We start from the raw sequence: 124,283 nt of genomic DNA on the forward strand, positions 1-124,283 counted from the left end.
CACCATCAGAGTCGATGCTGTTGAGCGCCGTTGGAGGAATGACGGACACTTTGCACTGGCCCAGAGGACACTTGGACGACAGCTGCTCCTTACAGCCTGAGTGCACCTGCAGACAAAGCACACCTGAGGCTCAGCGCTTCTAACGGCAGCACACCTGATCAGGTGTGTGTAGGTGTGTGTGTCTAACCATGGCTTTACACCAGAGACACCTCCAGTCCTGCAGCCGGAGGACGCTGCCGCATGTCTTATCGCAGACGCTACACTTAGCAGAGACAGGAAGGTTCCCCTCCAACCACTGATGAGGCATCGACACCTGGAGACACAGGTGAGGGAGGACAGGTGAGAGGACACCAGGTGAGAGGACACCCGGTGAGAGGACATGCATCAGAGGAATCAGGTGTGCGTCTCTTGGTGTCTCACCCCGTCCTCGTCCTCAATGATGTCCTTCCCGATTGAAGCCAGAGTTGTCCACTTACAGTTGTTTGTGGCTCGGACTGCACAACGCTTATGAGCCTTAAACTTACACACTGCAGCACGTGCACACACACACACACACACACACACACGCACACACACACACACACACACACACACACAGAGTGCATCAGGGTGAATCTGAACAGCTGCTGCTTAGTGGTGTGAAGTTGTGTATTTATTGTCTACCTATGGGTGGTTTTGCATTTATTGTGTAGTTGTGTTTAGTGTGTATCTGTCACTAGTTGTATCTAGATGTGTGTAGTTGTGTGTTTATAGTGTAGTTGTGTGTTTATAGTGTAGTTGTGTGTTTATTGTGTAGTTGTGTGTTTAGTGTGTAGTTGTGTGTTTAGTGTGTAGTTGTGTGTTTATTGTGTAGTTGTGTGTTTAGTGTGTAGTTGTGTGTTTAGTGTGTAGTTGTGTGTTTAGTTGTGTGTTTAGTGTATAGTTGTGTGCTTAGTGTGTAGTTGTGTGTTTAGTGTGTAGTTGTGTGTTTAGTGTATAGTTGTGTGTTTAGTGTATAGTTGTGTGCTTAGTGTGTAGTTGTGTGCTTAGTGTGTAGTTGTGTGCTTAGTGTATAGTTGTGTGTTTAGTGTATAGTTGTGTGCTTAGTGTGTAGTTGTGTGCTTAGTGTGTAGTTGTGTGTTTAGTGTGTAGTTGTGTGTTTAGTGTATAGTTGTGTGTTTAGTGTGTAGTTGTGTGTTTAGTGTATAGTTGTGTGCTTAGTGTGTAGTTGTGTGCTTAGTGTGTAGTTGTGTGTTTAGTGTGTAGTTGTGTGTTTAGTGTGTAGTTGTGTGTTTAGTGTGTAGTTGTGTGTTTAGTGTGTAGTTGTGTGTTTAGTGTATAGTTGTGTGCTTAGTGTGTAGTTGTGTGTTTAGTGTGTAGTTGTGTGTTTAGTGTGTAGTTGTGTGTTTAGTGTGTAGTTGTGTGTTTAGTGTGTAGTTGTGTGTTTAGTGTGTAGTTGTGTGTTTATTGTGTAGTTGTGTGTTTAGTGTGTAGTTGTGTGTTTATTGTATAGTTGTGTGTTTAGTGTGTAGTTGTGTGTTTAGTGTGTAGTTGTGTGTTTATTGTGTAGTTGTGTGTTTATTGTGTAGTTGTGTGTTTATTGTGTAGTTGTGTGTTTATTGTGTAGTTGTGTGTTTAGTGTGTAGTTGTGTGTTTAGTGTGTAGTTGTGTGTTTAGTGTGTAGTTGTGTGTTTAGTGTGTAGTTGTGTGTTTATTGTGTAGTTGTGTGTTTAGTGTGTAGTTGTGTGTTTAGTGTGTAGTTGTGTGTTTAGTGTGTAGTTGTGTGCTTAGTGTGTAGTTGTGTGCTTAGTGTGTAGTTGTGTGTTTAGTGTGTAGTTGTGTGCTTAGTGTGTAGTTGTGTGCTTAGTGTGTAGTTGTGTGTTTAGTGTGTAGTTGTGTGTTTAGTGTGTAGTTGTGTGTTTATTGTGTAGTTGTGTGTTTAGTGTGTAGTTGTGTGTTTAGTGTGTAGTTGTGTGTCGGTACCTTCACAGGACAGGCCGTGGGACGTGACCCCTGACAGCGCCTCCCTGCACACGTTGCAGTACGTCGGTCTGGCGTGGGAACAGGCGTACCAGTTGTGCATCCCACTGAAGTGGTCCATGCTGTACTGGGTGGACTGGGAGACAGAGAGACGGTGAGCAGCACAAACTGGGACGCAGCTGCAGCCTGCTGTGAGGGAGCCGGTCTGACCTCATAGTTCTGCCTGTTCTGGACGCTGCGCAGCGCCGCCATCCACTCCTCCATCTCCTTCCTGTTGTCAGCACACAGAATGAGGCGTCTGCAGGGGGTGATCACCTGTGGGACAGGTATGGGGTCAAAGGTCAGGTCAGAGTTTGGAATACAAACTGGAGAATGATCATCTGATTGTGTTTGAGATGAAACTCGGGCCTCATCAGATTCTACTAAGGCCTCATCAGGACCTGATTCAGACTCTCACCGAGTCGTCAGTAGAACCTCAACACGACTTCAATGAAACCACCAAGACCAGCTAGGACTCGTCAGAACCTCGTTATGAACACACTGGTCTCTGAAGAACCTCGTTAGGTCTCGGTCAGGAACCTGATCAGACCTCACTGGGAGCTTGTTGGAAGTTTGTTGTGAAACTGTTATGACGTAATCCTGTTTCAGTTTTCCATGCCCATGCGGTTTGTCCTGGAAGCTGGAAACAGTAAATTCTTTGTTTTTCCTGTTTTCAGGAAGCAGCTTTCAGAAAACACCAACCTCATGACTCGGACCTCTGGACCGGCTCCACAGAACCTTCAGAAACACTCCGACCTTCTCAGATTATCCACACAAACTAAATGAATCCAGTCTCTGTGTTCGGACAAACTGGCAGTTTAATTCTGATTATCTGACTGGAGCTGAGTCAGCAGGAGTGTGAGAGTGACGTAGACATCCACTTCCTGTCAGATGTTCAACAATGAAGCCTCTGTTCCCACGGCGACAGAAATAGACCCAGTAAGAGAAGATCCAGCTCCCTGACCACCATCTGCCTGAGGAGAGTCGCTCCGCTCCTGGATCTTCCTCACTGTTTCCAAACCAGTCCCTGGCGTCCCAGTCCAGCCACTCATTCAGCCTTACTGGGGACCAGTTCTGGTCCATTAGGTGGGATCCGTCAAACGGATCTCTGGCGTCAATGTGACCTGACGTCAGGCTCCAGCTTTGAATATGAAAACAGAACAATTTTCCAGCAATTCCAGGAATATTCAGCCCTGAACACGGACAGACTGCTGAGGAATGCCGTCAGAGCCGGAGGCCGGTTCTGGCCCGAGGCCCGGACTGAATGCTGGACCTTCGCCTGCATCTCTGCTTCACATCTCATCATCACTGACTGAGCTCCACTGACCACAGAACTGCGCAAATTGGAATTACAAAAATAAATTAGCTGGAATTTAATGGAAAAATGTAAATTCTGAAAAAGGTTTTCGCGGTAGGAAGAGGCGGTCAGGCGAATTACTTTGATCGCATCAGACGGGTCACATGACCATCAGACGGGTCACATGACCAACAACCGACAGGAAGTGTCTCTAATGACTTGACCTTATTCACGTATAATTTTAATTTAGTTTCTTATGTGATGGAAGCACTGCAATTACAAAATGTTACTTTTTCGACTTGAGCAGAATATCGACAAAGAGATTTTAAACAAAAATGCAGCCGCAGAGGTTCTGGTTCTGATCCGACAGCCCAGACATCCACCCAAACCTCTAAACCATCTGATGTTCTCTGAGGAACCCAGAGACTCAGAATCCATGTTTACAGTTCAGGAACCGTCCAACCCGACCGACCCGTTTGGATAAAGAACCTTCCAACTGGGTAAGATGTTCTCCAAACAGCTGGGATGAGAATTCTGGACATAACGAGTCAGAAAACCCAGTCAGAGTCCCGGTCGGTACCAGTGGACCTGCAGCAGGAGATAACAGTTGGTTCTGACTTGGATCGGGAGGATCGGACCCATCCGAGCTTCAAAAGTTGATGATCACATTCTGACCACCATCGTCATCATCAGTGCAAACCAGAGCAGAGAAATAAGCTGAACAAACGGATCAGATCAGAACCTGACGGACCGATCAGCTGTCTTACCGACCCAAGGTTCTCCTGAGCGTCCGGACCCGGATCCCGGTCTGAGACTCACTGCTCTTTGATCCTCCTGCTGTTTTTCCCTTCACTCTCCCCTCCCACCTCCCTAAAAACAGCTCATGCCCACTTCCTGTCTGACGTCACACACACACACACACACACACACACACACACACACACACACACACACACACACACACACACACACACACACAGACACACAGCTTACGAGCCCATGCATCTTGCAGGCTATAAATACACTCCACCACATGATCAGTCACAAACACACACACCGCCTAACCCTGTGGCTAACCATCTGCAGCCTCACTAACAGGAAGTGACATCACAACAGGAAGTGACATCACTTCAAGCAAAAATACACACGTAGAAAAAGGGAAAATAAAAATAAATACCAATTTCAGATTATAATTTACATGTTTTATGAGATACTTGGATATTACATCGATATTCATATCTGTCTCTACTGTCTGTTTTATTTTGTTTTAAATAAATTTATTGGGGGAAAAAATAAAGAATGTGAGGAGAGGATGTCTACCCCTTTCAAAATAAGAGCATGAATTCTTAACAGTCGAGAACCAAAAACATCAAACTTTATTTAACTGATTTTACTTTATTTAAGTGATTTAAAATTTATCTGAAGAAAAATTTTTTGTGGGGGAACTAAGTCTGCTAAATGTTTTTAAATTTAGAAAAAAAGACTAAAGCGATAAACAAAAAGTTAGCTCTGCTAAGTAGAAGTGTACCCAGCAACTTTTCCACTGCTGGGACTACTTTCAGTGGTGGAAGGATCGCGTTTGGACTCACGGTGAAGCTGTTGTTGACGTTCTTGGTGCTGGACTCGGCCACACTGGCGTCAGTCAGGTCCACCTCGTCAAAGATGATCGACTGCAGAGAGACACGTCACTGCTAATTCATCCCAACCAATCAGGTGATCAAACTCAGGCCCCGCCCACTCTTCATCCCGACCTGACCACTCACCTTGCTGGTCTGAGCGTAGTACAGAGTCCTTCCTCGTAGCTTGAAGTATCGTCTCTTCCAGCGCTGGAAGGAGTTTGTTTGTTTCAGGAGCGTTCCTTCCTTCAGGACGGTCTGTAGAGAGGGTGGAGCTTGATTGATTGATTGATTGATTGATTAGAAGGATGGATGGATGGATGGAGTTCCTCAGGGCTGGGTTAAAGCTGCTCTCCAACCAGCTACACCTGGATAGCTCTAGACTCACCTGGAGGCCGTCTTAAACAGTTTAAAGAGGCAAACAAGGTTCCCTGTAGGGGTTAAAGGTCAGATTGCTTTGATCATTCAGAAGGAGTGCTGTGGATAAAAACACCAAGCCGATCCTTGTTATTCCCACATGACTCATTCTCCATGTGTTTTACTCCAATAAAGAAAAAAAAAGCAGCTTTAAATAGAAACCAAACTCCAGTCAGGCCTGCTGAACCCAGCCACCGCTGCCTTCAGGGACCGTAGGAACTCTCAGCTTCACAGCGAAATCCTCAAATAATCAATTTATCTATTTGGATCAGACAGTTTTCAGGTGCACAAAATTGCATTTATATGACTCACTTGTTTATTTTTACATTAACGTGTAATTTATGTTACATTGTCACAACAAAAAGTATAAGAAAAACTTTAATTTACCGCGAAAACTAAAGATAGTCGATTTTACACAATTTTCTGTAGCTCAAAGTCTCAGAATGTTTTGTTTTTCCCGACTTTTTTAGCGCATCCGTCACATTAATCGGTGATGATCAGAACAGTTCGCCTCTTTCAGCAGAACCGAGCCCGAATAAACATCTGTCCCAACAGCAGGAACATTGCCCAGGCTGTGAAGGCTCCCACCCCGCCTTACAGCTCACCGCTGCCCGGGTGGGCACGGTGGAGGACCCCGAGGCCTCGTTTGGTCAACCAGGCCTCCGCTTCACTGAACGGAACCATATTCTCTCTAGTCAGTGTTTCTCGGGAATAATGTTAAATTCCTAATTTGTTACGCCGCAAAATATTATCTAAATGCTATAGGTTGATAAAAATTAAACTGAACCAAAATAGAGTTATTTATTTAACCTGTGAAATAATTTACCGGTGGCTGAACATCAACAGGTTCTGATCCACAAATATTTCGGTGTTCTGTCGGAAAGGAGAACACTCGGACCACTCCACCTAAAATCTGCCTTTTTTTAAAACTTGAATCTCTACAGAAGTTTTAGGTTCTGCACATTAACGTGATTTTTATCGCAGTTACACTAAAACACGTTTACTGTAATTCGGCACTATTAAAACTCACAAGCATCCCCAGGTTCCGTAGCTTTATACTTGAATAAACCCGCTACCCAAACACAAGTTAAAAGCTTTCAGATCCAATTTTGATTAATCTCAAAAATAAAAAATAAAAGGAGCGACAAATTTAATTTTACGGCGTTCAAATGATAGAAACAAAATCAGGCTTTAATTCGGCATCATTAGTTCCGCAACCCAGTTCCGTTATCTTCCGGAAATGAGAAATAGTAGCAAGCTCCATTTAAAATCTTTAGCAAAACAAATTTAACAAATGTTTAAAACATAAACAGGTTCAAACTCGGATCTTAAACGCGGTTAGAGAACAAAAATATACACACTCTTTAATACGGCTTCATAAAAAAACTCAAATATCAACTGAGATTCTGGATAATCGTTTAGGTAAATAAACAAACCAACATCCACTTGATTCTACATTCAATGAAAATGTTAATTATTCTCTTATATCGAACTCTGGATATAACTGAATTTAAAAGACAAATATAACCATACTCTTTAATTCGGCGTCAATTAAAATGATTCAAAAGCCCAGATTCTGGTTCCAGCAGCCTCAGTGAGCTGACTGCGGCCGCATCCTTCGAGTAGCGGATGAGGGTAGAAGGTGTCAAAAGTTTCGGTAGCAGAGAGATATTTATAAACTCAATGACGGTCTGCTCTACGACGGATCAGAGAACAGTCTGTATGCTACCATAGAATGATCATGTTCATTTTTTTAAAGTTTACAAAACAACTTCTTCAGGGCTGTTAGCGTAAAAGTGCCAGTTTTTCTAAGGGGGTTTGGCGCCCCGGAGTTCCATCGGTCAGAGCGGAGCAGCCCGGGGCTTCGCGGGGCCCACTCCGCTGAATGACCAGTGATACCCCGCTATAAAGCCCTCAGCTGTAACCCTTTCATACCTTGCTGCGGATCTGACCAGACGTCGACACTTTCCGGATGAGTTTCTGCGGAGATCCTGGCTCCTGCTCGGGCTCGCTGTCTGAGGACTCGTCCGGGCACCGGGCCGCAGTGGACTCCGGTCCCCCTGCCTCCGCCATCCTGTCATCATCAGGCCCCCGATGAGTAGCGGAGAAGCAGCTCCCCCTAGCGGCCAACAGTGGGCAGCACAGCAGCGAGGCTGAGAGCGGTGCATACCGCCTCCTGCTGGCAAATCTTTAACATTACAAGAATAATAGCAATTTTACAAACTGTATTAAAAACGACTAATGTTTGACATGAAATCAGACCAAACCTTCCAAGTTTTAAGCTAGTTAGGATGGACAAAATAATTTCCGTCGCTAATTTAATGAATAATTATCTGAGGATACTTCAAATTGAGATGCTTACATACATTACATAAATATTTGGAAGAATTACCTAAGCATAAAAGTCTTAGATATTCTTCCACAAAGCTATTTACAATCATTTGATGGAGTTTAGTCCAATTCCATCTGACAGTTCTGGTGTAGTCCTGCATCAGACCAAACTCTTTAAGTTTAGCTTATTTACGCCAAAGAAATGTCTCCTAAATTGTAATCTTCTTGTCTTTTTTGAGTGCATTTGCAAACTATAATCTGCCTTTTTATGTTATCTTATGAGTATTGGCTTCTTCCTTTCTAAGTAGCCTTGCATTGATATGGTAAAAAAAATTGTACCAAAACATCTCTGAGAGACAGAATCTTTCTCCAGATGGCTGGACATTTACAGGCTGAATGAGACACAAATAATCATCTTGAAATTGGACACAAAGAGGAACCAGACTTGTGGAGGTTCAAAGCTGTTCTTCACCATTCCTATTGATTTCTTTCAGGATGTCATTTAAAGAAGAAATATGTTGCATTAAAACATAGTTGGATGGACAAATGGCTGGTTGGTCAGTTGGTTGGTTGGTTGGTTGGTTGGTTGGTTGGTTGAATCAAACAGACGCTTTTTGGCTTAGGAAGTTCTTTAATCTGAGAACAATTAAAAAGTACATTCTGAACTCTGGTTTGTATCTGATTCTCTAGAAGCTACAGAAACAATACTACAGATATATGAACCCCCCTTAAATTCATACAGCCCTACCTATCAAATATATGTATCCCCACCCCTTAGGTAGCTCTACCTCCACTGACGGACATACAGATTTGAGCTACATCACCTGTACTGAGGAACTGTCAGGGGTAAACAGCTACAGGTGCTATCTAACTCTGAGGACTTCACAACAGACATCTTGCAGGGTAATTATGTGAGGTTAATCTGATGACTCCTCCGTCCAGAATGTCTGTTGATCTTTAGGTGGAGAACTGGGCAGTCGATGCCATCGGCCATCTTTGTAGTTTAGGCCTCAGTTGGAGACTCATCGTCATCTCCGTAGACCACGCCCTTCAGGTAGACCCGTTTAAAGTCTTCAAACACCATGTCGTCAGGTTCACTGCAAAGGACAGAGAGAAAGCTGGAGAGACATGCGACGGCCTCACAGCATGACTAAACATAAAGTTTTATTTGTTTTCTCTGATTTTTAAAGTTTGAAGACTGAATTGTTGGGATCAAGCAGACAATCCTACCTGTCCTTTGCTGCAGGTCAGAAGCAGCAGAAGAAGAACGAAAGGGGATGTGAATAGTCAATCTGAGGCAATCAGTGAAGGAACCTTAACTTTGAAACAATCAGTCCAGTTCGGCTACACCGATCTGGTAGGCGGAGCTACATACACCTGAGGGTGGGGCTATAAAGGGGATGTTAAGCATTTCAAGTCTTTACCTGGTTCTGATTTTGGATTCATCAGTTTGAAGGGAACCTCCACAGAAACCTCACTGTGACACAAACAGAGCTGTGAGCCCACAGATCATAGAAGACACACAAACTAACGGTGTCGAGGCCTTTACGTACCTGGACCCCACCGTCCTGTTGGCGAGCAGCAGTAGACGGAGCAGAGACACAGTCAGTTAACATTCCTCTACGACTGCAGATGATTTGTTGCTGAATGTCTCCAAACATAAAAACTAACTGAAAGCAGAGGTTAACTCACCCGGAGGCTATCATCTTCAGTACCACCTTGTAGGAAATCAGCATCCCCTGGACCTCCTTCAGCACCTCCTGCTTCACACTGAGACACAGAGACAACACTCAGAACTCCTCCTTGGTCCTCCAGTACCGCACCTCCAGAGTGAACCGTGACGCCGTGTCCCTACATGCTGGACGAAGCCAGGTTGGTGTCTTCATGTTTGAGTCGTCCATCCAGAGCGATTCCTCTGCGGTCCTTGTTGTACGCCAGCAGAGGGTACAGAGTGTACTCCTTCTTCAGTGTGGTACCAGAGGGAACTGAATCCCTGGGACATGGATCAGAACCTCATGAACAACACACCTCCAACAGATAACCGGTAAGTCAGAACTTTCACCAGACACCAGGGACACAAACACTCACTCAGTCTCTTCTTTGGCCACAGATTTCACATATTTGTCGTTGGAGTACAGCACCACATTGGTCACCTGCTCAACTGATCACAGTCAAGAAGAAACAATGATGAGAACAGACAGGAAGTGACAACTTCATATACAGATATCCATCCATACATGCTGTACAACAACAGTTGTAGTAACGTTCAGAGATACATCCATGACACAGTCGTGTTATAGCAGGTTCCCTTGCTCACAAGTTTCCTCTGAGAATCTAATAAAGTCGTGATCATACAGAGATACTGAGTAGAAACTTATTGGTTCAATCATAGGACAGGTGAGTTCAGATGGGTGGAAATAAGGACAGGCGTGCATAAATAAGCAAAGTTGTATAAACGTGAAGACAAGTGTGTCGAGGTTAGCCCATGTGTATAAAAGATTGGACAGGAATATAAAGCTGAACACAGGTGTGTAAAGGTGAGGATTGGCTGTGTATAAAGACAAACTGTATAAAGGTGGGAACAGGTGTTCAATTGGGGAGACAGGTGTGTGTGTTGGTAAGCAAAGTTGCATAAAGTTAAGGCAGGTGTGTACAGATTAGCCCAGGTTAGCTGAAGACAGGTTTGTAAAGGTGTGGAAGATGTTTGGATGTGGAGGAAGAGAACCTCACCTGACAAACTGATGTCTTTGATGTTCCTGCTGGAGGAGTTGGTGATTTCAACGTTGGCTTTGACTGGCTCACCGTGGTAAAACGTCTGCAGACAAAGAAACAGATAGACACGTGTGTGGAAGAGACACAATTATTGTGTCTATAAACTTTGAAATGTGAAGGATATCCTCTGGACACCTCATTAGAAAGATGTCCCACTGGTTTGAAAACCTCTGAAGAAGACACTGAGCGCAACTTCCTTCTTCACAAAATGCAAACTAAAATGGAGTGTTGTCAGATTTCAGTGGTTGGAAGATTTTGCTTTAGTCTTTGGCTAAAGACCACGAGTCATTTCTCCTGCTAATGCTAGATTAGCATTTTTTTTGTTGTTTTGTTATTTTGCTCTGTATCAGAGTTTGATTACAGATTCATTCATGACTAGCCCTTCTGTTTTGAATGAACTTTAGCCTGCACCATGGATAGTTTGCCTCACATCGACTGATCCCAGAGCCAGGTCAACTGACCTCTTTGGGAAGGGTGAGCTTGACATGTAGAGGTTTTTCAGACATCAAGAACTCAAAGGTCATGTCTGCGAATGGAGCCACTTCAGTGTTCTCTGGACTGAACTGGATCTTTCGGATGGTGAGACCAACTGAGCTCCTGCAGAAAAAGATAAGAAGCGCATGATGCAACACTGATGGAGTGAGTCCAGGTCTGGTAAACACACTCACTGTTTTTCAATCTTCTCGTCCTGATTCTCCCCACAGAATGCCTTCACCTCGAACTCCACTGCACATTTCTGCCCAACACAAACACACAACGGGAGAGGTCAATCATCAGGAGGAACAGAGCTAGATGGATGAAAACATGGATGATATCAAGGAGGATCTGTTACCTTTCCCACGTCATTCGGACCGGGTTGCAGACTGACAGAACACGGCAGGTTGTCTGGAAACTGAAAAGGTTTTATTGTAGATGTCTTCAACTGTCAACAACAATTCAGCTGATTGATGTTTGAAAATGTTTCATGATTTAAAGAAGAAGCATCACAATCTTAGCTCTGTGTCAGATGTGATTGTTCGTCTGACCTAAACTCTTGCTGAGTCCTCAGACCAGAGATTCAACCTGACTGGTTGGATCCCTGTCTTTACCCCAGTCTTTATCTTCCCTCTGTCTATAGTCAGATTTGAGTCCAAAATTTGACTTTTGACCTAATTTAGACTTCAATACTTGGTCAAACCCAACTTAGGTCTTACAACAGACACTTATCCTCTGCCTGCTTCAGAGCAATGTCTGGTGTAAGGCCAGACTTTGGCCTGGACAGACCTCAGTCTTCATGTAGCGCCTGACTTCAACCCTCACCTCGAAGAAGAAAGGGTAGGCGTTGTCTCCTAGTTTGTGCAGAAGCTTCTGCTGGACCCTGGTGTGGGTCAGCTTCTCTTTGTCCTGCAACTCTGGGTAAACCTGGCGGGTCACCACGAACAGGTCCCTCCTGAAGACCACGCCCATCACATCCATATCCTGGCGACCGTATCGAAACGTGCATGAGAGCATCACGTAAACTGGCAGAGAGACAGAAAACAATGAGGCTTAATGGAGACTGAGATTCCCAAACATGAATTCTGAGAAGTGAGAGATTAAAACTCACCTTTCTTTCCTTTCAGCTGTGCTGGGTCAATCACAATCACGCCGTCTGTGAGATGAGAAACAGGAGGAGCCCATTTCACACAGTGCAATGATCCACACTAAGCTTATGCAGAAAAGACTCGGCACCAACAACAAGCAGTGTTGTTGGTCCCTTTGGTGTGGTTCTGTTTAAACCCTTCAGGATTTCTGGGCAAAGTGTTTTCAGTAAAGAACCAAATATCCTTTCTCTACAGAGAAGAATCTTGGTGAGGTCATATTCTCCATCTCTGATGATGGAAGTTGATTGTTTTTTTTCCTGCACAGGAACCTTCACAAAGACAAAAAACTCCCAACCAATCAGGAACATCTAATGGTCGAGTTTGAACTCACCGACTGGATCCACAAAGTCACAGTGATCCACAAAGTCTCTCTTTGCCATGTAGACGGCCACCTGTCAGACAAAACAGAGGGACACACATCAAGATGGCTGCTAGTTCAAGATGGCTTTACCTGCAGATGGATCGATGGGTTTTCTCAGCAGAACTTACCGACTTGTCTCTGGATACCTTCTTGAAGACAACGTGTTTCGGACTCATCCTGACCAACGGGTCTCAAACTGAAACAGAAATATTCAATCAAACAAACAGCCCTGTGGAGAACTGCCTGTTAGAGTCTTTAGAGAAACAAATCTGTTGAGAAGCAAGATCCACAGAGACTTTACCGTTTACAGAGAATCAGGATCCAAAGATATACTACTCTACAGACAGCTGGGGTCAAGCACTCCATGAGAGCTCAGCATCTACAAAGAGTTTACAATCCACAGAGATCCAAGGATCTGCAGCAGGGCGCCAAAGTCCAGAGATCTTATCCTACAACCTCTAGATGCATCTCTTCACCAACACGGCTGAACCAAGTGAATCGTTTGTTATCAGGCCTCTGCAGGACTTAATAAGATGCTGATGAAGGAGTTGAGCCATTTGATTGAAGTGTGTTGAACCAGGGAAAGAGCTAAAACCGAAATGTCCCAAAGTCTTCAGAGAAACAAGAGCCACAGAGACTTTACGATCCACACAGAATCAGAATTAATAGATATTCTACACTCTACTCATAACTAACATCCAAATATCCCATGATCTACTGAGATCCCAGAATCACATCCAAAGAGATCCAAGGATCCATAGCAGGGGTGTCTAAGAGAGCAACTATCCTGTAACTTTTAACTGTATCCCTTCTCCAACACGGCTGAGCTGAACGGTTTGTTACCAGGCGTCTGCAGAACTCAGTAACATTTGGCTCAAGTGTTCTGGGGAAGGGATGAATGTAAAGGTTTCAGGGTTGTAGCTCTAGAGGATCGGATTTGGGCAGACAGGACATTTAAATACAGACAGGACACATAAATACTCCATCATTCAGACTCTTCGTCCCGCAGCTCCTCCCACCTCAGTGTTGACATCATCAGGAAAGCAGAGTAAAGGTGACAAAACCCAATTTGACCCCACCCTATTACAGTATGAATATTCATAAAGAAGTCGATGCACTCCGGAGCTGTGCAGCCATGTTCCCTCTAGGGGGCGGTGTTCTCATGCTGCACTGCATCCTGCAGGCTCTGTTTCCCTCAGTGGGGACGGTTGTTTTCAGACCAACATCCTGATCCACCAAACAATCACAAAGTGTCTTATTTTCACAATGGAAGTGGCCACACCCCCAACCTGGAGCAGATTCAGGTGAATTCCTCCAAATGGTTAAAAATGTGACAACCTGAAAAAGATGGAAACTCTGGAACCCGACAGGAAAACAAAGCTTTTTGTGTCCAGGTTTCCTTCTTAGCCAAACCTGATGTTGAGTTTCCATGGAAACTCTTAAAACGGCTGAACTAATGCCTGGGAACAGGAACTCACCTGAAGCAGCAGCAGCCGAGAAGAGGATGAAGAAAGGATGGAGTCGACTGTAGATGAAGAAGCTTGTTCAGCAGCTGATCACATGTATTTATAATCTCTGCACACAGCGTGGTCAGCATGCTGATCATTACTCTGTAATCCTGATCTGCAGCGTCCGTCTGCAGCTCTGTTTACTGCATCACACGTGCACGCTCACACGTGCACGCCAGCTCTAAGGAAACTCCACATGCAAACTACAAACACTGACATGTTAAACTGAGCTGTAGTTGGTTTCCAGGGTGTCTGGGGAATTTTGTTCGGCTGTGAATGATGACAGGAACTTCAGAACTGAGCAGATATCCACCTGCTCAAGTTTTTATTATGAAACTGAGGCCCAGAACTTCAGCCTCATTATCGGCTCCGTCCCTGTGACTTCCTGTTTTAAAACTAAACGATGCTCTGCAGTTCTCCTTACGCTGCTATTTTCCTTCTATTGATCTCCATTTATCACTATTTTACTATCTGCTGTTTGGCCTTTGGGCGGGCGGCCATCCATCCATCCATCCATCCATCCATCCATCCATCCATCCACCCACCCACCCACCTATCTATCTATCTATCTATCTATCTATCTATCTATCTATCTATCTATCTATCTATCTATCTATCTATCTATCTATCTATCTATCTATCTATCTATCTATCTATCTATCTATCTATTAATCCATCTTATCCGGGGTCGGGTCTCGGGGTCAGCAGCCTCAGGAGGCCCAGACTTCCCTCCCCAGCCACTTCTTCCAGGTCCTCCAGGAATCCCAAGGCGTTTCCAGGCCATAGAGAGACATCGTCCCTCCAGCGTGTCCTGGGTCTCCCCTCCTCCCGGTGGGACCTGAACTCCTCACCAGGGAGGCATCCAGGAGGCATCCTGACCAGATGCCTGAGCCTCAACTGGCTCCTCTCGACGTGGAGGAGCAGCGGCTCTACTCTGAGTCCCTCCCGGATGACCGAGCTTCTCTCTCTAAGGGAGAGCCCAGCCACCCTGCGGAGGAGGAAACCCATTTCGGCCGCTTGTACCCGTGATCTCGTTCTTTCGGTCATGACCCAAAGCTCATGACCACAGATGAGGGTGGGAACGTAGATCGACCGGTAAATCGAGAGCTTCGCTTTTTGGCTCAGCTCTCTCTTCACCACGACGGACCGGTACAGCGCCCGCTTCACGACAGACGCTGCCCCAATCCGCCTGTCGATCTCCCTTCTTCCCTCATTCGTGAACAAGAATGAGTTACGCTTGCTGTTTTGTCTAAGAGTTGCCATTTTGATTTGTTTTTGCTTTAGCGACATATTTTTATAAATGTTGAATCTTGTCCAGGCATGTAGCCCACTATGATTCTACTAATTTCCATGTCAGAAAACTGAAAAAAAAGCATAAAATGTATGAAAGCAAAGTCAATGCAGCTGAGAAAATTGGGAAAGGCTGACTTTGCTCCATCTGTAACTTATAACAATGCAGGACAACAAAATAAATGACCTTAAACCCCCAGAAGTCATTGTTACATTCAGGTAAACATTTTTCACTAAAACTCACCAGGATGCTTTAAATCAGCAAAACAAACAGCGACGGTGTGAATGGAAGCAGCTGAAAGTCTCATATTTTTATCCAGGTTTACTTTTAAAGCAGCTGCTTCAGAATGGATGAAGCCTCCCGCTGGGTGTGGGTAATCTTAATTTTGGCCCTAATATTGCTCCGTACAGCATCACTAACACCATTTATAAAAATCTGGATCTTTTGTGTTTTGGTGAAATAAAGAGTTCCTGAAGCTGTCAGGATGACAGAAAGTGATCAGAGGTTCAGTCATCAGGATGAAGGTTTGAACTGGGAGTTTGTTGTTTTTAACTGGAACCAGGAGGGAAAATAACACATTTAAAAGGTTGAGTTTTTAGGTAATTATGTAAGATTTCTCTGATTTCCGTGAAATATGACCCCAGGACAGACACGACTGCAAACTGTTAAAGTTTTCTGGGTTATTACAATAAATGCTTATGGTAAATCGGCTAAATCTGCAATGAATGTAAAAGTTAAATCTGATTTTTTTAATTTGCAATTTCAAAATAAATGTTAATTTATTTTTTTTGAGAAACTTGATGAGAAATTTGAAACTTGGAGATAATTCTCAGAGAATCCAGTCTTAATTTGGAGCCTTAGCTGGTCTGAGCTTCATGCTTCTGCTTCATTCAACCTTTAACATGAGTCCATGTCGGATCAGAACCAGAACCGGTTCCGTGAGCTTCCGGTACGATCAGAGAGGATCGTGTTCATAACATGTCGACACGCGTGATCAGGACGAGTTTGTGCTGAGCTGATGAGCTGAGACAGAGTCAGCAGTCTGAGTGCTGACAGCAGCTAAACACACACACACACACACACACACACACACACACACACACACACACACCTTCAGCTCTATCTGGACTGAGCCAAACAGAACCATCCGCCTCTCTAGAACCGGGCTTCAGGCCTCTGACATTCTGTGAAAGATGCTACAGATCTACAGAGTTAGATGTGACCAAAATAGCATCACGATGCATTCAAGGACATCCTGTAAACTATAATTAATGCTGAAATAAAACTAAAATGTGTCTTGAGGAAAGTAACGGGAACATGTCAGAGAAAAGCTGCCTGGTGACTCCTCAGCCTGTCCAGTAATGTCATTAAATAATAATAACAGTTCCAGCATTGATCTGTTGGAAGACGGTCAGGGTTCACTTTCATGACTACATCTGAGAAATGATTGGCGCCCTGCTCTAACTCCACTGTCTGTACTTTACCTTTCAAATGGATATTTTATAACACTATACTAATGAAACTGATGAGACTGAAGCACAGAAATATAATTAAGTAGATCAGGTTAAGCTGAGTCTCCCTCAAAGAATAGATTTTATCTCATAGGACTTCCTGGTGAACTTCATCAGCTGTATCAGCATTGCAGCGCGGCCAAGCATGCATCCCAACAGAAAGGCAGATTAAAGTTCTGGAATAGCCGGGCTGGACTCCAGAACCGGGTTGGACAGAACATCTGGTCACCAGGAGCGGCTGCTGGACGACAGCAGTCCTCACAGTCAGACCTGGAGAACTTCAGAGATCACAGGAACAGTTTAGGAGTGAGCCCTCTTTCTGCAGAGAACAGCTTTGTTTCTGGGTGGCATTGTGAAGATGGATTCTTCATGACCTCAGGAAGTTCAAGCTTCTTCCAAACCCACCAGTTTTAGATTAACTTCATCGCAGCTTCGCTTCTATTGGACTCAAACAGCAAACAGTCGATTTATTTACAGCAAAATGACAAGATTCAGATTTCACTCTATAAGGGATCAAACTGAATCGTGTTCATGTTCTGATCCGGGCCAACGGACCCGACCGCGGTTCTGCAGACAGTCAGGTGGCCATTTATACCACCAATGTTAGAAATGGTTGGTGGAAAGTTTTGAGTAGTTTGTAATAATCCATCCATTTTCTTGCACCCTTGTCCCTCAGTGGGGTCAGGAGCTGCTGCTGCCTCTCCAGCTAGTGTACCGGGTGAGAGGCGGGGTCACCTGGACAGGTCACCAGTCTGTCACAGGTCAACACAGAGACACACAACCATGCACAATTTAGAGAGGCCAATTAACCTGACAGTCATGTTTTTGGACTGTGGGAGGAAACCGGAGTACCTGGAGAAAACCCACCATGCACAGGGAGAACATGGAGACTCCATGCAGAAAGACCGGGAATCGAACCCAGAACCTTCTTGCTGCAAGGCAACAGCTCTACCAACTGCGCCACTGTGCAGCCCGTTTGTAATAATCATTTAAAGCAAAAATAAAAAAAGAGATGAGAAAATGTGTCATTTGAATAATTCTGCACATATATTCTCCTGATAAACCTAAAACTACAATTTTACCTTGTGAAACGTTCATGTTTCTGGCTCCTTAACTGATTAATAAAAACTGGGGAAAGTAACTGAAACCAATCAGAAGCCCAAACAGTAAGGCGGCCAGTGAGGCTCCCAGAGCCGGCGCCGGGTTCCTGGACCATCAACCCGACCCGTCAGGACCCAGCAGAGAACCGTGGAGAACGAAAATCAGAACATCTGGAGCAGCGAGCGCCTGAAAACCTGAAGGTTTGTGTCTCTGCAGAGCTACAGTGAGCTGGAACCATGGTTCATTTTTCCCAGTGGTCAGTAAATGCAGCGTGAGCTGGAACCATGGATCATTTTTCCCAGTGGTCAGTAAACGCAGCGTGAGCTGGAACCATGGTTTATTTTTCCCAGTGGTCAGTAAACGCAGCGTGAGCTGGAACCATGGTTTATTTTTCCCAGTGTGACCACTGGGAAAAATAAACCCAGCGTGAGCTGGAACCATGGTTCATTTTTCCCAGTGGTCAGTAAATGCAGCGTGAGCTGAAACCATGGTTCATTTTTCCCAGTGGTCAGTAAACGCAGCGTGAGCTGGAACCATGGTTCATTTTTCCCAGTGGTCAGTAAACGCAGCGTGAGCTGGAACCATGGTTCATTTTTCCCAGTGGTCAGTAAACGCAGCGTGAGCTGGAACCATGGTTCATTTTTCCCAGTGGTCAGTAAACGCAGCGTGAGCTGGAACCATGGTTTATTTTTCCCAGTGGTCAGTAAACGCAGCGTGAGCTGGAACCATGGTTCATTTTTCCCAGTGGTCAGTAAACGCAGCGTGAGCTGGAACCATGGTTCATTTTTCCCAGTGGTCAGTAAACGCAGCGTGAGCTGGAACCATGGTTCATTTTTCCCAGTGGTCAGTAAACGCAGCGTGAGCCGGAACCATGGTTCATTTTTCCCAGTGGTCAGTAAACGCAGCGTGAGCCGGAACCATGGTTCGTTTTTCCCAGTGGTCAGTAAACGCAGCGTGAGCTGGAACCATGGTTCATTTTTCCCAGTGGTCAGTAAACGCAGCGTGAGCTGGAACCATGGTTCATTTTTCCCAGTGGTCAGTAAACGCAGCGTGAGCTGGAACCATGGTTCATTTTTCCCAGTGGTCAGTAAACGCAGCGTGAGCTGGAACCATGGTTCATTTTTCCCAGTGGTCAGTAAACGCAGCGTGAGCTGGAACCATGGTTCATTTTTCCCAGTGGTCAGTAAACGCAGCGTGAGCTGGAACCATGGTTCATTTTTCCCAGGGGTCAGTAAACGCAGCGTGTGCTGGAACCATGGTTCATTTTTCCCAGTGGTCAGTAAACGCAGCGTGAGCTGGAACCATGGTTCATTTTTCCCAGTGGTCAGTAAACGCAGCGTGAGCTGGAACCATGGTTCATTTTTCCCAGTGGTCAGTAAACGCAGCGTGAGCGGCTCGTTTCAGGCGGTTTGGGTTTAATGTCTCCCAGCAAACTGAAAACAGAAACAAGCAGAAAAACTACAGACTGTTTAGCGTTTATGGATCCGAAACCTGATCAGGCCGTTCCCATGGCAACAGTGGCTGCTTCTGAAGGAACCGGCAGCCCTCCCAGTATCGCTCCGGGAACGCTCAGAGGCACTTCAGCAGCTGCGTGTGTGTGTGTGTGTGTGTGTGTGTGTGTGTGTGTGCATCAAACAGGCCAACATTCACTCTCAGAGTCTTTAATCTTCATCTGTTTAGAAGAACTTCCTGTTTCCAACAACACGTCGTCTCCTCCTCATCCTCAGCCTTCATCAGCTGTCCATTCAACCGTCAACCAGCAGGTGGCGCTCAGAGCCAGCTCTTCTTCTGTCACAGTTAAAACAACTGAACATTAAAAGCTCCTCAGCAGCTTCATCAGGAGTCCAGAGCGCCGGCCGTGTTGGCTCCGCCCCCTTCCTGGGCTCCGGCCAATCACATGTCAGACCACAGGATGGCTCTGCTGCCCTTCTCCACGCTGGCGACGTACGTTCCCGACGGCGACCAGGACACACAGTTGATGGCCGAGCTGCGGGGCGATGACATCGTCAGCGTGAACAACAGGTGGTCTGATCCAGCAGAACCCGGTCCGGTCCAGTTCTTACCTGTGGTTTCGGTCCAGAGTCCGGTCCAGTTTCCCTGTCAGGACGTTCCAGACGTAGAGAGCGCCATCTGCTGACCCACCGGCCACGTAGCTACCGTCAGGACTGAGCAGAGAGAACCGGGCAGGTTAACAGCGGTTCTGTTCGTTCATCAGAACCTTTCTGACGTTCAGCTCACCTGAAGGTGACTCTGGTCCAGTCGGCTCCACATTTGAACCCCTGAGCACTGAACACACACACAGAGTCCACATCATGATGATGACTGTGATAACAGCTGTGATGAAGAGTCACTGAACTGGTCATTAAAGGCGCCATCTTTAAGTTTCTGGCGTTTTCGCTCACGTTTGTTTAATTCTGTAATATTTGGCCCAAAGCAGCGTGAGAAGAACCTGATGCAGCTGAAGCTTCGAATACATCCCCAGGGTTTCGTTTCCACCTGGGCGTTGGTTTCTCACCTGAAGGTCTGGTTGGTTTCTCACCTGAAGGTCTGGTTGGTTTCTCACCTGAAGGTCTGGTTGGTTTCTCACCTGAAGGTCTGGTTGGTTTCTCACCTGAAGGTCTGCCGGACGGCGTTGCTGCGCAGGTCGATGATCTTCAGCACGTCGTCTCTGGAGCAGGTCAGCAGTTCGCTGCGGTCGTGGTTCAGGTCCAGAGACGTCACCCGGCCCAGCAGCTCCATCTCCCGCACGATGCTCTCCGCCCTGAGGGCCAGGTCACAGGTCACCGGGTCAGGCTGGCTCAGCCAATCAGAGGCTCATCACATGATCACCTCTGATCAGAACCCACCTGATGTCCCAGAACCGGACCTTCTTATCGAAGTGTCCGCTCATGACGCACTGCTCCGTGCAGACGATGTCGTTACAGCTGGAGCCGGCGAAAACCGTCTTCATACCTGACAGGTGAGGACAGGTGGAGACAGGTAAGGGGACAGGTGAGGGGACAGGTGGAGACAGGTGTGGAGACAGGTGTAGACAGGTGAGGAGACAGGTAAGGGGAGAGGTAAGGGGACATGTGAGGAGACAGGTGGAGGGACAGGTGAGGAGACAGGTGGAGGGACAGGTGGAGGGACAGGTGAGCGGACAGGTGGAGACAGGTGAGCGGACAGGTGGAGACAGGTGAGGACAGGTGGAGACAGGTAAGGGGACAGGTAAGGGGACAGGTGGAGACAGGTGAGGAGACAGGTGAGGGGAGAGGTGGAGACAGGTAAGGGGAGAGGTAAGGGGACATGTGAGGAGACAGGTGGAGGGACAGGTGAGGAGACAGGTGGAGGGACAGGTGGAGGGACAGGTGAGCGGACAGGTGGAGACAGGTGAGCGGACAGGTGGAGACAGGTGAGGACAGGTGGAGACAGGTAAGGGGACAGGTAAGGGGACAGGTGGAGACAGGTGAGGAGACAGGTGAGGGGACAGGTGGAGACAGGTGTGGAGACAGGTGAGGGGACAGGTGGAGACAGGTGAGGAGACAGGTAAGGGGACATGTGAGGAGACAGGTGAGCAGACAGGTGGAGACAGGTGAGCAGACAGGTGGAGACAGGTGAGCAGACAGGTGGAGACAGGTGGAGACAGGTGAGCAGACAGGTGGAGACAGGTGAGCAGACAGGTGGAGACAGGTGGAGACAGGTGAGCAGACAGGTGGAGACAGGTGAGCAGACAGGTGGAGACAGGTGGAGACAGGTGAGCAGACAGGTGGAGACAGGTGAGCAGACAGGTGGAGACAGGTGGAGACAGGTGAGCAGACAGGTGGAGACAGGTGAGCAGACAGGTGGAGACAGGTGGAGACAGGTGAGCAGACAGGAGGGGACAGGTGTGACCGATGACGTACAGACTTTGCTGCGCAGGTCCCACAGTTTGAGCGTTCGGTCGTAGCTCCCAGACACGATGCGGGCGTTGTCCAACAGGAATCGAGCAGACAGAACCTTCCCGCTGTGACCCGTCAAGGTGTGCTGGAGGACAGGTAGAGAGAGGTCAGACAGGTAGAGGTCAGACAGGTGAGGACAGCTCAACATACACACACCTGATGCACACTGCGGAGCTCGTTAGCAATGATGATTTAGACCAATCAGGACTCACCCTCAGTCTGTAGTCATCCATAGTCCAGATTCGACTGGCGAAGTCGTTGGACGCAGCGAGCAGGTAGGAGCCCTGATAAAAAAGAAAACAGGTAAGCAAGAGCAGGTAACCAGGGTAGCCATGGCGACAGGGACCAACAGAAACAGACTCACGGCGCTGTCGAAGTCGATGCTGGTGATTCCTGCGTTGCTGCCGGTCAGAGCTCCTTTAGCCTCACAGCGACCTGAACACACAGTAACGCTGCGCTGTGATTGGTCTGCAGTAAAACAGGTTCTGGTTGGTCGAGTATCAGTCAACATGACTGACCTGCAAGAAAACCTGGATAACCCAGACTTTGCTCATTTGATGAGCACGTGCTGGGGAGGTCTCTGCTCGGCCCGTGAACATTACTGTAGCTGAAATGTGAAGCTCCTGATTCGCTGCTCCAGCATCAGCTGAGCTGATGAACGTGACAGCGATGGCGCCACCAACGGTTGTGGAGGATTGTTGCGGGTAACAATCCTCCACAACCTGGATTCTCTGGGGAAAACATTTGTTTTTCCTCACAAATGTTTTTCTAATGCACTAACAGCAAAGCTAGTTTTACCTTTAGCATTTTAGCTAACTTTATAAAATGTTTAAACTCTATAGCGCCAATTTACCTCGTTGCTTGCTAGCGGATTAGCATTATTAGCTTATGCTACATTTCATACTGGTTTAACATTAGCTCCCAATAAAACCCATGTTGGTTTAGCGCTTTAGCATTAGCAGAGCCGATGTTCAGGGTCAGAGCCGGAAACGGTTTAGCCTGCGGTGCCCAGCTCTGGTTTTTGATTTTGACATCTAATTGAAAGACACCGTCTACAGTCTCCTCCAGCTGCTTTCGCCGCTGATTACTCTTTGGTAAAGTAATCTGATTACAGTGGCGATGAAGGTCTCAGCTTGAAAACTTGAGATCAGCTCCCTCTTCCTCCTCTTCCTCCTGATGCTCCTTCCTGATTGGTCATGTTGGATCGACATCACAGGGAGGCTGCAGGTTCTCAGCTCAGCCTCTCAGTGATGTCACATCCTGTGTGTCAGCAGCTGCTGGACCCATGGCTGCATGACTAGAGCATGATGGGAGCAGAGAGCGAGCTGCTGGGAGCCGGAGGCAGCAGAGGATTGTGGGAATCAGACCTTTTACAGCTCATCACTGACCTTCAGCAGGTGGGCGGGGCTTAGTGTTGAGGCGTTACCGTGTGAAGCTCACCTGCCACCACCTCCCACAGCTTCACCCTGCGGTCCATCCCCCCGGTTGCTAGGAGACGGGAGCCGGGGCTGAACCGGACAGTGTTCACCTCTCCATCGTGAGCTTCCTGTGGAGCAGAAACAGTTTTTCTTCAAACTGTAGAGAAAAAAAAAAACACACAAAACTTTTAAAACTAGACGACGGCTTCAGAAAGCCGAAAAATAATTTCCCATTTATTCTCCACCAAAACAGGCTGCACATAAAAACGTCCCTGAAGAGCTGAAGTGCTGCCATCAGGTGGAAATGGAGCAAATGCTTCTTAAATCCGGGACGTTTGGACAGAATTATTATTCAACATATCAGTGATGTTTCTCTGACTGGTCAGGATGTTAAAGATATCTAAAATGGAAAAGCTGACTAATTCTTCAGCAAATATCGTAAAACAAACATACACTAGTCATTATTTACTTTCATCTAACTGTAATTTAATTTCCCTAGTTAAATCTTATTCCTCCATTTAAAAGCAGACATATTGAATTTAATTATGACGACTCAAAACAAAATGTGAGAAATCTCAAATTTACTTTATGACTCGTCCTAATTTAACAGTTGTTATATGAAAAAAATATTCCAGATAGTAATTAATTGTAGATATCTAAAGCTTTGGTAAATCTGAGGTCAGGATGTAATTAGAGACATCTTAGCCAACTGAAAAGTGTCTAATGTAAATGTGAAGATGATTTTATGTTAAAACAGCTTGCCATAGAGGACAGGCCCGAGCACACAGCCTTGGGGAGCACCAGCTGGGGCGGTTGGGCCGTTGATGAGGACTTGATGCTTTTTATGTTTGCATTTTTGTTGCCTCAGTGACCGTCAGGTTGATCAGAACCAGAACTTCCAGTGAGGAAGTCCGGCCATCTGATTGGTTCCTGACGGCGGTGGAAGAAACTCACAAAGACGTGCAGCGCCGTGGTCGGCACCCGGACCTCCGCGCAGCCTCCCGACGGCGGCTCGGTGGTTTCTGGAGACGTGCCGAAGGAGTTCGCCGACCGACGCCTGCTGAGGTGGGGAGGCACAGCGTCATCGACTGAGCATGCTCAGACCAGCTGGAGCTGCGCTGACTGGTACCTACCCAAAGATGTTGGAGATGGAGTCGAGGAGCCCGCTCTGAGGCTGCTGGGACGTTTTCCTGCTGAACAAACAGAACCAGAACCGTCAGCCCGGAGCCGCCGCCATGTTTGTTTACCCGTCAGGTTTACGATTCGCCACCAGGGGGCGCCGATTCGTGTTTCCACTGGTGGATGATCACCAACTAATCGACCAACGGCGCAAACGTTCAGACGATCACTTATTAATAATAATCATAGTAAATCTGAAACCATGAAACCGTTCGGGTCATGTGGGAAACGTCTGCGTGTTTTTGAGTGTTGGTCTTCCTGAACATAATCTCTGCTCTGTCGGAGCTGTTGTGAGCCGGTTGCCACGGCAACAAGTCCGAGTGTGGAGTGGGAAAAAAAAGCATTTTAGTGGTTTTGATTTGTTCTTTATCTGTTTATTTATTTTCTCTTTGTTGTGGGTCACTGCATTTCTACAAGTTCAATATAAAAATAAAACCTGGACCAATTGTCTTATTGGTTCGTAGATCATCGCAATGTTCAAAATATTTCAAATATTTAATAAACTTCTAGTTTATAAAAATTTATTTGTCCAGAATAAAAAAAACATTTTAGTCAACCTGAAATAACTGACCAAACTTTATAGATTTATATTTAGGATTAATACATATTTACATATCAAAACATTAGCAGATTCCTGCTGATCATACGTCAGAACAGTCTGGCTTAGTGGATGCAGAGTAATGGCGCCAGCAACAGCTAGCTACAGGGGCTAGCTACAGCAGCTAGCTACAGGGGCTAGCTACAGCAGCTAGCTACGGGGGCTAGCTACGGGGGCTAGCTATAGCAGCTAGATACAGGGGATCGCTACAGCAGCTAGCTACAGGGGATCGCTACAGCAGCTAGCTACAGGGGATAGCTACAGCAGGTAGATACAGGGGATAGCTACAGCAGCTAGCTACAGGGGCTAGCTACAGCAGTTAGCTAAGGGGGCTAGCTACAGCAGCTAGCTACGGGGGCTAGCTACAGCAGCTAGATACAGGGGATAGCTACAGCAGCTAGATACAGGGGATAGCTACAGCAGCTAGCTACAGCAGCTAGCTACAGGGGATAGCTACAGCAGATAGCTACAGCAGCTAGCTACAGGGGATAGCTACAGCAGCTAGCTACGGGGGCTAGCTACAGCAACTAGCTACGGGGGCTAGCTACAGGGGCTAGCTACAGCAGCTAGCTACGGGGGCTAGCTACAGCGGCTAACAGGTGCGGTCCTATCCTCCTATCCCATAATGTTTGTGACGTTGGAGCTGGAGAATCGTTGAATCTCACCTCGCCGTCCTGCTGATTGGTCGGTTTGGTGACGTTTCTCCGGCTCCCTTCCCTCCGTCCTCAGCCAGCACCTCGATGTCGTCGTCCCTGTGGGAGAAACACAGACCCGGGTTCATCACCAGAACCTGACCTGGACCAGTTCAGGGTCTACTCAGACAGGAAGTGGAGGTCACTGACTGTTCGATGGGCAGCGGCTCCTTGGCGGCGTCCGCCAGGTCCTTCTGCAGTTTGGCCTGTCGACGCCTGGAACACAAACAGCCGCCGTCACATCAGCGCTCAGAGGCCCCGCCCCTTCGCCCGCTGACGCCCCGCCCACCTGGTGTCCTTCTCATTCTCGGCGTTGAGCCGGTTGGCCTCCAGGGCCTTCTCTGCCATCCAGCGGGACACCAGCTCCTGGTTGTCCTCCGACGTCTTCCTCAGCTTCTCCTCCAGGGCGGAGAAGGTGATCTGCAGCGCGTCGTACTCGTCCTTCAGCGTCTGATTGGCCATTTCCAGCTCCTGCACAGAAACAGGAAGTTACCGCGGTCACATGGTCGGTTGGTGAAGTCATAAAGCCGTCGCTGTCTCAGTGAAGAAGGTCTCAGCTTGAAAACTTGAGATCAGCTCCCTCTTCCTCCTCTTCCTCCTGATGCTCCTTCCTGATTGGTCATGTTGGATCGACATCACAGGGAGGCTGCAGGTTCTCAGCTCAGCCTCTCAGTGATGTCACATCCTGTGTGTCAGCAGCTGCTATGCCCATGGCTGCATGACTAGAGCATGATGGGAGCAGAGAGCGAGCTGCTGGGAGCCGGAGGCAGCAGAGGATTGTGGGAATCAGACCTTTTACAGCTCATCACTGACCTTCAGCAGGTGGGCGGGGCTTAATTTGAAATTTGGGCTTTTATTTTGTAACCACTTCCTTCACATAATCGCAGTTTCTGGAGATGAAACTTATCTCTACCCACACGAGGAAGATAGAAACCAACACGACTTAAGGTGTCGTTTTTACAACCTGGAGCAGCTCATTAGCATCTCGGAAGCGCAAACACCTGACCTTTGACCCCGAATCATAGAGGAGTTGAAAAAGAGACTTCATGGACGAAGAGCAGAGAGAGGAGGAGGATGAATTCGTTGAAAAGCTAATATGATTGGCTTTAGATACGTTTACAATATTAGTGACAGCAGGAGCTAACGCCAACAGCAGGAGCTAACGCCAATAGCAGGAGCTAACGAAAATAGCAGGAGCTAACGCCAACATTTTATTTAAATTTATAAAACCTGAACAGTCTACAGTATTTTTACATCTGAAATAGACATTTATGAAATTAAATTTGTTGCTACAGCTAATTGTGGATCCCTTTAAAGGGGAGGGGCAAAACAGGTGGATTAGCAGCGCAAGCTAACACGTGATGATGTCATCCAGGAAGTGTCGATGCGGAATATCATCACCGCTGCCTGGATGTTGAGCTCTTAACATGTCGTGGTAGTCTTTAGTCAGAAGCTTCTTGAAATATGTTGCAATACTGACTGCTACTGGAGATTCTTCAACAACAGATTAATTAACTTCATGGAGTCGTACCTGCAGGCTGCTCCTCAGATCCCGGCAGTCTCCATCCAGACCGGCGATCTGCTGCTGGTATTCCAACATCCTGGAAGGGGAGAACCAATCAGCTGCTGCAGGTGATCAGAGTCATCAGATGTGTGTGTGTGTGTGTGTGTGTGTGTGTGTGTGTGTGTGTGTGTGTGAAAGACTCACCTGGCCTCGTTGCTCTGGATCTCTCGATCCTTTTGCTGGATTTGGTTGTTGAGTTCGATCACAGTCTGAGCCAGCTGCAGGACACAGGAAGGTTACTGACTCCGCCCACTTTCAGAAGCACTTCCTGTTTTAAACACTTGACCCCATAGCATCCAGCTACAGGTGTGTCCTGAAGGTACAGACTGACTCCGCCCATCATGGCCGCTGCTACAGGCGCAGCAGAAAGGAGAACAGACGCTGCTGCGTGAGCGGAAGTGAGAACCTGAACTGGTTTCCAGTGACGGTTTCACAGGAAGTAAACTGGAGCTGAGAGCCGCAGCACCTGCAGCAGCCTGAGGGGGGCACTGTCTCCAACAGAGACCTTGATGGACCAGAAACACCTGCAGAGGAGCAGGGACGCCCCACAGCTCCTGAATGCCACACGGACACTTAGGACGAGGACAGGCGACATCACTTCCTGTGACTCACCTCGCCTCGTTTCTTGTGCAGCTCGGTCAGCTCCTCCTGGTGGCGAATCCTCATCTGGGACATTTCCTGGTGCAAGGAGTCGCTGCGGGACGCGTCCAGGGAGCTGGACAGGGACGGGGGACAGAGAGAGAGGAAACATGGGGACAGAGGATGAGGACAAACAAGAAATGATGGGGACAAAAGAAAAACAGGAAACAGAAACAACGCTCAGAGGACAGGATGTCTCAGGCTGGACTAACCACGCTGAGACTCAGCTCCAGGGTGTCTCACCTGGCCTCATGTCCTCTCTGAACGTCATACTTCTCTGTCTGGTATCTCTCAGTGAGGACGGCCTGCAGGTCAGACTTCTCCAAGAGCCGATTGTCTGAAAGACAAACAGCTTTAAACCCTCACTCCGTCCTCAGAGTGGGACACAGCGTGTCCTCAGAGTGTCCTGACTCACACTGCTGGACGATCTCCTCGAAGGTGTGTCTCTGAACTCTGTCCCTGAGCTTCAGCTGGTCTGAGATGTGTCTCTTCCAGCCGCAGTCGGCCTGCCGCTCCGCCATCACCACCTGGAAGAGCGGCAGTAGTCACCGGGACGGAGACACAGAGACACACCGGGACAGACAGAAGGATGAGCAGACAGCTCTGTTTGGATCAGAACCAGAACCGTATTCTGTTTGTAGCAACAGAACCCGGTTCTGATCCATTTAAACCTGCAGTAGAAACCAGTTTCTCTCCTGAGGACAGAGTGAGACCTCTGACCACACATCCACCTCTCTGCTCATGAATCTGCTGTTTCATCCCTGATGCAATCAGGTTACCATGACAACATAATCAGATAGGTTAATGATCCTGAACCCGATCAGGATTTAACTAGATAGGCGCGGTCCGGATAACAAACCTTCTCCAGAGTTGATTATTGATCAATTATCCAAACACAAACTTAGATCAACGTTCCTGAGTGGAAACTACGGAGGCCGAGAGGTTCTGTGCCAATTGAAAGATTCACATAAACATGTTTACAACGGAAGGAACACGTGTTAATCAGGTGGAGCTCAACTGACCAGCGGAAACCAAAACAGAACCAGAACCAGTATTAGGTTAGCTGCAATCAGCGTCTAACGCGCTGTGGGAAGAGTCAGGTGGGCCGAACCGGTTTGTTCCGGTCAGGTAGAAACAACAGCAGAACCGCAGCTCGGTTCGGACTTGATGTCCGATAAATTCCCAGTTAAATCAAAGTCAATTGTGGGTGAATCACAGTGACTCAACACGTTAGCATCTTGCTAGCTAGTGAGCTCCGCGCGCTCCGAAAGGAACAACTGTGACACTCACGGGTGCACGCGCGTCCTGACGCGAGGCTGGGGTCCCTGTGATCTCCCCGGTCACGTCACTGCGGTCCAATCACGGTACTAGTCGTTTAACGTTTATTTCCCGAACCAAAACCAAAACCAACAGCTGCCGCTGCCGCGCCATTTTGGCTCCGACCGAGACTTCCGGGAGAGGCGCAGCGTGATGACGTCAGAAAGCGTCAGGCAGACTGACTTCCTCAGAGACATGATATATATTATGCCGTTTTATCATGGTTGCTCATCTACAAACACAACTTCTCTCCTCACCGGTATTTCATTTGGAATAATAAGAACATCCTATACAAGAAGAAAACGATATTTTTTGATTCCTGGTTTACTCATAACATTATTCTGGTTGACCAATTGTTTAATAGTGATGGCTTGTTATCGAGTTATGAATAATTTCTCTCCAAGTTTAATTTTCCTGTCTCTCCTGGAGAATATGCAAAAGTTTTTTTGGTGCCATTTCTACAAAAATCTGTATGTTTATTCAAGCAGAAGCCGAGAGTCGGTTACCATTCTCCCATTTTAACTCCCGTTCATTCTCCTGTTGGCAAAACATGTCTTAAACTTCTTCCTCGTAACAATAATAAATCGATTAGATCCCTGTTTCAGAGAGAAGTGACCTCTGCTCCTGTAGTTAGTTGTACCATATTGGAATCGCTTTCATATTAATTTATCCTGGAAATCGACCTGGCTGCTGCCAAATCACTAACAAGGTAAAAAAAAAGTGTCTTTTAAACCGATACACTGAATCTACCCCGTTAAAGTCCATCTACAGAAGTTCAACTCTGACATTGATGTAAATTGTTCCTTCTGTGACATTTGCCCAGAATCAGTCACTCATTTGTTCTGGTTGTGTTCTTACTCTAAAGTATTTTGGCAACATTTTTGTAAATATCAGCAGGTTTTCATTTATATTGGAAAAATATCTTATTTGGATTTCAACAAAATGAAAAAATGAATTTGAAAAGTTTCTTTATCAATTTATTACTTCTTAAGGCTAAATTTTACCTACATAAATGTAAATTTTTGAGGAAAAAACCAGACTTTTCAGTTTTTTTGATTGAACTTAAACATTATATATTTACAATTCAACCTTCAACTAATCAAAAGGCAAAAACAACAATATGGACTTGCAACCAACTTGGAATTTTAGATCATTTCTTATGTTAATTCACTGACATCTGGCACATATACCACAATTTGTACTATTTTCTTTATGCAAGATTACTTTGATTGTAATTTTCTTGTCACTATTGTACTTTATGTTCCCTCTGGCAATTATATTTGTTTTTGTTTGTTTTTTCTAATATGTACACAGCACAGTTGTATAGTTGTTTACAAGAAATAAAGTTTAAAAAAACAATATATATTATGTCTATGGACTTCCTCCTCCAAACTTGTTGCAATCCAAATCCATAAATAGGCATTTTTAAAATGTCTTCATATATAAAATGTTATAGTTTATCCGCCTGACTTCTCCTATGAATATAATATTTGCCAAATAGAATAAAAAGGACGAGTTTTTGACAATTTTTAAAATCGTAAAATATAAATTGTGCGACTTAATTTTAATGCCACAACAGTTAGTGTTGAATTTAGTCCAGAAATGTTTAGCACAATACATTCATAGAAAAGATGTGAAAATGTTCTGAATGCATGCGTTTCAAATGAAGGATTTATTTGTATAAACAAAGCCGGCGTGATAAAACCTGTCTGTGAAAGTTAAAGAACTGAAAAGAAACTGTTGACATCAAAATTACATAAGAATAAATTAAATTTCTCCAACTTCTTGAGGTTTTGATATTAAATTCCATAATCTATATTTGATTAAATATTTGATCCAGTGCAGGTTGAATATTATGTTGCATTAGACGTATTGAAAACCTATTTAAATAAGAATTTAGAACAGATTTGTTCAGTTTTATTTAGTTTCTGCACGACCAGTCAGTGACTGCAGATCCTTCTGCCTCAAGTCTTTACTGTCATCTGGTGGCAACTTCCGGGTACTACAATACAAAAAGTGTCAAACAAAAAGATAGAAATCATAATTTGCCACCTTATTATCAGTCATAATCAGATTTAATAAAAAAAACTCGTGCAAGTCTACATCAGAAGGTTATCTGGACTCGATTTTTCTTTTCATCCAGTAGGGAAAGAAGTACTGTAAGTTTATTTTCCTGTGTAGCAATCAGTGTTGTTGACAATATCAGAAGCGCAGAGAGTATGTAAACTTCAATGGTCCTAAAATAAGACCATTGAAGTTTACGGTTGTCCAACTGGACTCACAAGAATGAGATCAGAAAGTCGGTGCGGATAAAATTAATCTGTCAAAGAGGAAAAACCAGTTGTGCCAACTCCTCAACCCATTTAGCAGGGTTGGACAGTCAACAGTGAGATACGCAGAACAGAATGTGAAGCTCCATCAAAACATTCGAGCCTTTAAGACAGGGGTGTCAAACTCCAGTCCTCGAGGGCCGGTGTCCTGCAACTTTTAGAAGTGCCTCTGCTGCACCACACCTGAATAGAATAATTAGGTCATTAGCAAGGCTCTGGAGAACTGAGGAGGTAATTAAGCCATTTGATTCAGGTGTTTTGTACCTGTGGCACATCTAAAAACTGCAGGACAACGGCCCTTCAGGACTGGAGTTTGACACCCCTGCTTTAAGAAAAGCCGTTTCAGTCGAATGGGATTAACAAAACCGTGACTGAAACGGGTCCAGAATAGAGTAAGAGCAGCCAACTGCTTGACCAAACCCCCCTTAAAGTCAACATTACCGGTCATCATCCAAACTTCTGTAATTCACACCATTGTTGTTTTTCTGGACCAAACAGAAGCCAATCTTTTCTTACTGCTTAGATCCGACTCCAGGCTTTCAGGTAGTTTCCCAGCTCTTTGAGGACTGGACTCAGGTTCTGTGTTCTGACCTTTAAGCCACTTCAATAATCATGAGTCTTAATGCTCCATTATGATTGAGTCCACAGATAATCTCCTAGTTCTTCCACTCGTTCGAAGGCGTTCTGGATGATCATCCATTGCCGTTCCGTCTTGGTCGGAACTAGAACCATCTCTGGATTTGGTCTGGATCCAGAAGTTCGCATCACACAGGACTTTCAGCAACTCCCAGATCTTCAAAACGGCCAGGATGGTTGACCAGAAAACCTCCCTGCTGGTGTCCATCCTTCCAGTAGTCGATGGTTTTCCTGGAAAAGTGGCTTTTTTGCCCTGACAGAAACTGGCAGCTGATCCTGAGGAAGCTCTGCTCTGGTGGCATTAATCTGCTGGACGGCCGAAAGGGAAACCAGTAACTCTGTGGAATGGTGTCAATAAGGAGCAGCTTCAGACGGAATTGGGTAAATTTTATTTATTGTTTCTGTGGAGAGTGATCCGCTTTTCAGAATATTGATCACAACAGAATGATTACAAATTAGCCGATCAGTAACCTGATCGGTAGCTAATTGCTTAAAAAGAGGTATTTAAAAGTAGCTCAAACTCAGAACGACCCTGCTGAGATCAATAGATTAGTGATCAGATTATTGATCACAGTGAAACTTTAAAAAGAAATAAAACTTAAAATAATTCCAATAGTAGACTTGACAGATTCCCTGATCAATAAAACTTACAGAAGCCATTCAGATCTCAGCCTGCAGAGGGAACTAGACTGCAGGTGCATCATGGGAAATGGAGTTTAGCAGTAACAGTAATAATTTAGAGGCATGAATTTCCTCCTGCAGGCTGATTCTGTCACTTCCTGATCCATCAATGCACATCTGATTACCATAATCAATAACCCACATACACAACTGCTATTAAAAACTCATTAATGTTTATAACTGAAAACATTCACCAATACTTAATTATTGTAACCCCACTGATAAATTAACAATAATTGATTAAGTGAAAATGATCAAAACGATTCCTTGAATAATTGATTTAATAACATAAAAGAAAAACATAAAAGTTAAATTTTAACATTTAATTAAAACCGCCTGAGCTCCGATCTGTCAGCTGATCAGCTCACTGATCAATAATCACATCAACCTTAAAGGAACAGTATCCTGCTGACGGCCAATCAGAGGCTCTGCTCTGGGCGGAGCCAGGAAACAGAACCAGTACAGTCCAAACAGCACGTGACGAGGTGCTGATCTGATGTATTGATCCATCAGTAATCAGAAACTCTGCAGGTTCTGGTGGTTCTGATCGCCTCCTGTGAAGTTCTGGCTGTTTCTGGACTTTGTGTCGGGACCTGAAGTGATGCTAGAATCTGATTGGTGTCGACATCTGGAGAAACACTCAGAGCTTCACAGGAGACGAAGTTCAGAACCAGAACTTCTGCCTGTATTGATCAGAGAAATGATCAATACGGGCAGAACGACCCAGAACCACAGATCATCAGAGAGGTTTCTGGTTCGACTGCAGACAGGAAGTTTAAATGTTTCTCTTTGAAAGAAAAGCCAATAATCACGTGTCTGAATCATTCCCAATTGATGATCAGTAATAATCAATTACTTTGTTTCTGACAAGAAACCAGGAGCTGATCCGTGTCTGGAAATTTAAAATCAGGATTGAATCGGTTTTACTCAGGAGACCTGGACTGGAGCCCGGTCCCTGAGGACAGGACCAGCTGTAATTTGGGTTGAACTTTGAACCTGGAGGGTCTCTGCGAATCAAATGGCTCCTTTAATGAGGTGATCAGTAAGTGGTGATCAATAGAGGTGATCGATGACAAATCAGCCAGAGCTCTTGTGCTGCAAGGAGAAGAAAACATTTTATCGACGCTGTGAGCTCCGCCTTAGAACTGAAGCTCCGCCCCTTTGGTCGTCAATAACTGATGCTAATTAACAGATTGTAAGATAACTGATCCAACCTTGGATCACATTCTCGTCACCCTGATGAATCCCTGTAAGAAGAGAGAGCGGATCAGTTCTGAGTCGGAGCCCCGGCGGACCCCTCAGGCCTTTGGTTCTGGTTTGGGGCTCTCCGGGATGCTCAGCGAGTCCTGAGACGACATCTCGCCTGTGATTAGCCCCAGCTTGTCGCTGGGAGACGGGAAGAGTTTCAGTCAGACACCCTAAAGAAATGATCCTCAGTGATGCGGACACAGGCCAGCGGGGGGCGCCACTAAGCTCACCTGATGGAGGAGTAGCGGCGGGACTGCTGGCGGCGTCTCACAGTCATGATGACGAGCGTGGTGAGCAGCAGGGCGGAGATTATTGCCAGAGTGACGACGAGGAAGAAGGCTTCAGGAGAGACGAGATGAAGATCACACTTTACTTTTATTTTGAAAACACCTCACAGGAAGTTTAGGGTCAACTTCAGGTCACCCTTAATTACAGACTAATGAACCTTATGTAACCCGAGTCTCATTTTAGGATTATTAAAGAAATTAATTAAAAAAAAAAAAATTTCTTGAGAAACTAGGTTCTAGGTTCGTCTACTGGAGGTGGTGGCAAATTGCAAAACAGACAACTGGATGGTGCAAAATCCGTGAGGCGTATGTAAGAGCCATATGAATGAAATGAATGATTATTGAGGTGACGGGAGCGCACGCCTTTGACACTGGGGTGGTGGGTGTGTCGAGGTGGGCGTGGCTGTCACTGAAGGTATGAATTGGGAGCCATACTGGCGTGCTGGTTTATCATGTTTGAGGAAGTGGGTGCACCGGGTGGTCATAATTTCTGTTGACCGTGTTTAATGCCGTTTTATTGTTGCCACTATTGGATGGTTTGGCCTGGTCAGTCAGTGTAAGATTTGAAATAAGACAAAGTGGAATAAATAGATGATTGTGACAACAAAGAAGCGGCCTGGACTTATTTGAAGCACGCGTCGGACAGTTTACAGTCCCCCGAGTTATCCCAGTGCGGCCCTCATACATATTTAGCTTTGCCGCACAACTATCGTCAACAGAAAATGACAATCGAATGAGCGGTTCATTGGAAAGGCAAGTCTGGATTCGCTTCTGCTTGGAACAGTTTGGCAGCGGCTATGGCGCATCGAGCACAGCGCAGCGTCATCAGTTAATTGAATGAGATTCCTTCACTGCAGCTCAATCAAGTCCGCTGGAACTGAGGTATGGAAACACAAACACGCACACTGACTCGCTTTGTCTGAAGAGGAATTGTTGAGGACAAACAACGGGAAATGGAGTCAGCTGGATCTAAATCAAGCTCGGTTGTAAGCGGTAAAGAAGAGAAAAGACGATCAAAATTAACTGTTAAAGCATTACAAAATAAAATTGAGAAGCTTCAAAAGGATCTCAAAGCAAAAGTTCATAAAATTAAAGGAGAGATAAACATTATTAAAGAGCTTATGAAAAATGAAGGGAATCTCAAGAGTGTTCAGTCTCATTGTGACGATTTAAAATTATCGCTTGAAAATGCAAATCAGCTGTATGAGTCTGTTATTCCTCTGTTTCCTACTGAAGAACAAGAAAGACAAAACACTTGGTTTTCAAGCTTGTGTAAATATAATTCTGAATTTATACAAGAAGTTGAAAAATGGCTTTTAGATGCAGAGCAACTCAACAATGAAGCTCAAATAGGTGAAGAAGCCGATTTAAATCAGGCTCAAATGTCCAGAGCTGAACCCTGTGTGAATAAAGAGCTTAATGCACCTTTTGTTTCTCAGCATTCAGAGTGAAGAAAATGCTGATGTTCAGGATGATGTTAAGCCAAGTGACAGTGTTTCTAATGTTGACAGCAGAAGGTCTAGAGGATGTCGTTCATCAAGAACTAAGTCCTCTCTGTCTTCTACATCTTCAGCTCGTGTTAAAGCAGAAGCAGACATGGCTGCATTAAAGGCACGACACAAGTTGTTGAAACTAAAACATGCTTTAGAGGAACAGGAGGAACAACTAAGAGAAAAGAAAGAAGAACTGAATTTGGAGATTGAAATTGCAGCTTCAATGGCTAAAGTTAAAGTGTTGCAGGGCTCTGTCTGTTCTCAAGTAAGCAGTGCTGCTCAGATTAGGTCTGATGGCATGAATTCATATTTTGAGCGTGAAAATAAAAGATCTCAAATATTGAATGTTGATGCAGAGACATTTGTACCTACAGCAGCTGAAACTGAATGTCACGATAAAGCTCCAACCTTTCAGTCCTATTCTTATTTGGGAGCATGACCTAAAGACACAAAAGTTAAGCAAAATCCAGACACATTGACTGACCAGCAGTGGCGGAGCTAGACTTTTAAAGTTGGGGGGGCAAAGGGGGGGCCAGGACTACCTCTGGGGGGGCAAAATTTTAAATGTGTGTGTGCACATATATATAATTTTAAAAAATAACCAAACTGAATATTTGGTTAGTTTTTAAGCCCCTCTGTCATTTGACATGTTATAATTAACACCTTTGACTGGCGCACATGGAGACATGATAGACTTTACGCAGAGTTCATCGCAGAGGAAACTAAAATCAATCAAATAAAAGATCCTTTCTGAATATCATCTCATGGACACTGAACTAAATGCGTCTTTCTAGCAGATAAATAAATGTTTCGTTTGATGACTACAAATTGGAAATAAAATTATTTTTTTCTTTGACGGACAACGAAAAAAACTCTAGCGCCACCTCTGCTCCAAACTACGAACATTGTCGGCCCCTCTTCGGTTTTTTCTCTTTTTTGGGGAGGATCAATAAATAACTTATTGGTGTTTTACAACCACCAGGTATTAAGCGTTTTAGCCTTTGAATTGCACCACAGCGCAGCATAACTGAAACACCCAGGAGAAGAATATCAGCTTGTTGTTATGAGTATAAAGGAGGCTGGTATCGCGCCTGATAAAAATCTATTTATTTATGTCATCACATGGACTTATATAAAGTTTTATACATTTTCTTTTGATATATTTATTATTGTTTTTCTTCTTTAGATATTAGGTTGGCTTAGAATGATTCCAAATAATGTACAGGAATAACCTGGTGCTGATACATGTCAATCATCTGGGGGGGCCAATCAGATGACAGGGGGGGCACTGGCCCCCCTGGCCCCCCCTCTGGCTCCGCCACTGCTGACCAGGTGAAGACAAAAAACAACACAAGTTGAGGTTCCAACAGACCAAATGTTTCATCGGTCACAGCCACAATCATCACATCAGAAACATTCATTGTCAGTTGATCAAAATAAACAGCTGTTGAATGTGTTGGAAAGACAGAATGAAATTACAAGTTTGCTTGTAAATCAACAATCTTTATTCTTTCTGCCAAAACGGGACATACCAATATTTGATGGTGATCCACTCCAGTTTAAAACATTCATGACAGCGTTTGAATACAGCATTGAAACAAAAGCTCACAGACTGTCTATACTTTCTGGAGCAGTTCACTAGAGGTCAGCCTCGTGACCTAGTGAGAAGCTGTGTTCATATGCCTAATGATTCTGGATATGCTAAAGCTAAATCTTTGCTTCAAGAACATTTTGGTTGTTCATTGAAGATCATTGCTGCATACATGAATAAAGTTTTATCATGGCCTGCTTTGCAAGCAGAAGATGAAAAGGCTTTACAAGCATTCAGCTTTCTGCTCAGGGAATGCTGTAATGAGATGGAAAGCAATGGATGTATGCATGAGTTGGATGTTCCTACCAATATGCAAACAATTATCAAAAAAATGCCTTTTAAACTGCGAGACAGATGGAGAAATGATTTGTGTGATTTACAGGAGAAGTTCAAAAGAAGAGCCACCTTCAGTGACATTGTTTGGTTTGTAGAAAGGCAAGTGAAGATTGCCAGTGATCCACTTTTTGGTGATATCCAAGATTCTACATCTAGACCAAAGAAGGATGTTGGAATCTATAAATCACATCAGCGATTAAAGATAAAAGGAAGTAGTTTTGCTGCTGTTGTTGGAGATATGCAGAAGAAAACTGACTATGAAGTAAAGAAAGAAAGAGAGACGACTGTCATAAAGAGTTGTTTATTTTGTGGAGCTGGACATTCCTTGGACACATGCCCTCTATTGGAAAGGAGGTCTCATGGGGAGAAGTTGACATTTCTGAAAGAAAAAGGGGTGTGTTTTGGCTGTTTATGCACTGGGCACATCAGCAAAGACTGTAAAAGGCGACATCACTGTAAAGTGTGTGGCTTAAGACATCCCACTATGCTTCATGTCTTCTCCAAAGAAAAGGAAATTGCTCCAGTCCATAAGAAGGAAGTGGAGACAACAAGTGGAAGTGCCTCCATCTCTGCTCAGTCCAGTGGTCTAACTGGGGCCGGTGAGCATGGCTGTACTCTCTCTATTTTACCAGTCAGAGTGAAGTCTACAAAGAGCCAGAAGACAATAATAACATATGCTTTTTTAGACCCTGGAAGCTCTGCATCTTTCTGTACTGAAGAATTGATGAACAGATTAAATGTTACTGGGAGACATACAAGCATCCTTCTGCGAACAATGGGTCAAGAGAAGGTGGTTGGAAGCAACATTGTGTCAGATTTGGAGATTGCTGGGCTAAATGAAGACATCTTTTGTGAATTACCTGACGTATTCACACAGAGAAGCATACCTGTTCATTATAGCAACATTCCACACCAAGAAGACCTCGAAAGATGGCCACATCTGAAAAATTTGAAGATTATCGAAATCAATTCAGGAGTTGATTTGCTCATTGGGACAAATGTGCCTAAAGCGCTGGAGCCATGGGATGTTATCCGAAGTCAAAATGGAGGCCCCTACGCAGTCAAGACGATCCTTGGATGGACAGTGAATGGACCTCTTAGAGGAGACTATGATGTCGACACAAGAGAGCTACAACCAACTGTTACTGTTAACAGGATTTCTGTGTCAAAACTTGAGGACTTGTGGCAACAACAAATGAAGGTTGATTTTCCTGAATGTTCTCAAGATGAACAACCTGGATGGTCCAGAGAAGATAATCAGTTCATGGAGCTGGTTACAGAGTCAGTTAAGTTGAAAGATGGACATTACACCATCGCTCTACCTCTGAGACACAGAGATCTGAAAATGCCCAACAATAAGAAAGTGGCTGAACAGCGTGTGTTGAATCTCAGAAGGAAGTTTACCAAAAACCATCAATTCCATTCTGACTACACTAACTTCATGAATTACATCATTTCCAAGGGCTACGCAGAGAGAGTCTCAGTTGAAAATCTTGAACGGTGTGATGGGAGGGTTTGGTATATACCACATCATGGAGTATATCATCCTCATAAGAAGAAGATAAGAGTCGTGTTTGACTGTGGTGCAACATTTGGAGGAAAATCTTTAAACACTCAACTCTTACAAGGTCCAAACCTCACCAGTTCATTGGTTGGTGTCATCACTAGATTCAGAAAAGAACCTGTTGTCATCACAGCGGACATTGAGGCCATGTTTCATCAGGTCCGAGTACCACCATCTGATTCTGATCTGTTGAGATTTCTCTGGTGGCCAAATGGAGAGTATGAGCAGCATCTGGTGGAATACCGAATGGTTGCACACCTTTTTGGAGCTACATCATCTCCAAACTGTGCATGTTTTGCACTGAGAAGGTGTGCACAGGACAATCAACAACTGTTTACACCAAATGTCATAAATGCTGTGCTTCACAACTTTTATGTGGATGACTGTTTGGTTTCTGTAAGTACAGAAGAGGAAGCTGTGTCATTATACCAAGGACTCCGTGCTTTGTGTAAGAAAGGCGGATTTCAACTTCTCAAATGGATAAGTAACCGACACAGTGTTCTTACTGCAATACCACAGCATGAAAAGTCCATTGAGGTGAAGAACCTGAATATGGATAATGATGATCTACCAATGGAACGTGTGTTGGGTGTACAATCAGACCTGCTGAAATTCAAGATAATCCTCAAAGACAGACCTCTGACAAGACGAGGAGTCTTGTCCATTGTAAGTTCCATCTACGATCCTCTTGGATTTCTGGCACCAGTTGTTTTGGTCGCAAAAGGGATTCTGCAAGATCTAAGCAGAAGACACGTTGGCTGGGATGATCCCTTGCCACATGATGCTTCCCAGAAGTGGAAAAACTGGCTGGAAGAACTTCATCAGCTTGAACGGTTTGGAGTTAGCAGATGTCTGAAACCACAGGACTTTGGACAAGCCACAAGTTTGCAGCTTCATCATTTTAGTGATGCAAGCGAGAATGGATATGGAACTGTGAGCTACCTGTTGCAGTGTAATGCTGATGGACAAGTGCATTGTGCATTTGTAATGGGTAAAGCCCATGTAGCTCCACTGAAATCCACCACCATCCCTCGCATGGAGTTGACTGCTGCAGTGGTTGCCAGCCGTATGGATAAGCTGTTGAGGAAGGAGTTAAGGATGGAACTGCAAGACTCATTATTTTTGGACTGATAGTACTTCAGTTTTGAAGTACCTCAAAAATGAAAGATTGAGGTTTAAGACCTTTGTGACAAATAGAGTTGGAGAGATACTCAGTTTGTCAAATCCCTCACAGTGGAGGTACGTTGCTACCAGTATTAATCCAGCAGATTTGGCATCCAGAGGAACAAGTGTGAAGTCTTTTTTGAAGTGTCTGGACCAAAGTTTCTTCATGACCCTGAAAGGAAATGGCCTGCAAATCCTGAAGACGTAAGTCATTTTGCTCTGGAGGATCCAGAAGTTAAGACATTGGTTTCCGTTAATGTGACATGCACCAATGAACAAGTGGATCCAATTATGAACTTTATTCATTCATTTTCTTCTTGGGCCAAACTGAAAACAATGGTAGGATGGCTACTCAGGTTTAAACAATTGCTGTCCAAACTAGCTCAAAAGAGAGCACAACTAAAGTTGGATTTTGCCGACTCTGATCTTGATGACGTTACACTTCAAGAAAGGCTGAAGAAAGAAATGAATGGGTATAAGAAAAAGGTTGCATTGGGAGCCTTATCAGTGGAGGAGTTTGGAAAAGCTGAGAGTGCCATCATCTGCTATTGTCAAAGAAAGCGATATCCAGAGGAAATGATGAGTTTACAGAAACATGAACGTGTGAAGAAAACAAGCCAGCTCTATAAGCTTGATCCGATTCTTGAGGGTGGTGTACTAAGAGTTGGTGGAAGGCTAAGCAAAGCAGCTATGCCTGCTGAAGCTAAATATCCAGCCATATTGGCTAAAGACCTTTACATCTCTGAAATACTGCGCCACATACATCATCAGACAGGCCATGGTGGACGTAATCATATGCTTGCTGAACTGCGTCAAAGGTATTGGATCCCTGGTGCCAGTGTTGCAATTAGGAAGATCCTATCTAAATGCATAACATGTCGACGACTCCATGCTGCACCAGGAAGTCAAAGGATGGCAGACCTTCCACAGGAACGAGTGTATCCAGACAAACCCCCATTTACTTGTGTGGGTGTGGATTGTTTTGGTCCCTTTGAAATAAAACGTGGCAGAAGCCTGTTAAAACGATATGGAGTCATCTTTACCTGCATGGCAATAAGAGCAGTTCACCTTGAGATGCTGTCGTCACTGGATACTGATTCCTTCATCAATGGTCTCCGAAGATTTATTGCCAGACGTGGTCAAGTGCTAGAGCTACGTTCAGACAATGGAACCAACTTTGTGGGAGCTGAACAAGAGTTAAGAGAAGAAATTGAAAGATGGAATCAAACTCTCATCAGTAACACTCTCCTTCAGAAAGGAATAAAATGGTCTTTCAATCCTCCTACTGGTTCACACCATGGAGGTGCATGGGAAAGCCTTATTAAATCTGTCCGGAAAGTGTTAAATTCTGTTCTGAGAACACAGAGTCTTGATGAAGAAAGTCTTCACACGGTTTTCTGCGAAGTTGAGGCCATCATAAACAGTCGACCTATAACCAAAGCCTCTACTGATGCCCACGATCTGGAAGCACTAACTCCAAATCATCTTCTTCTGTTAAAGACCATGCCTTCATTGCCACCAGGAGTGTTTTCCAAGAGTGATATTTACACTCGGCGAAGATGGAGACAAGTGCAATATATGGCGGATCTCTTCTGGAAGCGTTGGTTAAAGGAATACTTACCTCAACTACAAGAACGTCAGAAATGGCAAAAGACAAGATGGAACTTTCTTCCAGGAGACGTCGTTCTCATCGTGGATGACTCTGCTCCACGAAACTCTTGGTTAATGGGTAGAGTTGTGAACATTGTTCCTGACAAAGGAGGACTGGTGCGGTCAGTTCGCATCAAGACAAAAACAAAGTACCTGGAAAGACCCATTACCAAGTTGTGTCTGCTTCAGGAGGTGGAGACGACATGAACATTTTAACAACTTTTTTCTCTGCTTTCTCATTACTAGTGACTTCCTTTTCTCTAGTTGATTGCTTATTCTTAAAGACAGATTTAGATAAATTAATATTGAACAATTTATGATTATTTGTTTTTTAGGATTGTCTCTTACATGTTAACATTTCAGATAATTATTTTGTAATAATTAGGGGCCGGAATGTAAGAGCCATATGAATGAAATGAATGATTATTGAGGTGACGGGAGCGCACGCCTTTGACACTTGGGTGGTGGGTGTGTCGAGGTGGGCGTGGCTGTCACTGAAGGTATGAATTGGGAGCCATGCTGGCGTGCTGGTTTATTATGTTTGAGGAAGTGGGTGCACCGGGTGGTCATAATTTCTGTTCACCGTGTTTAATGCCGTTTTATTGTTGCCACTAGTGGATGGTTTGGCCTGGTCAGTCAGTGTAAGATTTGAAATAAGACAAAGTGGAATAAATAGATGATTGTGACAACAAAGAAGCGGCCTGGACTTATTTGAAGCACGCGTCGGACAGTTTACAGTTCCCCGAGTTATCCCAGTGCGGCCCTCATACATATTTAGCTTTGCCGCACAACTAGTGTATTTATATGTACAATATATACAAGTTATTTAACAATTTCAAAGTTCAGCAAGGTTCCCTAGGCCAAGGAAGTCTCTGTCGATGATGAAAGGAAAAAAAACACAAAAAATAGTAGTAATTCAGTTCCAGCAGTGAAATGGTTGGCTGAATTTCCAACCAGTTTGGAATTGTTTCCTCAAATGATGGGTGTATTTCTGATTCGCTGTGGTTAGCTCGCCAGTCCGGTCAGAACGAAAAACCAGACAATCCTTGATGTGTTCTGGATCCTTCAGTCACTCCTCGAGCGGGGGTGGGATCTGGAACACACCCGGCCTGTGCAAACAGGTCCAAACAATCAATCTACATGTATTTTCTAATAATCGCGTGAGTCTACATAATTACATGCAACCCATGCAAAACAGTACCCTCACACAACAGTAGTTTCCGTAAACATTTCAATCCAAATGTGCTTTTAGATAGGTGTATAATCACAACAGGCTGGGAGGCTAGTGCTAGCATGCTAGCTCCCCAACAACACTCAACCGTGATCGCTACAACTTTCGGATGAAATGATCACACGTCTGTAAGTTAAGAGGCACACGATTGATTGATGTAACATCGACATTCAAAAACCGCTTTGGGAACAGAAGCCTACCTGCACGTCAGAGTCCGACAGCGTCTCCCATCTAAGGTGCGATTCAGCAGCAATATAAGCCATGGCTGTCAATTTAGGACGCTGACGTGCAGTTGTCACATGACGTTAAAACCAAGCGAGAACAATTGAGTTCTCGCTTGGTTGGTGTTAAATAAATTATGGAAAGGAGGATTTTAATTAAATCTTTAAATAAAAATACATAAAATTAGATCTAACAAAATAGAAAAATACAATAAACTGAATCTAACAGAAAAATTATCCTGGTTACACTTATCATTAGGTCAGTCTGGAACAGATTACCGATGATTAATCTACCAACCGGTGAATCTGTAAATTGGACTACTTTTACTCTGAAAGTCCTAAAGGACAGGATATCCACCATTAGTAAAAATAAAAAAAAGACTCAACAGCTGCCCACGTTCAGCTACAGTCAGTCAGGGTCCCCTGCCCTTAACCAGCACCTTCCGAAGATCCAAACGGGGTCCAACACTTTAATATCTTTAACAGTAGAGGGCAAAGGTCAAATCCTGGGGGATTGCTGGGGAAACGATTATGGGTGCTACTTCCGGCGGCTAGCGGAAGTAGCATTATTTCATTGTAATTTGTAGGGTATTTTGCTAATCTATGTTCATGATAGAAGTTACATCTCTTTTCGGTTATAATACAATATTTAGTATAACTTGTTTATAAAGAGACTGTCTGCTATTAGAGCTGCTCAGTACAGAAGATTCTAATTGTGAGTTTAATCACGGGGAGCGACAGAAACACGATCGTTACGTTTTGTAACGTAATGACCATGAGTTAGCAGCGCTGCTAGCAGCTCGTTTCTCTGAAGAACTGACAGAAATAAAGAGTAAAGCAGAGAAGAGCTGAGATCTGAGTTGTGCCGACAGTGTAAAACACCAGAACTGCACAATATTAGCTTGGTGTGATGTGAATTTTATTGTTCGTTTGAATTTAAATAATAATAAAGTTCATGATCCGAGTATTTATCATTATGACTGGGCCTGGAAATTGTATTTATAAGACAAAATAAAATATCTGGATGTATTCAATCCATCAGAACCAGAACCTTGAGGATCTCCATTGCTGAGTGTTGCTGCAAATCAGCAGAGAAATGACAGCAACTGCTGGGCTCCAGACCATAATACGGAGAATCTCTCCACTGGACTAGAACCGAACCGAATCACACATTAACCTGTTATAGACAGCAACTTACCACTGGAAAGTGTCGTAAGATGCACTTCTGGAGCTCGTATAACCGTTGTGCTGTTCGTGGCTGTACTCTAATAATCAGACCACATTTAGTTTGTGGCTGCAGCAAGTTCAAGAAAACCCACATCTGCATCCGAAGCAACTGAGTCAGTTAAGTAGCTACATATGCTAGCAGAAATGCGGCCATTTCTTCAAGTCGTCATCCCTCCCCTCAGTAGCTGTAGGTTGCGGTAAAACAATATTGTCACATTTAAGCTTTGATCGTTGGTGTTCCCATATATTTTGTAGCCTAAAAGCTCTGACGAAACCCAGTTAGCGTTAGGGTAACATGTAAACAAATGGCAGTTCCGGCTTGCAACAGAAGTTGCGCCCATAATTCACTCAAAGCATCATCATATGGTGCTGATGACATTATTCATCCTTCCATTTCCTGCCTGGGAAATTAGTTCTCTTAATTACAGGATGATTTCACCAACATCCAATGTGCTTTCACCTTGTCCCCATTCAGGTCCAATAGAAACCTAATGAGATTTTATCCTTGGATGTTGTTTAAATTGATGGTGTCCAAAACTTGATGTCCTCTGGTGTCTATTGATGGAACATTTGAAGTGTCAAATCCTGACCTGATTTTTCTTTACTGCAACAAATCCTCATCTGATTAAATTGTTCACAATGTTCGATTTCGTATCGACAAGCCTGCTTCCAAAACTAGTTTCAGTTTTATTAAAAAATGTAAATGTTTCAGATCTCTGGACAACTGAAGTGGAACCAGAACAGACGTGGCTACGATCACTCAATCTTTCTTTGGAGAGGAACATGCAAATAACCAGAGCAACACTGAGGAACTCACCTGCAGTCCATCTGCTTCTGGTTCCATCATGACCATCGAACTGACCTGCAAGACGAGGAATGGATCAAATAATCCGGAGAGACAAAGAGGTGAAACAAGCGACAGGTATTCAGCTCTTCCCATGAACAGTCCTTACCTGCACCTGCACCGCCACACACAGACATGCAGTCCTCCTCAGAATCGAACTTGTTGGCGTTCCCACCACAACCGCCGTAGGTGAAGGACTTGCAGGAGTCGGAGGCAAAGTCGTAGTAGAACATGGGGAAGGCGCCGCGGCACATTCCAGTCTGAGGACTCAAACTGCAATGATCTGACAAAGATGCACAATAATTACCAACCAAGTCCATGAACCCGAAGAACGACATCATCATGTCCAGCTCACTCTCTCATACCTGTGTTGTCTTCTGGGACCTTCTTGGAGGAAGGCAGGACAGAGACTCCTACAGCAAACAATGAGCGATTAGTTCCAGGCTTGCCTGCAGTGCTCTAGTCTGGAGTCTCTAGGTAGAACTAGACCTGGTACCTCACCTACACAGGTGGACTTGCAACTGTCCTCGTTCTCGTAATTGTTCTTGTTTCCTACGCAGCCGCCGTAGATGAAGGTCTGACAGATGCCCGTCTCTTTGTTGTAGTACCAGTGCTTATAGTAAGCTCTGCATGGACCCACATCATACTCCGCTTCACACAGCTCTGCGATTGGACAACAGCAACCCATAGAATCAACCAGGAAGCCCCCAAAAAACCCAAATAAACCACCACCCCAAAGTGATCCTCCAAAAACAAAGGACTCTCCAGAGAGACCCAGAGGAACGACAAAGCATCCTTCCAAACATCAAGGAGGAACTTCAGGACCTTCCCCCAGTGCAGAGCTTTACTTGTTCCCCCAGCAGGCCAAGAATTGTTTGCTTTAAATAGGGTCTTTATAAACCAGTAGAAGTGACAGTAAAGACAGATTAAGCTAGGCTTCCAGCTGACCCAGTGAACTGGGCCTGAGGGAGTGCACACCAATTGTACCGTCCCTGCACCTGCCCAAATTATGACACCTTCTTGTGCACCTCCAAATTTTTGTAACTTAACACAAAAACATGGTGGGTTTCACTGGTTCCACTGGGCTCAGCAGGTTTTCTGCACCCCGACTGTTTCTGCAGAACCAAACGCACCAGAGCACTTTGTGAGGAGTGAGACGTACCTGCGAACTGATCAGCTGACATTTCTGCAGGAAACACAGAAAGAGTTTGGTGAGTGAAAGGTTCATCAATCCTAACTTCTTAGCTTCTTACGAACCGGAACCATAAACGGATCTGCTTGTTATTGATCTTGGACCTATGAATAAAGTGCTGCTTTAACCGAGTTTGTGGAGACTAACCGGACTTGAGTAGAGGGGCCATCCGAGGAGCTTTGGGAGCCGACTCTGGAGCAGAAGTTGGGACTTCGTCAAGCAGAACTGAACCTGAACACACAAGTTATTAATGAGACAGGTCAGATAAAGGCTTCCCTTCGGATCGATTGTTCATGGTTCCTCTCAGATTTAATAGTGTTTTGTTTCACAACACTTCTCAGATGGACAGAACAAAGAAGAACTTCTGAACTTTAACACATTTCCTTTTGGCTGCTAAGTGGTGTTTTGTCTGCAGAGCAAATAAAGCAGTTTTTGTCTGCAGCCCCGCCCTCCTGCCTGTTGTTGGTTATCTGAACTGGGAGCGGTGCTGCCTATCTGGACCCTCCCAGTTTGCTTTAAGATAGCATGTGGTCACTGTGATGATCCAAAACAGAGAGACGGCATCTGATTTTCAGCCTGAGGCTGAAGGAAGCAGGAAGAAACCAGATCCAACAAGGATTACAACCCAACTTCAAACCTGAACTTTAAGGTTTTCATGTTTCTCTCAAGCTTCCTGAAGCTCAAATAAATCAAACATTTCAGCATCTCGCTTCCTTATTTTGCTCTAGCACCACTAAAGTTTGACTGGAATCTTGTCCAAATTCTCAGATATGATCCAGAATCCAAGCCTTCCTGCAGCGGCTCTGTTCAGTCACATGAGGTCAAACCCATCAACCGCTCAGTCTCTGGGATTTCATACCTTCATTTTGGGGTGGTTGTCAACCGGTGGAAAGAGTTTTACTGAATCATATCTGACAATTCAGCAAGTGCAAACTTGTAAGTTCAATTCCAGCTTTCTCTAACGCCACATGTCAATGTTCCTTTGGGCCCAAGCCACGTGTTTCCTAACCTTTTACATCTCCAGACGGTTTCCGTTGTCTGACCATGAAGACCAGACCACTGGCAGGCCAGTGAGAGGATCTTACCGGTGACGCCGCTGCAGGTGTTGTCGCACTCTTCCTGGGTCTGGAAGTTGTTGTCGTTGTTCTGGCAGCCGCCGTAGATGAAGCTGGTGCAGGTCTGGCTCGTCACGTTGTAGAAGAACCTGGGGAAGGCGCCGCGACATGGACCCGTCCTCTGAGGCTGACGGCAAATATCTGAGACAGACATGAACTGGAGTTTAGTTTTAACACAGAGGGCAGAATAAGGGGATTTTCCCACTCAGGAAACTTTCATTCCTACTTGTTTAAGGGAGCCAGCAGAAGCAAAAAAGAGATTTTCTTCTCATCGTTTTAACTCTGGAGGACCTGCGTCTCCCTTTGGAAGGATCTTAAATATTTACAAGAATGGTGGATGCCAAATAAACTGAAGTCACCATTTCCACTGAGTGCTACAACACAATTTGGTTGACTGTTTTGTACATTTCTCTTGTAAAAGTGGACGGTACCACCAACCCGTCCCAGACCATTCCTGAGGCCCCAGTTCTTGCTCTGTAGACTATGGTTCGGTACGGTTAGGGTGGAGCGACTGCGGTCACGACGGCGTGCATTGACCAGGGACAGAAAAGCATCAGCTTGCAACAAGAACAAGAAATACTTGTTTTTCATCGCACCGGAATTATGCCACGTTGGGCGTTTGGGTTTTACCCCGGTTGTCCAGTGAGAGTCCAATTGGCGGTAGAGACGCTCTCCAGTAGTTTACTACTGGTCGGTCCAGTAGTAAACTACTGGACCGACCCGCTCAGTGGAAATGAGGCTTTACCTGGGTCGTTTCTCATGTGAAATCTAATATCATCAAAGTTTTCATGTTTCTTTGGACTTCGTCCTCCTTGCAAAAGTAAATCCTATTGGTCAGCATCAGTTTTATTCAAATCAAAATTCCAGAGTTTTACACATTGTTACCATTTACTGTTGATCGAACCGAGTCTCAGCAGAAAGTTGTGGAAACAGTCGGTTTAATAAAGAGGACTGGTCGATCCGGCTCCATCGCTGTTTTACCTCCAAACATTGAACTGCAGAACATCTAATGTCTAAAACCAAACAGTTTTTGTTTCTCATAAAATGCTTTGATCTCCACAGGAATAATTCACAGCAAATTCCTTTGTAACCAGCAGGGGGCGACATCCCAGGCTCCTTAAGCAAGTGAACTATTTCAGTTTTCTGGACAATCACTGATCTTTAAAGCGTCTGACCTGACTATTCTGATCGATTTTGTTTTATAAGTCACTAAATACAGAGTTTATAAGCAACAAGTTACATTTAGATGACTACCTAAATGTACTTTTACTACACTGTACTTTGTATTTTTACGTAAGTAATTTTATTATGAAGTATTGCTACTCTTTTCCGAGTAAAATTTCTGGATACTTGTTTTAACCAAAAATTCACCAGACATGCAGTTAATGTGTAAAGTTTCATACAAATAATATTGAAAGGAATTTGCCTGGTTTTATTTGATTATATTAATTGATTTTTTTTTTTTGGTCTTTAAAATGCCAAAATTTTCCATTTTGATCCATCTGATTATGTAATTTTAAAATATTAAATGATCGATGTTTTGATTACTCGGTGCAATCATAACTAGGCCTGTTGCAATAATCAATTCATTGCATTGTAAATTAAAACGAAATTTTTATTTACATTTTTTATCATTTTTTTCCTCTTTCTACAAAACACTGGATAGTAAAAGTTTTCAGGCTGGTGCTTTGTTCTCGAAACCTTTTTTAAAGGACATTTTGTTAACAGAGACTTTATGATTTATTTTATTTGTCATTTCTGTTTTGTTTATTTTTGGATATTTAACATTTCCAGGGTTAAATGTTCACTAGTTTAAAGTTTAATCATCTTTGAGAATGTGTTCTTTGATTATTACTATTATCAGTTTAAAATGGTCTCCAAACAACATTATCTTTTATTGTAGTTCTTTAGTCTGACTTTTATTAATAATCAAATATAAACAGGTACTAAACCACCTGCTGATTCATCCTGCTGAGGAAAACTCAAACGTTCTTGGAAATGTAAACAGGAAGTGATGTCAGAAACATCAGAAATGGGCTTTGTTTACCGGAGGCTCCGCCCCCATCTGACAACAATCCAATCTGATCTAAACACAAAGGTGAGGTCAGGTGTGTGAAGTGATCACACTGCTCCGTGCCCGAGGCTTTGTGAGAAAGTCAGAACCGGAGGAACCGGTCGGACCGGAACCAGACCGGGTCTCATACCTGAGCTGAGCCTCAGTCAGCAGTGAGTCAACTGCTACCTGCACAGGTGAGCTGAAAACAACAGCTCAGCGTTGGAGCTTTAATTAGTTTTTAGGGAGTGTTTGCTAGTTTTTATTAGTTAAATATTATTCAGTTTTATTTTAGCTTCCATTAGTGATAGTTGTAGGTTTTTCATAAATAAGTTGATTATAACAAGGTTTATATAATTAACTAAAACAAATAAAATAAAAAAAAACTACAAATAAGTGGAACTACATCATGTGGTTAGTAAAAACGGAGTAATTTGTTGACCAATCACGGCACCCTAAGCCCCTCCAGGTGGCTACGCTACGCTACGCTACTTCACAAAATGGTGACATGCATTTTGAAAATGGCGCCTTCTGTTGAGTATTCATTATATAAAACCACCTGTCATTAATTTTTATGTACAGAACTCAAAAGTATTAACCAAAACTAAACTGAAACTAAACAATATGTAACTATTAAAAACTAGCAAACTAAAACTGACGAAGTCACAAACCATAAAACCCCAAACTATAACAACCCCAACACTCAACAGAAGATAAGTTTCACAAAATGGCTTCAATGAATGTTCAACCACCAACTGACTGATGTTTTATCACAACTGTTGCCATTTTACGGAGTAGCATAGCGTAGCGTAGCATAACGTAGCGTAGCATAGCGTAGCGTAGCATAGCGTAGCGTAGCATAGCGGCCCAAAGGAGTATGGAGCGAGTAATTTACCAACAGCTGACATAAACTACTAATAAACGGATTCATAATCAGAAAAACAAAGAATATTATAGCTATAATTTAAGTTTTAGTTGTATAAAAACACATGATATAGTTATAATTAGTTGCCTTTTTTCCACATTACCGTTTTTATTTATTTCAGTTACAGGAAATGTTTCAGTTTTCATTAATTTAATACATTAACCTTGGTTCTGAACTGCAGAACCTTCAGATTGGGTTTATAAGTGGAGGTCCAATGTGATCTGGATCAGAGGCGACCCAGGAAACTGTTCTGGTTGGAAGTGCTGCCTGTAAAACTGGAGCGGTTCTGACCCGGATAGTGTTCACATCCCTGCAAGAACCAAAAAAACTGGACTCGCATCAGAATCTTAGGCCAGAACTTATGCAAACTGACTCTGAACCGGGACAGAACACGATCCGGATCATTCTGTTTGATGGAGGGAATAGTTTAAATCATCCATCAGAACTGGTTCTGATATCAGTTTGAAAATTAAAACATGTTCATAGTTTGAGATCCAGAACCGTTTCATTCCGTTTGGTTCTGTCCAGTTTTAGTCTCAGTTTTCTGGTTCTGAAAATGCCGCAGTGATCAGATAAAACCCAGAAAGCATCAGAGAACCAAACCTGTCCTCATTAATTCATCTGAGGAACCAAACGGTTCTGGATCACGTCCTGTTCTGGACTCCGGGCCTCAGCAGAATCATCTGGTTCCGACGGTTAAAGCAGCCAAACCAGACCAGAACCCAAACGGACTCCATATCAGTAAATCATGCCAGTTTGGAGCAGCGGATCAGGACAAACAGGAAGTAGAGGTCCTACATAAATTCTACTTCCTGTTACCTGAGCAGGTTTCCTGAACCACCTCCATTTTCAACATTTGAGTGAAATAATTTATTTTTAGAGAATTGCTTAAACATCGAACACAAAAGCCAATATTTATGCCGATATGTTAACAGCTCAAATTAATATTGAAATTCCATTTGTAACATTTCCTGTTTTCCTTTCCTCATCATGTTTGTGTGATTCCTTTTTATTACACAAGTAGAGCCAATCAGAGGGAAGTAGAGGGAAGCCTCCACTTCCCTCTGATTGGCTCCTCTGGTTCCTTACACACTCTCTTCTCTTCTCTTCTTCTGTGTTTTGTTCCCTTCTTTATTTTCTCTCTGTGACTTTCTACTGCAGCCTTTCTCTGTAATGTTCATTTGACCTTCAAATGTCTTTAAAACTTAAAGACATTCTTTATCTCTGTTCAGTTTTACGTCATATATACATATTTATTTATATTTTGTTATGGTGCGTTTTTTAATTCTCAAAGGTAAAACAAACAAAAACAGAAAACAAGTAAACACAGGAGACCGGAAGTCGGGCCAAGCTGACGGCTCCTCATCTTCAACTAAATCATGTTGATTAGAAGCTGAGCTGAAGTTTATTTCCGGTGTTACGTCAATCCGCGTTTCCCCATCAGATACGGTTCCCCCTGCGTCTTCTTGCCGCTCCGCCCATGCGGCAAAATACGCGCGTGCTCGTGCTGAGCACTGAGAAAGCACGCGCGTAGGGAACTACGGACACCGTGAAAGCTCAAACAACATGTTTCGGCAAAGTTGTCACTTTCTTCACGTTTTTGCGGGAAACAAATAGTAATAATACTAATAACAATAATAATAAAAAATAATAGTGATGATAAATACGTATATGTCACATATTATATATATATATATATATATATATATATATATATATATATATAAATCTGATGGGTGATTTTAACATAGGGGGAACGGTATCTGATGGGTAATATCCAGCATTAAAATACATTGCCCTGTTTTTATTTCATGAATATATATATGTATATAGAACTAAACATATATATACATTTATAATAATTATAATATCTTTGTGACATTTATGTATTTATCATCACTATTATTTATTATTATTATTACTAGTATTATTATTGTTGTTGTTATTGTTATTATTATTCGTTTCTCATACAACCATCTGACTGATCAGTAAATTAACCCGACATTAATCCCATCTTGAATTAATCATTAATGACTGATTATTGGTTTCTTTCCGGCGCTCACCGCTGTTGTTGCTCCGCGGCTCTTCGGCCTCCAGCAGCGGGACGACGCGCAGGCTGTTGCCGCCTGTGGGGGCTTCCTGGTCGGCCTCTCTCTGCTGCTTCTTCCGGAACACCTGGAACTGGGAGCTCTGCTGCAGCGAGCAGCCGGCCGGGCCGCAGCTCACCAGCATGCACTGCATCCCTCCGTCCGCCGGCCGCCCGACCACAGCCAGGTCGCAGCCCGCCTCTTCGCAGCAGGCGGTCTGGCAGCTCTCCGGGTTCGGCACCTCGTGGATCTGGCCCAGGTAGCGCGCCCCGGCTGCGAGGGAGTCCGGGTCGAGGCCCTGGTTCGGATCGGTGGACTGGTCCCAGTCACAGGTCTGAAGCCGTCCGAGCCGGACCAGCAAGCAGAGCAGGAGGAACTTTGGAGTGAACATTGTGAAAATCTGCCTGAGGATTGATTTTCCTCTAATCCTGGTGTAAGCTGTAAGAAGCCGAACCGAACCTCAAACAGCTGGTGACTTCCGCCTCTTCCAGCGCTTTGTGTCGCAGTTTAGTTTACCTGCGACAGGTGATGTCACTTAAGCCACGCCCCTTGCGACACAACATGACAGCGACGCTCCTCCTGCTCTGCTTCCTGGTCCGGCTCGGACCAGATTGTTTTCTGAAATACGACACATTTAATAATAAAATAAAAAGATAAACAAAATGAGAGCTGATCTACGAAAACATCAGAACACATTCAGAACCAGAATCTGGGCTCGGAACCAGAATCTAAACCTTCCAGCTTTTCTATATCAAAACTTAAATGAAGTCAATTCAGTCCCTCCGTGTCCAGTTGTTTATTTTTTTATCAATAAAACAAACAAAACAATAAAGCGGTGCCTAGCACACAGTGAACAGAGATTTTATTATTATTTTCATTTTGAATATGCAAATGAGGCTGTATAGTTGGTGACCGCATAATCAATCACATAATGTATGCAGATGATTTGGTAATCTTAAGTCCATATAGTGCTGGCCTTCAACAACTATTAAGGGTCTGTTCCCAATATGGTTGTGACTTTGACATCAAATATAATGCTAAGAAAAGCAACGTTATGATTGTTAGAAGTAGGGCAGATAAGCATCTGATAACCCTTGACTTCTCTTTATCTGGCATTGTCCTCAACAGATGCAATGAAATTAAATATTTGGGACATTACATAACTGATGACCTGTCTGATGATTGTGACATTCGTAGGCAGTATTGTATGATGTATGCACAAGCTAATACTTTGGTCAGAAAGTTTAGTATGTGTTCATCCGCTGTGAAGATGGCTCTTTTTAAAGCTTTTTGCACTTCACTTTACACGGCCCATCTGTGGCGAAGATGCAACAAAAGTAGCCTGCAGAAACTTTATGTGGCCTACAATGACGGCATGAGGCTCCTACTCAGAGTGCCTAGATGGAGCAGTGCTGGCCATATGTTTGTACATAATGATGTTCCCACATGTGCAGCTGTGCTCAGGAATCTCATGTATAGATGTATGTGTAGATTTTCTGTGTCATGCAATAATATAATTGCAAATTATTAGTAAATCCTGTTTTTAGTACAGTGAGATTTTTCTCAAGATTGTGGAAACATTGGTGTCATCATTTATTTGTGACTCAGTGAATGTCATGTTTTTTTAAATTATTTTTATTTTATTATTTCTTTTCTTTTATTTTGTTTTTATCTTTTTTATGGACCTTTTTGGTCTGGAATAAATATTGATTGATTGATTGATTGATTGATTGATTGATACCAAGCGTCCCACTTATTATAATATAAATCTCACGATAGCAAATGAAAGCTTAAAAAACTAACTATAGAACAACCAAGAATTAAATAAAACAAAGTATTAGCTTTATGTTTTTTAATTGCCATAAGAAAAAGGAACAAAATCCAGAAACAAAACAATCTTTATGGAACTATTACATACAATCACTAAAGTAACTTTGGGTTTTTTTCTGTAGTCTAACTAGAAATAAAAGTGTAAAATATTTAGGTGTGTGTGTTTTGATATAGATAATCCATATACATGACAGGGTCTGTAATTAATTTATTGCCAGCAACATTTTCAATTCAAAAACCATTTTTGTTGCTAAGTTATTGAGCAGTCATGAGCTCCACAGGAAAGACATTTATAGTTTTTATTCTGATTATTTGACCATCAGGTTGGAGGAAAGTTCATCTTTCCAGAGTTTCAGGAAGCCCTGATCATTCATGGAGCTTATTTAGAAACATGGACTAAGGACGCTAACATTAGCATTACCTGCTACATCTTTAGCATTCAAATGCTATTTGAGGCTTCCAATAGCTTTGCTAGCAGGCTAACTGCTTTTAGCACATCCAATCAGATTGTGCAGAAGCAGAACTTAGCCTCCAGAGAAGCCGCTTTTTTATAGGTATTATTTGTGCATTAGATTTACCATCATGACATTAAAATGCAATTAATTGCGTCACATTTTTAACACTGAATGTCACTCGCTCCACCGGTTCCCCTGAAGCTGGACTTCTCTCTGAAGTCTTTCTTTCTGTTGATATTCAGTTTTAAGTTTTAAGTAGGAAAAGTTAAACCACCTGACCAGGTGAATCATCCTCTCGCTCCAACAGGCTGATAATAACTTTGTCATCAAACTTCAACATCTAACGTCTGTTTACTCAAAATCTGACCCGTTATTATTTCTGTTTTATCGCATCTACGTGTCATCCTTAAAATTACACCATTTGTGACTAATTAGGGGTGAGATGATCTGTGATGTTGAAACATGATTTTTTCTTGTTAAAGTCAAACCGGACCATTAGGCCTCAGACATGTTTCTATGTTTGAGGCTCTTTTTTAAAGTTGGAGATAAACTACTTCCTGTTTCGCTCAACAAGTTGTCTTCAGTCACTCATCAGCTGACTTCCTGCTCTGGATGTCATAATAACCGCACGCTGTCGTTTTGATCTGTGTTTGGTTTTAATCTACATTCCTGTGTTATTCATCATTTATTCTTATCTTATATTACAGTTTATTTGTGTTTACCGTTTCTGTTGTTTTCAGCGTTTTTTCCTTCATCTGTGGTGTCAGATTGGTTTGGTTCTCACTCCCCTAGCTGTCTCTACTTCCCTCTGATTAGCTCGTCTGATTCCTTACAGACTCTCTTCTCTTCCCTCCTTCTGTTTTGTTCCCTTCTTTAGTTTCTCTGTGTGACTTTCTACTGCAGCTTTTCTCTGTAATGTTCTTTTGACCTTCACTAAGTTGCTTTAAATCACTTTTAAAGATCTTATCTGCACTTTGGTGCGACTTCAATGGTGGTTTGTTGTTCTTGGGTTAGATTGAAGTTGAACCGACATTTTGAATGTGCAAATTAATGTAGGTTGTCGTAGTTAAAGCTCCCATGATGCCTTTGGTTTTGATGTTTCCTGTGTTTTTTGCGATAATAAATTGAAATTTGATTTTTTTAGAAGGAGTCTGAGCAGATATGGAGCAGTTCTCTCTGCTGAAATGAAGACAGCTGAATTGTTTACTAACTCGGTGAAATCAGCCGTTCGGTTTCTTTTGTCCGTCTCTAGAACAGACCGACTCTTCAGTGCCATCTGGTGGCCATTAAAACTCATCGCACCCCAGTGTCGCACTGAAGCAGGTTCACCAGTGAATACGTGAACCTGTGGGCTTTGTTCGTGAACCAAACGTGAACCAAGTGTAACCGGATCCTTTTCTGCGTTGTGCTGGTTTTAGAGTGAATGGACCGTGACACAGTTTCTTTCAAGCGGATGATTCTCGGTTTATTTCTGACGAAAACAACCGTGTTATAGGCTGCCCGCTCCAAGTCCTACACCAAACAAAAGTATAAAACAAAAATTAACTTAATAGATCTATAAATAAACTGAATGTATTTAGATGGAAAAATGAAAAGCACACACCTCTCCCGCAGGACAACATGTCAAAAGGGGAGGGGCTAAGGGGCGCAAACGATTTAAAGACAATACCACAGAAGAAGAAATAAAAGGGAGGGGCTTCCGATCTTAAAATAACACGGTTAAAACAATGACAGAGGTGTTTCAGTAAGATAATTAAACCTCAGGTTTAATTTTACGTGCTGGTGGGAAGAGTCTGTCCATTTTTAACTTCTGAACCAGAGCAGCACCAGCCGGTCGTCCATGTTGGATTTCAGAGAGTTCTGGACTGCTATGGTGCTGCGGGTCCAACCTCTGATGAGGCCCATCTGCACACAGAGGACCCTGAAATCCTCAGGATGGGGACCCACTGAGGATGTGTAAGGATATTTATATACATTTATAGGTTGCAAGGTTGTTTATGACTATGTAGAGAGGAAATGTTTGTGTTTTCATTGTATCTTAATTTATAAATTGCACATTTTAATGAATAGATCATATGAATTTTGAGGTTGCAAGGTTGTTTATATGAATATGTAGGCAGAAAAACAAGTATTATTGTATTTTGTTTTATAAATTATTTACTGTAGAAGAACAGCTCCTCACCCACTCAGCTCCTTCAGACTAGCCAGCAGCAATTAGCAGACATCTGGTGGAACTGAGCATCTGCTGATCTCATTAAAGGAGCCACTTCTCAGAGCAGCGCTGGTAAAATGTTGTGAAAGTGTTAATAGAGTCACTTTGCAATAACTTCCTGTAGGCAGAAATAACGGCATTTCTTAAAGAGACAGAGCCCCAATTTCAAAACAATAAATTACAGAGACAAATTTATTTTAAGTCATATTTAAAATACATAGAATTTTTATTACAGCTGAAGGCAACAGTTACTTGATTGTGCTATAAAATGACACTGTGCCTGGAAAACACATAATCCTGCCCCTTTAAGAGCCGCCTCGTTCGGATTGGCTCGTCTCTCTTTGCAGTGGAGAATGGTTGTTTATAGCACAGACAATTTCCAGTAAGCTTCATAGCATCAAACTGGTGCATTACATACGTCACAGGGAAATGTTAGCGAATGGGTAAAATTAAAAACCTTCACATTGCTCCCTGAACCTCAATAAAAGGCAAAAACCCTCGTTTCGTTTTGTTGGCTTCGACTTTAAATCTCTATATTTCTGGCTTGCTTGAGCTGTAAATATATTTTCATTGTGTAATAAATATGTCTATTAATTTAAATCTGTCTTCACTCATGCATCTCACAGAGGTATATTAAAAACAAACATCAATGGGCTTCAGATTTTTCCATCATCGTTTCAAAAAAACAACCAAAGATGGAAAATGTGCCACTAACGCGGCCCTGAGTTACATTTCTCTAACCATTCGAAACTTTACGATGTAGACCACACCACTGACTCTGCTTCTCTGCTCCAGTTAAACCCTCTGCAGTCCTTCGCCACATCACTATCACTGTTACATGACCCAGCAAAAACCACATGACCAACCCCCCCGTAACACAAACATGGAAATAACCATCATCAATAAATGATATCAGCCAATAACGATGCAGCTTTCAGCTTCTATTCACCACAAATCTGGAACAAACTTCCAGAAAACTGCAGAACAGTAGAAACACTGAGTTCCTTTAAACCCAGACTAAAACCAGCTGGTTAGAGTTGCTTTTGAACCATAATAAATGAAACCATTCGTCCATTTTCTTGCACCCTTGTCCCTCAGTGGGGTCAGGAGGTGCTGGTTCCTCTCCAGCTAACGTTCCGGGCGAGAGGCGGGGTCACCTGGACAGGTCGCCAGTCTGTCGCAGGGCAACACAGAGACACACAGGACACACAACCATGCACACACACACTCACACCTAGGGACAATTTAGAGAGACCAATTAACCTGACAGTCATGTTTTTGGACTGTGGGAGGAAACCGGAGTACCTGGAGAAAACCCACCATGCACAGGGAGAACATGGAGACTCCATGCAGAAAGACCGGGAATCGAACCCAGAACCTTCTTGCTGCAAGGCAACAGCTCTACCAACTGCGCCACTGTGCAGCCCGTTTTCAGAACATTTCGGTTAATTATTCAGATACATACGTTACCAGAACCTTAAAGAAATGCTGGGATGCCAACATTTTCCAGGAAGTTTCAGCAGCCTGCCTTCATCAATGTTCACAGATATTTAAACATCCCAGTGAGAGAAACAAATGTTCTGTTTACTGCAGATTCAAATTCAGAGTTTGCTCTAAAGAAAGGCTTTTTGATATGTTTCCGTGTTTGTTGGTTTCGTTTTTGACTTGCAAATGCGACAGAGAGAATGTGCTGTATGGATCCAGAGCCTGAAGGACGGAGCCGCGTTTGAGGCTGGCAGGCAGGTGAGTCCTGCAGGTAAGGTTCGCTTCAGGCTCAGGTGAGGAGGCTGCACCATGTCGGTGCACAAACTTAGGATATTTATTCTAACATGATCAGGAGTGTTGAGGTTGGGTTTCGATTGGTTTATTTCTGTTTGAAAGGTGTCAGTATAACTGTAATTGCTAAATATATGAGTGCTACTATTACCGTTTACTTACCCTTTCCGTTTACAGTCTGGCTTCCTGCTTTGTTCAGAAGAACTTTCTGCGGTTTCTATTTAAAACTGGCCAATGTGGAACAACTTCTACAGATAAGCATCTACAGGCTCACTTGCTGCAGAGTTACTGTTCAAATCTGTCACTGAAGAGGAAATGATCTGTTGTTTCTGTTCTGCACGGCCGGGTGAAACATAGCTGACCCAGAGGAATCAGTGATGACCAACAACTCCACCAACAACATCTGTAATCCGGTCAAGGAATCCTCTCTTCATGGATTCATATTCTTCTACAGCTTGGTGTTTGTGGTGAGTCTCAAACTGAGGGGTTGCCGGTGCCCGTTTCATGCTTTTCCTCTAAAAAAGTTACAGTTTTCGTCAGTATTTCAATATTCGCAAAACAGTAAGTGGATTTCTCAAAACAATTTGTACAAACCCCCTCGGATTACCTGCAAAAGAGTCTCTTTTTCTAAATGCTTAGTTCGCCTTTGAAAAGTAAATATCTGAGTCAGGGAGCATAGCAGTGCCTCAGAACGACGAGTCCTGTTCATTGTGTAAAACTGATTGGTCACGTTGTAAATATAGCAGTGTACTCTGCTGTAAACTATGGCTAAAGTTTTGATGACAAGTATTGCAAATTGCAATTGTGAGAGATCAATAGCAAGAGATTGGACAAGATTCACATTTATGCTTTTAGTGTAATTTGTTGACAGACCATGCCGTTGTGATTCAGAAAGGAAAAGACTGCAGAGAACAAAAAGCAAACAAAAAACAAAAGTAGAACTGGGAACCTAAGACAAATCCATCAGTGGGGTTTGGGGGTAAAGAGTAGGGTGAGAGGAACTCCATCAGCATCTTGTTGACTGTTTCATTGCCTGATGATGTTGGAGCGATGGAAACTGGCATCATGTCCTCAGGCTTTCAGACTCTTCCTCTGTTTTGACTCCTGACTCCTCTTCCTCGCTCTGGTTGTTGATGCCGCCCAATCCTTGCCCTGTAACATTGTGTTGTGCTCGGGCTATATTACATACATGCCAGTTGATGGCTCATTAGATGCAGCTTTGAGCTGCTCTAGCAAACTGGTTGATCACTGGTTGATCTCGTGCTTCACACTTTGTTGGAGAAACTCAGGATTCTCCTGTGAGCTATTTATCAATTCAGGACAGATTTTTAGAAACAAAGTCTAATGGTAATGCATAGCATTACCAAACAAAGCAGCTCAAATCACATTAAAGCAACACAATGAAACAATATCTAAATTGTTCTATCTGAATGGATTTATCTCTGCTCAGACTGAATACCTCTCTTACTGCTAAACTACAGTAAACAGGCCCATCAGCAGGAAAAATAATTCATCCAGAGCCTTCGTCTGATCTCCAGATGTTCCCTCTGCAGGTGGGTTTGATCCTGAACAGCTACACCTTGTGGTTCCACCTCTGCCGCGCTCAGAAGAAAGCCCCTAAGAGCTGGATGATCTACCTGAAGAACCTGACGGCAGCCGACTTCCTGCTCTGCCTTGGACTTCCTCTCCGCATCGCTGACTATGCAGGCACGTCCGACAACGTTCACCTGTTCTACTGCACCTATGGAGCCCCCATCTTCTACATCAACATGTACATCAGTATCCTACTTATGGGCTACATCGCTATCAACAGGTACAACAACTTTTATGAAAATTTTAAATAAAACCTGTACAAATGTCTGACTAAAAAGTTCTGGGACCAAGCTTCCCGTCAAACCCAGAAGGTCTCTTTATGGTAGATCTGTATAAGAGAAGGCCTTGTCGACAGTGAAAAAGCTCAGATAGAGGCGGAGCAGATCAGGATATGGGGAACTCTGGCCAAACATTCAAACCCACAACAAACCAGGTTTCTATTATTGACTCTTGGGTTGAAATGTGGACCTTGTGTGGAGTTAGCCTATTCTCCAACAGCAGGAGCTGAAGTTCATCAAACTCTTATGAGTTGATGGACTTGAGCAGCGTTTGCAGTGACATTGTTGCTGCTGTGGTGATGCTAAACTTAAAGGTTTCAGATGGTAATTCATCTGTTGACCTTAGCCTGAAAGTCTGAGATCTGAAGGACAGGTACCCTACAGTTTCAGTCAGCAGCAGCTAGTTCCATGGAAAGGTAAAAACAAATTAGATTCCAGAAATTTACAAGAATTGCATGTAATCTGAGGATGATATAGTGTCCCAGCTGTTAGCACTGTTGCTTTGCAGCTACAAGTTCCTGGATTTAAATCACAGGAATCTGTCATGAATTGTGTAGTTTGTGGTGAGGATGGACACAGTGGACCCAGATTGTTGATGAAGAATTATGGTTTTAATGATGAATAATGAAGTTCCCAAAATACAGGCAGCACAGGAGAGCAATAAAGCCTGGAGCACAGACACTGGCAGCAACTGGAAAGGCACAACACAGGAACGACAAGGACCCGGCAGGGAGCAGGTGACACAGATGGGGTTAAATACACAGGGAAGTAATCAGAGTAACGAGGAACAGCTGGGAACAATCAATGGCTAGACACGGCAGACATGTCTAGCCATTGATTGTTAGAAACCTAAATCCTCACTAAATCCTTTTTCCATGGAGTTTGCATTTTCTCCCTGTGCAAGTTTAAATTCTCCATAGGTACTTCAACTTTCTCCTATGGTCCCAACACAGTTGGGTCAGGTCTTTAAATTGCCTTTAGGTTAGAGTGTGTGCATGTTTGTTTGTCCTGTAATGAACTGGTGACCTTTTAAGGGGTTCCTGCCTCTCGCCTCCAATGACCTCTGAAGATTTGCACCAACACTGCAGCTACCCTGCAGGATTAGGCAGGGATGGGATACCATAATAGGCTAGAAATGACCGTTGCACAAGACTTCAAAATTGTTGGCCGATTTTCAAAACCAGACGGACTCCGTACGACATAAAATCTCCAGTATGTGAGGTATTGAGCCACATGGCAGGAACAGCACACATGAACTGATTTCACTAAGATGTCAGGGGGGAAATTTCACAGAACTTCTTGAGGCCAAACGTGGCTACGAAGTAAACAAACATGGTGGATGAGGAATAAGCGATGGCGGATCATGACAGCATTTTTAGCTTATGTATTGTAGCTTCGCCTCAGTGTTTCCATCACCTCGTTTCCTGATTGGCTGCACATCATATTAATGGGCTGCGTTGTCGTTTCTCCTTGGATCTTAATGTGTGAACTTGGTGTAGGCATCAGCGTCTCAGTGTCTTGAAACAATTTGAGGCTGTGTTACAAATGTCTGACTAAAGGTTCTGGCCCCTAACTTCCTGTCAAACCTCACGGGTTTGACAGGAAGTTAAATGTGATAAAGTGTATCACATTCAAGACACATTCAGAGACTTTTGCTAAAATTACATGTTCACCTTTATAAATTGTCAAAATTGTTTAACTTAAATATCCCTGATATTGTATTAATTCTCCAGGTACATGAAGATCTTTCATCCTCTGAGGACTTCCTTCCTGATGACGGCTCGAGCTGCCCGCCTCCTCTCAGGAGCCACCTGGGTTTTCTTCCTGGTTCCAACGCCTGCATACATCATCCTGATGCTGAACACCAACAAAGCTTCTGTTTCTGGTGCCAGAACTTGTGATGTTTTGCAGAGTGAATCAGTCAAAGTATTCTACAAGCTTTTTCATGCTGGTGTTGCCATCATCTTTCTGTCAGTGCTCTCCTCTCTGGTCTTCTGCTACTGCAGCGCCTCCCGCAGGGTTTTGCAGATCCAGCAGAGGCAACTGGGCTCCTCCAACTCCAAGAAGCTTGTGAAGTCTCGCAGGAACATGTTGGTGTTAGTCAGTGTGTTCTGCATTTGCTTTCTTCCCTATCATCTGGTTCGACTTCCGTACATCTTACTTCAAGGACAGTGTTCTGATGTGCTCTATTACCTGAAGGAGGTGACTGTCCTAATATCAGTTTTTAACATCTGTCTGGATCCTCTGATTTACGTCTTTCTTTGTAAGGAGTTCAGGGTCCAGTTGAACCTGCAGCACATGTTCTCCACTACAAAAGACAACTCAAGCATCTCAGTCTCGGAAGCTAAAGATGACGCTGAGAAATGTGAAACCAACAAATCCAACAGTGAACACACGGATTTCCATGAAGTGGGATAAAGAGAAATGGATGGATGCAATCGGGATTGTTCTGGTTCTGGAAACCAAAGACAGGTCGTCACCCAAAAAACCGAGTTCAAGACACAGAAAGCTGTGAAGTATGAAAGCTCAGGTGTCGTGGTATGGCGATTCCTCTTTCACCATGGTATCAAGTCTGAATGCTTCAAAATAAAGAGACCAAGCTGCCCCAGTGCAAAGTGCAAGTCCTTTGCTGGGATATCTGTTTAGAGGTGCCAGAACCTGGTGGACTCTACATCCACCCGCAAAGCAGTTCTCAGAAACAAATGGTTAAACACCTAAAAATTACTTCAGTTATTGACTTGATTGATAGAGTTGATTGATTAGAAAACTTTTCCTTTTATAGCAAATGTTTGCGCTTGTAAAGAAAAAATGCTGCAGCTGCATGTCCCGGTTGAGTGAAACCAAATATGGTCAAAATGTTCTTCATCTTTTGATTTGAAACAAGTTGAACTTTGTTTGCATTTGAATGTATGGAAATAAAGCTACTCACTTCTGCAAAGACGTCGATGTTGTGATTGTGAAAACTACCGTGTGAAAATGGGATGAAATTCAGGGCAAACATTCAAATTAGGAGTCATTAACTCTCACATGCCTGAGAGTTTATTAATGCCTCTCCACACTGCAAAAACATAAAATACTACCAAGTACTTGTGGTCTAATTTCTAGTGTAAATATCTTAGTATGTGTGAAATAAGGCAAAACTAACTTACAAGTAACTTTTCAGCAAGACAGGAGCTTGTTTTAAGTCAATAATACTGAAAAGTTACTTGTATGGAACTAAGATATTTGCAATAACAATTAGACGATTGGTGATATTTTCTATTTTCACTGTGCACTGTGAGATCAGACATATATGCTACCAACCACAAACGTTACAAAACCCTTTTTTGTAACGTTTTTTTTTTCTCCAGAAGGCCTTCCCGGACAGAGACCACAGAAAGAAACATCTGATCTCACGGTGGTGAAACATGCTGCAACCATCTTACAGCCTGCAGCTCTCACACCACATGAGTTTGCTACATTTCTACTACATTAGTTTCAACAGGTTCCTTTTACTCAACCTGTCATAATCTGACTCCATTCTTAAAATGAATAGAGCCACACGATAGATCGTTAGGTTGACGTTAGCACTCAGCAACAGCTTCATACCGTCTTTATCTTCATATGAAACATTGTGGCTGCAGTTGGAAGTGTTACCTAGCAACAAGAATGTCATGGGTTCGAATCCCAGCTTGATCCTTAAGCCCAGTTCACACTTTAGAGCAGTCGGCCGATTTTCAAAACCTGAGAGACCACACGCTAGCCGACCAAATCGTAGGTATAACGCGTTCGATCATGCAGTGTGTGGTGTTCAGCTACGGCAAAAGCAACACACCTCACACAAACTGATTTCTCACCGACGTTCAGATTCCAGAGAGAAAATGCAGTAAAAACCCACAATATCACACGGGAGTTTAGAGTAAACAACCATGCCTGACAACGTAGAAACAATAGCGACTGTTTTAAACATAACATACAAATTAGATACATTATGTACCAGTTATTAAACAATTCCAGTTATTAATCTCGGCTTATAAATACATTTTATAAAACATTTTGTATCTAATCAATTCAGATTTTGTAAAGCGCCTTGAGACAACATTTATGAACAAACAGAATAGCATCGATTAACAGTTAACTGATCGTAGTGCAGCGTTTTCCAACCCTGAACCTCAAGGGACTCTGCTCTCCATGTTTTAGTCGTTTCCCTGCTTCAGCACCCCTGAGTTTAACTGATGGATAATTAGCAGCTGTTTACTGAACTGCAGTCATCCAAATTAAAGCAGGGAAACATCTAGAAACGCAGTGCAGTGTGCCTTGAGGACCAGGGTGGGGAGGCACTGTTCTAGGGTATTTTGTCATTCTGTCTTGTTGTGAAAATCCGATTAATCCTGATAATAAATGAGGCAAAATGCTGCCTCAAAGTGCATCCACTTTGGTGTTGTTTTTGTCCTTCTGCAGAGACAAAGTCAAAGAGCTGCAATCATTGAACGGATTAGGGATCGGTAGTCTGGTCCTAGAAAAGCAGCTGATAATTTAAAATGTAATAAGGCTTTATAAAGCAATCAGGAAGCTTGTAAGTAAATTTGATTCTCTTTCCTTTTTTTAATTATGTTGTATAGTGGCATTTCTGGCATAAAACAAAAATAAGATGTTTGTTTTCTTAAGCAAGAACAGAGTAGAAATGATGACGGCAGCATCAGTAAGCCCCAATCAGATTATGAGAGTGTTTCCGCTCGAGTTTTCTGAGGAAGCTGTGGTGCTTCACAATACACAGCATTTCATCGGTGTGAAAACCAGAGAATCGTCTCATTCTGGTAGTTTCTCCAGGCTGATATCTTAAACTCTAAGGAAACTTCACACCAACAGAAAGAGCTCTGAAACTGTGGAAGAGGAAGAACAAAATTAGCTGTAAGTACCTAAACCCTCCTGTTATGTTGCGGGTCAAATTGACCCGTTTTAAAGTTTTAATTTTTTTTTTTAAATAGTTGGAAGTATTTTTTCTGCATGAAACTTTTTCTATTTGTCTTAATAGGTGTGCTCTATGTATAAATTGAAAATGGTTCATTTTACACATTTGCAGCCTCCCACTAGGTCTACATGTTACATAGATACTGTTCTGGTCAATTTGACCCGGCAGTCAAGGTGAAGGGTAAAACAGATTAAAAAAAGGTCCAATTCTATACGTTTCCTTGCAACTATGAGACATATTTCACCACACACACACATACATACATGCACACACACAAGCCCGCTTTCTCACTATTCTCTTTACTTCATTAGGAAACTGCAAGAAAGCAGGTATATATACAGGTTTTGACGGGAACCGTTTCTGTTCCTGTGGACAAACTGCACCCACACCGAGTGACACTCAGCAGAAGAGGAGGAAAACATAAATACTCTCTGCATGACTCATTTGTCTTGATTTTAATCAGCGGGTCAATTTCAACAGTGTACGTGACTGAAGTTTAATTATAGAGATAAAAAATTAAATTAAATAAAAAATCAAAATGTAATATTAAAAAAATTTGCAAAAACTAAATTTCAAGGATAAAAATCTACACACAAGTGAGTAAATTGTTGTCATTGATCCTTTATTTGTGAGAAAAACCCATCATTGCACAAATATTGATTGAAATGGTTAATATTGGAGTTAATAAACAGGTGCAAAAATATTTTGGAGGATATTTTTGGTTTCTGACACTATTGCATGATTAAACGGTCCCCGGGTCGAACTGACCCAGGAACATTGTTGCTGTACCTCAGAAACGACCAGAACAGGAGGGTTAAATCCATCCTACCGCAGGTTTTCCAGCTTTGAGATTCTTTTTTCAATCAAGACTCAGGCTTGTCGGGGTAAAACTGACCCATTTTAAAAGTTAAAAATCTAAAAAATATATATATATATATGTTTGAAACCTCTTCTGTTGATAAGCACAATGAGCATACATAAAATTAAAATAGTTTATTTAACTGCTGTGATAGGGCGCCCTCCCTATCACAGCAAAACTATCACTGCACCAGAAACGCAAGAGCTCAACATGTCATCAAGTGCCTAAACCTAAACCACACAAATACAGGCAACACGTTCCTAATGCGCACTAAAACAGCTGACCTCTCTCTCCCTTTTTAAACAACTTATGTTAAATAATAAAGGTGGGTATATCCTAAGATAGACTAAGGTGGACCGCTTTGTGTCATGGTGTGGGAACAATCATCTCATTTGGAACGTAAACAAAACAAAGGAGATTATTCTTGATGTCAGGAGAAACAATTAGATCAAACCCTGTTTCCATCGTGGGAGATGACGTGGAGGTAGTTGAGGAATATAAATGTTCGCCTTGACAGCAGACTGGACTGGAGACACAATAGTGAAGCGTCTATAAGAAAGGACAGAGAAAACTGGACTTCTTGAGGAAGCTAAAATCCTTCAAGGTTTGCAGCAAGATGCTGCAGATCTTCAATCAGTGTGTTGTTGAGAGCATCATCTCTTCATCCGTCATATTTTGGAGCAGCAGCATCAGAACCAGGGACCTAAAAAGGCTCAGTAGCCTGATAAAGAAGGCTGGTTCTATTCTGGGGACGACTGAGGATGATGATGCAAAAAAGGATTCTTCATAAAATCAAGAAAATAATGAGTAACCCTGACCATCCTCTCCATGAGACCACAACAAGAGATCTTTCTTGAAAATATCCAGGGGCGCCTGTAGGATATTATTGGGGGGTACGCACAACACTGTCACTTTATCCAACCCACAAGAGAACAACCACACCTCAATGCACATCATGTGCATTTTGCACAAAACCAGCACAAACCTAATCCACACGAAAACAGGTCACAGATGTGGGAGAAAGTTGCATGGAAGTTTAAGGCAGGGTTGAGTTCTAGAACAATATGCCATCTATGAGCACAGAGATCTATTCAGTCCATCAACAGGCAGGGAGGATGGACTAACTGCAGTCGAGATCCATGGTAACTCTGGCAGAGGGAGATTTTGGGTCTTTCCACTTCCCTGTTCTCTGTTCACCATCTAGGAATGGGGACCAGGAAGAGCAGGCCATCTGGTCCCCATTCCCAGTCTGGTTGTCTCCACATTGGGAGGAAGGAGACCTCCTCATGAGTGCTAGGGATGGTTGCCCCTCTGGGGTATCTACAACTGGGAGTACAGACTGTCAATGGGGAGGGCAAATGTGTGTGCAGCCTCCATTTTGTGGTGCATCCTTGGATCTTTGGTCTCTGGATCTTCAAACAAAATCAGATTTTCAAGTGATCACATTTCATCAAAAGCACATCACTGACTTTTTCAAATGTCTGTCACACTTAAGAGGAATAGAAATGAGACGTGGAGTTTCAGAAAGAGCAGGAGATTTTACAGACACTGGCCCATTTTCAAGGCGCTACATTACAAAGTCAAATTTCTTTTACGCATTTTTATAACAACTCAAGGTGACACAGTTACTTGATTATACTATAAAATGGTACTATGAACCTGAAAAACACATAATACCGCCCTTTTATTGAATACATTTACAGACATAAAAATAGTCTGTAACTTTAAGTATCAATGGAAGCAGTCTACAGTCGGATTTAGCAGCCCGGTTTAGATCAGAGTCACGTGTTGTAATCGCCTCATCATGACCAGCCTAGAAAATGAATGTACGCAGATGCTTTGATACATCCATGTTTGTCTGACCGAGTTGTGCTTTACTCCCCATGATCAACCTGCAGAGCCATGAATGATGTGACTTCATTCATCAATGAATCCACAGGCCAAGACAAGACCAACTGTTTGTTGGAAAAACCACATCAACCTTTCCTAATACTGGTCTACACTCTGCTGTTTCTGGTGAGGATCTTGTTTTCAGGTTGTACTGATAAAATTTAAAGAGAAACCACTCAAAGTTTTAATTTCATCAGCTACTCACAACAAGACTTCCTCTGCAGGTGGGATTGAGCCTCAACGGCTTCACCTTGTGGTTTCACTGCCGTAAAACTCGAAGACAGGTGTCCAAGAGCTGGATGATCTACCTGAAACATCTGACAGCTGCTGATTTTCTGCTATGCATGAACATCCCGCTGCGCATCATTCACTATACCAACAGCTCGTTAACCTTTTACATACTCTTCTGCAGCTTGGGAGCCCCACTCTCGTTGTTGAACATGTATGCCAGCATCCTGTTCATGGGTTACATTGCAGCCAACAGGTACCACACCTTAAGTACCAGCCGTTGTTGCAAAAAAATCTTCAATCTGTCTACCTCTAGCTTCATTCTTCTCCTGAGCAAGTATGTGGCAACAATATCCTTTTAAATTGCAAGAAACATCCAGCAGAGCCAGAAACACCCTCAGCATATCATCTGCCATGACATTATAAAGAATTGCATTCACTTTTCAAGTCTTAATGTATTTCATTCTGCAGAAATTCAGGTTGCTACAAGGTCCAACAAATCAAATGAATGGTTCCTGAATCCTTGTCCTTCTCCACAGGTACATGAAGATATCTTATTCCACGGGAACTCACTTCCTGATGACTGCCAAAGCCAGCCACATCATCTCGATAACCACCTGGGTTGTTCTCTTGACCACAATAACATCTTACGCCATCACGGCACTGATTAACCGCGCACCTCGTCCTTCTAAAAACTGTACCTGTGATTATCTGATCAGTGAACCTGTAAAACCACTATACAGAGTGATTCATGCTTTCGCTGCCATCATCTTCCTGTTGGTATTCTTTTCTCTGGTTTTCTTCTACTACAGCGCCTCCCGCAGGGTGCTGCAGGTACAGCAGAGGCAGCTGGCCGCCTCCAACTCCAAGAAGCTTGTGAAATCTCGCAGAAACATGTTGGTGTTGGTCAGTGTGTTCTGCTTTTGCTTTGCTCCTTATCACATTGTTCGAATTCCTTACATCATACTTCAAGGAGAAGTTTCCGTAGTGTTGTTGTACCTGAAGGAAGTGGCCATCTTAATATCAGTTTCTAATATCTGTCTGGATCCTCTTATTTACGTCTTTCTTTGTAAGGAGTTCAGAGCTCAGCTTAACCTGAAACAAATATTCTGCAAAGAAAGCAACAGAAACACCTCCAGTTTGGAGGGAGGAGACAGCGAAGATCAGATGAACACCATCAATGATACCAAAGCCACCATGTCCAGAGTCAGTGAGGGAAGAACTAGGACAGGAACCATCGGTCCAGGTTGTCTTTTACCAAACATGAGTAATCCTGACAAATATAAAGCATAGCTGTATTACTGGATATTTTTTGAACAACAGGCTTGTTAATTGAAAATCTGTATGCTTCCATTTACATTCAACTTGTAACTGTTACACATGAATTTCCCCACTGCAAAATAAAGGATTGAGCTGTTCTATTTATGCTTAGTTCATCGGACATGTGAGAACACACAGTCATATGAAAAAGTTTGGGCGCCCTATTAATCTTAAGTTCGCCCAAATGGACAAGTTGCGCCCAAAATGGCGCAACTTGCGACTCATTAAATTTGCAAGCGACTTTAAAAAAAAAAAAAGCAAAAAAAAAGCACAATAATCGGGCTTAGCGACAGAAACTCAAAATAGTTTCTGTTTTTTCACCAACAAAATGCGCATTGTTTACATTTCTGTGCTGCTGACATTGGCACATAGAGACGTTTTCCAACATCTTTAATTTTAAACAGACTTTTGAGTATCTGATCATTACTTGCTGCAATAATAAGGTCATCAACCCAAATAATCAACATCTCTCTGTCTGTAAATAACCATAAGTGTTTTTCACTGCAGTAAATCTGAATGTTTCATTTTACCAGTAATTTTTGAATTCTGATTAGAGCTGTATACTTTTAATTTTCTGCCTATTGCTGCAGTATAACTGTTAGTTTGTTTTCCCTCAAATACAGAAGTTAGTGACCCACAGTGGTTAGAGCGGTTATTACAACAGCAGTTCGTTTTCATGGAGCAAACAGCAACATTGTCTCACGCTGGCAGCCCTCTCGACACAAAAGGTGTGTTGATTGTAAACGTATTTACTTTAATGTATATTTGTTTGTTACAATGTTTTGCAGAGACTTAAAGTAACGTAAGAAAGGGAACTGATTAGTTAATGATTAGTTACAGACACAGCTCTTACGGTGGTGATATGTGGATTACAACGCTGAAGGAATTAAATCTCATAAAACCCATCAGTAAAACTTCATCCTTGTTCAGAGCGGCAGGCTACACTCTCATTTTCATTACTGTACACACTATAGTCAGCAGGGTTCTGCACAATAAGGGAATTGACATATGACAAGTGACTGTTTCAGACCATAAAGTGACTTATTAAGCTTACAGACTGATTTCTTTCCTGTCTCAGTCACCACTTCAAATCCTTCAGGTTGTTCTAAAAATACCTCACAATCAATAGGGGTGTGGAAATATGACGTTTTACATCCATTTGGTGCCACTAAAACAGCACAGATGTCAAATCAGCAGTCGGGGAAAAAGTCTCATGATAGTCGATACCAGCAACCTGACTGTAGCCTTTTGCTACGTGTCTAGCTTCAGAAAGTGTCTCAACTGGATTTTCTTTATTAGCAAATACCCATCTGCCCCCGCTGTTTGTTTACCCAGGTAATGATGTTAGTGTGTAAGTATTATTCCCCATCAAAGAGTCCATTTCATGCTTCACAGCTGTAGCCCATAGCTCTGATTGTGGTGAGCTCAGAGCCTCTTCCAGTGTGTTTGGCACATCAGAAACGATCCTGTAGCAACAGTCAATGTTCATGTTTGCTTGATCATCCTCACATCTCATGTCATAGTCCTGATCCGTATAGGAGGTCTCCTTTCTCTCTTAGGATAACGTGCACCAACGTTCACTTTGGCTGAAGTTGCCACATGTGTCACAAGTCTCAATTTTAATCTCCTGTGAGATAATTGTTGTCAAATCTGGATTTGGTTGCTGACCTGCAGCTCTCTTCAGTCTTCAGTTTGAGTGTCACATTCACTATTTGCGGTAAACGATACCAGCCTATTATTAAGTTCTCTGCCTGTGTCTGGATACGGGATCAGATATGCAGGACTATTTTTGCCGTAACCAACAGAAATTCCCTCATCACGTGGATCCAACATCTTCTTGTCATATTTATATGCATAACATTCAAATCCAAGAGTTGTCAGGTTTCTTTCCAGTTAACATGTAATATGGAGTATGCTCAACACGTCTGATGTAACATCTATTTCGGATAATAGCAGCCGTCTGAATTGCGCATGTCCATAAATCTTGAGGCAGATTACTCTCCATTAACATGCATCTTGCCATTTCAAAGACAGTTCTCCATGTTGTCTCAGCTGTCCCGTTCTGAAGGGGCTGACGTTTCATGTCTAAGGTCATTTTAACTAATCAACGACTGGAACTCAGTTCCATTATCTGATCTTGTACATTTAATTTTCCCAAAAGGTGCCACATCTGCAATAAACTTCACTGCACCTTTAACAGTATCACTCTTAGCTTTCAAGATATAGGTAAAAGTAGCACCTGAATAATCATCTGTAAAAGCTAATGTATATATAAACCCATCTTTAGCAGCTGGTTCTATTGCTCCAGCCAGGTCGGCATGTACAAGATCTAGCGCACCTTTAGCTTTTTCATCAGGATCTCTATTTACCCTTTATGCATACTTCACATTTCAGATCAGGCTTTTCAGTTTTGCCTCTAACTTTCATTCCATCTGCAACTCTCTCCAACTCTGTTACACTGACTTTTTAGGTCACTGTAACTATCGCAATAGTTACAGTGACCATCTGCTTCATCAACCTCATCTGTAACAGTATTTAAATAGAACAGTCCGTCATAAACAATGTCAAAAGTCGTACAAAATGCACATATATGTGCATTTTGTACAATTTATGGCACTCAAAGGCCAGACCTATTAAGAACAGAGGATGTATGGCAAGACTAATGCATTGAAGAGTAACATTAAGATTAGAAGAGCCGAGGAAGATATGAAGTGTGTACTTCCTGACTTCTCATTATCTGGTGTCGTTCTTAAAGTGTGTGCTACTGTCAGGTACCTGGGACATGATCTGACTGATAAAGACGTTTACAGACAACGACGTTTAATGTATGCACAAGCCAACATGCTGGTACGCAAATTCAGGATGTGTTCTGCCTGAGTGAAAGTGGCTCTTTTTAAAGTATTGTGCCCTCCGTTGTATACTGCTCACTTATGGAGACAGTACAAGCAAAACAGTTTACAGAACTCAAAGTGGCTTACAATGATGGCGTGAGGATGGTGCTTGGGATGCCGAGACGGACTAGAGCTAAACCGTTATTTGGTGGTGTTGGTGTCCCCATATTTCATGCTGTACTACAAAACCTTATGTACAGATTTATGTCTAGATCACGTGTTTCTACAAATAACATCATCCTGATACTAACAGATATGGCACAATGCTCAGTCAGGTTAAAGTCCAGAATGTGGAACCACTAGCAATTTAGCATCTCTGTAAATCAGTGACAGTGTATTTGTGGTTACTATTTTTTATGTGATTTAATTGTATTTTTTTTTTTAATGATCACAATTTTCTTTTTTTCTTATATGGACCTAGTTTGTCTTCAACAGACACAACTAGTTAATGACTAGAAAATGAACTAATGCAGATGCCGTCCATCCATCCATCCATCCATCCATCCATCCATCCATCCATCCATCCATCCATCCATCCATCCATCCATCCATCCATCCATCCATCCATCCATCCATCCATCCATCCATCCATCCATCCATCCATCCATCCATCCATCCATCCATCCATCCATCCATCCATCCATCCATCCATCCATCCTTATTACCATGTGATTTCTTTGACAGTTGTGTTTTGCTGCTCCTGATAAACCTTCAGAACCATGGGAGAAACAACTTCATCCATCCATGAATCACATGACCATGACCATGACCATGACCATAACCATGACCATGACCATGACCATGACCATAACAGCACATGTGAGTTAGATGTAGAATCATACCACTCTGCCCTAATAGTGGTCTACAGTCTGCTGTTTCTGGTGAGTATCATTTTTTTTGGGTTGCACCAATTCAAGTTAGGCAAAAATCATTCAAATGATTGATGATTTCCTCTGCAGGTGGGCTTGAGCCTCAACGCCTTGACCTTGTGGTTTCACTGCCGTGGAGATCATACACACATAGCAAAGAGCTGGATGATCTACCTGAAACACCTGACAGCGACTGACTTTCTGGCCTGCATCAGCCTCCCCATGCGCATTATTTACTACGCCAAGAGCACATTCACCATCCACCTGCTCTACTGCAGCGTTGGAGCCCCGATCTTTTTCATAAATTGGACTGCCAGCATCCTCTTCGTGTCATATATAGCAGCTAACAGGTATCTCACCTCAACTACCAACCAGATTATAAATTTAGACTATTGTTTAAAGCACGGGTCCCACAGAATTTACAGTCAGGGTAATTAAATTAAACAGACGGATAAAAATGTGAATACATTTCTGGGGCGGATAATCTAGGCTAATGCTAGCCTAAATGTTATCATTAGTATTATGACTACTTTAGCTTTATTGAACAAAAATATAAACGCCCCATGTCAAGTATATTTAGCTATTCAGAGGCAAACCAGACCCAATTGTTATGTAACAATTGGCAGCTCCATCTGTACCAGCATTAATTAGAGATAGATAATAAATTATCTGTCCCAAGCTTCATCCTCTTTGGAATAAAGAATGTGGCAACACTACAAAGGAATTTCATCCTTTTACCTGGAAGAAATATAAAGAGCCAGAACTAAGCTCAGCATCATCTACAATGACTTTTTCTTCATGCTTGTATTTAATTCTGCAGAAATTCAGGTTGCTACAAGGTCCAGCAATCAAGACAATCCAATGAAATGTTCCTGAATCCTTGTCCTTCTCCACAGATACATGAAGATATCTTATTCCACGGAACCTCACTTCCTGATGACTCCCAAAGCCAGCCACATCATCTCAATAACCACCTGGGTTGTTCTCCTGACCATGACAACACCTTACTCCATCCTGATGCTGATCAAAGAGAAACATCATGATGACAAAGACAGCACGTGTGATCATCTGATCATAGGAAGTGTGCAACTAATGCGCACATTCAGTCATGCTTTTGCTTTCATCATCTTCCTATCAGGACTCTTCTCTCTAGTCTTTTTCTACTACAGCACCTCCCGCAGGGTGCTGGAGGTACAGCAGACCCAACCGGCCTCCTCCAACTCCAAGAAGCTTGTAAAGTCTCGTAGGAACATGTTGGTGTTGGTCATTGTGTTCTGCTTGTGCTTTGTTCCTTATCACATTGTTCAAGTTCCATACATCATACTTGAAGGACAATGTTCGCTAGTGCTGTACTACCTCAAGGAATTTTCCGTGTTTCTATCAGTTTCTAACATCTGTCTGGATCCGCTTACTTACGTCTTTCTTTGTAAGGAGTTCAGGGATCAGCTTAACCTGAAACAAATATTCTGCAAAGAAAGCAACAGAAACACCGCCAGTTTGGAGGCAGGAGACAGCGAAGATCAGATGAACAACATGAAAACCACCAGTCCCATCAACACCATGTCAGAGCTCCAGGATCAAAGTGGGCAATAAAACTGGCAGCAGTCAGAGTTCCTTAATGTTCATTTAAAAATAGCATGTGCAATGTGTGTGTGTGTATGTGTGTATGTGTGTGTACTAACTGTGTAAATAAGTGATATAAAGCATAACTGGATCACTTTTGAATACATGCTTATGAATTTAATCTGTCTGCTTCCATTTACCTCTAACTTTCAGCTGGTATACATGGATTTCCTGCTGTGGACATTAAATGATTAACTTGTTCTGTTTATGTTTGTTTCATGGGGCATCTGAGAGCATATAGTGAGGAGCTCTATGACAACGTTTCAATTTATTTAATCAATCGGAACCCATACGTCCTGTAACAACCAGGAAGCCAGCAGGGCTTTTTAGTCTTCTGTGTCTACAAGAGCAGATGAGAAACTGGAGTGTTTCATCAAAGCAATGAAGTAAAAAAAAACATGTGGGGTCAGTAAACAGACTTTTTATTTAATGTAAATCGATTCATGTAACCTTCCAAACAAAATAACCATGTTTATGAACACAATAACGGAAACAGTGACGTGTTAAAAATGCTGAGTAATGATGCTCAGATTAGCATAAACATCAGATCATATGTTGCAACTGATGAATGTTTCTTAGTGAGTTAATCTCACCTTACCTGAGAAATCCCGGCTCCATCATCCCTGCTGCTGGCCTCTGGTCTAATGTCTCCTCCCTGATTCTGCTGTGTCAATAAAGATTTATTTTAAATATGTGGAAAAGAACAGCGAGCACAACTTATGTCCGTAAATTAATTAATGGTTTATTACTGGCATTTAAAAGCATAAAGGGTTTTAACATAGGCAGACGTGGCTAAAGTAGTCAAAACTTGTACTGAATTAATAGTAGCACAACTTCGACATATTTTTACTCAAGTAAAATGTAGCTGTCCAAGAAATTACTCAAGAGCACGGCTGCTTAAGTACTTAACATTTTAAAATGTCATCTAACAGACAAAGAGCAAATTCTGCCACTTAAAGTCTAATTAAAAATAATTGACTACAAATAAAAAATAACCTAAAATTTTTAAGTCATTTTTCCCCAATATTGAAGTTACATAAAATGAATACAGTAGGTAATGTGTATATGTTAATATATAGTGTTTATCTTATTGGTCTTCAAATGGCACAAAGAGCCTCCCTTTACCTGTTATGGGACGATGCATGATGGAAGGACAATCCATTTCTCTCCTCCAGCCAAGCAACCACTGAAATCTGTGCATGTGAAATTTTGATCTTGTACAGGTAGATGTGCACACGCAGGCCAGCGACGCGACACCTGAAAGTTGAAAGATGTTAACGCTGCTGTCGCGTCTGATCTGTTGGGTTCACCCAGAGTGGCGGAAAAATGTTCATTTTCAATCACTGGTTGTTCTCATCAGAAATTATTCATCACTCACATTCTTAATGTCACAACAAAACTTGAGCATCTGAAGCTATCAAGAGTTGCTAAAGATGTTCAACATATTTGCCAAGTAAAACAATTCTATGTTATTGTAAATATTTCTGTCACATTTTGATTATTGTTCAATTGTTTGGTAAAACACTTCATCAAATGTAAAAAAAAAAAAAAAAAAAAAGTTACAGTTGGTGCAAATAACTGAGCTGAGTGGCTCTAAAATGTGCTTTTGAACTAATTTAGCAAAAATACAACAACTGTCCTGTTTCCAGGTGAAGGTCAGATGGTTATATAGAACAGCTACGTGTTCAATTTGTACTGTTAAACACAAACAGCATTCATGTTGTATCAAAAGTGACATGGATGTTGAAGTTTTCCACAAACATTAAACAGTCATTACCAGAAAATATCACGGATAGACAGTCAACAAAACATAAAACGAACATTGCATTGTATTTGGGGCTGGTGAGTGTGTACGTTCAGACAATGTTAGAGGTGAATGTTCTCCCCGTCAGTGAGTGGATTCACTCCGGGTCCTCCACCAGGCAGCCCAACCAACATGGCAGGAGATGGTGGTGGTCCACTTGAAGCTGAATCTCTGACATGTGGACATGTTAGTCCTGTGATCAGTTACAGCTCAAACCAGGGTTGTTTTTATTCAGCATGCTTATGTTTAACATTTCATTTAATAGTGAACATGAGGGTAATGTAAATGTTCCTCTTGTCTGATCCTTTTAGCTCTGGAAATCATGAAGAGCCCACTGTACTGTGCCCCATTGAAAACCTCCTGGTTATTTCACCAAACATTGACTTCTGAACTCTTCTCGAGTTAAAACATTACTACTGTTGTTTCTAAATGAACATGAATTTGTTTTCTTTTGATTATTTGAGATCTGAAAGCACTGCATCTTTTTCGTTACTTTGATCATTTCTCATTTTCTGCATCCATCCATCCATTTTCTTGCACCCTTTTTCCCTCAGTGGGGTCGGGAGGGGTACTGGTGCCCATCTCCAGCCAACGTTTCGGGCGAGAGGCGGGGTCACCCTGGACAGGTCGCCAGTCTGTCGCAGGGCAACACAGAGACACACAGGACACACAACCATGCACACACACACCTAGGGGCAATTTGGAGAGGCCAATTAACCTGACAGTCATGTTTTTGGACTGTGGGAGGAAACCGGAGTACCCGGAGAAAACCCACCATGCACAGGGAGAACATGCAAACTCCATGCAGAAAGACCCCAGGCCGGGAATCGAACCCAGAACCTTCTTACTGCAAGGCAACAGCTCTACCAACTGCGCCACTGTGCAGCCTTCATTTTCTGCATATAAAAACAAAACTTTTGCTTGGAATTTCAGAGACATGTCAGTAGAATAAAAGAACAATGCTCATTTTACTCAAACACATACCTATAAAGAGTAAAATCAGAGAAACTCATCATTGTAAGAGGTCTCTTAATTATTTCTAGAGCTGTATATATATATGGTGGTACAAGTGGTAGAGCATGTGCATCTAATACAGTCAAGCTAATTATAAATAAAAGGCCTCCCTTTTATATATATATATATATATATATATATATATATATATATATATATATATATATATATATTATATGCATATATATATATATATATATATATATATATATATATATATATATATATATATATTATATATAATAAAGCATATAATATATGCATATAATAAAGCATATAATATATGCTTTATAATAAAGCATATATAAAGTTAGATGAAGAATGAAGCTTTCACACCTTGTGTGGGTTAAGCACATTCAGAAACCTCAGATGACTAATTTACCCCATGAATATCGACCAAGCAGGAAGTTTGCAAATAAATTTGTTTCCTATTTATATCAAGAAGAAGAAAGGAAACAAGTGGTAGCTGAGAAGATTTCTAGCAAATAGCATTAATAACTCTGAAAATAAGAAAACTGCCTCTCATAGCTAGTCTCTCTGCACTGAGGAGGCTTCATACTGACCGAAAGCTGCTGAAGCTGAGAGACGAAGAACAAACAACTGTAAGTACTTTCAGACTTACAGGATTTTGGGATCGTCTTTTTAGTCTAGAATTCAAATGTTTCCGTTTTACTACATTTATGTTATGTATATGTTTTAATGACTATTAATTTCATCCAAGACCATTGTGGAGCTGATTTAATAGCTGAGTGACTGATCTAGAACATTTTGAACATGGACGGGTGACAAGCATGGGTGGAAAATCCACATATGTAAACAGAGCGAACAAAATATTTCGGAAACTCTTCAAAGACAACAAAAACATTTTAAAGTTCTTTCTGTCAACAGTCAAAATAAGAAAGTAAATGCTCTCTTTGTTCAACCTTCTCTCCTCTCTCCATTTCCGTTAAACATCAAAGAACCTCATTTTTGCTGGAGTATTTCTGTTTTCTGGCACTTCAAGCATCCGGTTTGCTCGTCTCACACACATCACAAAAAACCAGCCTACATTTATTTGCTTCCTATTTATACTCCTAAGTGTGATTAAAAGCTATGAGAAAAGTTAGTAACTTGCTTCTGATCAAATCAGTTTTTTATATAATAACACGATTTTAATTATAACGCACATTACACGTAAATCTCAAAGTGCTACAAAATGACAATAAAAGTATTAACCAATATAAAAACAATATAAACCTCATTTAAAATACCAATCATAAGATCTTGACAAGTATGTCTTCATATATTAGTTGAAAAACTCCATGGTCTGCTGCACACTGAGATGGTCCAGAAGCTCAATCCACAATCGAGGAACAACTGAGAAAAACACCCCACCTCTCACTGATATTAACTCTGTTTGAGAAGTGGAGCAAAGACAGCGTCCTGTATTGTGCATAGATAGCAGATCTTTGAGGTACTGCGTTGACGGGTGTGAAGACAGGTTTTGTGCTGAATCATAGCAGAAATGGGAAGTCACTGAAGAGATTAAATAATTGGGGTGATGTCTTTTCTTGTTTGCATAAGCAGCTTAGAGGCACTATTTTAATACTTTTCAGCTTTTGTACATTTTTGTTTGAAATTCCAAACAGCGAGGAACTGCAATAACCCAGCCTCGAAGAGATAAGTGCATGGATACGTTTTTCAGCGTCTGGTTGGGTAAGAGATGAACGAAGAACGATGAAAGTCTTGCAGATGTGTCAAAAGAGAAGTGAGTCAAAGTGTATGCCAAGAATGGTAACGGAAGAGGAGAGTGCAATGCTCTGACCATAAAGTGTAAACGAGGTCATGGTGGATGATTGCAACTGACGTTTAGAGCCCACTAGAATAGCTGCTGTTTTGAACTATAAAGGCAAAGGAAATTCTGGGTCATTCATGTCTTTATCTCCTCCAATCGGAGAGTGAGTGTAGAGTGTGATGAGGGAGATGAAGAGACAGAAGATCGATGAGGATCTGTTTCAATATAAAGTTGTGTATCGTATGCGTAGAAATTAAATGCTACACCAAAATAGGAGATAATTTTGCATGAACAGAGTGGGGACCAGGACTGATCCTTGAGGAACCCCACAAGTAACTGGGTTCAAATAAACATGCACATTTTGTACAATTTAAATTGGACCTACTCAGCTGCGTATTCCTTCAGATCAAAGTACGCTATTTTTAATGCCAGAACAATTTTATGTTGAAATTTGGCCATTACATTGCAGTTCATTCTTTTTTCTACAACCAACCCTTTGAGGACATCCATGATGTTGGTGGGGCCTGAAATGAAAATAAGTTTGACACCCCTAGTTTAGATTAAAACACATTCATGTGTTGAAATGGCACTCAAAGGCCAGACCTATGAACAACTGAGGATCTATGGCAAAACTAGAAAATTAATAAATGCAGATGTTCTCCATCTATTCATCCTTTTTACCATGTGATTTCTTTGACAGTTGTGTTTTGCTGCTCATGATAAACCTTCAGAACCATGGGAGAAACAACTTCATCCATCCACAACTCCTCAGTTCAGAATAAAACATGTGATTTAGCTGTAAAATCATACCACTCTGTCCTAATAGTGGTCTACAGTCTGCTGTTTCTGGTGAGTATCATGTTTTTGGGTTGCACCAATTCAAATTAGGGAAAAAATATTCAAATGATTGATGATTTTCTCTGCAGGTGGGCTTGAGCCTCAACAGCTTCACCTTGTGGTTTCACTGCCGTGGAGATCATAGACACGTATCCAAGAGCTGGATGATCTACCTGAAACACCTGACAGCGGCTGACTTTCTGGCCTGCATCAGCCTCCCCATGCGCATTATTCACTACGGCAGGAGCACATTCACCATCCACCTGCTCTACTGCAGCGTTGGAGCCCCACTCCTGTTCCTCAATATAGCTGCCAGCATCCTGTTCATGGGCTATATAGCAGCTAACAGGTACCTCACCTCAACTACCAACCAGATGGTTAATTTAGACTATTAAAGCATGGGTCCCACATAATTTGCAGCCAGGGTAATTAACTTGGATAGATGGATAAAAATGTCAATACATATACTAGGCTAATGCTAGCCTAAATGCTTTATTAGTATTATTGCTACTTTAGCTTTATATGTAATATAAGCTCTTAGTTTTTCAGACTGCATGGACTATGCTACTGTAGGTCAAATGTTAATACTAGTCTAGATCATATAATTAGTACATTAACTAAATTACCTTTTTAGCTAATTTTAGCTTTTACATATATTTTTTCAAATTGCATGGAAAATATTACTATACGTCAATATGCTGGTGATAGCCTAAATGTAATTAGTATTTCAGTTAGCTTTAGCTTTTCAGCTCATCTTACCTTATACCAATGCTTCTCAATTCCAGTCCTCGTGTCTCGATTCCGATCACCCATGAGGGCCGATCACCGATACCGATCACCGATACCGATCACATAATTATTATTTTTTTAATCATAAGCACTACCGGTTACATTATGTGGAAAAAGGAACCATGAATTCAGCTTAATTTAGACAAAAACTTGTTTTTAAAAACTTTTTCCAAGAAAAAAACAAAACAGGCATTGTGCAAATTGTCCTGCTATCAGTAAAACTATCTTTAACAGACTGATAACATATGGAGGCTCTGAAGAGGCTAAATTATGCAAAGAGTCAAAATAAAACCTCTCAACATTGCCAAAAAATTAAAGTATAAAACTTAACATTCAAAGGCAAATACAGGATCCATTACAATAAACAATCCTGAGTTACTGAATGAAAACTTCCTGTTAGCATGGCGGCTAGCTGATTACTGCTAGTTCTGAGTGGCTGTTTCTGCCTGAGCAGAGTAATTATGCAGAGCAGGGAGGAGATCGATTATTTTTTAGAGATTATCTGTCTCATGTTAGGACAGCGGAAGTTTTAATACGTATGTAAAATGTATTTTTTTAGGTTAGATGCTGCAGCTTTAAGCAGAGGTTCGGTGTGAGAGTCACTACCAGGTGGAGCAGAAGCGGCGCTCCGTCTGTCAAATATTACTACCTGTAGCGTAGCAGCGGTTCAACAGCGAGAGCAGAACCAGCGTCTTACATCGCAGCTCCAAGACTTAAATAATTTAGCGGGTTATTTGTTTAGCTTTCTGTCCGTCATGCTAATCCGGGTGAGTGTTTGTAGCTGTGCTGCTTTACCTGCTATCTGATCCTCCATATGTCTTTTTACTGCAGTGAGCCTCGATGTAGCCAAACTCCGTCAAGTATAACATTGTTTTTATGTCGCATTAGCTTCGTTGTGTTGATGCATTTTGACGTGTTTCACCCCACGTGCTTCAATTTTCCGCCGCAACACGCAAACTTCCCCATTCACTCAGTGCGTTATAGTTCCACATCGCTTAGGATTTGTTGCTGCGCGTTTGCAGAGTGAAGGAAAGAGGAGACCAGCTGCACAGGCAGGCTGCGAAATGAGATGCAGGTGATTGGTTTGTGTGATCGGCAACAAGAGACCGTTATCGGCGATCACTGATCATTCACTTTTTCACGGAATTCGGCCGATTATGATCTGTGGCCGATCGATCAGCACACCTCTACTTAAAATGCTTTTGCAATTTTCAACAAAAATGTTCACACTGCATTTTTAGCTTTTTTTGATAGCTATCACGTGTAGCCAAACCAGCTGTCACGTGTAGCCAAACCAGCTGTCACGTGTAGCCAAACCAGACCCAATTGCTACAAAGCGATTGGCAGCTCCATCTGTACCACCATAAAGTTCAGCAACACCATCATTACAAAGCTTCAATCTGTCCATCTATCCCTAGTTTCATTCCTCTTTCTATCAAGAATGTGGCAACACTACAAAGGAATTTCATCATTTTAACTGTAAGAAACATCCATTAGAGCCACAACCAAGCTCAGCATCCATCTACAATGACTTTATGAAGGACTGTATTCACGTTTGTACTTGACTTTGCAGAAATTCAGGTTGTTACAAGGTCCAGCAATGAAGATAACTCAAATGAATGGTTCCTGAATTCTTGTCCTTCTCCACAGATACATGAAGATATCTTATTCCACAGAAACTCACTTCCTGATGACTCCCAAAGCCAGCCACATCATCTCAATAACCACCTGGGTTGTTCTCCTGACCATGACAACACCTTACTCCATCCTGATGCTGATCAACGATACACCTCATCCTTCTGAACGCAGCATGTGTGATCATTTGATCAGTGAACATTTAAAACCACTATACACAGTGATTCATGCTTTCGCTGCCATCATCTTCTTGTTGGTACTCTTTTCTCTGGTTTTCTTCTACTACAGCGCCTCCCGCAGGGTGCTGCAGGTACAGCAGACCCAACCGGCCTCCTCCAACTCCAAAAGGCTTGTAAAGTCTCGTAGGAACATGTTGGTGTTGGTCAGTGTGTTCTGCTTTTGCTTTGTTCCTTATCACTTTGTTCGAATTCTTTACATCATACTTTGGGAAAAATGTTCTGTAGTGCTGTACTACATCAAGGAGATCTTCATTTTACTATCAGTTTCTAACATCTGTCTGGATCCGCTTATTTACGTCTTTCTTTGTAAGGAGTTCAGGGATCAGCTTAACCTGAAAAAAATATTCTGTCCAAAACGGAAGAGACACACCTCCAGTTTGGATCATGTGACTGGGGATCAGCTGAACACCATCAACACCATGTCAGAGCTCCAGGGTCAAAGAGGGCAATAAAACTGGCACCAGTCAGAGTTTCTTATTTTTTCTTGCTGTGGACATTAAATGATTAACTTGTTCTGTTTATGTTTGTTTCATGGGGCATCTGAGAGCATATAGTGAGGAGCTCTATGACAACGTTTCAATTTATTTAATCAATCGGAACCCATACGTCCTGTAACAACCAGGAAGCCAGCAGGGCTTTTTAGTCTTCTGTGTCTACAAGAGCAGATGAGAAACTGGAGTGTTTCATCAAAGCAATGAAGTAAAAAAAAACATGTGGGGTCAGTAAACAGATTTTTTATTTAATGTAAATCGATTCATGTAACCTTCCAAACAAAATAACCATGTTTATGAACACAATAACGTAAACAGTGACGTGTTAAAAATGCTGAGTAATGATGCTCAGATTAGCATAAACATCAGATCATATGTTGCAACTGATGAATGTTTCTTAGTGAGTTAATCTCACCTTACCTGAGAAATCATGGGTCCAAGTTAGTAATCAAGTCATATTGATTATATGACTGACTCTCTCTGGGTAGGCACAGGATCAGCAAACGGTGCGTCTAAAGCAGTGGCGCCGACCGCAGAGGAGTCCCCGTGATGAAGAGCCGGTCCCAGATGAAGGGACAAGTGGGCAGACCCACTAACCTGTTGGAACATGAGAAATGAGGGAACTGCAGGACCACAGTGTTGTTGTCCTGCAGTTATCTTATGGTAGTTCTCATCAGAAATTATTCATCACTCACATTCTTAAAGCCACAGTACAAATTTTTGTGTAACTACTGTGATTAAACGATGACTCTTAATGGCTGCATTGTAGCACCGTATCAACTTACTGTTACATCAGAAATTTTACTTTGCAGCTAAATGCCCATTATGCACAGCTATTAACTAAACACCTGAGGAAATCCTCCGATAGCCAAGAGTTATAACCTGACTACAGTGATAAAACAAATGAACTTCTACAACTTACACCAAATACAGCTGATAAATGTACAAACGGACTCTGAGCAACATTTGAACAGCAGCTCTGTACTAATTCAGACTGACTCCCCCAGATTCAGATGTACAAATACAAAATCCAATTTGGAAACTTGTATTTTAATTTTGATCTTAACTAATTAAAGCTTTTAATTGTGTTTTAATATTATATGATAGTAAATAAAATAAAAGAATATCAAATAAAAGGTTACATTTTATTTTTTTCTTCAGCTGACCTGTGTCTTTCGTGATTATTGAAAGTTGTGTAAGACCTTACCTTTATTTTCATCTGAAGTCCATGCATCAATCCTTCCACACAAATATCTTTGTCACTTTGTGTAAAAAATGTCCTTGTCTCCCATTTTCCTTTCATTTTTAAAAATCTGGCAGCTTCAATAGAGACGTTCACCAAGGAGGACAGTCGTCTTGAACGGTTCTGACAACAGACATAGCATAAGAACAGACGCCTCATGGACCGCTCTCATCTATTGTCGCTGACGAGATGTAGGGCGGCCATCTTGGAGCGGTCCACCACTCCACTCAGCGATATATGTTTAGCAGCACGACGACATATCAGCGCATTTAATCGATCATAACACGCTTCTTTGTTACTGGAAACTTTATTTAAACATCTATCAAAGCTACATTTATAAACAATTGTATCTTTTTTAAGTATGTTTTAATTGTACTGATACATAGTTCAGCATATTTAAATACACTTAGTGGGGAAAACAATAGAATAGGAATAGAATATTCTGATATTGATGTATGATGAGTATATTACAAAGCACACAGCCGTTCATAATTTATCAAATTATTTAGTAATATCAATACATATTTATATACATATACAAACACAAATGATTAATAATGACAATTAAATAATGATTAATACTGAATAATATATATTAGATACATTTATATGTATATATACACAATATACATAAACACACACACACATATATATATATATATATATATATATGTATGTATACATGTTTATATGTATATACACATATAAGCATGTATGGCCTAATATCGGCTGTTTTCCAGCCAACGAGTTCTATCTTCAGAGATTCAGCAGCTGAGATTGAGTAAAAAATCCGATGTGAGATTCATCCGTGCTGCAGTGAATCCGTCTCTCTTTATAGATTCTCCCTCTTCTTCCTCACATCGTGTCTTTATGAAACCTTCAAAACAAAAACCGGAGATTTGGGATGTATCTTACTTTTCAGAGTGAAAGAATTACATATAAATAATAGTCTTTATCACCTGTGTAAACTATGCTGGTCAATGTTATAGCAAGTAATATAAGTTTTATAATACATGACATGTTACTCTTGTAACATGTATGCTCTTGTGTCAGATAATCTAAGCCAATCTTAGAGATTAATAAATTTTTTAGATTTACAGAATCTCAGTTAGCCTTCATAGCGGCTGAACCCCGTATTACACCAAGCACCGTAGCTAATATTAGCTGGTATCTCGCCGGTGGACATAAATACAGTAAAGTAATATTATAATCACAATATATACACAATAATATGTCCATCTTACTTGTGAAATGTTGTTTGTGGAGCCCTCACATCAATAGTCCATCGATCCGAATAACAATATCCCTCAGTGCTGAGGCATCTTCTGCTGTTTTGGTTGAGCAAAGTAGGAGGGACGACCCTTCCAAGATGGCTGCCCTATTTCCTGCGTCGGAGCAGCCAATGCAGTTTAACTCTTATATTATGTCTATGGTTCTGACTGTATTTTTTAGACTTTTTTTTTGTCTTTTCAATGTGTAGAAAAAGAGAACATGTTGCCTGCTCTTCCAATGGAGCTCAGCACTGCCCTCTATCAGTGATGAAGGGTACTGAACAGCCTCACCTGCACATCATTAAGACTAAATGTCCCTTACATGTACATTTTGACATTACATTATGTCAAAATGTAATGTATTGACATTCCACATTATTATGGAATGTCAACATACACAGAATGTGTAATTAAACAAGTATATTGGCGATATAACGAGAAACAACCGCCTGCTTCATTCATTGAGACACAGCGCCCCCAGAGGAAAGACAAGGCACTGCCTCACCCCGGATTTCTTTCATGTACTTCAAAAGGCAATGAGTAAATGCAGCGATTTTAATCATAAAAATTATATTAACAAAAACCATTTATTTAAAAGTCAAGTGCACAAATTGGTTTTCTCTCAGTTAGCTTCTCATGTACTTATTTTACTTACCACATGTCAGTGATTCAGAAAACAGTGGAAGTCCATAAACATCCACCATGTTGTTGAACTCTGGTTTGGTAAAGCTAAAGCTAACACGTCTGTCACATTGAAACCATTAAAATCAACATGTTATCATTACACTGGGATAAATATATATCCCACACATCTCTCAATCATATTGGTAATCAGGTTCATTATTTGTTGTGTTTCTTCTTGACGCTGAACTGATCTGTTTCAAAGGATGAGCGGAAAGCGGGCAGCAACGCCGGTAGCTCGTCTGAATGAAGACGAACTTTCTCTTCACCGAAATGAAGCACCGCCACTGCCATGAATGTCTCGCTTCTGCCATCTAGCGGCACGAATGTGCTACTGCACAGCACTGTTCTAATGATACATTACTGTTCAAACGAGGCCATGCTTTAAATTACAATCACAACATAATACATGTGATCGCACTTTGTGGCATCGCAATGTTTACATAGAATATCATATTATTAGCTGGAGGAAAAATCAATTAGTTAAGTAAAAACTAAACTTGAACATGGATTTTTAAGAATTGTGAGCTTGGTGAAAAGCAACAAACAAGTGATCAGTAACATTTACTAAGAGACAAACCTCAGCTTAATATTGATTAAATAATGTCACTATTAAATAGGAAGAATCTGAAGCTATCAAGAGTTGTTAAATATGTTCAATACATTTGCCAAATAATACAATTCTATGTTAATGTAAGTATATTTCTGCTACATTTGTATATTCTGTCACAGTTGAACCGGTTCAATTGTTTGGTCAAACACTGTAAACACAATGAAAAAAAAAAAAAAGACTGCATGAGTGGCTCTAAAATGTGCTTTTGAACTAATTTAGCAAAAATACAACTGTCCTGGTTCCAGGTGAAGGTCAGATGGTTATATAGAACAGCTACGTGTTCAATTTGTACTGTTAAACACAAACAGCATTCATGTTGTATCAAAAATGACATGGATGTTGAAGTTTCCATAAACATTAAACAGTCATTACCAGAAAATATCACGGATAGACAGCCAACAAAACGTAAAACGAACATTGCATTGTATTTGGGGCTGGTGAGTGTGTACGTTCAGACAATGTTAGAGGTGAATGTTCTCCCCGTCAGTGAGTGGATTCACTCCGGGTCCTCCACCAGGCAGCCCAACCAACATGGCAGGAGATGGTGGTGGTCCACTTGAAGCTGAATCTCTGACATGTGGCCACCAGAGGGCACTGTGCTGAAGGCTTCATTTACCAATCACTAGTTATTGGCAGGCTGCACAGTGGCGCAGTTGGTAGAGCTGTTTGTTGCCTTGCAGCAAGAAGGTTCTGGGTTCGATTCCCGGCCTGGGGTCTTTCTGCATGGAGTTTGCATGTTCTCCCTGTGTATGCGTGGGTTTTCTCCAGGTACTCCGGTTTCCTCCCACAGTCCAAAAACATGACTGTCAGGTTAATTGGCCTCTCCAAATTGCCCCTAGGTGTGAGTGTGTGTGTGCATGGTTGTGTGTCTCTGTGTTGCCCTGCGACAGACTGGCGACCTGTCCAGGGTGTACCCCGCCTCTCGCCCGAAACGTTAGCTGGAGATGGGCACCAGCACCCCTCCCGACCCCACTGAGGGAAAAAGGGTGCAAGAAAATGGATGGATGGATAGTTATTGGCATTTCTACATTGCTTCACAAGTGTATACATGTTAGTCCTGTGATCAGTTACAGCTCAAACCAGGGTTGTTTTTATTCAGCATGCTTATGTTTAACATTTCATTTAATAGTGAACATGAGGGCAAAGTAAATGTTCCTCTTGTCTGATCCTTTTAGTTTTGCTAAACACTAATTATACAAAAAAGTACATCAAAATTAAATAAAACAGCCAAAGTTGATCTCTATGTCTGCATTGCAACATAAAACTTCACCTTTATTCCACTGCACTCGGGTATGAAAAATGGGCAGATCTGCTGAACAAAGAGGTATAAACAATCCCTTTTAGCCATCATGGCGTTGCTGATAAAGAATGACTCAGATCTTTAGGTTAACACATTCGCCCACTAAAGACCGACTCCGTCGCTAAGCAGATGAGCTTATCGCTTTATGACTAGTGTTAGCTGACATTAGTGGCATTATGAATCCTTTTCAAAACATAAGAAAAATGCTGTGCTACGCATTTGTTTCGGTGGTGTTTTGTTTCTCCCTCTGTTGAGACACTCAAGAACCGCGGAAACCCAATCTAGAACAGTAATCAGGCAACCAATTACAGACCAGTAATGTGGCCTGAAATCAGCAGTTAATGATTTAAAATGTCACTACGTGTCAAAAAGGGATTCTCTAAACATAAAATTAGCACCACAAATGCTAAACTAAGAAAAGCAAAGCAAAAGAGTACATGTGACCGTGTGATGTAAAAATGAATACTTACTGGTTTCAGTTTATGTGGCCTGAATGGGAAGTGGGCTGTTACTCAGCAAAACGTCAAGACTTCAACCATTTACTTCTTCACCACAAAGCAGAAGATAACCAGGAAGCTTGTGATTTAAGTTTGTTTCATTTAAAGAGAAAGGAGAAGACAGACACCGTTTCATCAGAGTGAACATCTGTCTTTCAACACTGTTTCCTCAGCCTCAGAGATTCAGCTTCTGCTGCTGAGACGAAGAACAAAATCAGCTGTAAGTACCTTCAGACAAAATCCATCTTGCTCCAGGTTTTTCCAGCTTTGGGATCTTTTTTGTTTCATTACATTTCCTTTAATGTTTTGATTGTTATTAAGCTGCTCTAAAACACAAGCATAGGCAGAACATTGATGGTCTTGGAGATTTCTGCATCTTTTCTTCATCCTATCAACGTTCTTGATGAAGGTCTGATATTTTTAGTTCAGAAGACTGTTAGCTGGAAATCAGTGGCGGATCTGGTAAATGTTATCTGTGCAGGTGCAAAGGGATGCTGGTCCTTCTCAGTGACGCATGTTGAAAATCCCCTAAATGTAAATAGAGTGAACAAGATAACTCGATTCCTTTTTAGGTGATTTCTGAAGCGAACTGGTTCTGCTGGATTTTACATTCTTCATATCACAGATCTGCTGTTAGGATCCTGGGTTGTTTTGGTTTCATTTATTGATTCTAGCTTAACTGTTATTCGATGTTCCTTGGTGTCTTTCTTGGATTAGATCAGCCTGGTTTCTGTTTTCAGTTTAGTTCAACTTTCTTAGTGATTCTAGTTTATTGTGTTTATTTCTTGTGTCTAGTTGTTCTTTGTAATTCTAGTTTAATTATGTTACTTATGTGTACTTATTCTTTAGTGTTAGATTTATTTCCTGTTCCCCAGTGTTCTCTCTTTCTCTCTCTCTCTCCCTCTCTCTGTCTCGGACGCTTCATCAACATTTGATGACAGAATTTCATGACCACAGACGTCAGGGCGACAGATCTTAAAACAACTGAGGTAATGAATGTTTGCAGACACTTTCCATACAGTCTCTGGGTTCTACTCCTCATCATAAACCTGCAGAACCATGGCAGACCCGGTAAGAGCGAATTCCTCAGGCACTGGGCAGAACAAAACGTGTGATTCTGTGGAAACATCGTACCACCCTTTCCTATTACTGATCTACTGTCTGCTGTTTCTGGTGAGCATCAGCTCTTTTAGGTTGCACCAATCCAATTTAAAGAAAAAAATAAGCTAAATTTTTGGTTTCACCATCAACTCAATCATTTCCTCTGCAGGTGGGACTGATCTTCAACAGCTTCACCTTGTGGTTTCACTGCCGTGGAGCTCATGGACAAGCATCCAAGAGCTGGATGATCTACCTGAAACACCTGACAGCTGCTGACTTTCTGCTCTGCGTCAGCCTCCCACTGCGCATTGTTCACTACGCCAGGAACTCGTACACCATTCACCTGCTCTACTGCAGCGTTGGAGCCCCACTCCTGTTCATTAACATGACTGCCAGCATCCTGTTCATGAGTTACATTGCAGCTAACAGGTACCGCACCTCAACTACCAGCCAGGCAATTAATGAAGAGTAGATTTAAAGCATGGGTCAAACATGCTCTGTTTCCTGTTATGATGAGCTATCAATGCTGCCAAGTGAGCCAAATGAATAAATAAACCACAGAGACGTAAATCAGGTAGTCTGGTTCACAAATCAGTTCTAATGATGCATCAGCCATTAGTCCCAGTTAGAGCATCATAACATTACTTTACAAACATCACTATTGGCACCCTGATATGTGCAAGAGAGAAGAAAAACAACAACCATGGGGAACCACAATGAGGGTCAACTTCAAAATCACAGGATTTTGAATTTGATAGAGGCACAGGTTGGTGCTTGTTTGTGCACAACATCCACATCTACATCTGCAAACACTGAGAACTTCTTCGTCTCTTTTATGGTGGTTGGCAAAACAACGAGCACGCTCTTTATGTGTGATGTTATGGCTCCCTCTACTGCGCACATGGGAAACTTTCAGGTTGTTTGCGGTTCACACAGGAGGTCGCATATAAGTCACATATATTTTGAAGTGTGAATGACCAGGGCAAAAAAAATCCCATTTCAAGATTTTTTTTTAATTTGGGTCACTTCAGGTGGCAGTGTGAATGCAGCCTTATAGCTCCTGTTTTACCTCAGCAACTGCATTACCGCCACAAACCGCAGCAACGCCATAACGTCCTCAGAAAAAAGATCAACCGTCTATCTTTCCTTAGATTCATCCTCCTGAGCAAGCATTATCCTTGTTCCTCTCCACAGGTATATGAAGATTTTTTATTCCTCGGGAACTCACTTCCTGATGTCTGCCAAAGCCAGCCGCATCATCTCGATGACGACCTGGGTTGTTCTCTTGACCACGATAACGCCATACGCCATCCTGATGCTGATCAACCGCACATCTCAACGGTCTGATCATGGCACCTGTGGTCATCTGCTCAAAGAACTCATGAGACCACTGTACACAGCAAGTCATGCAGTTGCTTTCATCATCTTCCTGTCAGGACTCTTCTCTCTGGTTTTCTTCTACTACAGCGCCTCCCGCAGGGTGCTGCAGGTACAGCAGACCCAACCGGCCTCCTCCAACTCCAAGAAGCTTGTAAAGTCTCGCAGGAACATGTTGGTGTTGGTCAGTGTGTTCTGCTTTTGCTTTGTTCCTCATTACATTGTTCGAATTCCATACATCATACTTCAAGGACAATGTTCAGTAGTGATGTACTACGTCAAAGAGGTGGCCGTCTTACTGTCAGTTTTTAATATCATTCTGGATCCTCTTATTTATGTTTTTCTTTGTAAGGAGTTCAGGGCTCAGCTTAACCTGAAACAAATATTCTGCATAAAAGGCAACAGAAACATCTCCAGTTCGGAGGCAGGAGACAGCGAGAATCAGATGAACACCATCAGTACCAGTGTAGCGCCCCGGGCTCAGTGAGGACAGAATGATAGACACGGGAGCCATCGGTCCAGGTTGTTTCTGATTAAACATTTTCTAACTTTTTTAAAAATAGCTCATATAACATTAGTATGGTACTCAGCATAGATACATAGAGGCTGGAAGAGTCACAGGATGACATAAAGGCGGACGTGCTTTGTTCTCATTCCACGAAGATTACTGCTTCATTGTGAGCAATGCCCTGAAAAAATGGATGATGATTAGCACTAAAATGTTACATCAGGCCATTTGAATCAGTTTACTCAGCGTGGTCTGTTACGACCTGCTACAGTGAATGTAATAACATCCTTAACCCGGTCACTGTGCCTCTGCACAAACAACAGGACTAATTAACTCTGAGGGATGCTAACGCTCAGACGATGACCTGAGGGCATGTCACGCCTCAGCAGACAATAAGTTGACTTGTCATTGCTAAGCTGTAATCATGTGAACCAACAATAGTGAGACATTTTTCGTTGTGGTGTACCAACCTCTGTTGTCGGTTTTTGTTTAAATTCATAGTTTTAGATGAAGAAATCACCACTGCATGCTTGTTGCATAGTGTTTATACATTTTCCATAAATTTCATCCAAAAGTCAAATATACCTAAAGTTCTGTGAGTAAATCTAGTAGTTTGTGTGCAAATGTGTCATATTAAGCATAAGTGGATGTAACTCCCACTGCTCTTGGTGGCAAAGAGCCTCTAAAAAGATGTTTAGTATGTGTGGAAAATGTAGCAGTGGCATCAACAGCCATGCAAAACCAGAAACAGTTTGAAGTCATATTGTAACAATGGTCCACAGTGGGGCACATTCTGCTTCTAAAATAAGCTGATCATTTCTTATAATCTGAGTTCGCTCATTTTAATAACTATTGTTTGGTTTTATGATATAAATGTGCAATTCCTGTAAATATTCTTATTTTCAAGTTTTTCCATTACTTTTGTTGAAACTGAATGCTCCTATTTATCTTGCCTCTGGTACACTTGAATCTTCCAATAGTAGTACAATAAAGTGTTATTTTGTTTTATTCCTTCTGTTTATGTTTGGTTCGTGGGACTTGTGAGAGAATATGGTGGGAAAATCCATGACAATATAAAAGTTTATTTTAATTCATCAGGACCCATAATAAATAAAATCCTAGTCTGACTGATTTTTACTTCTAATAGCTTAGCAGACAATTAACGGGAACGTTTCCTGCATCTGTGTTGTTGAATCAAAGAACTGAAGTAATGAAAAAAGGCTGTACTTTCTTTAAGCATGACATATTTTTACAGTAATTATAATGAGAAATAAGAAAGTCTTCTCAAATGTTCAGAGTTTATGTTTCAGGAAAAAAAAGATGCTACGATATATAATTCATTGCATCATGTTTGGAGAAAATCAAACACAACACCAACCACTAACACTGACCCTAAAGGAGGTCCCTGGTGGAGCACACGCACCATACACAGACATTTTATTGTCCAGTAAACGCCGCCAGTCCCAAAAATTAAAAATTAAAAATACTTATTGGGACGGGTGATTATTCCAAGTACCTCACAGTCATTAAGTAGACAATGAATCTGCAAATTAAATATTCTGGAGGCCAGAATCCATCTATTCAACAGCCAAAGCTTGGAAAAAACTGGACCATAAACAGATAATCTCTGAAAGCAGCAGATAAACAAAAGAATGGCAAAAAAAAATGTTGCAACGGCCTAGTTAAATTCCAGAACCCAAGCAGTGGTACGACCATCTGAGCAGAAACCTCAACAAAATGAAGCAACATTTTATTGAAGTTAAAGTTCTTAGCACCAGGACACAGTGATACTTGTGTTGCTGCATTATTATATTTTTTGTGGTGTTATGGTTTTCATGTGCTGGTCCTCTCTTCTTTACATTACAGTATCTGACTAAACTCTGACATTACGCTCATGTAATGTCAGAAAAAGAGTCAGATATTAAATCAGATAATTCCCTTGTCCAAAAATGTGTGATCCAGTTTGTCTCTATTTTGCAAAAACGTATTTTATACAAACATTTCCTTGAGTTCTAATTCCTATACTTCAGTTTCTAACTGAAACACGAGTGCTTTAAAAATGTTCATGCATTCCTGTCTTCAAATAAACATTTTCATTACATCCAAATATGTAGTATCTTATACCACATTCTCTCTAATAGAGCTTTAATATCAAACATTGAATATATAAGAAATTAGACTACTATGCTGACATTACAGTAGTCTCAAATTCAGTATTGACAATTTATTAAATTATAATGTTTAAGGACTTCAGCACTTAATCTTGGTTTTACTTTCAATTAATAAACAACATAATCTGCAAACCTTAACTTAAGTAATTAACCTGTGACAAATTAACATGCTTTGCAAAATACTTTTGCTTAGCACTTATTTCTTTGCAATTAGTTATCACACTTAATAAAACACATAACATAGCTTCACAAACTTTTGCAAGATTGGAGGAAACCAATCTGTTCCACGGTTTGACAACCGAGGGAGAGGGAAGGCAGATAATAGCAATTGTATGATTTCTCTTTTATCTTTGGCTAAAGACCACGTACCATTTCTCCCGCTAGCGCTAGGCTGGCGCGTTTGCTTTGGTTCTGTTTACCCACAATGCCCTGCGCTGTATTCCGCTTCCTGCTTTTAGAGCGGTTTCCAGTTCACGTCAGCCGAACCCAGGCCAAGGTTTGTAGGCGGACTAGAATTCGCTGTTTTGGTACCTTTACATATTCACACCTCTCCAAACAAACTGGACTTTCCAGACAGAAGGACTGGAGTTGAATTAAAGTAAGTGAACCAGACTGGTGTGAAAGCATCCCTAAAGCTGTGGTATGTAGCCTACTGAAAAAAAAACATGTTTTAAGTATGGAAAAAACTGTCACATGTTGTGAAAACTGAGGTCCTCTGCCTTCTCCTAGATCTAACTACAGAGATGCACAGCTCAGTCAGAAACAACCAATCAGAGCCAGGAAGAGAGTCTTATCGCTGTCAATCATACTTGTGTACATGGTGCTCACACGCTCTCTCTTGCTTTCTGCTATGATAGACCTTCTCCCTGTCAGCAGAGCATGCTGTGAATGCTCAGGTTAGTTAGCATGATCACTGATGACGGCGGATAGACGGTCTTCCTGGAACAGTAGGTTGTTTCTCCTCCATTAGCAGAAAGAAATAGGTTTACTGACAGCACCAAGACACTCCTCTGATTGGCTGGTTTTGGTTAGGAGTGGAGGGCTGCACAGTGGCGCAGTTGGTAGAGCTGTTGCCTTGCAGTAAGAAGGTTCTGGGTTCGATTCCCGGCCCCGGTCTTTCTGCATGGAGTCTCCATGTTCTCCCTGTGTATGCGTGGGTTTTCTCCTGGTACTCCGGTTTCCTCCCACAGTCCAAAAACACGACTGTCAGGTTAATTGGCCTCTCCAAATTGCCTCTAGGTGTGAGTGTCTGTGTGCATGGTTGTGTGTCTCTGTGTTGCCCTGTGACAGACTGGCGACCTGTCCAGGGTGACCCCGCCCGGTACGCTAGCTGAAGATGGGCACCAGCAACCCTCCCGACCCTGGTTAGGAGTGGAGCATTTCTTCAAACAGCAATAATAGCTCAGGGGAGAGGTGGAGAATATTGATCTTCTCATAAAATATTTCATAAACTCATAAAAATATTTTATTTTTGTAAAAGTTACATACTGCAGCTTTAAAATCAGTTGCTGATTGGTTGTTTCAGTTATCATCTATGGACATAAACACTGTAGGAAATTCTATCTTTAAGCCCCTGAAAGTGGGAGTCTGGGCTTCATTTAGCCTTTTAACGTCATATTTCCAGAAAGCTGAGAAGAGACTGGCCTCAACAAACCACTCTGGTTCCTGGAAAAGGTTCCTGAGGGGGGAGCATCTTAGAAGAGCTTATGCTCCTCTATGCAGAGATGGAGGCAGGTGGATCATGTGGTGTGGTGGGGTGGAGTTAGTCAGACTGATGGTAAATGTGGAAGCTTGTGGATAATTGGCTGAGTGGAGGCACTTCAGGCTTGACGGCTGTTAACTTCCTCAAAGCAGATTCCTCAGGTGACATCGGGTTAAATCTGCACCTACGCCATCTTTGCTTGTCTCCTCTTCAAAAGGCTTTTCCTCTCTCAAACCAGAGCTTGGTATCTTTACGGCATAACCTATTGCATGTCGGTGCTCAGGCATCTTCACAGTAGCCAATGTTTGAATTCATAGAATTACCGTCCACATCCCTGGATCCAAAGAAACCCTATAAAATATTATAATTCCAGTTCAGAGGACCCAGAAGGTCCTAGTGTCTTCAGGTCAGATCCTGCAACTTCTGTTCTGATGAGTAAAACATTAGAACCTGGTCCAAGACTTTGCCCTTTACCAGTTCAACAGTCATCCATTTATTGTACATATACAATCAAAAGCTCATCATCGTTGAATCAAACTAACTGTGGAAAAGCTCCCCATCTCTTAGAGGAAACAGTCTATGTTGGTTTTAGGTGGTTTTTATTGATGAAGTGGTTTATATGCTCAATTCATTCCAGAGGAAACCAACAATGGTTTCTAATTTATTCATTTACTTTAGAAACGCCACAGAGACTGGAGAACTTCAACTTTTCTAAAACATACAAAGTCATTTTGACTGATTAAAAAGTACAAAGTTCCCCTTTTCTGCTCCACACTAGTCTGTTTTGCAGAAGAGTCTGGTTGGGTAACAAAGATGTTTACAAAGCACAGATATTGTAAAAATAACTTTGCAAACTCTGGTATTTGAGAGGACATACAAAGTAAATGTCAGGCATGTAAACTTGCTGCTGCTCATCTAATGCGGTGAGATGCCATGCCACAAAGCAAACAGGAAGTACAAGTGAGAAGTTTCTCTTCTGTTACAAGCCAAGAGCCCAGCAGGACTGCGGGCTAAAGTTTAGCAGCCGCTAACTCATCTCAACCAATCAGAACACGGCAGGTGTTTGCTGAGGGAAAGCGTCAGACTCTTCCACAGGATCTGAACCGCAGCAGAGTAACGGCTTCTCCAGGTAGATTTTCAGTTTTCTGAGCAGAAGCGATGCAGATGCTGAGCAAACATCAGATGGGTCGTTTCTAAAACCCGGTTCTGAAGCGGGGAACAGGAAGAACAAACGGACCTGTAAGTACCTGAAACCATAAAGTCCAGCTATAGGATCCAGTCTTCATGGTCTCACCTGCCTTTCAGTTGGAGTTTGGTTATTTTTTTATGCTAGTTCGGAACCCAGGTCGGTTTCCGTTGCAGCGTTCCTTCTTCATTAAAAACAGTTCTTCATTAAAAAATATATCTAAAGGTGAAGTTAATCTTTAAGAACAATAAATATCAGCCCAGTTGAATTTGGATTAATTTTTTGCTTCACTTTTTTGTGCTTTTTTTTTGTTTTTTTACTGATTTTTACAATAAGTAATGAAGGCATGACTTTTCACACCTCGTTATTTTTGGTCACTGACATCTCTTCTTGCAGCTTTTTAACCACAGAGAAAAGCTGGGTTTCATTTTTAGTCATATTTCACAGAAACCATTAGGTGGTTACAGATGAGCGGCATACTCTGACTTGCTCATAAGAGGCAAAGAAAATAGCTTTTTCATGTTGCGTCTGACATGAAGCATGAGCTGCCGCCATTAAAGGAGCAGTATTACGTGTTTTCCAGCCACAGTCAAGTAGTTATGTCACCTCCAGTTATAAAATATTCTGCATATCAACTGATGCAACTGATGACCGTAGAGGTGGAAGGAGATCCGATACGTAGAGAAGTTTTTTTTATTCATGTAAGAAAAAGGTTTTGTCAGCTCTAGTCACCTTTACTTGACAGCGGTCAGGCAGAAAAGCGAGTTGTGAGAAAGGGAGAAGACGTGGCAAAGTCATCAAGCCGGGACTCGAACCCGCAAGGACTAAGGCGCTTTACCTCACCACCGCACTGCTGATATGTAGAGGTTTGGTAGAAAGATCCAGAGTTGGTGTGGAAACCAAAATAAGGCGACTTAAAACTTGGAGGCTTCTGAAAGCACAACGTCTGAACTGGAGCAAGTGGAAAAGGACAGCTTTCACAAAAAAAAAAAAAGGTAAAAGGGCTTGAAGCAAAACGACACATGGGTTTGACTCTACTAGAGAGACTGATCAGACAGAAAGACAAGTCGGCTCAAAGCTCCTGAAACCCTCAGCAGACCATGAGATGATTGTGGGCAGGTGTGGAGTCTGCAATCCTTCAGCAGAATCTCTGGCCAAGGAAAGATCCACACACCAGGATGCATATATATTTATATAACATAATCAGAAATATCAATGGGGGAGCTGCAGAGGGTTTGGCTGTGCTTCTTTAGATGAACAAAATCATTTACTTTCTTGTCAACTTGCTGAGATTTTAAGAAAACATCTTCTTTACAGAACCATGTCTGCACCAGGGTCTGTGACCACAGCAGTCAGCAACGCCTCAGTTCCCAACCAGAGCATGACCAATCCGGTCCGCTGCGACCGTGGTGAGAGATCAACCAATCTCATCTTCATCCTAGTCTACAGTGTCCTCTTCCTGGTGAGCGCCTTGTCTTCTCACCGTCTTCAAAGATACGGTCCAGTCCAAACCAGAGTTTCTAACGTTTCTCTCTCCAGGTGGGCTTGGTACTCAACAGCTTCACCCTGTGGTTTCACTGCTGCCAACCTCAGAGAAACGCCTCTAAAAGCTTGATGATCTACCTGAAGAATTTGACAGCAGCCGACTTCCTTCTCTGCCTCAGCCTGCCACTTCGCATCATCCACTACGCAGCCAAACCTGCCACCATCCACCTGCTCTACTGCAGCTTTGGAGCCTCCATACTGTTCCTCAACATGTACGCCAGCATCCTGTTCATGGGCTACATCGCTTTGAACAGGTACTAAAGTTTCTACTGCAGACCAGATGAGCGCTGAACCTCTGTGTTCTTGCTTAAGTACTTAGATATTTGAGGTGTTTAGAGCAGCTTTAGTTCTTCGTGAAACTGGTGATTTATTTTAGAAAGAACCTCTTTAGCACCCCTCTCTGTCTCTTTAGGTATTTTAAGGTGGTCCGGCCTTTTGGAGCCTTCTTCCTGCTGACTAAACGAGCTGCATTCATCACCTCCATGACCACATGGGTCTTTCTCCTGACTCCGATGACAGCGTACTCCACTGTGCTGCTAAATACCCTGAAATCTAACGGGTCTGAAGACAGCTGTGAGGACCTGCACAGTGACTCCGTCAAACTGATCTACAGAACTCTTCACATCGGTGCTTCCGCCATCTTTCTGTTGGTCTTCTTCTCAATGGTTTTCAGTTACTACAGTGCCTCTCGCAGGGTGTTGCAGGCTCAGCAGAGACAGTCCGCCTCCTTCAGCTCCAGGAAGCTTCAGCAGTCTAGGAGGAAAATGTTGGTTCTCATCTGCATCTTCTGCATTTGCTTCATTCCTTACCACCTGATTCGACTCCTGTATACGTTTCTGCAGCAGCTGGGCTCCTCGGACCGGGTGTTTTACTACCTCATGGAGTTCACCACCATTGTTTCAGTTCTTAATGTCTGCCTGGATCCGCTCGTTTACTTCGTCTTCTGCAAGGATTTTCGGGTTCATCTCAGGCTGAGCCTCAGGAGTTTCAGAGTCAGAACGGAGAATGAGGCCAGGAGGAGCAACGAGGAGCAGCTGAGGAGCCTTAACCTCAACCATAACGGGACCCTCAGCACAACGTCACGGTCAACTGGTGAGGTTTAGCGTGTTGAAGATCAGAGGGTTCAGACTCAGAAAACTGATGGAAAACTCATTAAACTGTGCAATTTGTAGCCCTGAAAATGACCAAAACTGAAGCTTATTATGTTTTTGTATATATGTAACATTGTTTTTCTTAGTTTGTTTTCATCAACCTTGTAATTAAAGGGACTAGAATCTCCCTGTTCTCTTTCCAGATCGTTAGCTGATCTTTAGTCCAGTCTTCAGTTTTTATTTTCCTCCTTCACTTCCTTGGAGTCTTCCTTCTCCGAGATCAAACCTACAGCTTTCAGTAGCCTGGGGATGCATTCAGACAGGAATGCATCTACAGGAAGCAGCTGACTGTCTTTAAGGAGGAATCTCAGGCCCTATCCCAAAAAACCTATCCCAGGTTGATGAAAACTGCAAAGCAGACCGTACCAAGATTTATATGTTTCCTATTATATTATGGAGACAATTCTTGAGAAATCTATCCATCCAATCCCCCAAAAACTCAAGAGGTTTTTGAGGGATTTTCCGTTTGACATCTGAATGTTGGTGAGTGACATCAGCTTGTGTGTGGTATGTTATTCCTGCTGTGTGGCTTCACACCACGCAATGTAGGCTCAGTCATGTTATACCAACAATTCTTATCATGAGATGTTGAAAATCACCTGACAATTTTAAAACCTTGCTCAGTCATAAGGCTCAGAAGTAACCACAACAAACCACTCTCAGAAAAGCATTTTAAATATGTTGTATGAAATGTTATATATAAGAGATACTACAAAATAAAATGTAAGCACTTTGTTTTCCAAAATATAATAAAGTTGGACGCAGGTTTTGTCTCTGGCTTTTCCAGTTACATGTCAGTGCATCTAAAATAAATGATACATGTATTGCCTGCAACTCCAGGCTGAACTACTTAAAAGGGATGTTTATTTCTGGAAAGTAAAGCTTAAAATGATGTTTATAAGAGGTGCTGTGAACAATGTCTATGGGTGAGGTCATGTTGAAATCCAAACTTCTTAACTGGAACTTCTGGGCAGGCATCAAAATACATGTATTAATACTGCACTAGTTAAGCGTTGATGCATTACTGCTTTGTTATGACGCACTGAGTGGCTAACGTTGGACCAGTTGTACCGTGTAAAATCAATCCCAAAGATCTTCTCTGAAGTGCAAATTCTGAATTCATTCTATTCAAACGCAACCACAAATCCAGTAACTCAAACATAGACGGCAACAGTGTTAATAATGATTCCGTCACAGCGGCCAAAAACATGCAAGTCCTTCCAGTTTCAACGCCAGCCTGCTATGCATCAGTCCTTGACTCATATACTGGAGGCCACAGCCCCATCTAGTGACCACACCCAAAGATACACATATTTGACTCCGATACTCCGAAAACACCAATAAAAATGATTTAGATGTGTCCCTTGGCCTACATTCTTGAATGGAATGTCCAAACTGCCTCACTAGCATGCAGTCAAGCTGTACAGAGCTCTGTTAAAGAGCTGATATTGGAGCCAGGTGTGCTGAAGCAGAGGGACATCTACAAGTTGCATCTAAAATCCCCCACAATAATAACTTTTTCAGTATTTAACACTAAATCGGATTATTAAAAATCTGACATCTGCTCTAAGAATTGAGAGAAATGGCCTGGTGGGGGATGCAAAGCAAAAGCAGTTTTAGTGCTTCACAGTTTAGATGTTTACTCCTCCGTCCCCACTAATCTGAGGAATATAAAAGAAAATAATTAAAAGATGTCGACTTATTTATGCAAATACATGACAAATCAGTTGGATTTTGACAAATCACTAAGCATTTAAATAGAGAGATCTTATGTATAATATACCTTATTTAATTGTTTTATATTTCTGTCTGCTGGAGTATTATTTTTAAATTATTTATTATTTTAAATGGGATTTTTATCATTTATCTCTTTTAGATTAGTTGTTAACCTATTTAATTTTTGGTTGTAGGCATCGCAATGGGATAACTGGAATCCACGCTGGGTTCTCATGGTTCTGGAGGTCAAATAAATGAGCCCACATTCCTAGAAAGAAGCGCATCTCTATCGAAAGTGGGCTGAAATTTATGGAATTTAATTTTGCTTTGGAAAATGTACGAACCAAATCAGCACTAATTTTAGTGATCTCTGATTTGGATAACCGGGTCTCATTATCTGCAGTGTGAATAATGATCCTACTGTGTGAACACTTTACCTTAGCCGTAGTTGAAGGTGGATTTGATGTCGCTCGTTCTGGCCCCTGGCAAACAAGATGTTTATGCCAATTTTTGTCCCGAACAGAGCATTATTCTCATCCAGTTAATGCAAAAAATATATACATTTATGGTAATAAAACACAATACATACCTTAACAAAAAATTATATGCATGTTAAGGTAACAAAGAGCAATGCAAAAGTAGTTTTTTATCCATGTCAACATTTTACAATTCTGATAATATATATTTTACCTGTTTTATTTGGCTCTGAAACTCGTGGAGGCAGCATGCTGGCAATTTTAAGCACATGTTAATGAAGTTTACAAAAGTAAAAGCTAGCATAGCGGCTCGTTAGCCGCTATGCTAGCTATGCTAGCCTGTTGGTCGATGTGAACTCACCAGTAAAAACACACCGAGGAAAGGTAGCGAAACTATCGTCAGCCCTCTTGCTCGGCTGTTTCACCCGCTACCCAGTCTTCACACAAGGTTTACCTCAAGCTTTTAGCACAAAAAACAACACACAATTAATATCAAATAGTATAGAATAATTAGTTTCATTAATTTAGTCGGAACCTTACCAGACGTTACCAAGCTGTTTCTTTTTCTTCATTAGGCTGTTACACAACAGTTCGAAAAGTATTAAAAAAATTTTTTTTAAAAATAGAAAATGGACACAATGATAAAAATATAGAGGGATTATTTATTTTGTTAACACCGCGGACTGCATTAAAAAAAACAACCCGCCTTTAAACTGTTACCTGTTGCCATGGTTACTAAAAGCCGTCTTGCTGTTTTAGCATAAGTATGTTATCAACTGCTTATCACAGCGTGATACAATAACTTTAAAAAAATCCTAACTGACATACAACATGGATTATTTAGCTTCAGACATTTTTATACAAAGCATTTAAATATCTAGTTTTAATTTTAGCTAATTTAGCAGCATGCTACCAAGGCGCTTTTTCAACCAGTCCCTGACTTCCTGCTCTTGGCCCCTAGCACGGTGTTTTGTTTTCACCGTTCAATTCACAGGGTTTGATGTGGAGGGTGTGAGAATCGGGGAAACATTTCAGCATTTCAAGCAGATTCTGGGAGGAACTCATCTCACATCTGATCACCAAAATGTTTCACTGGAGGTCAGGATTTTATAAGAGCTTCAAGTGTATTTGTTTTTGCTTCAGACCTCAGAGTTAAAATGATCTGGGGGAAATAGTTTAAAGATTACTTGAAGTTGAATTGTGCCAAATAATTAATAGTGCCAAAGCCATAGTCCTTATAAAAATCTTCACACTCCTTTTGGTGGTGTCTTTTTGGGGAATTATCCCCAAGTCCCAGTCTTCAGGGTCCATCATTCTGTTAGCTTTAGATGTCTCTCTGTTCCATTTTATTTGATAATAATGACTGCATAAATTATTAATATGCCATTATTATTTTTGCAAAAGCCTGTAAATGGGCTACTACTTTAAATTAAGTGTGAAGCAATGAAGAAACAGCTAAACATCGAAACTTCATGTTTACTTTCTTTCAAAAATTATTGTTATTATGAAAGATTCTTCTAGATCTCAATAGTAAACCTGCGTTAAACTTCTCCACTTTTATGCATTTATTTTTTACCCCTTCTACTTACATTCTGCTAAATATTCAGTTTTACCCAAAAGTTAGACTAAATAATTCTTTCGGTGTGAGCAACCTGGTGAAATAAAAAATGAAACCGAAGCTGAAAAAGTTCAAAGTTGACGTTTATGTAATCATTATCCTGATCTGATTTCCTAAGTCATAAAGCTCATTTTTCAAATGATAATCAAAACCAAAACAATATTCCAAAGTTGTTAGTCATTTCACCCTGGTGAAGACTCGCATCTTCTTTGTCCCTGATAAAATGGAAACATTTACATTCAAAATGTGTTTAGCCTGAAAGTGCAAAGCCGTAGACAACCTTTACATTTCAACTATGGCCTTCTTGCACTTTTAAACCCTTCAGTGACAATCGAGGACTCAGCGAGTTGTTTCAAATAGATTAGCAGTTGAATAGCAAAACATTACCTCTAGGTATTATTTCATTTGCTCCTTTCCTTAAACTTACAGGAAGAAAAAGGAAAGAAAAAAAAAGTACAGGAGCAGCAGATTTTATTGAGTTCACAAAGATTAGCTTTAAAGTAGCCAAACACAGAGTAAAAGGGCACAGAATAGGAATGTTTACATTATTTGCTGTAAAATAAAAAAGCACCATTGTCGGAAAACTCTAAAATAGTGATTGGATTAGAGCAAAACTTTCCATGATTGAACAAATCAACAAAACAAAAGCAAGAGAGAAGACTAATATAAAACGGAAAACACCAGAAATATATGAAAAAATACAAAACAAAAACAGCATGGCTCTAGAAAGTAAAGCAACAAAACAAAAACCAGCTTATTATCCAAACACAGAGGCACAACCCCGCACAATTTTGAAAACAGAACCAGGATCTGAAATTAGCATGCTAACGCTAGCATGCTAGCATTAGCTCGCTAACAAAGAGCTTAGAATTCCAGGACATTAATTAATGGGACAATTTATAAAAATTTAACTAAAATCTCCAATTGTTACAACACTTATGAATACTACTTTGGAATAAAACATTTATTAATAAACATTGATTTTAAAACTAAAAATGTTATTGGCTGAAATTTAAAAGGACGGCTTGCTTAAACAAATTAACTGAAAACAAGGTAACACTTTATTTGAAGGGGGTGGATAAGACTGTCATGACACTGCCATAAACATGACATCACACCCGTCATGAACATTAATAAGCCTTCGTGAGTATTTATGACTGCTGTCATAAAGCGTCATTCGGTAAATTGTGACACTTTTAGTACAAAGTTGACATTATTCAAAATGTCTTTGTTATGACAATCAATAAATCATAACTGTTTAAACTTTACCTTTGATAACATAAAGTTATATTTTTAAAGTGCAATCAGTAATACTTTTATAACAAATTTATATCAGTAATGATTTATTGGTTAATGTCAAGTTGTCATAAGAGGACATTTTGAATAATGTCAACTTTGTATTAAAAGTGTCATAAATTACCAAATGACGCTTTATGACAACAGTCATAAATATTCATAAAGGCTTATTCATGTTCAAGTCAGTCTTATTCACCCCCTTCAAATAAAGTGTTACCAAAAACAATTACAGTGAAACAAAAAAATCCATCATATTTAGCTTGAAATGGAGTAAGACATAGCCGATGCCTCATTAAATCCTAAACTAATTAAATTCTGACATTACGGATGAGTAAGGAACTCTTTAAAATTTAAATTTAATAGATAAAAACCATCCTTGGTCTTATTTTATATTTTAGAAACGCTTCTCTCTTTTTACCATTATGTTCCTTCACATTCCATGAGCTTACGAATCTCAGTCACTAAAGGAAAAAAATTAAGAAAAGAAAATTGCTACTATAACAACTAAAAACTACATTAAAAATAAACAATAATTAACTAATAAAACTAGAAAATTACTGAAATAGATACAGCCTGTAGACCGACAGATCTTGCTACGAAGCCTGGGAGGTCAGACCATAGACCAAAAGGACTCGCTGTGGACCTTAGAGGTCGGACCGGAGACCCACAGGACTTCCTACCAAGTCACGAAAGCAGATGGAAGAAGGCAGGGAGACTAACAGGATTCGCTATGAACCCTAGAGGTTACAACGGGACTTGATACGAAGACACAGAAGAAGGCCGGGAGACCGACAGGACACCGTATGAATCACTGGAGATTAGCCCGGAGACCATGAGGACTCGCTGTGAACCTTAGAGGTCGGACCGGAGACCCACAGGACTCCCTACAAAGCCACAGAAGCATGCCGGGAGACCAACAGGATTCGCTCTGAACCCTAGAGGTCAGCCCGGAGACCAACGAGACTCCCTACCAAGCCACGGAAGCAGGCCGGGAGAGCAACAGGACTTGCTACGAAGCCCTGGAGGTTAGCCTGGAGACCAAAAGGACTCGCTGTGAACCCTAGAGGTCAGACCAGAGACCCACAGGACTCCCTACCAAGCCACGGAAGAATGCCGGGAGACCAACAGGATTCGCTCTGAACCCTAGAGGTCAGCCCGGAGACCAACGGGACTCCCTACCAAGCCACGGAAGCAGGCCGGGAGAGCAACAGGACTTGCTACGAAGCCCTGGCGGTTAGCCCGGAGACCAAAAGGACTCGCTGTGAACCTTAGAGGTCAGACCGGAGACCCACAGGACTCCCCACCAAGTCACAGAAGCAGACGGAAGCCGGCCGGGAGAGCGACAGGACCTGCTACGAAGCCCTGGAGGTTAGCCCGGAGACCAAGAGGACTCGCTGTGAACCCTAGAGGTCAGACCGGAGACCCACAGGACTCCTTACCAAGTCAAGGAAGAAGACGGAAGTAGGCCGGGAGTGCAACAGGACTTGCTACGAAGCACTGGAGATTAGCCCGGAGACCAAAAGGACTCGCTGTGAACCCTAGAGGTCAGTCCAGAGACCCACAGGACTCCCTACCAAGTCACGGAAGCAGGCTGGGAAATCGACAGGACTTGCTACGAAGCCCTGGAGGTTAGCCCGGAGACCAAAAGGACTCGCTGTGAACCCTAGAGGTCAGTCCAGAGACCCACAGGACTCCCTACCAAGTCACGGAAGCCGGCCGGGAGAGCGACAGGACCTGCTACGAAGCCCTGGAGGTTAGCCCAGAGACCAACAGGACTCGCTGTGAACCCTAGAGGTCAGACCACAGACCCACAGGACTCCCTACCAAGTCAAGGAAGAAGACGGAAGTAGGCCGGGAGTGCAACAGGACTTGCTACGAAGCACTGGAGATTAGCCCGGAGACCAACAGGACTCGCTGTGAACCCTAGAGGTCAGACCAGAGACCCACAGGACTCCCCACCAAGCCACAGAAGCAGGCCGGGAGAATGACAATACTTGCTAAGAAGCCCTGGAGATTAGCCCGGAGACCAAAAGGACTCGCTGTGAACCATAGAGGTCAGACCGGAGACCCACAGGACTCCCCAGCAAGTCACAGAAGCAGACGGAAGCCGGCCGGGAGAGCGACAGGACCTGCTACAAAGCCCTGGAGGTTAGCCCGGAGACCAACAGGACTCACTGTGAACCCTAGAGGTCAGATCGGATCCCACCACAGGACTCCAAACCAAGTCATGGAAGCAGGCTGGGAGACCAACAGGACTCGCTGTGAACCCTAGAGGTCAGACCGGAGACCCACAGGACTCCCTACCAAGCCACGGAAGCAGGCCGGGAGAGTGACAGGACCTGCTACGAAGCCCTGGAGGTTAGCCCGGAGACCAACAGGACTCACTGTGAACCCTAAAGGTCAGACCGGAGACCAACAGGACTCCCTACCAAGCAACGGAAGCAGGCCGGGAGAGCGACAGGACTTGCTACGAAGCCCTGGAGATTAGCCCGGAGACCAACAGGACTCGCTGTGAACCCTAGAGGTCAGACCGGAGACCCACAGGACTCCCTACCAAGTCAAGGAAGAAGACGGAAGTAGGCCGGGAGTGCAACAGGACTTGTTACAAAGCCCTGGAGGTTAGCCCGGAGACCAAAAGGACTCGCTGTGAACCCTAGAGGTCAGACCAGAGAACCACAGGACTCCCTACCAAGCCACGGAAGCAGGCCGGGAGAGTGACAGGACCTGCTACAAAGCCCTGGAGGTTAGCCCGGAGACCAACAGGACTCGCTGTGAACCCTAAAGGTCAGACCGGAGACCAACAGGACTCCCTACCAAGCAACGGAAGCAGGCCGGGAGAGCGACAGGACTTGCTACGACCCTGGAGATTAGCCCGGAGACCAACAGGACTCGCTGTGAACCCTAGAGGTCAGACCGGAGACCCACATGACTCCCTACCAAGTCAAGGAAGAAGACGGAAGTAGGCCGGGAGTGCAACAGGACTTGCTACGAAGCCCTGGAGATTAGCCCGGAGACCAAAAGGACTCGCTGTGAACCCAAGAGGTCAGACCAGAGACACACAGGACTCCCTACCAAGCCACGGAAGCAGGCCGGGAGAGTGACAATACTTGCTAAGAAGCCCTGGAGATTAGCCCGGAGACCAAAAGGACTCGCTGTGAACCCTACAGGTCAGACCGTAGACCCACAGGACTTCCTACCAAGTCACAGAAGCAGGCTGGGAGAGCGACAGGACTTGCTACGAAGCCCTGGAGGTTAGCCCGGAGACCAACAGGACTCGCCGTGAACCCTAGAGGTCAGACCGGAGACCAACAGGACTCCCTACCAAGCAACGGAAGCAGGCCGGGAGAGCGACAGGACTTGCTACGAAGCCCTGGAGATTAGCCCGGAGACCAACAGGACTCGCTGTGAACCCTAGAGGTCAGACCGGAGACCCACATGACTCCCTACCAAGTCAAGGAAGAAGACGGAAGTAGGCCGGGAGTGCAACAGGACTTGCTACGAAGCCCTGGAGATTAGCCCGGAGACCAAAAGGACTCGCTGTGAACCCAAGAGGTCAGACCAGAGACACACAGGACTCCCTACCAAGCCACGGAAGCAGGCCGGGAGAGTGACAATACTTGCTAAGAAGCCCTGGAGATTAGCCCGGAGACCAAAAGGACTCGCTGTGAACCCTACAGGTCAGACCGTAGACCCACAGGACTTCCTACCAAGTCACAGAAGCAGGCTGGGAGAGCGACAGGACTTGCTACGAAGCCCTGGAGGTTAGCCCGGAGACCAACAGGACTCGCCGTGAACCCTAGAGGTCAGACCGGAGACCCACAGGACTCCCTACCAAGTCAAGGAAGAAGACGGAAGTAGGCCGGGAGTGCAACAGGACTTGCTACGAAGCACTGGAGGTTAGCCCGGAGACCAACAGGACTCACTGTGAACCCTAGAGGTCAGATCGGATCCCACCACAGGACTCCAAACCAAGTCACGGAAGCAGGCTGGGAGACCAACAGGACTCGCTGTGAACCCTAGAGGTCAGACCGGAGACCCACAGGACTCCCTACCAAGTCAAGGAAGAAGACGGAAGTAGGCCAGGAGTGCAACAGGACTTGTTACAAACCCTGGAGGTTAGCCCGGAGACCAAAAGGACTCGCTGTGAACCCTAGAGGTCAGGTCAGACCAGAGACCCACAGGACTCCCTACCAAGCCACGGAAGCAGGCCGGGAGAGTGACAGGACCTGCTACGAAGCCCTGGAGGTTAGCCTGGAGACCAACAGGACTCGCTGTGAACCCTAGAGGTCAGACCGGAGACCCACAGGACTCCCTACCAAGTCAAGGAAGAAGACGAAAGGAGGCCGGGAGTGCAACAGGACTTGCTACGAAGCCCTTGAGGTTCGCCCGGAGACCAAATGGACTCTCTGTGAACCCTAAAGGTCAGACCGGAGACCCACAGGACTCCCTACCAAGCCACGGAAGCAGGCCGGGAGAGTGACAGGACCTGCTACGAAGCCCTGGAGGTTAGCCTGGAGACCAACAGGACTCGCTGTGAACCCTAGAGGTCAGACCGGAGACCCACAGGACTCCCTACCAAGTCAAGAAAGAGGACGGAAGGAGGCCGGGAGTGCAACAGGACTTGCTACAAAGCCCTTGAGGTTAGCTCGGAGACCAACAGGACTCGCTGTGAACCCTAGAGGTCAGACCGGAGACCCACAGGACTCCCTACCAAGTCAAGGAAGAACACGGAAGTAGGCCGGGAGTGCAACAGGACTTGCTATGAAGCCCTTGAGGTTAGCCCGGAGACCAAAAGGACTCGCTGTGAACCCTAAAGGTCAGACCGGAGACCCACAGGACTCCCTACCAAGCCACGGAAGTAGGCCGGGAGTGTAACAGGACTTGCTACGAAGTCCTTGAGGTTAGCCCGGAGACCAAAAGGACTCGCTGTGAACCCTAGAGGTCAGACCGGAGACCCACAGGACTACCTACCAAGTCAAGGAAGAAGACGGAAGTAGGCCGGGAGACCAACAGGACTCCATATGAAGCCCTGGAGGTTCACTTCTTTAGTTAGAAGTACCATCTTTCAACCCAATACCTCAGAGTGCCTGTTTGATACATTTTCAGAAATGTATTGCAGACGCCTCCGATCACACGTCTGAAAAGATGTGGCTCCTTCTGTGGCTGGTCGGAAATCGACTGGATGTCTATGTGGGCTTCCTCATTAGATGGCTCCTGGTTATGCTGTTCCAATAATTTCTTGTTTTCCTGCTGCAGGGCGTCGTTTTCCTGCTCCAATGTTCTGTTTTTCTCCTCCAGGGTGGTGTTTTTCTCCTCCAGAGCCCTGAATTTCTGCGTCAGTGCGGCAATTTCTTTATCACAGTCCATGTTTTTCTTCTCCATTGCAGTGTTGATCTTTTCCAGTATGGATTTGTCCTCTTCTAAGTTCATGTTCTTGTCCACCAGTTTTTTAAATTCTTCTTCTTTGTCTTGAGCAAGCTTGTTTCTTTCAAAAGCCACTTGCTCTAGATTTAGTACTTTGATTTTTAAATCCTCATTTGCTTTAATTAATGAGTGCGTGTCAAAGGACATCCTTCCAACTTCTTCCAAGAGGTCATGAAGCCTCTGTCTTTCTCTCGCTAACATTTGATGTCCTTTTTCCTCCTCTGAATCCGAAAACGATGTCTTGCTGCTTTCACTCATTATGAATTGTTTGAAAAAATCCTTTTCAAACTCTTGCTTGGATACACTCCTTCTTCTTGCTGTCTAGGTTCTGCAATGGTTATGACAGTAGAATTCAAGAATGCAGCTTTTTGTGCATCACTCTTTGTGACATCAAATTGCGTGATGTCACACATTGATGTCACTACCTCAGCAGGGCAACTAGAAAACTGCTGAAGTTTGAATAAAAACAAACTTTAAGGCTGAATGCAGCTCGGTTAAGCTGATGGCCACTGGAGACAGTTCAGCTGGTAAAATATCACCAAAGCTGAAATCCACACTTGGGAGACAGCGGCTCTTGAGGATAATGGACTGGCACAGCAAGGGAGCCAGGACCAACGGTCAAAAGAAAAGTTTGTGCCCAAAACCAGAAAAAGGGGAAACGGGCGAGCATGTTACCCAACTGGTGCCTGACTCTCTTTCTGGCTAATATCCGCTCACTGGATAAGATGGTGGATTTGTTACATCTGAGGCTGAGAGTTTCTGCAGAGATGGACTGTGCCATTCTTTGCCTAACGTTAACCTGGTTTAACAGCAACAAGCCGTTGAGCCTTCCAGATTAACAGTATTCAGTTATTCCAAGCAGACCGCGACCAACACTCAGAAAAAACAATGCATGTCAGAAGGAGCAGGACAATGTATGTAAGTGAATGCAGATTGGTGCATGAACTGTGGACTGGTTAGCAGCTGTCAGCCATCCTATCTGCCTCAGGAGTTTACTGTGGTGTTCGTCACCATTGTTTACATTCCACCGGGTGCTAACGGCAACGGAGGAGCTGTATGACACCGTTAGCTCAATGCAGATGAAGCACCCAGAGGCGTTTTACATGAGCTGGGGGACTTTAACCACCTGAAACTGACGGACACTCTGCCCAGTTTTCATCCATCTTACACTCTGGACTGTGTCCACACCAACATTCACGGTGCGTACAGAGCTCTAACTCATCTTGGCCTCTCCAAACACATCTCCATCCTCCTGGTGCCAGCACATCGTCCACTGATGAGACAGATTAGACCAACGAAGAAGACAGTCACTGTGTGGCCCAGACATGCAGCCTTTGTGCTCTAGGACTGTTTTCAGCCCACAGATTGGCTGATCTTCTGAGAGGCAGCTACTCATGAGGGAGAGGTAGACCTGGAGGAATACACCTCCTCTGTTCTTGGCTTCATCTCCAATTGTGCTGATGATGATGTCATCACCACCAAGACAGAAACCTGCTACCCGAACCAGAAACCCTGGCTGAATGCTGAGGTGAGAGCTCTGCTGAAAGCTAGGGACGCTGCGTTCAGGACCGGCGAGGCATCAGCACTCCGAGAAGTTGCCACCTCAAACGAGAGTCTTTCCACCCCTGTTGCCACCCCAGCTAGCGACAATGAATTCAATAAATAGCTATTGCAAATCGGACATTAAGCGCATAAAACTCTTTTTTCCAACAACATTGAATGCAACACAATGTAACCTGACACCCACTGCTAAGTACAGGGAAGTGCGAGAGAAGGACAGAGCGCCATAGACATAATATAAGAGTATACCCCGCATTGGCTGCTCTGGCGCAGGAAATACGGCGGCCATCTTGGAGCGGTCGTCCCTCCTACTTTGCTCAACTAAAACAGCAGAAGATGCCTCAGCACTGAGGGGTATTGTTGTTCGGATCGATGAACTATTGATGTGAGGCTCGACAGACAACATTTCACAAGTAAGATGGACATATTATTGTGTATATTTTGTGATTAGAATATTACTTTACTGTATTTATGTCCACTGGCGAGATACCAGCTAATATTAGCTACGGTGCTTGGTGTAATACGGGTTCAGCCGCTATGAAGGCTAACTGAGATTCTGTAAATCTAAAAAAAAATTATTGTGATTCTTGAGAATAGGGACAAAACAGGTCCTTTGGATAAAGCACAAAATTAGAGTAAAATATACACAAAATATAATTTTTTAAAGTATAAGACTAAACTAACCTGGGTCATGTGAGCACAGCAAAGTATATTTTCCAGGTATTTGCTGAATATTTTTTTATTTTAAACATTGTAGTCAGTGGATGATGCCTGTAAAAGCCCTTGTCCAGGAGCAGAAATCAATACATTACAATATTTTAAAACAATTAAAGAAATACTAAAATTATATATTATGACAGTTAAGTATAAGTAGTCATATAAATAATTATAAAAGTATAAATAAATTGAATTAAAAATCATTTTTATATATTTTCCAACTCCATTGAAATTTGTCCCTAGTTTTTGTCAACACCGTCAGAAATGAAAAGAATGTAAAAAAAAATCAGGCATTATTGGGGGGCACCAGAACTTCTGAGGACCCCATGACCACTTCCTGTTTCTTCCTTTGCTAAGAGGGCTAGTTAGCTCTGGTTAGCTTATGTTATTCTTTAGTTTTTTCTTCTTTTTATTCCTAAGTTGTTTGTCACAACCATGATGTGTCAACACCATAACTGACAATTTACAAAACTTTGATGAAATTTTGTGAAATAAAAGCTTAATTTTGGTAAAATGTAAAGATTTTATGGACCTGATGAGCTACAATATGGCCTCCTTCAGAATAACATCATATAAATTGAGGTAGTTTGTCATTTCGTCAACTCCGTCAGTTTTTGTGACTCTTTCAGTGAAATTGTTGTCAAATCTAACTTAAATGTGCAATTAATTCATTTTAATGTATTTTACATAAATTGCATTACTTCACATGTATCAAGTTTTTCATTTTACCAGTTTGTCTCCACCTTCAGTTCTGTGTCAACTCCGTCAGGTGGCCTTTTTGTTGTTTTTTGTTCTAAATAATATTTTGTTTCTTGAGAAGCATTCGTCTGTAAAATGAGTAAAAATATCACTAATAGGGTCATTAAAAAATTTTTTAAATTTATTTTTGTCAGATGGTGATGACAACGTTCTATGTCACGTCGATTAAAAATGTAATTAAAAAAAAATGTTGCAACTGGGACCCTGTACCTTAGCATCTTTAAATTTCCAAAACATTATTTGTCATATTTGCATACATAAAGTTGAGAAATAAGAAAAAAAAAATATGGGAAAATTAAAACCCATTTTGTCCCTATTCTCAAGAATCACTGATTCTCTAACATTGACTTAGATTATCTGACACAAGAGCCTACATTAGAAATGAAACAATGAAACATATATTATAAAACGTATATTATGTGTTATAACATTCACCAGCAAAGTTTACACAGGTGGTAAAGACTATTATTTAAATGTAATTCTTTCACTAGTAAGATCCCAAATCTTCCGTTTTTGTTTTGAAAGTTTCCTAAAGACACGATGTGAGGAAGAAGAGGAAGAATCTATAAAGAGAGACGGATTCACTGCAGCGCGGATGAATCTCACATCGGATTTTGGACTCAATCTCAGCTGCTGAATCTCTCTGAAGCTAGAACTCGTCGGCTGAAACACACACACACACACACACACACACACACACACACACACACACACACACACATATATATATATATATATATATATATATATATATATATATATATATATATATATATATATATATATATACGAACATGTATCCAATATATAGTATTCAGTATTAATCATTATTTATTTGTGTTTGTATAGTTTATAAATATGTTTTGATATTTCTAAATAATTTATTAAATAAATTACGGTGTGCTTTGTAAAATGCTCATCATACATCAATATCAGAATATTCCATTCCTATTCTATTGTTATAGCCACTAAGCATATTTAAATATGGTGAAGTCTGTATTAAAAACATGCTTAAATAATACAATTCTTTATAAATGTAGCTTTGATAGATGTTTGAATAAAGTTTCCAGTAACAAAAAAGTCTGTTTTGATCGATTAAATGCGCTGATACGTCATTGTGCTGTTAAACACATAACGCTGAGTGGAGTGGTGGACCGCTCCAAGATGGCCGCCCTAAATCTCGTCAGCGACAATAGGCGAGAGCGGCCATGAGGCGTCTGTTCTTATGTTCTGTCTATCGTCTCATCAACCTGACTAGCTAACGCAGCCAAAACGCAACTAAGGGCGGGACAATCAAGGTGATTGGCTGAAATGAGCTAAAGTCACTTATTCTATTGGCTGTTAAACCTCTCTAGGATTTTTATATTATTTTTTAACAATTCCTTTAAGTTTTTAACAGTTAGATTGTATTTGTTTTAAACTTTAATTTGAAATGTATGATTTTGTAACAGTTACCAGTTTTCATGACATATTTTTTAACATGGGCTACATAGTGGGTCCAGTTGTGGTCCAGACTGAAACCTCCTTCAACCCACTGTGTGGATTGCAAGTTAAATATGTTCTTCACTAAAACCAGAGTCAAATCTGCCAACTGTTCCTTGATTAGTCTGTAGAGGTTATTTTAAACTTTGATGAGATGTCATTTCCTGTTATCCATTAGCTTTCTGATTGGCTGCTGCATCTGTGTGACAACAAATTTTGCTGGACAATAAATTATCTTAAAAGTTATTGTGATAAACTATCGTTTCAAAACCATTTTGAGTAATATACTGGCAATGGCATGATAATAAAGCAAGACCACATTCTCAAAAATTAATAAACTTCAAATTCTAATGAATATTTAACACTTGAATATCCAAATAAATAAACAAAACAATAGAAAAAAGTAAAATGAATTTTATGGAGTCTCTGTAAACAAAATTATCCTTGAAGAAATGGCGAGTTGAGACCAAAGCATCAGACTGAAGACGTCTGTCATCCTGTTTTTGGTAGAAAGAAAGAAGGAAAGAAAGAAAAGAGAAAAATGATAAATCATGCAAATGGAAATCATAGAATTCATTTTTATTTGTGATTTATTGCATATTATGACAGGACTTACATATATATATAAAGACAAATGGATAAAAGAAAGAAAACTCAAAAACTTTTCCAAACTGTCATTTTTCTTTTGACTTGTAGTTCAGAGTCTTTGACTTTATTGCTTTATTAAATACAGGAATAAATAAAACCTCCATAAATCTGAATCATTCTGATCTTCAGGCTGCTGATGAAATCAGTAAATCTGACTTATGTTACATTTATCATAGACATAAATCAGTTTTACTCTCTGGAACCACCAGAGAGTAAAACTGCTGACGTAAGAGCTATTGGTCAGGTAAAGTGCATCTGTGCTTTTATTTTGAAGGGTCTGAGGTTGTTTGCTGTGAAGACCCTGATTCATCATTCTGAATCTGGAGAGACCTGAAACCAAAAACACAGGAGGGTGAAGTTACAGGTGAGGAATGACAGGCCAAGATGGTGCTCTGGCCACGCCCACTCACCTGGTCATGGCCGGATCCCCTGGCCCACAACCAAACCCACCAGGGAGTTCAGGATGTTCATCCCGCAGAGGACGACCTGCGCGGCGCTGCAGATCGCCATCATACCGAACAGAACCACGTTCCACTCCACCACCGACTCCGGCTTCAAGCAGATCCCCGACCACATCGACTGGTTGTACAGGTACCCGGCGTGTCTGCAGCGAAACCGGGTCACACGGGGTCAGAGGCCCAGACCGGAACATCAGGACTGAGACCACAACATCTGGACTGAGACCGTAACATCTGGACTGAGACCACAACATCTGGACTGAGACCAGACTGCAACATCTGGACTGAGACCACAACATCTGGACTGAGACCAGACTGCAACATCTGGACTGAGACCATAACATCTGGACTGAGACCAGACTGCAACATCTGGACTGAGACCACAACATCTGGACTGAGACCAAACCATAACATCTGGACTGAAACCAGACTGCAACATCTGGACTGAGACCACAACATCTGGACTGAGACCGTAACATCTGGACTGAGACCACAACATCTGGACTGAGACCAGACTGCAACATCTGGACTGAGACCACAACATCTGGACTGAGACCAGACTGCAACATCTGGACTGAGACCATAACATCTGGACTGAGACCAGACTGCAACATCTGGACTGAGACCACAACATCTGGACTGAGACCAGACCACAACATCTGGACTGAGACCAGACCATAACATCTGGACTGAAACCAGACTGCAACATCTGGACTGAGACCACAACATCTGGACTGAGACCAGACCATAACATCTGGACTGAGACCATAACATCTGGACTGAGACCACAACATCTGGACTGAGACCATAACAACTGAGACCACAACATCTGGACTGAAACCAAACTGCAACATCTGGACTGAGACCATAACATCTGGACTGAGACCATAACATCTGGACTGAAACCAGACCATAACATCTGGACTGAGACCAGACTGCAACATCTGGACTGAAACCATAACATCTGGACTGAGACCACAACATCTGGACTGAAACCAGACCATAACATCTGGACTGAGACCATAATATCTGGACTGAGACCACAACATCTGGACTGAGACCACAACATCTGGACTGAGACCACAACATCTGGACCTGTGACGGGTCTCTCTCACCTGTTGGGGACGGGCTTCAGGGGGACACCCCAAGTGAGACCGGAGGACGAGTTGTAGAGACACAGAGGACCCTGAACCAGACCGGTGGTGCTGACCATACAACAGGCGGCGGCAGCCAGCAGCCCCAGGCAGGAGTACAGGGCCAGACCAAACATCTGGAAATACAGACACAACTGTTATACCTGAGAAACATCTGGAGGAACATCTGGAAACAAAAGCACACGTCTATAACAACAGGTTGTATTTTGGATGTAGTTCCTGGTGCGCCAGATGTTTTGTGGTTTGGACTGGATCAGAGAAACCTGACAGCAGATGTTGGACCCAGGTTCCACCTGGTTCCGAGGTGAAGTGGGCCAGATGTTAGTGGGTCAGTCAGCTGCAGCTGTGGAGCTCACCTGAGTCCTGGAAGCAATGAAGCCTCTGGTTCTGCTGCGCTTGATGAAGGCGTTCGCTCCGAGTAAAACCTGAAACCAAACCGCTGTGAGATACAACATGGCCGCCGAGAAACAAACACACATGACCTTTCACTTTGCCACGACCTCACCAGGAAGCCGGAGGCCCACAGGCCCGTAGCCCAGGTAGCCTCTCTGGTCACATGGCCATCCAGCAGGTAGTGGTACGTCATCTCTGGAAACAGCAGCAGGATGTTGGACACCATGCAGATGATCACCATGGGAACCAGAGCCACGCCCACATATAACAGATACCTTGACACGCACATCTGTCAACAAAGGGTTAAAAACGATCAGTGCTGATGGATCAGAACCGATCCTGCTCTGAAGAACACGAGCTCTGACGTCACAGAACAGGTTCAAGTGTTTGTTTTTTACCTGTGTGATGTCACAACTAAGCAGCCAATCACAGAAGCTCCCACGTATAGAAGTTTCCTACCAGCAGAAGCTTCAATGCAAATTCTTCTTCTTTTGCTAAAATGTATATTTTTATTAAACTTTAATACACGATTTAACAAAAGCTTCAGATCAGAAAAAACAATTAAATAATTGAAAAACATAACTATTAGAATTATTGGTATTTTTTTAGAATCTTGACACAAATTATTTTATAATGAAGCTGGAAAATGATTTGTTCCTGAGTTTTTCAGAAGCTCAGGAACTGAGCTTCTATTCAGATTTATAAAAGTTTCCACAGCAGACTCCAGACACATTTTAAACAAAATTCTTCTTTTGTTTAAAATATGCATTTTTATTAAACTTTCGGAAGCAATTGTTAAAAAGTTCCAGATCAGGAAAAAAGATTACATTTTTGTTTATGCTAAACAACAAGAAAACATAACTGATTATTAACATTATTGGTAATTTTTAGGCTCTTGACACAAATTATTTTATAAAGGAGCTGGAAAGTGACTTTGTCCTGAATGTTTCGGTGTGAAATACTCAGTTCGGATCAGAAATCTGAGAATTATTGGAAGCTGAAACGTGTCTGTAAAAATTAATTTAGGTGCTGCAGAGGTTTCAAACTGAATCAGCATCACATGGAGTCATAAAGAGAAAAAAAAAAGCAGAACTCACCGTGAGGTCCGACGGCCCGGTTTAGACGCTGAGCGGAACAAAGGACTCATTTATAATCTGAGACGGCAGGACACGCCTGCTGAGCGAGGACAGGGAAGAAGACCAGGACAAAGACTGGGGACAGGAAGCCAGAGCAGTGATTAGGGATGTTCTATTAAACCAGAATAGCGGATTAAGCCGGGATTCTCCAGATATCCTGGTTTAATTAAGCCTCAATTCGGCTTAATTAAGCCGAATTAAACCGAATTAATTCGGCTTAATTCGGCCGAATTAATTCGGCACTGCTTTTTGTGGCAGTTGCCACAAAAGCAATTCGGCCGAATTGCTTTTGGTCCAGTTGCCATGGTGATTTATCCCATGCAGCTAGCTTGCTCCGGAACAGGCTAACAGGCTAACAGCTTTAGCTAATCTGGTTTCTACCTGTTCAGTCAGCAGCCGATCAGAAACCGATGAGTTTTATCCGTGATTCCGTTTCCATATCCATCTGAGCTCGTCTCATTTATTATTGGGTGTCTTTTCTAAAATGACAGCAAAATATAACAGCAGTAATTTGGTTTAAAACGTGGGTTTTTCAGTCTTCAGTCATATTTTCATCATGTTACGTAGATACGTTTATAAATGTCAAAGATTTGAACTAAATATTTAATTTGAAATCTAAATATTAAGTTCACAAACTAAATATTTATCTTTCAAATTACATTTTTGAAACATACATTTATGTTCATATTGCATATTTATAAACATATATTAATAGCAATTTCAATTTAATTTGAAATTTAAAAATTCATTTGAAAATGTCATATTAAATATTTTGTTAGTAAGCTAAATATGTAGTTCCAACTAAATGTTTATGTCTGAGCTAAATATTTAGTTCCCAAACAACATATTCAGATCCAAATAAAATATTTTTCCAACTAAACATTTAGTTTTTGTAACTAAATATTTAATTTTCCAATGCACATATACAATATTGACTTCCACTGTTCATTTCTAAGATTAAAGTTGCTTGTCTGAGCAAATGAGGGGTTATGATTATTACTTTTTTAGTTAAGAAAGATTTGAAAATGTATTATTTGCACTAATTATGCATTCAACCGATTGTTTGCTATTGTAGCAGCAGCTCTTTTCACTACGCTGTGGTTCAATTCCTCATAACCTTTTATTAATGAGGTTTGTTTGAAGCATGGCGTTCTGTAGCTTCGGTGAATCTGTTTTCGATCTCAGGTTGCTGAGTTGCTAATTGAACAGTCTGAAGGAGCTGAGTGGGGGAGGAGCTGCACCTCGAAGGCGGGGCTAGGTCCACCCAGGCGCTTTGCTTAACTGAATGGTTCCCACGGAGATTGAAAGGGTTGAATCAAAGCAAAGCAACGTAAGATTTTGATGAGAGAATAACATAACATGAGGGAAAGCTCAAACATAAAACCAGCATAAACTGATGGAGATCCTGGATTTTTGAGTCAAATAAAAACATTTCGTTACTGGAGGTCAGTCAGTTCTTCTGGTCTGATCCAGGGTCAGAGGACACGGTGGACATAACCTGGATTCGTCTTTGGAAGGACCAGCTGCTGGTCGTCACTTGACCTTATTCTTCTATTTTCAGTTCTTTGAAAGCAGAACCACTTATTTTTGCTCCTGTGATTCACTGTAGGGCAGCAAAGATTCATGGGAAATGTGTTGATGTCTCATCACTGACATCATCAGGTTCTCCTCCGTGGGACCGGCTGCAGGTCCGGATCCTGGACCCGGGATCAGGGAGAACAAACCATTCTCAGGCGTGAGGGATTCCCTTCACCAAACTGGGTCCAGTTCTGTTTTCTGCTGGTCCAGAAAACAGAACCAGTCAATGAAAAATGTTGCTTAAATCTCCTGATTTAGTTTCAGTTTACAGTTGGTACCCAATGTTGTCCAGCTGGTTCTGGTCCATCGTAGTGGAACGTTGGACTGGTTCTGGATCTGTCCATTAGTGGACCCCTGGGACTGACTGAGAGCTGTGAGGCGTCTGACATAAGAGAAACAAATGGGGGTTTCATTTTCAGCCATATTTTCAACATTTCTACATTTATAAATGTCACTTTAAAACTCAATTTTATCAGATAGATAAATATGTAAACCAACTAAATGTAGGGCAGCCAACCAATATCTGGCTTGTAAATGTAGCTTTCTCAGAGCTAACTGAATATTTAGCTAACTGGGTTGGAACTAAATATTTTGTTTCTAAGCTAAATATTTATCTCCAAACTAAATATGTAGTTTGAAGCTAAATTTTATTTACTGACATAAATATTCAGTTTCATAAATACCTAGTGAGCAAGATACCTGTACGTTAAATATTAAGTTTGAAGATAAATATTTAGTTAGCCAAGTTAATATTTAGTTTCTATAATAAACATTTAGCTACTTTAAATGTCCTCACAAAATAGTGACCTGAGTCATTTTTTGACTGGTAAAATTACCACCTTTTGTTGCTGAAAGATAATTCAAACTAAATATTTAGGTTGGAGCAAAATATTTTGCTACTAAACAAAATATTCTGTTCCATAAATACAAGTGAAGAAGTGAACTATATTTAACTCAACTATTTTTAATTGGTAAACAAAATATTGTCACATTCCTAATATAATGACCTAAGTCCTTTAATGACAAGAGATTTTGTAAATAATAAAAAAAAACGTTTATCGAAGCTAAGAGTTTAGCCAGCTAAATAGCTTGCTAGCTAGCAAAATCGTTGGTTTCCAAAACACATATTTTCTCATACGACACAAATTATTGTTAATTTTTCAGTGTGTGGTTTACAAACGGCGGCTCAAACTGAAACGTCAGAGCCGTTCATGACTCGACCCAAAATCCCACAGACATGAGTTGAACCAGAACTCCTGAGATCCTCGAGAACCGTGTTTTCTGGGTTCAGCTCTGACGTCAGCACGCGACTCATCAGGGTCACATGACCCGCCGCAGGGAAACAACAGAAACCACATCATGGTGACGAAACGTCCTGCGAACATTGGAACCCCATCCTGGAAAACACGCTAACTTTGACTTTCAGAGATTAAATCTGAATTTATTCTGGGTTCTGGTTGAAATAAGCAGCAGCAACAGATTTCTGGTTCCATTTTGTTGTTTTCAGCTCATATAGAAAATGTTAAACCCACTGAGATCATTACCAGGACAACACCGGTTCTGCTTCAGACCGGATCTGATTTTATTATGAAACCACTGCAGCCACAGAAACACTAAAAGAAACTTTATCACACTCCAGAAATATGTTTAAAGAAGTTTATTTGAGGTTTTAAGCTGAGCTTGTCATTCAGCTCGAATATAACCATCATCATGTGACCGAGGTCAAATATTACGTCATTTGCACATATTTACTGTTTATGTTAAATACATTCTGAGCTGCTCTGTCTGCTGTTTGCCCAGATAATCCAGTTCCTTCCATTAGTCACATTTTAATGTTTATCAGCCATTGGTGGTTTAGATTTGACTTTTAAGGAGCTTTTATCTAAAACCATTATGATCTTATGGAGCCATTCTGATATTCAGAAAAAAATAAAACATCAAACACAAACTAAATAAATAAATCGTTACTCAACTGAACACTTAAATTCAAACTGCATGTTTAGCAGAATAAATATTTAGTTTGTAGCTATATTGATCTCAAAAATAAAAATGGGGATAATTCATTTGACGATAAAGTTCTTCCGACTATTTTTATAAATGGCTTCTTTCAAATGGCGTCGTGTCGTTTCATCTTAAAGGATGAGGCGTTTTAAAGACAACAGATGTTTACCGAAACAGTGACTCCATCAGCGGAGCTGAAGTACTCAGTGGTTTAGAAGTTCTCAAGACCAGCTTTTATTTTGATAATCCACTTCCGCTTCATATTAGCTAAGCATGTTAGCTCTGAGCTAGCTAAATATTTAGATAATTCTGTCTAACTGAATATTTGGAAATAGTAAGCTTGTTCAGTTTGCAGTTAAATATTTAGCTCACTAATAAGTTTAGAGTTAAATGCTGAGCTACGTCAGAACTAAACATTTAGCTCAAAGCTAACCAGGTTACAGCTAAAGGTTTAGTTTTATTTTTGTCGTGTGACTGGGTAAACATGATGCTTTTACAGGCAGATCAATTCATGTGATTTGAGTTTTTAGTCATTTAGATCATTTTTTAATTCAGCTAATCATCTATATTTGTACTGAACTTTTTATTTGGCTTCATTTGAATTTCCTATGGGCTGCACAGTGGTGCAGTTGGTAGAGCTGCTGCCTTGCAGCAAGAAGGTTCTGGGTTCGATTCCCGGCCCCGGTCTTTCTGCATGGAGTCTCCATGTTCTCCCTGTGCATGGTGGGTTTTCTCCAGGTACTCCGGTTTCCTCCCACAGTCCAAAAACATGACTGACAGGTTAATTGGTCTGTCTAAATGGCCCCTGGGTGTGAGTGTGTGTGTGTGTGTGCATGGTTGTGTGTCTCTGTGTTGCCCTGTGACAGACTGGCGACCTGTCCAGGTGACCCCGCCTCTCGCCCAGAACGCCAGCTGGAGAGGCACCAGCAACCCTCCTGACCCCACTGAGGGACAAGGGTGAAAGAAGATGGATGGATGAATTTATTGTTTTGATTAAAGAGCCAATTCATCAGTTCTTTGATTTAAATATTTGTCATGTCTCAGTGTCGCCTCCTAGTGGTTCAGACATTTTCCATTGTCCAGATGACGGAACACAATCCGAAGCTTCTGACTGATACTAAAGAATCCTAGTTTGTAAA

General features: G+C 42.3%; 11 protein-coding genes, 1 long non-coding RNA gene and 2 other non-coding genes across 23 annotated transcripts in view; 6 read left to right on the forward strand and 8 right to left on the reverse strand.

Annotated features, from left to right (window-relative positions):
- Window positions 1-4,984, reverse strand: part of dgkd (diacylglycerol kinase delta) — a 15,558-nt gene extending 10,574 nt beyond the window's left edge. For 2 of the 3 annotated variants that reach the window (XM_081615075.1, XM_081615074.1), the window contains exons 1-6: window positions 4,885-4,984; window positions 2,170-2,274; window positions 1,963-2,095; window positions 421-527; window positions 188-313; window positions 4-106 (exon numbers count right to left, since the gene is read on the reverse strand). In XM_081615075.1, the coding sequence (XP_081471201.1) occupies window positions 4-106; window positions 188-313; window positions 421-527; window positions 1,963-2,095; window positions 2,170-2,223 (523 nt within the window). In that variant the 5' untranslated portion in view covers window positions 2,224-2,274; window positions 4,885-4,984. Of the gene's footprint in view, window positions 1-3; window positions 107-187; window positions 314-420; window positions 528-1,962; window positions 2,096-2,169; window positions 2,275-4,884 lie in introns of those variants that run through there. The other variant, XM_081615076.1, reaches the window with a different exon arrangement.
- Window positions 4,985-8,270: 3,286 nt separating this feature from the next.
- On the reverse strand, window positions 8,271-14,035 carry LOC103475253 (S-arrestin-like). Its single transcript, XM_008426738.3, has 16 exons — window positions 13,893-14,035; window positions 12,543-12,610; window positions 12,385-12,445; window positions 12,017-12,061; window positions 11,731-11,930; window positions 11,264-11,323; window positions 11,100-11,167; window positions 10,893-11,028; window positions 10,390-10,474; window positions 9,748-9,820; window positions 9,515-9,652; window positions 9,352-9,429; window positions 9,213-9,227; window positions 9,084-9,136; window positions 8,890-8,899; window positions 8,271-8,756 (listed from the first exon to the last, which is right to left on the reverse strand). The coding sequence occupies exons 2-16, from the start codon at window positions 12,588-12,590 to the stop codon at window positions 8,663-8,665; spliced, it is 1,164 nt and encodes a 387-aa protein (XP_008424960.1). The 5' UTR covers window positions 12,591-12,610; window positions 13,893-14,035; the 3' UTR covers window positions 8,271-8,662.
- Window positions 14,036-19,470: 5,435 nt separating this feature from the next.
- On the reverse strand, window positions 19,471-29,312 carry atg16l1 (ATG16 autophagy related 16-like 1 (S. cerevisiae)). Of its 4 annotated transcripts, none has more exons than XM_081615081.1 (20): window positions 29,123-29,312; window positions 28,248-28,359; window positions 28,076-28,169; window positions 27,806-27,908; window positions 27,338-27,411; window positions 27,161-27,230; window positions 25,919-26,100; window positions 25,780-25,845; window positions 25,603-25,689; window positions 24,294-24,350; window positions 24,115-24,217; window positions 23,183-23,288; window positions 22,107-22,177; window positions 21,955-22,026; window positions 21,707-21,827; window positions 20,672-20,777; window positions 20,437-20,586; window positions 20,064-20,111; window positions 19,889-19,990; window positions 19,471-19,812 (listed from the first exon to the last, which is right to left on the reverse strand). In XM_081615081.1, the coding sequence occupies exons 2-20, from the start codon at window positions 28,351-28,353 to the stop codon at window positions 19,719-19,721; spliced, it is 1,812 nt and encodes a 603-aa protein (XP_081471207.1). In that variant the 5' UTR covers window positions 28,354-28,359; window positions 29,123-29,312; the 3' UTR covers window positions 19,471-19,718. The 4 variants fall into 4 exon arrangements, with proteins under 4 accessions (XP_081471207.1, XP_081471206.1, XP_081471205.1 ...); XM_081615080.1 differs by having other exon boundaries at window positions 24,115-24,220; XM_081615079.1 differs by having other exon boundaries at window positions 24,294-24,353; window positions 29,123-29,311.
- Window positions 22,867-23,131, reverse strand: LOC145554766 (small Cajal body-specific RNA 6). Its single transcript, XR_014090758.1, has one exon.
- LOC145554764 (small Cajal body-specific RNA 6) lies at window positions 26,179-26,443 on the reverse strand. Its single transcript, XR_014090756.1, has one exon.
- Window positions 29,313-32,485: 3,173 nt separating the features above from the next.
- Window positions 32,486-53,595, reverse strand: spint2 (serine peptidase inhibitor, Kunitz type, 2). Of its 2 annotated transcripts, XM_008426736.3 has the most exons (10): window positions 53,001-53,595; window positions 47,930-48,100; window positions 46,992-47,075; window positions 46,815-46,838; window positions 46,154-46,315; window positions 46,018-46,065; window positions 45,762-45,935; window positions 45,626-45,670; window positions 34,275-34,383; window positions 32,486-34,182 (listed from the first exon to the last, which is right to left on the reverse strand). In XM_008426736.3, the coding sequence occupies exons 1-10, from the start codon at window positions 53,413-53,415 to the stop codon at window positions 34,095-34,097; spliced, it is 1,320 nt and encodes a 439-aa protein (XP_008424958.1). In that variant the 5' UTR covers window positions 53,416-53,595; the 3' UTR covers window positions 32,486-34,094. The 2 variants fall into 2 exon arrangements, with proteins under 2 accessions (XP_008424958.1, XP_008424959.1); XM_008426737.3 differs by lacking the exons at window positions 32,486-34,182; window positions 34,275-34,383 and adding an exon at window positions 37,307-43,238 and having other exon boundaries at window positions 53,001-53,588.
- A 2,886-nt stretch (window positions 53,596-56,481) lies between these two features.
- LOC103475251 (P2Y purinoceptor 14-like) lies at window positions 56,482-64,106 on the forward strand. 2 transcript variants are annotated; one of them, XM_017308289.2, is made up of 4 exons: window positions 56,482-59,551; window positions 59,638-59,764; window positions 60,851-61,110; window positions 62,902-64,106. In XM_017308289.2, the coding sequence occupies exons 2-4, from the start codon at window positions 59,675-59,677 to the stop codon at window positions 63,584-63,586; spliced, it is 1,035 nt and encodes a 344-aa protein (XP_017163778.2). In that variant the 5' UTR covers window positions 56,482-59,551; window positions 59,638-59,674; the 3' UTR covers window positions 63,587-64,106. The 2 variants fall into 2 exon arrangements, with proteins under 2 accessions (XP_017163778.2, XP_008424957.2); XM_008426735.3 differs by having other exon boundaries at window positions 56,482-59,764.
- Window positions 64,107-65,844: 1,738 nt separating this feature from the next.
- Window positions 65,845-70,953, forward strand: LOC103475249 (P2Y purinoceptor 14-like). Its single transcript, XM_081614221.1, has 4 exons — window positions 65,845-66,058; window positions 68,877-68,994; window positions 69,093-69,352; window positions 69,636-70,953. Exons 2-4 carry the CDS (start codon window positions 68,881-68,883, stop codon window positions 70,387-70,389), a joined length of 1,128 nt encoding a protein of 375 aa, XP_081470347.1. The 5' UTR covers window positions 65,845-66,058; window positions 68,877-68,880; the 3' UTR covers window positions 70,390-70,953.
- Window positions 70,954-71,040: 87 nt separating this feature from the next.
- Window positions 71,041-75,999, forward strand: LOC103475250 (P2Y purinoceptor 14-like). Its single transcript, XM_008426734.2, has 4 exons — window positions 71,041-71,144; window positions 73,992-74,188; window positions 74,267-74,526; window positions 75,073-75,999. Exons 2-4 carry the CDS (start codon window positions 74,027-74,029, stop codon window positions 75,767-75,769), a joined length of 1,119 nt encoding a protein of 372 aa, XP_008424956.2. The 5' UTR covers window positions 71,041-71,144; window positions 73,992-74,026; the 3' UTR covers window positions 75,770-75,999.
- A 5,127-nt stretch (window positions 76,000-81,126) lies between these two features.
- On the forward strand, window positions 81,127-84,360 carry LOC145554644 (P2Y purinoceptor 14-like). Its single transcript, XM_081614822.1, has 3 exons — window positions 81,127-81,240; window positions 81,318-81,577; window positions 83,668-84,360. Exons 1-3 carry the CDS (start codon window positions 81,127-81,129, stop codon window positions 84,341-84,343), a joined length of 1,050 nt encoding a protein of 349 aa, XP_081470948.1. The 3' UTR covers window positions 84,344-84,360.
- A 1,240-nt stretch (window positions 84,361-85,600) lies between these two features.
- Window positions 85,601-103,635, reverse strand: LOC145554468 (uncharacterized). Its single transcript, XR_014090425.1, has 5 exons — window positions 103,461-103,635; window positions 103,282-103,380; window positions 103,135-103,172; window positions 102,882-102,926; window positions 85,601-85,748 (listed from the first exon to the last, which is right to left on the reverse strand). It is a non-coding gene; the product is annotated as an uncharacterized LOC145554468 (long non-coding RNA).
- Window positions 90,881-93,178, forward strand: LOC103475248 (P2Y purinoceptor 14-like). The gene is made up of 3 exons (XM_017308288.2): window positions 90,881-91,160; window positions 91,258-91,517; window positions 92,283-93,178. The coding sequence occupies exons 1-3, from the start codon at window positions 91,047-91,049 to the stop codon at window positions 92,950-92,952; spliced, it is 1,044 nt and encodes a 347-aa protein (XP_017163777.1). The 5' UTR covers window positions 90,881-91,046; the 3' UTR covers window positions 92,953-93,178.
- On the forward strand, window positions 98,613-100,855 carry LOC103475247 (P2Y purinoceptor 14-like). The gene is made up of 3 exons (XM_008426730.2): window positions 98,613-99,494; window positions 99,572-99,831; window positions 99,990-100,855. The coding sequence occupies exons 1-3, from the start codon at window positions 99,354-99,356 to the stop codon at window positions 100,678-100,680; spliced, it is 1,092 nt and encodes a 363-aa protein (XP_008424952.2). The 5' UTR covers window positions 98,613-99,353; the 3' UTR covers window positions 100,681-100,855.
- A 12,713-nt stretch (window positions 103,636-116,348) lies between the features above and the next one.
- Window positions 116,349-120,166, reverse strand: LOC103475245 (transmembrane 4 L6 family member 19). Of its 3 annotated transcripts, none has more exons than XM_081615119.1 (7): window positions 119,947-120,166; window positions 119,527-119,640; window positions 118,542-118,718; window positions 118,393-118,461; window positions 117,998-118,152; window positions 116,835-117,028; window positions 116,349-116,754 (listed from the first exon to the last, which is right to left on the reverse strand). In XM_081615119.1, the coding sequence occupies exons 3-6, from the start codon at window positions 118,716-118,718 to the stop codon at window positions 116,839-116,841; spliced, it is 591 nt and encodes a 196-aa protein (XP_081471245.1). In that variant the 5' UTR covers window positions 119,527-119,640; window positions 119,947-120,166; the 3' UTR covers window positions 116,349-116,754; window positions 116,835-116,838. The 3 variants fall into 3 exon arrangements, with proteins under 3 accessions (XP_081471245.1, XP_081471244.1, XP_008424945.1); XM_081615118.1 differs by lacking the exon at window positions 119,947-120,166 and adding an exon at window positions 118,828-118,923 and having other exon boundaries at window positions 119,527-119,922; XM_008426723.3 differs by lacking the exon at window positions 119,947-120,166 and having other exon boundaries at window positions 119,527-119,921.
- Window positions 120,167-124,283: the final 4,117 nt, after the last annotated feature.

This window comes from Poecilia reticulata, chromosome 13 (assembly GCF_904066995.2).
Source record: "Poecilia reticulata chromosome 13, P_reticulata-male-v2, whole genome shotgun sequence".
NCBI classification, from domain to species: domain Eukaryota; kingdom Metazoa; phylum Chordata; class Actinopteri; order Cyprinodontiformes; family Poeciliidae; genus Poecilia; species Poecilia reticulata.

Excerpts from the sequence above, each read along its gene's own strand:
- LOC103475253 (XM_008426738.3), bottom strand. The coding sequence starts at position 12,590 with ATGAGTCCGAAACACGTTGTCTTCAAGAAGGTATCCAGAGACAAGTCG. Across the intron at positions 12,446-12,542 it reads AGGTATCCAGAGACAAGTCG|GTGGCCGTCTACATGGCAAA; the intron begins GTAAGTTCTGCT and ends TTTGTCTGACAG. Across the intron at positions 9,430-9,514 it reads AACCTGGCTTCGTCCAGCAT|TGTGAAGCAGGAGGTGCTGA; the intron begins GTAGGGACACGG and ends TCTGTGTCTCAG.
- atg16l1 (XM_081615078.1), bottom strand. The coding sequence starts at position 28,353 with ATGGCGGAGCGGCAGGCCGACTGCGGCTGGAAGAGACACATCTCAGAC. Across the intron at positions 28,170-28,247 it reads CGAGGAGATCGTCCAGCAGT|ACAATCGGCTCTTGGAGAAG; the intron begins GTGAGTCAGGAC and ends TTTGTCTTTCAG. Across the intron at positions 21,828-21,954 it reads TGGATGACTACAGACTGAGG|CACACCTTGACGGGTCACAG; the intron begins GTGAGTCCTGAT and ends CCTGTCCTCCAG.
- spint2 (XM_008426736.3), bottom strand. The coding sequence starts at position 53,415 with ATGTTCACTCCAAAGTTCCTCCTGCTCTGCTTGCTGGTCCGGCTCGGA. Across the intron at positions 46,066-46,153 it reads TTGCAAGTCCACCTGTGTAG|GAGTCTCTGTCCTGCCTTCC; the intron begins GTGAGGTACCAG and ends TGTTTGCTGTAG. Across the intron at positions 45,936-46,017 it reads GGTCCCAGAAGACAACACAG|ATCATTGCAGTTTGAGTCCT; the intron begins GTATGAGAGAGT and ends CATCTTTGTCAG.
- LOC103475251 (XM_008426735.3), top strand. The coding sequence starts at position 59,675 with ATGACCAACAACTCCACCAACAACATCTGTAATCCGGTCAAGGAATCC. Across the intron at positions 59,765-60,850 it reads TCTACAGCTTGGTGTTTGTG|GTGGGTTTGATCCTGAACAG; the intron begins GTGAGTCTCAAA and ends TTCCCTCTGCAG. Across the intron at positions 61,111-62,901 it reads GGCTACATCGCTATCAACAG|GTACATGAAGATCTTTCATC; the intron begins GTACAACAACTT and ends TTAATTCTCCAG.
- LOC103475249 (XM_081614221.1), top strand. The coding sequence starts at position 68,881 with ATGAATGATGTGACTTCATTCATCAATGAATCCACAGGCCAAGACAAG. Across the intron at positions 68,995-69,092 it reads TCTACACTCTGCTGTTTCTG|GTGGGATTGAGCCTCAACGG; the intron begins GTGAGGATCTTG and ends CTTCCTCTGCAG. Across the intron at positions 69,353-69,635 it reads GGTTACATTGCAGCCAACAG|GTACATGAAGATATCTTATT; the intron begins GTACCACACCTT and ends CCTTCTCCACAG.
- LOC103475250 (XM_008426734.2), top strand. The coding sequence starts at position 74,027 with ATGGGAGAAACAACTTCATCCATCCATGAATCACATGACCATGACCAT. Across the intron at positions 74,189-74,266 it reads TCTACAGTCTGCTGTTTCTG|GTGGGCTTGAGCCTCAACGC; the intron begins GTGAGTATCATT and ends TTTCCTCTGCAG. Across the intron at positions 74,527-75,072 it reads TCATATATAGCAGCTAACAG|ATACATGAAGATATCTTATT; the intron begins GTATCTCACCTC and ends CCTTCTCCACAG.
- LOC145554644 (XM_081614822.1), top strand. The coding sequence starts at position 81,127 with ATGGGAGAAACAACTTCATCCATCCACAACTCCTCAGTTCAGAATAAA. Across the intron at positions 81,241-81,317 it reads TCTACAGTCTGCTGTTTCTG|GTGGGCTTGAGCCTCAACAG; the intron begins GTGAGTATCATG and ends TTTTCTCTGCAG. Across the intron at positions 81,578-83,667 it reads GGCTATATAGCAGCTAACAG|ATACATGAAGATATCTTATT; the intron begins GTACCTCACCTC and ends CCTTCTCCACAG.
- LOC103475248 (XM_017308288.2), top strand. The coding sequence starts at position 91,047 with ATGGCAGACCCGGTAAGAGCGAATTCCTCAGGCACTGGGCAGAACAAA. Across the intron at positions 91,161-91,257 it reads TCTACTGTCTGCTGTTTCTG|GTGGGACTGATCTTCAACAG; the intron begins GTGAGCATCAGC and ends TTTCCTCTGCAG. Across the intron at positions 91,518-92,282 it reads AGTTACATTGCAGCTAACAG|GTATATGAAGATTTTTTATT; the intron begins GTACCGCACCTC and ends TCCTCTCCACAG.
- LOC103475247 (XM_008426730.2), top strand. The coding sequence starts at position 99,354 with ATGTCTGCACCAGGGTCTGTGACCACAGCAGTCAGCAACGCCTCAGTT. Across the intron at positions 99,495-99,571 it reads TCTACAGTGTCCTCTTCCTG|GTGGGCTTGGTACTCAACAG; the intron begins GTGAGCGCCTTG and ends TTCTCTCTCCAG. Across the intron at positions 99,832-99,989 it reads GGCTACATCGCTTTGAACAG|GTATTTTAAGGTGGTCCGGC; the intron begins GTACTAAAGTTT and ends CTGTCTCTTTAG.
- LOC103475245 (XM_081615119.1), bottom strand. The coding sequence starts at position 118,718 with ATGTGCGTGTCAAGGTATCTGTTATATGTGGGCGTGGCTCTGGTTCCC. Across the intron at positions 118,462-118,541 it reads TGTGGGCCTCCGGCTTCCTG|GTTTTACTCGGAGCGAACGC; the intron begins GTGAGGTCGTGG and ends GTTTGGTTTCAG. Across the intron at positions 117,029-117,997 it reads CTGAAGCCCGTCCCCAACAG|ACACGCCGGGTACCTGTACA; the intron begins GTGAGAGAGACC and ends GTTTCGCTGCAG.